The 141,197-nt window shown below is 50.9% G+C and overlaps 5 protein-coding genes across 12 annotated transcripts; 2 read left to right on the top strand and 3 right to left on the bottom strand.

The window, feature by feature from the left end:
• The first annotated feature begins 2,136 nt into the window (after window positions 1-2,136).
• On the top strand, window positions 2,137-41,594 carry LOC142912410 (neuronal cell adhesion molecule-like). Of its 7 annotated transcripts, none has more exons than XM_076060594.1 (14): window positions 2,137-2,312; window positions 3,917-4,119; window positions 4,744-4,849; window positions 17,432-17,655; window positions 17,824-17,946; window positions 18,640-18,807; window positions 20,958-21,066; window positions 24,473-24,657; window positions 25,150-25,284; window positions 29,445-29,588; window positions 29,969-30,080; window positions 31,556-31,722; window positions 33,065-33,553; window positions 41,055-41,594. In XM_076060594.1, the coding sequence occupies exons 2-14, from the start codon at window positions 4,032-4,034 to the stop codon at window positions 41,216-41,218; spliced, it is 2,214 nt and encodes a 737-aa protein (XP_075916709.1). In that variant the 5' UTR covers window positions 2,137-2,312; window positions 3,917-4,031; the 3' UTR covers window positions 41,219-41,594. The 7 variants fall into 7 exon arrangements, with proteins under 7 accessions (XP_075916709.1, XP_075916710.1, XP_075916711.1 ...); XM_076060595.1 differs by having other exon boundaries at window positions 3,991-4,119; XM_076060596.1 differs by having other exon boundaries at window positions 2,137-2,292.
• A 2,364-nt stretch (window positions 41,595-43,958) lies between these two features.
• Window positions 43,959-48,601, bottom strand: LOC142912411 (induced myeloid leukemia cell differentiation protein Mcl-1 homolog). Its single transcript, XM_076060601.1, has 2 exons — window positions 47,920-48,601; window positions 43,959-46,537 (listed from the first exon to the last, which is right to left on the bottom strand). The coding sequence occupies exons 1-2, from the start codon at window positions 48,562-48,564 to the stop codon at window positions 46,400-46,402; spliced, it is 783 nt and encodes a 260-aa protein (XP_075916716.1). The 5' UTR covers window positions 48,565-48,601; the 3' UTR covers window positions 43,959-46,399.
• An 11,440-nt stretch (window positions 48,602-60,041) lies between these two features.
• On the top strand, window positions 60,042-67,219 carry LOC142912412 (gap junction beta-6 protein-like). Of its 2 annotated transcripts, XM_076060602.1 has the most exons (3): window positions 60,938-61,014; window positions 61,959-61,983; window positions 64,803-67,219. In XM_076060602.1, the coding sequence occupies exon 3, from the start codon at window positions 64,948-64,950 to the stop codon at window positions 65,536-65,538; it is 591 nt and encodes a 196-aa protein (XP_075916717.1). In that variant the 5' UTR covers window positions 60,938-61,014; window positions 61,959-61,983; window positions 64,803-64,947; the 3' UTR covers window positions 65,539-67,219. The 2 variants fall into 2 exon arrangements, with proteins under 2 accessions (XP_075916718.1, XP_075916717.1); XM_076060603.1 differs by lacking the exons at window positions 60,938-61,014; window positions 61,959-61,983 and adding an exon at window positions 60,042-60,356.
• A 3,270-nt stretch (window positions 67,220-70,489) lies between these two features.
• Window positions 70,490-79,961, bottom strand: LOC116958735 (cell division cycle protein 20 homolog). The gene is made up of 11 exons (XM_076060633.1): window positions 79,133-79,961; window positions 78,190-78,506; window positions 77,837-77,958; window positions 77,312-77,408; window positions 76,792-76,923; window positions 75,204-75,313; window positions 74,617-74,706; window positions 73,768-74,256; window positions 72,419-72,544; window positions 72,157-72,274; window positions 70,490-71,410 (listed from the first exon to the last, which is right to left on the bottom strand). Exons 2-11 carry the CDS (start codon window positions 78,503-78,505, stop codon window positions 71,229-71,231), a joined length of 1,782 nt encoding a protein of 593 aa, XP_075916748.1. The 5' UTR covers window position 78,506; window positions 79,133-79,961; the 3' UTR covers window positions 70,490-71,228.
• Window positions 79,962-103,504: 23,543 nt separating this feature from the next.
• Window positions 103,505-126,077, bottom strand: LOC142912435 (neuronal cell adhesion molecule-like). Its single transcript, XM_076060634.1, has 13 exons — window positions 125,909-126,077; window positions 115,827-115,932; window positions 115,415-115,647; window positions 114,826-114,948; window positions 113,933-114,100; window positions 113,122-113,230; window positions 112,107-112,309; window positions 110,301-110,435; window positions 109,651-109,794; window positions 108,201-108,312; window positions 105,824-105,990; window positions 105,364-105,642; window positions 103,505-104,862 (listed from the first exon to the last, which is right to left on the bottom strand). The coding sequence occupies exons 1-12, from the start codon at window positions 126,075-126,077 to the stop codon at window positions 105,590-105,592; spliced, it is 1,722 nt and encodes a 573-aa protein (XP_075916749.1). The 3' UTR covers window positions 103,505-104,862; window positions 105,364-105,589.
• Between the last annotated feature and the right edge of the window lie 15,120 nt (window positions 126,078-141,197).

Below are 141,197 nucleotides of genomic sequence, written 5' to 3' on the forward strand. Positions count from 1 at the left end.
ACCAACAGAAACCTCTGTTGTGGATGACGGAGGCCTTTGCCCAGCAATGGGAATGTACTGGCTGACAACAATAACAACAAACAAACAACAACAACAAACCGGATGTCTCCGGTCAATGTTGCCCCAGAGCCCCATGCGGTTCTGACCTGCACGGTTGGCTACGCGCGATGCGAAAGACGTTCCAACGTCCACGCACGGAGCAGTTGCATCGCCTGTCACATTCGATAGCTACGCCACTGCTCAAAGTTCAGCTCCAGCTGTTTGTGTCGGGGTCAGCTGCAACCCCACACTGCCCCCTCCCCACTGCACACACCCACACACGAGAATTCCTAGGCGGGGGTTTCGATGCCCTTTTATTTTGCATCTCTTCTCTACGTGGGCCGAGATGCCTGCTGTGTCGCAGCTGCGGTTTGACTGAAGAGCCACGTGGCACGATAGATGTTGTGCACGCTACCCGCTTGCCGACAGCGCTTTGACGAACCGGGGGGGGGGGGGGGCTCAGGGGCAATGCTCTGAGGCTGCACTGCTCAGTTTCTGCTTTTGAATCTGAGCAAGCTGCCCGTGATCAAATTTTGCTCGCGCAAGGGTTGTGAGTGAATGGTCACTGCCTGGTCACCAATGACTCAAACACACACACAATAATACGTCATCATAATCATGTACGTTTGTATTCTTGGGTCTTTCGGTAAAGTCACGTAGACTTTTTTGTCATTTTCTTTGAAGCTATCGACGTGACTTTACTGAAAGACCCAAAGAATGTGAATTCCTGCAGTCACGAAAGCTTTAAGTCAAGATTTAATGTATGTTTGTTTCACCAATTGTGGCTTATTCCTGCTCTGAAACGAATGTATATGTACACGTTTTATTGACATGTGGCGGACACAGCAGGGCACGTAACTAGTGTGCCCGGGGCTTCATCTCTCACCAAAATACTTTCCAAGCTGCTGGTAGACTGGAGTGGGTGCACGACGACAAGAGACGGAGCTAAATAGAGAGGTATACTGGATGTGGTGTGCTGGGTGCAGGAACAATGTCTCTGCCGCCGATCCGGACACACCCAGATGAAATGAAGTCCTCGTGTGGATACAGTCCAGTGCGGATGGATTAAGAGGCCAATTCCAGTGATTTCAGCAGTAGTTCTGACGTCATCTCTCACGGTCCTTGTCTGAAGCGGGGTGATGATTCATTGCTCGCTATACAATATAACAGAATCGAGATTGATATCGCGACTAAAAACCAACGCATCTTTGAGCTCCAAATGGAAATGTGTTAGTCTCAAGACATAACGTCGATATTACAATTGCAATATAAATGTCCAAAAATTTAAAATTATACTCCTGCGTAGGTTTTGTTTTTGCTTTAAGGGTTCTGCTGTAGAGCTCTCAATTATATTTTCCGGTTGTGCCACGTGTTGTGGGGCACGGTGACCGACGTTTCGCTCCACGCGCTGGCATCTTCAGGAACTGGATGCAGTTCCTGTACAGCATGCGGTAAACAACCCACAAAACGGATAAGGCCCCAAAATATGCATATCTCTATATATATAAGACACGAGCTTTACTACTGCACGGCTTCGCCCGAGACTTGGATTATTGTCTTGGATTAATACAGGGCCTACGCGGAGGGGGGGGGGATGCGTGACGTCAGCAGGCACACTGCGTGACGCTGTCGCATGCGGGTGACGTCACAAATGTGACGTCACAGATGTGACATCACCGCTCACTTGCCATGCAAAATATATCCATTGTTGCGCTCCCCCCCCAAAACAGAAAAGTTTATTTTATACTTTTTGCATTGTGTACAGTCTGGAAGCTACCCACGTGCCAAATTTCAAGTTTGTTGCATGTCGGGAAGTATGCTAAACATTTCGAACAGACACACATTCACAACTTTGCCTTTTATATATATAGATTATAGGTTCACGTTAATCCTCGCCTACTTAAACAGTTTTTTTCTTCTTGCTGTGGTTGTCCCACCTGATGACGGTTGCTTGTGTTACGATCGAAACGTCGTCATCTGTTATTTTTCTACCTACGTGACTCTATGGGGCAGTGTTGTCAATGGGCGGTGCTTATCAGTTCTACGGATTGTGATTCATGCTCGCCCTCACGTGTTCTCCTATCCGCGCTACGTTTTCTAAAAGCGCCCTGCTAAGGCCTCACGTGATCACAGCCGCGCGCAGTCGCCTGCCCGTGTTAGAGGCACGAAACGTCGGATTTCCTCCACCACCACCACACGAGGACACAGAAAAGAGCTCAAGACCCCCCCAGACATCTACGCAGCGTTGCGCTGGTGAGGGCCGCGTTGCGCTGGTGAGTGCCGCGTCGAGGCCTAGTCCCGGGGAGTGATGCCGCTCTCGGCTAGATTGCCCAGCCGGCCGAGGTGGCACCCTGGCCGGCTACGGAGCCGCTGTCACTCGATGAACCCTATTAGAGACCTGTCAGATGGTCTAGGTATGTAGCAGGGAGCAAGCTTCTAAATATGTATTAAGGCTGCTTATAGGCTTTTGTAACGAATCGTAGCTGCATTTTTTAAACTTGCATTGTTTGCAATGCACACGCATAAATGCACACGCACACAATGCGTGTGCATTGCTCAAATACTTCACTTGAGCACGTCGTGTTCAAACTCACTTTGTCCTATTTAGGAGCTTACAAACTGCCGCCTATAAAGTCACGTAGGTAAAAAATAAAATAAAAATAAATGAAAACAACTAAATTAAATCACGGCGTTTCGGAGGCAACACAAGCTTCCTTCATCAGGTGTAAAAAAAGCACAGTTATTTTTGCTGTGCCTTTTTTTCTTAGACCGAGTAACCTGCTTGAACAAGTAACACATCCATAAACTCTGCCAGTACTGTATCTCGTTTTATTCACAGTCCGTGTTTACAAGGACGACAAAAATGCACGTAATTATCAGTACGTCGACCTTGCGGTGATGCTTTGCCAGGAGCCCTTTCATATCAACTTTATATTTGTTTCCATCACAATTGTTTCACACAGCACTTGCACAGACGTGCAGCCGTGTTGGTTTTTATCCTGGAGGGTGTTCTCACTCCGGGGGGGGTGCTGTTTAAGTGATGGGAGAAACCTGAGCTGTGGCTGTTACAGCGTTGCCCTGTTTCCTGGGGTATCAATGTTGATTTTTATTTATCTGGTTTAAAAAATCGGCACGAGCATTGGTGCCAAAATAAGACTGTTTCCTCAACTTTAGTATTCTGCAGTGGCGAAATGCAGCCTCAGTGAAATGAGCACGTAAACATGATGAACGCAGGAGCACGTGTCCATCAATTAGGAGCACGTGTCCATCAATTAGGAGCACGTGTCCATCAATTAGGAGCACGTGTCCATCAAGTAGGAGCACGTGTCCATCAATTAGGAGCACGTGTCCATCAATTAGGAGCACGTGTCCATCAAGTAGGAGCGTGCATCCAAGTGTCCCTTGCAAAGGAGATCTTTAACCTGACATGGTTGTCACCTGGTGTACTGGAGGTCGTGGGTTTGATACCGACTGACACTACCTGCTGTATATTTGGAGTTTACGTGTCTCACTCCCCGTGGTCACGTGGAATTTACTCCGGGTCCTCCTGTGTTTCCGTCCACATTCAGAAACACCACGCGTTTACAGTATTTGTCTATACTGCTATAAATGTCCACTTGATGATATCAGCCACCAGTTGTGGCCAGATCTCTGGGCTTCGTGTGGCAAGATCATGCATGGGTTAGTTTTATTAGTATATATTTGTAAAGTGGTTTGTTTACTCTTCCTGTACTCTGCCCCTCACATCGTGTTTGTTGTTGTGATGTTCTGACCCAGTGCCCCAGCTGGACATATATGAAAAATAGCTTCATAGCTCTTTGGATTCCTACTCCTGCGGTCTTAATAAATATCATTCCTCCTGCTCCACCTCCTCCAGCTCCCTCCCTCCCTTCCCCCCTCCTGCTACCTCCCTCCCCCTACTGCTCCCTCCCTTCTACCCCCTCCTCCTAGCCAAGTGAAGGAAGCCCCCGGTCCGACCATCTGCTCCCCCGATGGACGCCTTCACCACCGCACGCTTTGTGGCGCTGCTATTGGCTGTGCTGGGCGACCGTCACCACCCACTCGCCCTGCCCCTTGACCGTGAGTAGCAAACTCTGCCACGCCACCCCATTTGAGAGGATGCCCCCCTCTCTCAACTTTACACCCACCAATCGTCCACTAAAGACCATCGGCTAAACTCGACTCGTTAGACTTCACCGGGCAATGCCCACCGAGCTACGTGGCTCCTTTCTTTCAGAAGCGACCCCGGCGGTCGCAAATGATAGCCGCAAAGAAGCGGCACGACGTTCATAGCGGCGGCCCGAACACTCTGAACGCCTGACGCCGACTCTTCGCGCGGAGGGAAAAACTGGTGCCCAGAAATGTACGAAGCCAACTTCGTCTTACGGGATTTTGGGTCCTCGTGTGTCGCTCAACGTCCAGCGTTGCTGGATGCTGCTGGCGTTGAGGGGTGCCGTGCAAAATCTTCTTCTTCCGCGCAGCCGATGCGGATGCAGAGCGACAACTGCGATTTTACGTGCAGGTGGTCAAGGCCAGACCGCCGTATCAGGAATTAGAGGCGTGGTGGCCGTGACATCTCCTCCGTGCTTCTCGATCGGGGCAAACTTCTACCGGAGAGTTTCACATTTTTCATTTGTGCACCGGGTCTCCTCCGCGTCTGTTTGCTGCAAGCTATGCTTCTATTAACCCGTCGATCTCTTGCAGTTACTCACCCTCCGTCCATCAGGCGGCATTCGCCATTGAATTACATCGTGGAACCGCAGGACAACATTGTGATGGAGTGTGAGGCCCAAGGCAACCCAACGCCCAAGTACGCTCCCTACCTCCCTCCCTCTCTTTTTTTTCACATTTTATTTACGCTTCAACATTGACAAGCTGCGTTGACCATCAAACACAATTCAACTCGCACATTCCCATTATGACGATGAAACTGTCAGCGAATCGGCATACAAAACCATCCACGGCAAAATAACAGTACATTATTATTATTTGTATCGGTGGCAGTTGGTGGGACAACACCGCTGTTGTCGCTGTTATTTCACAGAGCACGTTGACGCACGCAATGGGAAAACTAACAAACGTGATCAAACGTTCGCTCCGCTCCGACCCGAACTGAGCGTGCCGAACTGAGCGTGCCGCAACGTTAGCCCTCCCTGTTTGACTTGTTAAGCAAACTTTATTACCTCGGCCGCAAACAATGCGCTGGGGCGATTTCAATGTTGGGTCGTGCGTGAATCACCAGACAAAGACAAACAACAGGTCACGCGCTCAACATCACTCCCTCCCCCACTCCCTCACTCCCTCCCCCTCCTCCCTCTCTCTTTTTTGTGTGGCATCACAGCATCAGTGAAACATATGCAACACCTCTGCCATTTCATTTAATTATGAGCATCTTCAAAAACAGTTTTGTTAAACACATTGAAGCGTACACAAGTTGAAAAAAAGCCTTCTACATCACCATCATCATCAAAACCAGTTGTTTTAACCGAACGTTACTTCACGTAAGTTTTTTAAAATCTATTTACGCAGGCTTTCAGGCTACGGGTTAGAAATAAAATAAAAAATCAAAGTTTAACATTTTTCACAGGGTAAAGGTGAAATTTTTGCCAACCAAACTTTTACATTTCTGCACTTGCTGCCCTCGCTGCAAACGTTGTTACAACAAGGCTTGAACAAAGGCCGGTGTCCTAAAACAACAACCAACTAACCGCTTTCCCCACCGACAATTTGGTACTGAATTCCTCCTTCCCTCTCAACTGCACAGCACAGCGGTGTAAGAAACTCTGGCGAAAGACAATTTACAAGGTTGGCCGTTTAAAATTAAAATCAAATTAAAATTAAACTCCCTCCCTCTCTCTCTCTCCCTCCCTCCCTCTCTCACTACCTCCCTCCCTCCCTCACTCCCTCCCCCCCTGCCTCCCTCCCTCCCTCACTCCCTCCCTCCCTCTCTCACTCCCTGCCTCACTCCCTCCCTGCCTCCCTCCCTCACTCCCTCACTCCCTCCCTCTCTCACTCCCTCCCTCCCTCACTCCCTCTCTCTTTTTTTACGATCAGAGGAAACAAGAAGATGCTCGGTGTAGTCGGCACTTTGCTCCATTCATCATTTCTTTTTTTGTTTTATTATGCTTTGCTTTATGTAAACCCCCCCCTCCCTTTTAAATGAAAGACCCAACACATTTTTTTTCTTTTTTTCTGCTCTCCTTTCCTCTTCCCTCTCTCTCTACCCCCCTCTCTGCCCCCCCCCCCCTCTCTCTCTACCCCCCTCTCTGCCTCTCCTCTCTCTCTACCTCCCTCTCCGCCCCTTCTCTCTCTCTGCCTGCTCTCTTCCTACTCCATTTGGCTCTCTCTCGCTCTCTTTTTTCTTTATAACTACAACAAGTGCTGCATCTGCACGCAGCCCTTCCCACAGTCAAACGGCCTTCGACGGGTAGCTTAGATCTGCATGCAGAGCTCTCCGTCATCTGCCACCGAGCACACGGCCTCCTCCAGAGCCCACTGCTCCTTGAAGGCCGGCACGGCGTGGGTCAGCCGCGCATGGCGGAACTCCAGCCACACCCTGGCTCCGACCAGAGCGCGGAAGATGCCCAGGCTGCTGGCTGGACGTTGCCCCTCCAGGACCATCTTCCTCGCCCTGTATATGGCGAGCTTGGCGTAGCCGAAGAGCACGTTGACCAGCCCCTGAAGATGTTGGGGTCCGTCGCCCTTCGGGTATCCAAAGATGAGGACCGTCGGGGAGAAGTGGAGGCTGAACCTTAGAAGGATGTTTCTCAGGACCTTGAACAGCGAGTCCAGGCTCTTGCACTCCACGTATTGGTATGCCACCGTCTCCACTTGACCGCAGAACCGGCACTCCGGGGACGTGTCGGTGAAGCGCGCCAGGGAGACGTTGGTGGTGACGGTGCCATGGGCGATGCTCCAGTTGAGATCGCCGATGCGGTTGTACGTCGGCCTGCAGTAGAGTTGCCTCCAGCGAGAGACGCAGGGCAGGGCTTTCCTCCAGGCATGGTCCTTGTGGCTCCTCAGGGTGTCCTGTTGGTGGAACCGGACCATGTAGGAGTAGAGCACCTTCCTCTTTACATTTGCGAAGGCCACCTCCGGTAGGTCTTCTAGCCGGCACAGGTTGTGATCCGCCTTGGTTTGTCGGTATTGGCGATGCAGTGGCACGACTGAGAGCTCCGGTGGAGGGGGATCGAGAGGGGCCTTGTCATCCCCAACGCCGATGGGGGGCGTTCTCCCCACTGCCGCTGAGAAGGCCCCCTTGGCTTCGGCCAGGATCCGGGCAGCCACCCGGAGCGACTGCAGCCCTGTCTTTGCGGCCATGTCTGCTGGTCCGAGCCACTGGCCCCGTGTTTCAGGCTCCACCAGATCCCCCATCTTGGTGAGCCGCACGTTGGCGAGGCGCCTCTCCGTGCCAGGGGTGGTGGTGGTGGATGGCAGCTTTGTCTGTGGGTTCCTGAGGATCGGTTCGAAGACCAGATCCTCGGCCGATCGCGGTTGGTTCAGCCTCCTGACGGCGAGGGAGCTCCATGTCTGCAGGACGCTTCTGTAGAAGGGTGGCAGCTGTCCCAGTGGGAGGCCCTGCAGGTCCATGTAGAATAGTTGCTTGGAGCACTGCAGACCCCCCAGCTGTTTCAGGAGGAAAGAGGCCGTGACTCTCCAGGCCGGTGCAGGGGCGGCATGCAGGAACTTTTGCGCCGCCTGCAGTCGGAAGGTGGCCAGCTGACTCCGCACGCACACCAGCCCGTGACTGCCCTCGTCCAGTGGCAGGGCCAGGACCCCAGCCGCGACCCGGTGTCCTCCACCCCACCAGAAGAAGTCGAGGGCTCACTTCTGAAGTGCGTTGACGAGGCTCATGGGGGGGTGCAGGGAGAAAAGTCGGTGCCACAGCATGGACGTCACGAGCTGGTTCACCACCAACGTCTTTGTCCTGAAGGTGAGGAACTTGCACAGGCGACCCCAGTTGCCCAGCCGCTCCTTCACCTTCTCCTCCAGCTCGACCCAGTTCCTCTGCGGTGGTTCCTCCTCTGGTCCGAGGAACATTCCCAGGTGGTGCAGCGATGTTGTGCTCCAATTGATGGCTTTTGCCTTCTCGGGACACTCGGTCATGTCCCACGCTCCAACCAGCAGGCCGCTGCACTTTTGCCAGTTCATTTTTGATGAGGAGGCTTTCGAAAAGACCTCCTGGCATTCATGCAGCAGGGCGACATCAGCCAGGGAGCGCAGGATGAGGAGGACGTCGTCGGCGTATGCCGTCAGGACCGACTTGACGCTTGGTTCCCTCAGCACCAGGCCGCTGAGTCTCCACCTTATGAGACTCAGGAAAGGCTCTAATGCCAGGGCATAAAGTTGGCCCGACAATGGGCATCCCTGTCTCACTCCTCGTTCGAATTTGACCGGGGCAGTGAGGGCGCCGTTGATCTTAATCATGCACTCCGCCTTGGTGTAAAGTAGGCGGATCGTTCGGACAAAGGCATCCCCAAAACCCAAGGTCTTGAGGGTTCCCAGCAGGTACTTGTGGTCCATTCTGTCAAAAGCCTTTTCCTGGTCAAGAGCCAGAAACGCGATTGGGATTCCCAACCTCTGGGACACCGCGATGAGGTCCCTGACCAGTAGGATGCCGTCGTGGATGGTTCGTCCGGGGATGGTGTAGGACTGGTCCCCGTTTACGACTTGTGCAATTACCCCTTTCAGTCGCAGGGAGAGAGCCTTCGTCAATATTTTGTAGTCTGTGTTCAGGAGGGACACCGGATGCCAGTTTTGTAGGTGCCTCACATCTCCGTTTTTGGGAAGCAGAGTGAGCACCGCCCTCCTCCAAGACTGAGGCATCACCCCGGTGACTGAGGCTTCCTCCAGCACCTCTCTGTAGTCCTCCCGCAGGGATGACCAAAAAGCGGCGTAAAACTCCCCTGTTAGGCTGTCTAACCCTGGGGATTTATTCGGGGCCAGTCCTCTTACGGCTGCATCAAGGTCAGTCCTGGTGAGCTTTTGCTCTAGCAGCTCTCTCCCATCTTCCCCCAGGGTGGGTAGACCACTCCATGCCTCCGCCTGGGCCGGTTCCGATGTTTCTTCAGGGGAGAACAGGTTGCCGTAGAAGTCTCTGATGATGGTCGACTTCTGCTGGAGTTCGTGCACCAGGACACCGTCACCATCAAAGAGGCACTCCATGGATTTGCGTCTCCCATTCTGCCTCCCGAGGGAGTAGAAAAGCGGGGATCCCGTGTCGAGGTCCGTGATGAGCTTCACCCGGGATCGCACAAACGCTCCCCTCGTCTGCTCCTCCTCTAGCCCTTTGAGACGCTCCCTATTCTCCTCGTATTCTTGGAGAAGAGCAGGGTCGCTGTCCTCGGCGAGGCGACCCTCCAAATTGAGGACTCGGGCTTCCATGTCGGTGATGTCCACGTTCTTCAGTCTGGTGCTCCCCCAGGTGTATTGTTGGCACAACAGCCTGGTGTGCACTTTGCCCACATCCCACCATTGGGCCAGAGAGTTGAACTGCGTTTTGGTTTTTCGCCACTCTTCCCAGAAGTCCTCGAACATTTCTAAGAAGGTGCCATCCTCCAGCAGTGAGTTGTTAAAATGCCAGCGGGACGTGCCCTCACGGGCCCTCTCCAGCCTGACACGGAGCACGATGAGGTTGTGGTCCGTGAAGGGTGCCGCCCTGATGCCAGACGTTGTGGCGCACGTCACAAAGCTCTTAGAGATGTAAAATCTGTCGAGCCTGGACTGCGTCACCGAGCCATCGCGCCTCGTCCTCGTGTACGTGAACTAGCGTTGGCCCAGGTGATGTATGCGCCACACATCCACCAAGGCGGCGTCCTCCAGGAGTCCCTGCATTTCCCTCTTAGGCCCTACTCCCCCTGGCTGCCCCCCCGAACGATCCAGGGCGCCGAGTGTGCAGTTGTGGTCGCCACCCACAATCACGCACGCATCGTCCGGGATCCCGGCCAGGTGCCTCCTCAGGAGGTGCAGAAACGGGATCTTCTCCTTGTTGGTCACCGGCGCGTACACATTCAGTAGGTGGATGGTGACATCGCCCACCCTGACCGTTACCGCGAGCAGCCTTCCCTTCACCACTTCGGTGTGGGTGATGAGTTCGGGATGAAACCCTTTAGCGAACAGGGTCGCGACTCCACAGGAGGTGTTGTCAAGGTGACTGTAGAAGGAGTCCCCTCCCCACTCCTTCCTCCAGTCATCCTTGTCCTCGACCGTGAGATGCGTCTCGTGAATGAAGAAGACAGAGGCAGCGTGTTTCCTCGCAAGAGACATTGCGGAAAACCTCCGCACTGCCTCCCTGCACCCGTTCACATTCAGGGAGCCGATGTACATAGGCATTGCCTGTTCCTTTCCCCCGTGGCCTCCCACCTTATAATTTGTTTGCGGAAAAATCTCAGCTTTGCCCTGTCCTTGCCCCAGAACTCGAGTCTCTGCTTGGCAAGGAATCTCTCTGCTTGAGTCACAGAGGCCTTTATTGCCTTGCTGTCCTTCCAACGAGCCAAGGCAATGTCCGCTCTGTCCTTCCTCATGTTGGTCTCGTTGAGGAATTTCCAGAGATCTTCCGAGGAGATCAGGGGAGTCTGAGGGTCAAGGAGTGTAGACCTCTGGCTGCTCTCGCTCCCCATGCTGAAGCAGTCGTCCCGATCTGAATCGATTTCCTCGGCGTCCGGCTCCGCTGGAAGAGCTGCAGCGGCTGAGCTGGCGCATGGCCCAGCGGCGTCCTCTCCCCCGGTGTTAGGGATGGCCTGGGATGGCTCCTGCTCAGGCTCTTCGGGTGGATGGCCCGGTGTCTCTTCCGCTGGTTTTAGATCAGCAGTGGTACGGGGACCTTCCTCCTCATTCCCATCCATTTCGTCCTTGCCCATAGTGAGTGTTTCTCCGCCAACTTCTTCCTCTTGGTCAAGGGCTTCCTGTATAGCTGGTGGGGAGTGAGTCTCTATGACAACAGTAGGCGGGTCGATTTCCGTGGTGATGTCGCCTTCATCGTCGACGGTCTCCTGCTGTAGAAACCCTTCCCCAGACGCACGCTGCTTCTTCCTCTTGGCGGGTTTCTTCCTCGCCGCCCGCGCGTCACTCGGCGTGGCGTCTGGGAAGGCAAAAACCGCGTCTTCGGCATCTGGCAGCTGTTCTGCTTCCTCCCCTCGTGTGGGGGGTTTCACCGCTTCTTCCTGTTCGAGGTCTGGGAGGGGTTCCTCCTCTGAATTTGACCCTTGAGATCCGGGTCCTTCTGTATTCTTCCTCTTGCAATTTGTCGCTTGAGGCGGCGAAGTTGGGGCCACGACTTGAGGTGTAGGAGGCTGCGTGGCTGGCGGGTCTGGTGTGGGCTGTTGGGGGGCTTGTTGCAATAGGGGCTCTTGCTGCTTTGCCCCCCTTGCTCTGCCTCCCTCCTCCCCGCTCTTTTCTCCGACCCTCGCTGTCGTCGGTTTAGGGCAATCCCTTCGGAAGTGCCCCTCTTCTTTGCAGAGATTGCATCTGATGGAATCTTTGGCATAAAACAGTCTATGGGCAATGCCTGCATTGACAATGACAAACGAGCCCTCTTCCTGCTGTCCGTGAGTCAGCAGGACGTGCACCTGCCTCTTGAAAGATAAAATGTGATTGAGAGCAGGCTTTCTGCACCCCAGTGCCAGAGCACGTACTGGCACCACGATGGTGCCCAGCTTGGACACGTGCTCCAACACGGCCTTGTCGGGGATGTAGGGCGGCACGTTCGAAATGACTATTCGCGCCGCCACCGAAGCGATGGGTTCCAGCTGGACGTGGAGTCCCCCCACGGTCATCCCTTTCTCGACGGCCGCATCGGCCACCTTCTTCGTCGTCAGGAAGAAGACGGCTTTCCCGCTGACCTTCGAGGCGTGGGTGATGGTGGCCGGCGGGACGATGGCGGCCAGGGCCTCGACGTACGCCTCGATCGTGACGGAGCTCGAGGCGTAGCAACGGATGCCGTTCGCGCGCAGCGGCAGTGGTCACCAATTGGGGGGGTTGGCCTTGGAGCAGAGGCCCTAGTGGGGGGCCTCGTGACTCCAGGCAGATTGGCAGCTGCGACCTTTGCGTAAGTGGCCATTTTGTTCCTGCTACCTTCAATTTCTACCTGACTGTGGTGCTGCGCTTCTATACAGAGCTCCCCTTGAGAGAATGTAAACTGAGGATGAATAATGAATCCTCGTTTAAGAAAATAATGAAAGGAAAAAAGAAAGGAAAGAGACATATTTATTTATTCAATAAACTATTTTTATTGAATAAATTATGAAGCAGTAAATGAAAAAATAATTTGATAGTGATATCTAATAATACATTTGCGTGTTAAATAAATGAATGTATTTTGCAAACAAATCTACTTTTTAGAAAAATGTGTTTATTAAATGCATTCACTCATCGTTAAATAAATATAACTTAGAGTCCTTGCACACTCGTGGAGGCAAACAAAAAAAACGCAGTGTGTTAAGGAATCATTAACTAATAGATTGCTTTAGCCTCAAAGTAAACAATTACTTGTGTGGCCTTAAATTTCTGCGCTACAGTGTGGATGCCTCCACGTGGCTCACACAAAATGTAAGTTATAACAAATCTCAAATAGTTTGAGATTTGTAAACCGAGATTAAAAACATAAGCAGAAGAATAAAGGAACAATAAGTAGAGTATAAAAATACCTGTAAAGTATGAAAACGATGCTTTAATTAACTATGGGATTGAGCCCATCGCCTAAGAAACACCAACGTGTTTCAAAAGGCTATGGCCTCACCCTGAACTGTTAAGCTTAAAAAAGTAAAGAAAAATGAGCAACACAAAAAGTACTACTTGTGTGTGCAAAAGGCAGAATACTTACTCCTGATGAGTAAAAACTTGAAGAAAAGAAATTAATTAGAAGAGGGTATGTTAGATTTATAAAGTTACCACGAGGAGCTCAAACGAAGCGCGTCCTCTCTCTCTTTCTCTCCCTCACTCCCTCCCTCTCTCACTCCCTCACTCCCGCCCTCACTCCCTCTCTCACTCCCTCCCTCACTCCCTCCCTCTCTCACTCCCTCACTATCTCCCTCCCTCCCTCACTCCCTCCCTCTCTCCCTCCCTCACTCCCTCCCTCCCTCTCCCTCAATCCCTCTCCTCCCTCACTCCCTCCCTCTCCTCCCTCCTTTTTTATTTTTATTTAATGATCAGAAGAAACAGAAAGATGCTCGGTCTTTCGGCACTTTGCTTCGTTCATCATGTCGTCTTTTTTCATCTTTTTTGTTTGCTTACGTGCCCCCTTTTAAAAAAAAATTAAAGATATAACACGGTTTTCCCATGTAACATAAATCGCATTGTCTGCTACTGTGTTCGTAAACACCATAAAAAAAAATTCAACCTTAAAAACCCATCACCACCAGATCCCCTGCTTTTGTCACATTACACAAAGCACCCTCGGTAGCCCAACGCGTCGAGAAAGACGTGTCGCCCCCCGTCAACTGAGCGTACCGAAATTCCAGCCAAATTCTGCCAGAAACCAGGGCCTTGAAGATGCGGCAGTGGCTGGGGACGCCGCTCCCGTCAATTGCGCATTTCCTGGCCCTATAGATGGCCAGTTTGGCGTTGTTCATGATGAAGTCCGTCAACCCCTCGATATCCTTGGTACCCTCGTGCCCCCTATATCCAAAAATAAGAATTGTGGGGGAGAAATGAAGATTGAATTTCAGTAGAATATTGCGTAACAGCTTATAGAGTGAGTCTAGGCTTTTGCGGCGTACGTATTGATGCGCCACTGTTTCGAGCTCACCACAGAATCCGCGTTCACGATTTGCGTCTGTGAAAAGTGCCAGGAATGTGTTCGTGGTCACAGTCCCATGGGCAGTGCTCCAGCTAAGATCACTGTGGTGCTTGTACGATGGATTTGAGTAAAACAGCTCCCAATGAGGCCTCAAGCGATCACCGCAGGGGCATCGTGTCCCTCCAAGCGTAGCCCTAACGTGACGTTATTATTTGTTGATGGTGGAAATCGACCATTTGGGCGTACAGCTTTTTCCGGTCTACACCTGAGAAGCACCCCTCCTGGCCATTCCCCGTGGCGTGCCCCCCGTGCTGCCGTGAGGAAGAGAGGCGAGTGTGCTCCCGTGCTGGGACGACATTCAGCTTTGGTGGCACTGGGCCACCGCCGGCTGACTCGTCGCCAACGCTCGCAGCAGGCGCGCTCCCCACTGCTGTTGAGAAGGACCTTCATACCTCATTCACGAGTTTTGCGGCGAGTCTCACCGAGCGCATCTTGGTCATCGCAGTTATCTCGGCAGGGAGAAGCCATTGCCCCCCCCCCCCACAGTGCCCGGTTTCACAAAATCGCCCACCCTCATGAGACGTGCGTCCACCACGCGTTTCTCCATGGCAAGGCCCACAAGAGAGGGTAGTGCCGTGTGGGGGTTCAGTAACAGCGGCTCGTGAGCAAATTCTGATGCCGACTGGGGTGTGTTCAGTCGGGCGGTGACAAGGAAACCCCATGTATCTAGGATACTCCTGTAGAAGTGGGGAATCTGCGTGAGTGGAATACCCGTAATGTCCACGAAGAAGAGCTGCTTGCTGCGCTGAAGGCCCCCCGAGGTTATTCAGAAAAAAAAAGATGCTGTGGAGCACCACACGGGTGATGGGGCCGTGTAGAGAAACCTCTGTACGGCTTGTAGACGAAAAGTAGAGAGTTGGCTCAGTACACACACCAGACCGTGCCCGCCCTCCCGCAGTGGCAAGGCCAAGACACCGGCAGCCACACGGTGCTTCCTCTGCGACCAGAAGAAGGCAGCTTTCAGTCTCTGAAGTTTTGCTAAGAGCTATGTGGGTGGAGTGAGGGAAAAGAAGCGGTGCCACAAGGTGGTACCCTCCGTCGATGCTTTATTGGGCGATGCCGCTTGCCCCTCCACTGATGACCCTCCATCGTCCTCGTCCCGGTCACCGCGCGTAGTTTGGTCAGTCGGGTCCTGTTTGGGCTCCTCCGTGCTCTCGGCCGCTCGCGTTTCCTGGGAGCCCTCGGCCGCCTCGCAGGGCGCGTCGTCGCGGTCTGAAGCGCGACCCTCTTCACTGGTTTCCTCCGTCACTGCACAGGTTGCGTTTCCCCCCCCGCTTACATTTCAGGCTGCAGATTTTCTTCAGGCGTCCCGCGCTTGAGCTTGGTTCCCGCACGGGGCTTCTTCCCTGTTGCGTGTCCCGCCTCTAGGGGCGTCTGGGACGGTGAAGACTTCCGTCCTTGCCACCGGCAGCTCTCTGCGTCTCCCCCAGGCGTTGGTGCGATGTCCGACTCCAACTCTGGGAGATCTTTAAAGGGACTGACCTCATCCCCGCTTGACTCTGGGGACGACGAAGCCGAATCCCCCTATAAATTTCCTCTTCAGAGGTCCGGCTGTCAATGATGGCTGGGTGGCTGGCTGAGCCTCGGTCTCCATGGCAGTAGCTGGTGTCGGAGCGGGGTCTACCGCCATCTCGGGTGATCTCCGTGGTGAGGGACCCTCTTCTGGGTCACTTGTTGGGTGTGCTTCTTTAGCACCCTTTTCCACCGTTGCCTCGCTGTTGGATTGGGTATTTGCTGTCTTTGGTGCAGTGTTTTTTTAATATGCCCCTCTACTTTGCATAGGTTGAATTTTAGCACGTCCCTGCAGTAAAACAGCCTATGGGCCCTTCCTCCATGCATGACGACAAAGGAGCCCTCCCTCAAGCTGCCCATTGGGCACCAGCATGTAGACCTGCCTTCTAAATGACAAGACATGCCTCAAGGCAGGATTTTTGAGGCCCAGAGGCACACGCTGTAGGTTGGAAGTCAGCGTACCCAACTTAGCCAGGTTATCTTGGATGTCTTTATCGGGAATGTAGGGGGGGGACGTTGGATGCGATCACTCGTACCGATGGCGACGACAGTGGCTCCAAGGTGAGGTGCCAATTGTCAACCGTCAGCCCCTTCTCCATGGTGGCGTTTGCCACCTTTTCGGACTGCATGAAGAAAACCACCCTTCCGCTCACCTTGGAGGCATACTTTATCGAGCCCTCAGGCACGATGGCGCCCAGCGCTTCCGCGTAAACTTCGAGCGGGACATCGGTGGAAGCCGGGCGGCGGATCCCAGCCTTCGCGTGGAGGCTCCAGCTGCTGCTGCTGCTGCTGCGGGCGCCTTACAGGCCCCAAGAGACCGGCCTTGCGTAGGCGTGGTAGCTTTCTCGTGTGAGACGTCGCACACAAACTGCTAAAGCAAACCTCTCTTACTTTCTAAAGCCGAGAAAATTATTGACAAAAAAACAAGAAACGAAGATGAATGTTTATAAAGATGGTCAAACCTGTGTTATGACCACCTTCTCATAATTACTATTACTGCTGTCCACCCAAAGCTCCCATGGAGAGGGTAAAATTACTTAATGTAGAAAAAAAGCACACCAATAAAAATAAAAAATGCTGTAAACACGCTCGCAGTACAACACAAGAGGGGTCTAAAGGGGATGTCGGCACTGCACTCACACCGGCCGGCGTGGGTACAGTGCCAACACATGGTGCGTGTAACACGTGGAGGCACGCGAGACAAAGGAACGAACAGAAAACACGAAAAACGCACACAATTCTAAAAATTGCTTGAGGAACAAAGGAACTCAAAATCGAATTGACAACAAAGAAAAGCGTGATTATGAAATCGACTATCAAGTAAAAGTGGAGGATTGTGCGGAGAGCGAAGACACCTGTACACTGCAGAGAGCGCAGCCGCGCCCTGAACGGTGAAAACAACATAAAGGAACGAGGAAAGAAGGACGAAGGAAGTCCAAATAAATAAAGAAAGTGATCACAAATTGTGTGTAAAGCAAGACACTGTTGGTGAAAATACATCCTGAAAAAAGGGTGAGAAAAATAAAAGTTTTAGAGGTAAGGCCAGGAGCTTCGGGTGAAACACGTCTCTCTCCATCCCCTCCCTCCCTCCCTCCCTCCCTCCCTCCCTCCCTCCCTCCCTCCCTCCCTCCCTCCCTCCCTCCCTCCCTCCCTCCCTCCCTCCCTCCCTCCCTCCCCTCCCCTCCCTCCCTCCCTCTCCTCCCTCCCTCCCTCCCTCCCTCCCTCCCTCCCTCCCTCTCCTCCCTTCCTCCCTCCCTCCCTCCCCTCCCCTCCCTCCCTCCCTCCCCTCCCTCCCCTCCCTTCCTCCCTCCCCTCCCTCCCCTCCCTCCCTCCCTCCCTCCCTCTCCTCCCTCCCTCCCTCCCCTCCCTCTCCTCCCTCCCTCCCCTCCCCTCCCTCCCCTCCCTCCCTCCCTCCCTCCCTCCCTCCCTCCCTCCCTTCCTCCCTCCCTCCCTCCCTCCCTCCCTTCCTCCCTCCCTCCCTCCCTCTCCTCCCTCCCTCCCTCCCTCTCCTCCCTCCCCTCCCTCCCCTCCCTCCCTCCCTCTCCTCCCCTCCCTCCCTTCCCTCCCCTCCCATTTGCGCTTCAGGTTCCGGTGGAGCAAAGACGGCCGGCGTTTTGACCCAGGCTGGGACCCCAACGTGAAGCAACACGGGAATGGCTCCGGCACTTTCACCGTGGACACGGCGGCGGTGTTGGCCGCATCCGGCGGCCAACACGACGCTATGGAGGCCTACGAGGGGGTCTACCGCTGCTTGGCGGAGAACCGGCATGGAACGGCCCTCACCGCCAACATCGCCGTGCGGCTGGCTCGTGAGTAGGGGGACGAGCACCCCGGCGCGGCGCGCGGTAGACCAGCCGGCCCGGCGTGCGCCGCAGTGCCGGCCTTGCAAAGGTGCCGCTCGCTGACAGCGCTTGCCCCGACGATCTGTTAAGGCTACACGGGGGGGCGGGGGCGGCGTCTTTGTTTTTGTGCTGCAGGTGCCCCAGCGTGGCCCCTTGAGGACCTGAGCCCCGTATTCACCGTGGAGGGCTCCCCGGCCGTGCTGCGCTGTAACCCTCCCCACGGCTTTCCCCCTCCCGACATCTTCTGGTTGGACGGCTGTGAGTACCACGGTGGATAGGAAGATGTTGACTACCTCTCCTGGTACGCGGGAGGTCGTGGGTTTGATCCCGACCCTGACGACGCCTGCTGCTGCGTATTTGGAGTTTGAGGTGTCTCTCATCATCATTGCGATGGCTAGGAGATGTTGACTACCTTGCCTGGTATGCAGGGCTTCTTGCTCTTTCCTACTGATGCTGATGTAAATGCAGAGACGACGACTACAATTTCACATTCAGGTTGTCGAGCCAGGCAAGCGAGAAGTGGAGTGCATCATTGCCATGATGTATCCTTCCAGATTTGTGAAACGGGGGGGCAGTGCGTCGTTATACGTTGTACAGGGGCTCTTCTGCTGCCATGACTTGCGCGGCGGATGATGCTGCTGATGATGCTGATGATGATGCTGATGATGAAGCTGCTGATGATGATGCTGCTGATGATGATGCTGTTGATGATGCTGATGATACTGCTGATGATGCTGATGATGATGCTGATAATGATGCTGCTGATGATGATCCTGATGATGCTGCTGATGATGATACTGATGATGACGCTGATGCGGATTTAGTGGTGGACTTCTGTTACAATTCAGTTTCATGGCTCATCGGATTCCTCCTCCTGCAGTCTAAAGATTCTCGTTCCGATCCCCTTTCATCCCCCCCCCCCTTACCCCCGGCGTGCTGCTGGCGCTGCAGCCATGCAGAGAGTGCGGCTGGATGCTCGAGTGTCCCAGAGCCTGGATGGCGACCTGTACTTTGCCAACGTGCTCCCCGGGGACGTGGACTACTACGTGTGCTGCACCCGCTATCCGCGCACTGGAACCATCCAGCAGAAGGAGCCGATTTGGCTGATCGTTAAACCCGGTGAGCGGCGGTGGTGGCAGCGATCGCCGGCAGGGCACGTGTGTGTACGTGCGTGCGTCTGTGTGTACGTGTGTACGTGTGTGCGTGTGTGTGCACGTGTGTGTGTACCTGGTGCGACGTGTAAATATCACCATTTGGAGAGACAAAGGCGGTTGGGCGTGGTGCTGGCCACCAACCCCCTCGTGTGCCATGCCGGCCTTCATAGGTGCTGCTCGCTAACAGCACTTGCCCCAACAGTCTGTTACAGGCTATATGGGGGCATCCTTCCAATCCTGTGGAACCTGTCCAGTGCCCAGACTGATTATGATGTCATGTAGGGCAGTCTGAGCACAATAGCCACCCTCCCTCAGCATTTCACTTGGGAGATCATCTCTTCCTGGTCATCCCCACTTTGCCTCATGATGTTTTCCAGGCTGAAGGATTTCCCCTCCCCCAAGACCTCACAGAAATGCTCAGCAATTCTGCAAACCTGTTCCTGGGGGTCGAACATCGGATCACTTTTCTTTCCCCTAATGATGGTGATGGGTATGGTGCTGCAAGTTACTTTTTTGATGGAGTTAAAGAGTGATATGTGATCGCGGGCCACTGAGGCCGATTCCATCGCCTCAATAACCGAGGGAAGGCTGCGGTAAGCCTCCTCATTTTCTGACGTGGGATGCTCTAGACCAGGGGTCTCCAACCCCCGGACCGGTACCGGTATCGGTCCCTGGGCTGTTAGGAACTGGGCCGCACAGCAGCAGGAGGTGAGCGGTGAGTCCACGCGTGGCCCGCCCCCAATATTTTATTATTTACCACTTTTGTCCGCGCCTCTTTCCCACACTGCGCACTCAGGCACAGTGTTGGTATAAAGCCCACAAGCTCTAACCCCTAGTAGCCACAAGGAGTAAGCCCACAAGCTCTAACCCCTAGTAGCCACAAGGAGTAAGCCCACAAGCTCTAACCCCTAGTAGCCACAATGAGTAAGCCCACAAGCTCTAACCCCTAGTAGCCACAATGAGTTTAAAAACAAATGTCGCTGGAGAGCTTCTTTGAAAAGGGGGAAAGACCCAATGATGAACCACCCCCCCCCCCCCCGGTCCGTGAGTAAATCGTCTTCCACGAAACCGGTCCCTGGTCCCAAAAAGGTCGGGGGGCTGCTGCTCTAGGCGATGAAAGTGGGCCTGGATCATCTTTTGTGGGGGCATAAGTAACCTCGACCACAACTCCTCGCCTCTGGTTGATGGGAAGGCGAGCTCAAAGTAGCCTGGGGCTTACGGCTTCCCACGCCTCACCGCCACGCTCCCACACCCCCTTCATTATTTTGCTCAGAAGAAGAGCCACTCCCTGTTGTTTGGCAGTCTCCTGCCCCGAGTAGAAGGTTGTTTACCCCTCATGGTGGCAGGAGCCAGAGCCGGTCCACCGGACCTCCTGAGTACCACAGAGATCCAGGCGGTATTTGTCCAGCTCTCGGCAGAGTAGTGGCAGCCTCTCATCCGCAGTCAGCGTTGGAACATTCCACGTGACCACCCGCAGTAGCTTTTTGTTATTTCTGGAGGAACCCCAAGGGTAAGGATTCAGTCTCCTGGCTCCGTCAAATGTGGTTTGGCCAGGAGACGTCATAGTCGCCTGTCCCCCCGCTAGAATATTTTTTATGGTTTTGTGCTAATTAATTGAAGGTGGAGGGATGACCAGCCCCTTGCACCCGTTCAGAGCCCCCATTTGGCCGCTGTGGTGGTTACAAACGCCACGAGGGAAATGTTCGATTGAAATTGGTCCTCCCCCCATGGCACTGCTCACCGCAGCGTTACCGTCCGGCACCAACGAGGAGGTAGGGGGTTGTTTCGCTCGACTTGACAAAGATCAACCCCGTATGGCCTTAACAGACTGTTGTTAGCGAGCACCTGTGAAGGCCAACACGGGACACAAGGGGGTGGCTAACACCACGCCCGGCCGCCTTTGTCTCCCCGGTGGCGATGTTTACTACAAAACGCACCAGGCACTCGTTTGAGGCTGATTCGACCTAAGGTACGCCCAGGATCGATTCAGATAATCAAAATGTTGGCTGTGAGCGAGAATCAAACTCGGGTCAGCGGGGTCGGAGCGCAGCATAGTGCTAACCACTACACTACCTATCCACCCACCCACTCCCCTACACACGCACACACACACAGCTCATCCGTCGAAGAGACGTCCGGTGTTTGTGGAGCCTGGGGGTGAGACAAGCAGCAAGCTGGTGCTTCAGGGAGAAACGCTACTGCTGGGGTGCATCGTTCAAGGGCTGTACGTACACACACAACAACAACCGCCATTCACCACTAAGTAGCGGTGACGTCACCACGATGCTTGTGCCAGGCTATGTGCACGTTGAGGCCACGTGAAGTGTCGAACGCCCGCTGGCAAGAGGTCACGGGGCAGACCCAGGTGCCACGGGTCGACTGACTGAGATGACTGGCTGATGCACCACCTGTGCCCCCTACTGTGCCAACCTGCTGTGCTTTAGCCACCCGGCGCTCCGCTCGTTGTTGAGAGCATCGCTCCTCCGCCCTCCGTTGTTGTTGAGGGCGACTGCCTCCAAATGCCCAGTAGCGTCCTTCACGAGCCTCCTCCACAGAGGCCGATCTTGACACCGCTGGTACCAGTCATCGGCAACTCCACTCAGCTCCACGTCCTCCTGTACCACATCACTCCATCTCTTCTCTAGCCCATGCCGCGCCCGTATAGCCCCCTCGATCCGGCCGAAGAAAATCTGTTTAGGCATGCTCTTGGGTCTTTCGGTAAAGTCACGTAGATAGAAAAATATAAAATAAATCACGACGTTTCGATCGCAACACAAGCAAATATATTTCTCCTGCCTCAGCAGTTTGCCTGCTGTATTTTTTCACCTCAAGATGATTGCTTGTGTTGCGATCGAAACGTCGTGATTTTTAAAATTATTTTTCTATCTACGTGACTTTACCGACAGACCCAAGAGGTTGAATTCCTGCAGTCACGAAAGCTGTTTAGGCATGCGGTATCTGGGCATGCAGGCTACATGACCCAGCCAACGCAGCCGTGCCTGCCAGAGGAGCTCACCGATGGGACTTTGTCCAGATCTTTCAAGGATTTGTGAGCTCACACAATCCAGCCTGGTTAAACCCAGGATGGATCGTAGGCAGGCCAGCCTAACTGTTTCTAACCGGCAAATATGTTCCATTAGGGGATCCACGTTTCGCAAGCGTAGAGAAGGGAGGGAATGACTGTGGCCGAGAAGACCTGAAGCTTCGTGCGGAGCGACAGACCAGGTAGCTTCCACACAGCGTTAGGCAACCAATGAAAAGACATTGCCGCTCGACTGATTCGAAGTGAGACCTCTGCTGCCAAACCGGAGCCGGTCATGAGCACACTCCCAGGTATGAGAAACTCTTCACTCTTTCTACAATTGGGAGTTGTGGGGGTGGAGTGTCTGATGGGACAACATACCCAGGCAGGTGCTTAGTTTTAGTGGGGCTGATGGTAAGGCCCAACCTCTTAGTGGCAAGCTCCGGGTTCAGCAGCAGCGCCTCCAACTCCTCCTCTGAGTGAGCAGCAATTACCAGATCATCGGCTGTTGAGCAATAGGGCGCCATCCCTTGACCGCACCTGGGCATCGATCAGCCTCCCATTGTATCTGTACCAGATGGAAATTTCTCCGGTACAGCCACCGAAGGTTTTACGAACTACGTGGTCGAAATTGATGTTTAATAATGTGGGAGCCAGAGGACATCCCTGTGGCACAACAAGGTAAAAAGGGAATGACTCCGACTCCCAGTCACTTAGTTTTACCCGGTGCCCGCTCACCATCATGAAGGTCCTTAATAATTGTGAGCAGAGGGTCAGGGACTCCAAATGTACGAAGAATAACCCAAAGCCCAGGCCTACTGATGGTATCATAGGCCTTGACCAGGTCAATAAAGCAAAGATGTAGATCTTGTTGGAATTGCCTATACCTCTGCTGTAGCAGACAGACAGAAAATATGGCATCTGTGCAGGACCGCCCTTTCCTGAAACCGCATTGGGGCTCCGCAAGCCTCTCCTCAGCGTGCATGGCAAGGCAATGTTGAATAATCCTTGCCAGGACCTTTCCCAACACACTGAGGAGTGAGATGCCCTTGTAGTTGTTACAGTCTGTGCAGTCCCCCTTCTTAAGGAGGGGGACCACCAGGGCATCCTTCCAATCCTGCGGAACCCGTCCAGTAGTCCAGACTGTTATGATGTCATGGAGGGCAGTCTGTGCACACTCACTTTGTGCCACGGTGTTTTCCAGGCTGAGGGATTTCCCCTCCCCCAGGACCTCACAGAAATGCTCAGCAAATCTGCAAAACTGTTCCTGCGGGTCGGAGATTGGATCGCTGTTCTTTCCCCTGATGAGGGTAATAGGTGTGGCGCTGCAGGTAAATTTTTTGATGGAGTGAAAGAGCAATTTGTGAATGCGGGCCATTAAGGCAGACTCCATCTCCTTAGCAACCTGCGACCACCACCCATTCTTGCAGCACCTCACGGCTCTCCGAACCTCCGAGCGAAGGCTGCGGTAAGCCTCGTCATTCTCTGACGTGGGATGCTGTAGAAGGTGAGAGTGGGCCTGTCGCTTTTTCTCAGTCAGCCTGAACACCTGTCAGCCTGGGTCTCTGGGGAGGTCTGGACCGTGTACCCAAAGCAGCTATTGCAGCTGCATGAGCCACAGTCCTAAACCTCGCCCATTTCCCCTCGACATCAGGAGGAGTGGGGGACGATGCCAACCCCAGCCGCAAGCGATGATGAAATTCTCGCTTGCAACTTTCATCAGCTAGCTGAGACCAGGCCACTATGGGTTTTAATGGGGTCCTGGGTGTACACCCACCACCGGAGTGGAAGAATGGCAGGCGCATCTTACAGATGACAAGTCGATGGTCAATGGGCAGATCAGCTCCACGGTAGATCCTGGTGTCAAGGACATGGGCTCGCATCCGCTGTTCCGTCACTATGTAGTCCAGCAGATGTTCTTGCTTGGACCCGGCATGCATCCATGATGTTGTGTGGATGCTCCGATGCCGGAACGGCTTGTTGGTAATTACAAGCCCATGGGCTGCACAAAAATCTAGCAGCCTCCTGTTGTTATTGAGCTGATCTGGCCCATGCCCTCCAATCACCCCAGACCAGATGCCAGCATCATTATCAACGCGGGCATTGAAGTCACCCAACAAGATGACTATCCCGAGGGGCCACTTTAGCCAGCACCTGTGACAGGAGGTCATAGAAGGCATCTGACTCGTCGGCTTTGCTTGCATCCCTCCATGGATGTTCGTCTTCGGTGGGGGCATATGTAACCACGACCACCACTCCTCGTCTCCGGTTGATGGGAAGGCGAGCCTTCTTTTGAACAAAAGAATGAAGGGGGCGTGGGAGCGTGGCGGTGAGGTGTGGGAAGCTGAAAGCCCCAGGCTACGTACACACACACACGTACATACACGCACGTACACACACGTACACACACACACGCACGTACACACACGCGACACGACTATTCACTTCACTACTGTACACTACACTGCTATGCACCACACTTTACACTACACTACGTAATATCCTACGCTAGTTTCGCACGCACACCCACGAATGTGTGTGCGCGTGCGTGTGAGTACACGTGCATGCGCATCCACGTTCGTGCATTCCCCCGCTTGCGTGCGCGCAGCCCCACACCGCAGCTTCGCTGGGCCAAGGTGGACGGGGAGCTTCCAAGTGGCCGCATCACCTTCGGTGCCTTCAACCAGACGCTGGTGATCCGCCACGTGTTGGCGGCCCACGCCGGTGACTACCGGTGCCACGCCAGCAACAGCGAGGGCAGAGCCCTGCACACCTTCACCGTCACCGTGGAAGGTGCCTCAGGGGCGACGGAGGGAGCGGTGGCACGGCGGTTAGCGAACCCTGCGGCCCAAGTCGTGGCGACGATTATCTCGACCGGTACCCGGGCCTCTGCTAGCTCGACTCGACCTCAAATGAGTACCCCCCCCCCTCCTTCCCCCCTCCTTCCCCCTCCTTCCCCCCTCCTTCCCCCCTCCTTCCCCCTCCTTGCCCCCTCCTTGCCCCCTCCTTGCCCCCTCCATCCCCTCTCCTTCCCCCTCCTCCCCCCCTCCTTCCCCCTCCTTCCCCCTCCTTCCCCCCTCCTTCTCCCCTCCTTCCCCCCTCCTTCCCCCTCCTTGCCCCCTCCTTGCCCCCTCCTTGCCCCCTCCTTCCCCTCTCCTTCCCCCTCCTTCACCCCCTCCTTCCCCCTCCTTCCCCTCTCCTTCCCCTCTCCTTCCCCCCTCCTTCCCCCTCCTTCCCCCCCCTCCCCCCCTCCTCCTCCTCCTCGTGTTTTCCCGACCGCTGCAGCCAAGCCTTACTGGATCGCTCCCGAGCCAGAGAGCCGCGTCTACGCTCCGTGGGACACCGTGGAGCTCGCCTGCCTCGCCGACGGAATCCCCAAACCGCTCGTCCGCTGGTTCTTCAACGGCATCCCCGTCAACGGTGTGTTGCCTCCTTACCCGCTCGTCCAACCTACGCGCTTGCTCACTACCCACTGACTTTGCTCGTCCACACGCTCATCCACTCTCGTACGCTCGCTCACTCGCTGACAGCTTATCACACGCTCGCTCACTCGCTGACAGCCTATCACACGCTCGCTCACTCACAGCCTATCACACGCTCGCACACTCACAGCCTATCACACGCTCGCACACTCACAGTCTATCACACGCTCGCACACTCATAGTCTATTACACGCTCACTCACGCATAGCCTATCAACAACAACAACAACCGCCATTCGCCACTAAGTGGCGGTGACGTCACCACGACGCTTGTGCCAGGCTATGTGCACCCTGAGGCCACGTGAAGTGTCGAACGCCCACTGGCAGGAGATCACAGGGCAGACCCAGGTGCCACGGGTCGACTGACTGAGATGACTGGCTGATGCACCACCAGTGCCCCCTACTGTGCCAACCCGCTGTGCTTCAGCCACCCGGCGCTCTGCTCGTTGTTGTGAGCATCGCTCCTCCGCCCTCCGTTGTTGTTGGAGGGTGACTACCTCCAACTGCCCAGTAGCGTCCTTCACGAGCCTCCTCCACAGAGGCCGATCTTGACACCGCTGGTACCAGTCATCGGCAAGTCCATTCAGCTTCACGTCCTCCTGTACCACATCACTCCATCTCTAATCTAGCCCGTGCCGCGCCTGTTTAGCCCCCTCAATCCGGCCGAACAAAAGCTGTTTCGCAAGCGGTGGCTGGGCATGCGGGCTTCATGACCCAGCCATCGCAGCCTTGCCCGCCAGAGGAGCTCACCGATGGGACCTTGCCCAGATCTTTCAAGGATTTGTGAGCTCTTCACACAATCCAGTCTGGTTAAACCCAGGATGGATCGTAGGCAGGCCAGCCTAAATGTTTCTAACCGGCGAAGATGTTCCATTAGGGGGGTCCACGTTTCGCAAGCGTAGAGAAGGGAGGGAATGACCGTGGCCGAGAAGACCTGAAGCTTAGTGCGGAGCGACAGAGCAGGTAGCTTCCACACAGCGTTACGCAACCGATGAAAAGATATTGCCGCTCGACTGATTCGGAGTGAGACCTCTGCTGTTAAACTGCAGCCAGTCATAAGCACACTGCCCAGGTATGGGAAACTCTCCAATCTCTCCACAACTGCCCCATCACCGATTGGGAGTTGTGGGGGTGGAGTGTCCGATGGTACAAAATACCCAGGCAGGTGCTTAGTTTTGGTGGGGCTGATGGTAAGGCCCAACCTCTTAGTGGCACGCTCCAGTCTCAGCAGCAGCGTCTCCTATTCCTCCTCTGAATTAGCAGCTATTACCAAATCATCAGCATACATAACGTGGTTGAGCAATAGGGAGCCATCCCTTGACCGCACCCGGGCATCGATCAGCCTCCCATTATATCTGTACCATATGGAGATTCCCCCGGTACAGCTATTGAAGGCTTCACAAACTACGTGGTCAAAATAGATGTTAAATACTGTGGGAGCCAGAGGACATCCCTGTCGCACCCCAAGGTGTACAGGGAATGGCTCTGACTCCCGGCCACGTAGTTTTACCCGGGCCCGCTCACCATCATGAAGGTCCTTAATGATCGTGAGCAGAGGGTCAGGTACTCCAAAAGCACGAAGAACAACCCAGAGCCCAGGCCTACTGATGGTATCATAGGCCTTGACCAGGTCAATAAAGCAGAGATGTAGGTCTTGTTGGAATTCCCTACACCTCTGCTGTAGCAGACAGACAGAAAATATGGCATCTGTGCAGGACCGCCCTTTCCTGAAACCGCATTGGGGCTCCGCAAGCCTCTCCTCAGCGTGCCTGGCAAGGCGATGTTGAATAATCCTTGCCCCTGTAGTTGTTACAGTCTGTGCGGTCCCTCTTCTTAAAGAGGGGGACCACCAGGGCATCCTTCCAATCCTGCAGAGCCCGTCCAGTGGTCCAGACTGTTGAATAGATGTCATATAGGGCAGTCTGTGCACAAACGCCACCCTCCCTCAGCATTTCGCTTGGGAGATCATCTCTGCCCGCTGCCTTTCCTGGTCTCAGACTCCGGATCGCCTTCAGTACTTCCTCAACAGATGGCACCTCAGCCAGCCACTCACAGGAGGTGACTTCTTCCAATATTTGAGGCACCGCAGCCTCAGCAGGGTCATTCTCACTTTGTGCCATGATGTTTTCCTGGCTGAGGAATTTTCCCTCCCCTAGGACCTCACAGAAATGCTCAGCAAATCTGCAAACCTGTTCCTGGGGGTCGGAGATTGGATCACCGTTTTTTCCCCTAATGATGGTAATAGGTGTGGTGCTGCAGGTTACTTTTTTGATGGAGTTAAATCGAGATTTGTGATCACGGGCCACGGAGGCAGACTCCATCTCCTCAGCAACCCACGACCACCACCTATCCTTGCAGCGCCTCACGGCTCTCCGAACCTCCGAGCGAAGGCTGCGGTAAGCCTCCTCATTCTCTGACGTGGGATTCTGTAGCCGATGACAGTGGGCCTGTTGCTTTTTCTCAACCATCCTGAACAACTCCTCTGTCAGCCAGGGTCTCTGGGGAGGTCTGGACTGCGTACCCAAAGCAGCCATTGCAGCTGCATGAGTCACAGTCCTAGACCTCGCCCATTTACCCTCGACATCAGGAGGAGTCGGGGACGATGCCAATCCCAGCCGCAAGCGATGATGAAATTCTCGCTTGCAACTTTCATCAGATAACTGAGACCAGGCCACTTTAGGTTGGAATGGGGTCCTGGGTGTACACCCACCATCGGAGTGGAAGAATGGCAGGCGCATCTTACAGATGACTAGTCGATGGTCAGAGGGCAGATCAGCTCCACGGTAGGTCCTGGTGTCAAGGACATGGGCTCGCATCCGCTGGTCCGTCACTATGTAGTCCAGCAGGTGTTCTTGCTTGGACCCGGCATGTATCCATGATGTTGTGTCGATGCGCCGATGCCGGAACAAGCCCATAGGCTGCACACAAATCTAGCAGCCTCCTACCATTGTTATTGAGCTGATCTGGCCCATGCCCTCCAATCACTCCAGACCAGGTGCCAGCATCATGACCAACTCGGGCATTGAAGTCACCGAACATGATGACTCTATCCCGAGGGGCCACTTTAGCCAGCAACTGTGACAGGAGGTCATAGAAGGCATCTGACTCGGCTTTGCCTGCATCCCTCCACGGATGTTCATCTTCGGTGGGGGCATAAGTAACCATGACCACCATTCCTCGTCTCCGGTTGATGGGAAGGCGAGCCCAAAGTAGCCTGGGGCTTACAGCTTCCCACACCTCACTGCCACGCTCCCACGCCCCCTTCATTCTTTTGTTCAAAAGAAGAGCCACACCCTGTTGTTTGGCAGTCTGCTGCCCCGAGTAGAGGACTGTCCACCCCTCATGGTGGCAGGAGCCAGAGCCAGTCCACCGGACCTCCTGAATGCCACACAGATCCAGGCGGTACCGGTCCAGCTCCCGACAGAGGAGTGACAGCCTCTCCTCCGCAGTGAGCGATCCAACATTCCACGTGGCCACCTGTGGTGGTTTTTCGTTGTTTCTGGAGCAGCCCCGAGAGTAGATATTCAATCTCCTGGCTCCGCCAATTGGGGTTTGGCCAGGAGACGTCATAGACGCCTGGCCCCCCGGGGCCTCCGGCACAAGAATATTAGTTATATACTTAATTCGCGGTTTAGTGGTAATTAATTGAAGGTGGAGGGGTTACCAGCCCCTCGCACCCGTCTAGAGCCCCCGTTTAGCCCCTGTGGTGGACACAGATGCCATGAGGGGAGGTGCCAATCGAGATTGGAACTCCCCCCACAGCACTGTCCACGACAGAGTTGCCCGTCCGGCTCCGCGAGGAGGTAGGGGGTTGTTTTGCCGGACTCATAGTCTATCACACGCTCACTCACTCACAACCTATCACTTGCTCACTCACTCATAGCCTGAGAATAGGTTTTCCCCTTTTTTCTGACAACAATACAGCTGTGTTAAGATGTTAAAACACCAAACTGAAACCTTTTACAAGGAATCATGTCTGCATTAACCACAACATATACTGGTGGTCAGAATGCAAACAAAAACATACTCTGAATCGTGTCAAGGCTCCACACACACACAAAGAGTGCCGGGTGTCGTGTGTCGCTGCGCGGTGGAGCAGAGGCCCCCGTGGTGTCCGGGCGGAGCGTGGACGGCGACTCCCTGTCCCTGAGGCGGCTGGACGGGGGAGCCACCGGCGTGTACCAGTGTGAGGCCTCAAACCGGCATGGCACCATCCTGGCCAACGCCTACGTCAAAGTGCCAGGTGAGCGGGGGGCGGGGGGGAGTGACTGGGAGGGGGAAGGAGGAGGAGGACGGAGGACGAGGAGGGAGGTAGGAAGAGGGAGGAGGAGTATGGGGAGGAGGAGGAGTATGGAGAGGAGGAGGAGTATGGGGAGGAGGTGGGAGGAGGAGGAGTATGGGGAGGAGTATGGGGAAGAGGAGGAGTATGGGGAGGAGGAGTATGGGGAGGAGGAGGAGTATGGGGAGGAGGAGGAGTATGGGGAGGAGGAGGAGAATGAGGAGGAGGAGGTCCTTGACTGGACAGACGGCTGTAGGTCGCCCCCCTCTAGGCAGGGCACTTTGGACCGACTCTGACGGACGACCCCTCCGGCTGGCTGTCTGTGCCCCCCACCCCTCCCACAGCCGTGCCCCCACAGATGCTGTCGGAGCAAAATAGGCTGTACGTGGCGAGGGAGGGAGAGGCGGTGTACATGGAGTGCGCGGTGTTTTCGTGGCCGCCCGCCGAGTTCCTGTGGTGAGACGGAACGCTGCCCTGGCTCCTTCCCTCTCCGTCTCTCTCTCTCTCTCCGCTCACTTAGACGATTGTTTATTTGAACCTTATGGTGGTTCCCCGGGGTATCATAGTACCTCGGCACTCACGTAATGTGCGTGATGCAGTCATTTTTAGTCTGGTGATGGCCGGCGATGCGGCAGTCGACTCATCTCGACGAGCCGCGCGTGATTCGCCGCTCAAAGTTAAATTTTAACGGTGACGGGTTTTTTTACGCTGATGTTTGGCGTTTCCAGATCGCGGAGTGTGGCACTGATTTCGGATCGATTGGTACCCCAGTCACGGAGTTAAGTAACACCCCGGTAAAAAAATAGCGTCCCAGAAATAAAAGATTCCAATCGCCTCGGCCATGTTCTTTGGGGGGTGTTTTCCAGTAAAGTCACGTAGATCGGTTCACAGAAAAATAACGAAAAACCAAAAACTGCGACGTTTTGATCGCAACGCAAGCGGTCGTTTATAAGAGGGGTAGTCGGCGCGCGAAATGGCTGTGTCGGTGTAAATGCTGTGAACGCGCAAGTTTGAAATGGGCGTAAAATTCAACTAACTAAGGTGGTAGGATGGGAACATCATAGCCAGTCATGACTTGAACTGGTTGATAACGTCCTTCACTTTGTACCCATCTCCTCAGTTGAAATTGTGTCTGTTTCTATATGTATATGGATGGCTTCACGAACAAATATTTTGTTGATGGCCAGCGGGCTTGCAAAGTACCTTCGTCTTAGAGGAATCTACTTCGCGTGAGCCAGTTGGTATCATTCGCTACCGCGGGGGTACCGCCATGAGGATAGTTTCACCAGCTAATGGCCACTGAGCTACGGAGCGCTTTATACTGTGTAGGAACCTCCTGGTTGATTGTTGTTGTGTCCGTCAGTCGTGCATCCAATCATGGGAGGGGTGGGGCTGGGTGGGGAGGGTGGGGCTGGGTGGGGGGAGGGGCTGGGTGGGGCTGGGTGGGGAGGGGCTGGGTGGGGAGGGTGGGGCTGGGTGGGGGGAGGGGCTGGGTGGGGCTGGGTGTGGAGGGGCTGGTCACCCTGTGGTGTCCTTTTAAAACTCAACGTTTAACCTACTCACGCCGGCTTGTGCCCGCCCTCACAGTCGGAATGCACCACGTGGTGCCGCCATTGACCCTGGCCATTGACCGAGCAACCCAACGTTCCTACTACCAGCTCCCTCCCTCCGCAGGAGAATGTGTTATCAGAAGCAGCCATGTCGCAAACGACAGCCCCGACGAAGTGGCTTGTTTGTTCGGCAAAGGATGCCTCGGGCGCTCGTTATGCCACGAGGGCTGTGCCTACGTCAGACTTCTTTCGCACCCTACGTGGCCAATCGTGCTCATCGGAGGTGCGGGAGTTTGGTCGATTTCGTGAATATCACCGGCAGGTTTCACTCTCTACCCCCCTCCCCCTCTCTCTCTCTCTGCCTGCGCCACACACCGCCAGGTTCAAGGACTCACGGAACCTCCGCCTGCAGGACGAGCGCCACCGGACCTTCAACAACGGCACCCTGCGCGTCATTGCCGCGCGGCGTGAGGACACGGACTCGTACGTGTGCATCGCCGTCAACGACGTGGACTCCAGACTGCTGAGGGTGCACCTCCTCGTCGAAGGTTAGCAAAGCCCGGCCGGTCGCCTTTGTCTTCCCGGCGCTAACGACATTTACTACGCACCGCACCAGGTACTCGTTTGAGGCCGAGTCGACCTAGGGGAGGCCCAGGACCGGTTCAGGTAATGGTCACCGGGGTTTGTGGTCGTGAGCGGGAATCGAACTCGGGTCGCCGGGATCGTAGCGCAAACCACAACACCACCTCCACCACCACCACTACCACCCCCTCCACCATCATCATCAACACCACCACCACCCCCTCCACCACCCCCTCCACCATCATCATCAACACCACCTCCACCACCACCACCCCCCCCTCCACCATTATCATCAACACAACCTCAACCACCAGCACCACCCCCTCCACCACCCCCTCCACCATCATCATCAACACCACCTCCACCACCACCCCCTCCACCACCCCCTCCACCATCATCATCAACACCACCACCACCACCACCCTCTCCACCACCTCCTCCACCACCCCCTCCACCATCATCATCAACACCACCACCACCACTACCACCCCCTCCACCATCATCATCAACACCACCTCCACCACCACCACTACCACCCCCTCCACCATCATCATCAACACCACCTCCACCAGCACCACCACCACCCCCTCCACCATCATCATCAACACCACCTCCACCACCACCCCCTCCACCATCATCATCAACACCACCACCACCACTACCACCCCCTCCACCATCATCATCAACACCACCTCCACCAGCACCACCACCACCCCCTCCACCATCATCATCAACACCACCTCCACCACCACCCCCTCCACCATCATCATCAACACCACCTCCACCACCCCCACCACCCCCACCACCACCCCCTCCACCATCATCATCAACACCACCTCCACCACCACCACCACCCCCTCCACCACCCCCTCCACCATCAACACCACCACCACCCTCACCACCTCCACCACTACCACCTCCACCAGCACCACCCCCTCCACCACCCTCTCCACCATCATCATCACCACCCCATCACCTTGTTGTATATTTTTGGCCTTTTCCAAAATTTGTATTAAGCATAATTCTGCCAATATCTTTTTAAAAATAATCAATCGCGGTGTCGCTTGGGGCAAAAGGGAGTGATGCGAACCCCCTCCCCTCACACAGCAGCCGCCTTTCACACTCAGGACTAGGCAATTATACCTCCCTGATTAGCATAAATTACGTGCATAATTACATAAATTAGCATAAATTCGGATAATTAGACATTGTCCCATTTTTATTTTATTTCTGTTAATTTTTCTAGACCCGACATATACAACAACCTCCACCCCCACCACCCCTAACACCACCACCACCCCCCCACAGTGGTGGATGATGGCGAGGAGGACCAGGAGGTGGAGGAGGATTATGGCGAGGAAGAGGGCAAGGAGGAGGAGAGCCAGGAGGATGATGAGGAGGAGCAGGGTGAAGAGGAGGGCCAGGAAGAGGGCAAGGAGGAGGACGATGAGGAGGAGCAGGGTGAAGAGGAGGGCCAGGAAGAGGGCAAGGAGGAGGACGATGAGGAGGAGCAGGGTGAAGAGGAGGGCCAGGAAGAGGTCAAAGCTGAGGAGGCGGAGAGCCAGGAGGATGATGAGGAGGAGCAGGGTGAAGAGGAGGGCCAGGAAGAGGGCAAGGAGGAGGAGGAGGACGATGAGGAGGAGCAGGGTGAAGAGGAGGGCCAGGACGAGGGCAAGGAGGACTCTGCTGACAGGGCGGAGGCCACCACCGCCCCCGACGCCGGTGGCGGCCGTGACGGCGGTGCTGACGAGGGCGACGACGACGAGGGCGACGACGAGCTGTTAGCTACCTCGCCAGGTACGCGGGAGGGCGGTGGCTCCGATCGCCTGATCACCCTGACGATGCAAATGGCTGGGGTCAGCCCAATGCACTGGGTTTAAATGACCGGGTTTCAGCCACTCCGTGAATCTCCATTGGCTGGTCAGGTTCCCAAGTGCATGCTCCATTCATGTTTGGATTCAATGTTAAAAGCTCCCATAGACTTCAATGTTAAAGGCTCCCACAGACTTCAATGTTAAAGTCTCGAGTAGACTTCAATGTTAAAGGCTCCCATAGACTTCAATGTTAAAGGCTCCCATATACTTCAATGTTAAAGGCTCCCATATACTTCAATGTTCAAGGCTCCTATAGACTTCAATGTTAAAAGCTCCCATAGACTTCAATGTTAAAGGCTCCCATAGACTTCAATGTTAAAGTCTCACATAGACTTGAATGTTAAAGGCTCCCATAGACTTCAATGTTAAAGGCTCCCATATACTTCAATGTTAAAGGCTCCCATAGACTTCAATGTTAAAGGCTCACATAGACTTCAATGTTAAAGGCTCCCATATACTTCAATGTTAAAGGTTCCCATAGACTTCAATGTTAAAGGCACCCATAGAATTCAATGTTACAGGCTCCCATAGACTTCAATGCTACAGGCTCCCATAGACTTCAATGTTAAAGGCTCCCATAGACTTCAATGTTAAAAGCTCCCATAGACTGCAATGCTAAAGGCTCCCATAGACTTCAATGTTAAAGTCTCGCATAGACTTCAATGTTAAAGGCTCCCATAGACTTCAATGTTAAAGGCTCCCATATACTTCAATGTTAAGGGCTCCCATAGACTTCAATGTTAAAGGCTCCAATAGACTTCAATGTTAAAGGCTCCCATATACTTCAATGTTAAAGGCTCCCATAGACTTCAATATTAAAGGCTCCCATAGACTTCAATGTTAAAGGCTCCCATAGACTTCAATGTTACAGGCTCCCATAGACTTCAATGCTACAGGCTCCCATAGACTTCAATGTTAAAGGCTCCCATAGACTTCAATGTTACAGGCTCCCATAGACTTCAATGCTACAGGCTCCCATAGACTTCAATTTTAAAGGCTCCCATAGACTTCAATGTTAAAGGCTCCCATAGACTTCAATGTTAAAGGTTCCCATAGACTTCAATGTTAAAGGCTCCCATATACTTCAATGTTAAAGTCTCGCATAAACTTCAATGTTAAAGGCTCCCATAGACTTCAATGTTAAAGGCTCCCATAGACTTCAATGTTAAAGGCTCCCATAGACTTCAATGTTAAAGGCTCCCATAGACTTCAATGTTAAAGGCTCCCATATACTTCAATGTTAAAGTCTCGCATAGACTTCATTGTTAAAGGCTCCCATAGACTTCAATGTTAAAGGCTCCCATATACTTCAATGTTAAAGGCTCCCATAGACTTCAATGTTAAAGGCTCCCATATACTTCAATGTTAAAGGCTCCCATAGACTTCAATGTTAAAGGCTCCCATAGACTTCAATGTTACAGGCTCCCATATTCAATGTTAAAGGCTCCCATAGACTGCAATGCTACAGGCTCCCATAGACTTCAATGTTAAAGGCTCCCATAGACTTCAATGTTAAAGGCTCCCATAGACTTCAATGTTAAAAGCTCCCATAGACTTCAATGTTAAAGGCTCCCATAGACTTCAATGTTAAAGTTTCGCATAGACTTCAATGTTAAAGGCTCCCATAGACTTCAATGTTAAAGGCTTCCAAAGACTTCAATGTTAAAGGCTCCCATAGACTTCAATGTTAAAAGCTCCCATAGACTTCAATGCTAAAGGCTCCCATAGACTTCAATGTTAAAGGCTCCCATCGACTTCAATGTTAAAGGCTCCCATAGACTTCAATGTTAAAGGCTCCCATAGACGTCAATGTTAAAGACTCCCATATACTTCAATGTTAAAGGCTCCCATAGACTTCAATGTTAAAGGCTCCCATAGACTTCAATGTTAAAGGCTCCCATATACTTCAATGTTAAAGTCTCGCATAGACTTCAATGTTAAAGGCTCCCATAGACTTCAATGTTAAAGGCTCCCATAGACTTCAATGTTAAAGGCTCCCATAGACTTCAATGTTAAAGGCTCCCATAGACTTCAATGTTACAGGCTCCCATAGACTTCAATGTTAAAGGCTCCCATAGACTTCAATGTTAAAGGCTCCCATAGACTTCAATGTTACAGGCTCCCATAGACTTCAATGCTACAGGCTCCCATAGACTTCAATGTTAAAGGCTCCCATAGACCTCAATGTTAAAGGCTCCCATAGACTTCAATGTTAAAAGCTCCCATAGACTGCAATGTTAAAGGCTCCCATAGACTTCAATGTTAAAGTCTCGCATAGACTTCAATGTTAAAGGCTCCCATAGACTTCAATGTTAAAGGCTTCCAAAGACTTCAATGTTAAAGGCTCCCATAGACTTCAATGTTAAAGGCTCCCATAGACTTCAATGTTAAAAGCTCCCATAGACTGCAATGCTAATGGCTCCCATAGACTTCAATGTTAAAGTCTCGCATAGACTTCAATGTTAAAGGCTCCCATAGACTTCAATGTTAAAGGCTCCCATATACTTCAATGTTAAGGGCTCCCATAGACTTCAATGTTAAAGGCTCCAATAGACTTCAATGTTAAAGGCTCCCATATACTTCAATGTTAAAGGCTCCCATAGACTTCAATATTAAAGGCTCCCATAGACTTCAATGTTAAAGGCTCCCATAGACTTCAATGTTACAGGCTCCCATAGACTTCAATGCTACAGGCTCCCATAGACTTCAATGTTAAAGGCTCCCATAGACTTCAATGTTACAGGCTTCCATAGACTTCAATGCTACAGGCTCCCATAGACTTCAATTTTAAAGGCTCCCATAGACTTCAATGTTAAAGGCTCCCATAGACTTCAATGTTAAAGGTTCCCATAGACTTCAATGTTAAAGGCTCCCATATACTTCAATGTTAAAGTCTCGCATAAACTTCAATGTTAAATGCTCCCATAGACTTCAATGTTAAAGGCTCCCATAGACTTCAATGTTAAAGGCTCCCATAAACTTCAATGTTAAGGGCTCCCATAGACTTCAATGTTAAAGGCTCCCATATACTTCAATGTTAAAGTCTCGCATAGACTTCATTGTTAAAGGCTCCCATAGACTTCAATGTTAAAGGCTCCCATATACTTCAATGTTAAAGGCTCCCATAGACTTCAATGTTAAAGGCTCCCATATACTTCAATGTTAAAGGCTCCCATAGACTTCAATGTTAAAGGCTCCCATAGACTTCAATGTTACAGGCTCCCATAGACTTCAATGTTAAAGGCTCCCATAGACTGCAATGCTACAGGCTCCCATAGACTTCAATGTTAAAGGCTCCCATAGACTTCAATGTTAAACGCTCCCATAGACTTCAATGTTAAAAGCTCCCATAGACTTCAATGTTAAAGGCTCCCATAGACTTCAATGTTAAAGTTTTGCATAGACTTCAATGTTAAAGGCTCCCATAGACTTCAATGTTAAAGGCTTCCAAAGACTTCAATGTTAAAGGCTCCCATAGACTTCAATGTTATAAGCTCCCATAGACTTCAATGCTAAAGGCTCCCATAGACTTCAATGTTAAAGGCTCCCATAGACTTCAATGTTAAAGGCTCCCATAGACTTCAATGTTAAAGGCTCCCATAGACGTCAATGTTAAAGGCTCCCATAGACTTCAATGTTACAGGCTCCCATAGACTTCAATGTTAAAGGCTCCCATAGACTTCAATGTTAAAGGCTCCCATAGACTTCAATGTTAAAGGCTCCCATAGACTTCAATGTTAAAGGCTCCCATATACTTCAATGTTAGAGTCTCGCATAGACTTCAATGTTAAAGGCTCCCATAGACTTCAATGTTAAAGGCTCCCATAGACTTCAATGTTAAAGGCTCCCATAGACTTCAATGTTAAAGGCTCCCATAGACTTCAATGTTACAGGCTCCCATAGACTTCAATGTTAAAGGCTCCCATAGACTTCAATGATAAAGGCTCCCATAGACTTCAATGTTGAAGGCTCCCATAGACTTCAATGTTAAAGGCTCCCATATACTTCAATGTTAAAGGCTCCCATAGACTTCAATGTTAAAGGCTCCCATAGACTTCAATGTTACAGGCTCCCATAGACTTCAATGTTAAAGGCTCCCATATACTTCAATGTTAAAGGCTCCCATAGACTTCAATGTTAAAGGCTCCCATAGACTTCAATGTTAAAGGCTCCCATATACTTCAATGTTAAAGTCTCGCATAAACTTCAATGTTAAAGGCTCCCATAGACTTCAATGTTAAAGGCTCCCATAGACTGCAATGCTACAGGCTCCCATAGACTTCAATGTTAAAGGCTCCCATAGACTTCAATGTTAAAGGCTCCCATAGGCTTCAATGTTAAAAGCTCCCATAGACTTCAATGTTAAAGGCTCCCATAGACTTCAATGTTAAAGTTTCGCATAGACTTCAATGTTAAAGGCTCCCATAGACTTCAATGTTAAAGGCTTCCAAAGACTTCAATGTTAAAGGCTCCCATAGACTTCAATGTTAAAGGCTCCCATAGACTTCAATGTTAAAAGCTCCCATAGACTTCAATGCTAAAGGCTCCCATAGACTTCAATGTTAAAGGCTCCCATAGACTTCAATGTTAAAGGCTCCCATAGACGTCAATGTTAAAGGCTCCCATAGACTTCAATGTTACAGGCTCCCATAGACTTCAATGTTAAAGACTCCCATAGACTTCAATGTTAAAGGCTCCCATAGACTTCAATGTTAAAGGCTCCCATAGACTTCAATGTTAAAGGCTCCCATATACTTCAATGTTAAAGTCTCGCATAGACTTCAATGTTAAAGGCTCCCATAGACTTCAATGTTAAAGGCTCCCATAGACTTCAATGTTAAAGGCTCCCATAGACTTCAATGTTAAAGGCTCCCATAGACTTCAATGTTACAGGCTCCCATAGACTTCAATGTTAAAGGCTCTCATAGACTTCAATGTTAAAGGCTCCCATAGACTTCAATGTTAAAGGCTCCCATAGACTTCAATGTTAAAGGCTCCCATATACTTCAATGTTAAAGGCTCCCATAGACTTCAATGTTAAAGGCTCCCATAGACTTCAATGTTACAGGCTCCCATAGACTTCAATGTTACAGGCTCCCATAGACTTCAATGTTAAAGGCTCCCATATACTTCAATGTTAAAGGCTCCCATAGACTTCAATGTTAAAGGCTCCCATAGACTTCAATGTTACAGGCTCCCATAGACTTCAATGTTACAGGCTCCCATAGACTTCAATGTTAAAGGCTCCCATAGACTTCAATGTTAAAGGCTCCCATAGACTTCAATGTTAAAGGCTCCCATAGACTTCAATGTTAAAGACTCCCATATACTTCAATGTTAAAGTCTCGCATAGACTTCAATGTTAAAGGCTCCCATAGACTTCAATGTTAAAGGCTCCCATAGACTTCAATGTTAAAGGCTCCCATAGACTTCAATGTTAAAGGCTCCCATAGACTTCAATGTTACAGGCTCCCCATAGACTTCAATGCAACAGGCTCCCATAGACGTCAATGTTAAAGGCTCCTATAGACTCCAATGTTACAGGCTCCCATAGACTTCAATGTTAAAGGCTCCCATAGACTTCAATGTTAAAGGCTCCCATAGACTCCAATGTTACAGGCTCCCATAGACTTCAATGTTAAAGGCTCCCATAGACTTCAATGTTAAAGTCTCCCATAGACTTCAATGTTAAAGGCTCCCATAGACTTCAATGTTAAAGGCTCCCATAGACTTCAATGTTACAGGCTCCCATAGACTTCAATGCTACAGGCTCCCATAGACTTCAATGTTAAAGGCTCCCATAGACTTCAATGTTACAGGCTCCCATAGACTGCAATGCTACAGGCTCCCATAGACTTCAATGTTAAAGGCTCCCATAGACTTCAATGTTACAGGCTCCCATAGACTTCAATGTTAAAGGCTCCCATAGACTTCAATGTTAAAGGCTCCCATAGACTTCAATGTTAAAGGCTCCCATAGACTTTAATGTTACAGGCTCCCATAGACTTCAATGTTACAGGCTCCCATAGACTTCAATGTTAAAGGCTCCCATAGACTTCAATGTTAAAGGCTCCCATAGACTTCAATGTTAAAGGCTCCCATAGACTTCAATGTTAAAGGCTCCCATAGACTTCAATGTTACAGGCTCCCCATAGACTTCAATGTTACAGGCTCCCATAGACTTCAATGTTAAAGGCTCCCATAGACTTCAATGTTAAAGGCTCCCATAGACTTCAATGTTAAAGGCTCCCATAGACTTCAATGTTAAAGACTCCCATATACTTCAATGTTAAAGTCTCGCATAGACTTCAATGTTAAAGGCTCCCATAGACTTCAATGTTAAAGGCTCCCATAGACTTCAATGTTAAAGGCTCCCATAGACTTCAATGTTAAAGGCTCCCATAGACTTCAATGTTACAGGCTCCCCATAGACTTCAATGCAACAGGCTCCCATAGACTTCAATGTTAAAGGCTCCCATAGACTCCAATGTTACAGGCTCCCATAGACTTCAATGTTAAAGGCTCCCATAGACTTCAATGTTAAAGGCTCCCATAGACTCCAATGTTACAGGCTCCCATAGACTTCAATGTTAAATGCTCCCATAGACTTCAATGTTAAAGTCTCCCATAGACTTCAATGTTAAAGGCTCCCATAGACTTCAATGTTAAAGGCTCCCATAGACTTCAATGTTACAGGCTCCCATAGACTTCAATGCTACAGGCTCCCATAGACTTCAATGTTAAAGGCTCCCATAGACTTCAATGTTACAGGCTCCCATAGACTGCAATGCTACAGGCTCCCATAGACTTCAATGTTAAAGGCTCCCATAGACTTCAATGTTAAAGGCTCCCATAGACTTCAATGTTAAAGGCTCCCATAGACTTCAATGTTAAAGGCTCCCATAGACTAATGGAGATGCACACATCGAGGGCAGTCAACTAAATTGCAGGCAAAGGGAGACGGGAGAATGGTTTGACAATAAAAAATATATTCTCAGCATCGTAACTCTGGGCAGACTTTGCTGTTATGGCACAGAGCGTGGTGGGGGGTGGGGGGGTTGGTGCTCACCGCAGGAGTTCCCATCGGGCACCCAACGCCGATGTCACAGTCGGTCAAATTGCGGAAAATGCTGCGATGCGTTTCAATTCACCAGGTAGTTGAAATGGGGTTGTATGGATCGGTGAAAGATGGTGATGGCTTGTAAAGCCCTCTGGGCCTCCATCCGCCAAGCGGACACGTCGCAGGCCGCCGGATTCGGAAAGGACGGCACGGATAAACATTCCGATACCGAGGTGCAAAAACAACAACAAACGCACGGTCCCGTTTTCTTGATCGAGGTCAAAGGTCGCGGGGGTCGCACGTGGGCGAGACAACTTCCCCCGCGCATCTCTCGCCGCCCGCTCCTCTCCGCACCCTCCCGCAGGGGCGACGGCGGCGGCGGCGGGGCGGGCGGCCGTCAGCAACGGGGTCCCGCGCCTCGGTGCCACGCCGGCCACGGCTTTGCTGCTCACGCTCGTGCCGACGGCGGCGCGCGCCGCGCTGCTCTGCGACGTCGCCGTCGCCACCGGCGCCGGCTCGGTTTGGTGACCGTGCAGGGCGGGAGCGCGGCGGTACGGCGGGCTGGTTTGGCGAGCCGTTGGGGGCGTCGGGGTTTGCCGTCGCCTCGTCGCGTAGACGCCCGGGCGAGTTGTCTTTTGAAGGACGCTTTTCTTTCTCGCGCTCGCAGTCTTTACGATCGCGATGCCTCTTTACATTCAGCGTTGTTCCTCGCTCCACGTACATGAACATCGTCGAGTTTCATTGCAAAGAGTCGCACGCCGTGCGCCCGCGGCGTCTCGCAAAGAGCCACACTGTACAATTTTAAATGCGAGTTGTGACAGAGCCATTCCCTGAAGTTGTTCCGTGCTGCTGCTGCTGTGCTGAAGACGTAATAATAATAATAAAGGTGGCAAGTTTAAAACTTTATGGACTGGAACTCATTTCTTGGGTTTCTCTTTCAGTTTCTTGGAGTTCCCTTTCAGTTCATTGCAGTCATCAATGACGTCTATGATGGGACCATTTTGCTGCGGGAAATAATTACGGAGTTTGATACAAATGTGTCACTTATATTTAAAATTTATAATCAAAAGTTATCACAGGTCAAGCTAATTCTGAATTAAACTTTATTAATGTATATAAATGTCGGTCGTGAAAATCCTCCATTATGTCTAAGGAGAACTCATTCCAATGATTGGCTGTACATAATTTTCCTCTATCATAAGCTGCATGTTTTTGTATATACATATTTTCGTATCATCGCTCACGTTTGATATTGTTTTAATACCTCAATGCGGTTTTAAACCTAATGCGTTATCGACCCACATCTCCTCTGTCGGAGTGTGCACATCTGAAAGGCTACCCCTTTGGCAGGCGCTGTGTTGAGAACTTGTGGTTGTGAATAGTGCTGCTGCTGCTGCTGCCAAAAATATACAAGGTGATGGGGTGGTGATGATGATGGTGGAGAGGGGGTGGTGGTGGTGGTTGAGGTTGTGTTGATGATGGTGGAGGGGGTGGTGGTGGTCGTGCTGTTGGTGGTGGTGCTGGTGATGGTGGTGCTGGTGGTGGTAGTGCTGGTGGTGGTGCTGGTGGTAGTGCTGGTGGTGGTGGTAGTGCTGGTGGTGCTGGTGGTTGTGGTAGTGCTGGTGGTAGTGCTGGTGGTAGTGCTGGTGGTGGTAGTGCTGGTGGTGTTGCTGCTGGTGGTGGTGGTGCTGGTGGTGGTGGTAGTGCTGGTGGTGGTGGTGGTAGTGCTGGTGGTGCTGGTGGTGGTGGTGCTGGCGGTGCTGGTGGTGGCAGTGCTCGTGGTGCTGGTGGTAGTGCTGGTGGTGGTGGCGTTGCTGGTGGTGGTGCTGGTAGTGCTGGTGGTGGACCTGAGTCACCCGAGTTTTTAATACGACCGCTCGTACGCGCACGTACGCAGGCATGTGTGTGTTTGTGTGTGTGTTTGTGTGTGTGTGTTTGCTGGCGTGTGTTTATCTTGGGACAATAAACCACTCAGAGAGGCCCCTCCCGCTCCGTGTTTGTCTTTACTCGGCTGCCCGCCTGTCTCTTGTGTAGCCGCTCAGGAATTTGCCGTGAGATGGATCTGTCGGCGGGCGTCATCATCTCTCCGTCGGCTCGAAGGGGGGGGGGGGGTGCCCTGTGGGGGGGTGGTGGTGGTGCCCTGTGGGGTGGTGGTGCCCTTTCCTTCGTCTGCAGGGGGGGGGGGGGGGTTAGCGACGACAAACAAACCGCTTCGGTCAAAATTCAGGTCACGATTTCAATGAGAAGAATGCAGCCGTGTGCGGCGCGTTGCACGGGACGCTGGCTGGCTGGCTCCGGTCGGTGTAAATGCTGGCTGGCCCCCCGGTGTAAATGCTGGCGGTGAGTGAGTGGTGAGCAGTGAGTGAGTGGTAAGTGGTCAGTGAGTGGTGAGTGAACAGTGAGTGAGTGGTGAGTGAATGGTGAGCAGTGAGTGAGCGGTGAGTGGTGAGTGAGCTGTGAGTGGTGAGTGAGCTGTGAGTGGTGAGTGAGCGGTGAGTGGTGGGTGAGTGGTGAGTGAGCAGTGAGTGAGCGTGAGTGAGTGGGGAGTGAGTGGGGAGTGAGCGGAGAGTGAGTGGTGAGTGATGTGTAAACTCCTTTGTCGGGGTGCCTCTCTTCTCTCACTCAGCGTTCATTGGAGCTCTGTCATCCCGACAGTTTTGTTCCTTCACCTTAATCCCTCTCACACAGCTTATAGGTCGTAGTTTGAGCTTGGCTCTGTTTCACTCCAGCGCAGTCTTCGAGACAGTCTGTTCCCTTCACCTGATGAAGGCCACTTGTGTTGTGGCCGAAACGTCGTGATTTTTGTTGTTTTATTTTTTACCTACGTGACTTTACCGAATAGAACCAAAGAGTAGTGGTGAGTGAATTGTGAGTGAGTGGTAAGTGAGCGGTGAGTAGCACGGGGATGTCCTCATTCAGCAGCGGACTGAACAGCAAACAACTAGGTACACTGAAGGCGATGTTGTGCGTTGCCGAGCCTATTAAGTGTGGCAGCAGCCAAAAGAGGGACACCCCCCCCCCCCCCCCCGGGATGAGATGGAGCGACGAAATCGACTTCCGGATGGATTGTTACCATCGCAGGGCCGTAAGGTGGCGATGGGTTGGGGAGGCCTTCATCCAGCAGTGGATTGACCGTGGCCGGCGATTACGATAAACAAGACACACAATCTAAAAAAAACGCACACGTAAACTGAACGCCTTTCTTGGCCTCAATTCCACTTCAGCTACGATCGAATCAGCCCTGGCAGAGTAAAACATAAAACACGTGTCGGGCAAATAAACAAGACACTCTTTAATTGTTGTATTGAGAGAGACGGCGCGGGAACTGAAAGCACCAATAAGGTCTGAAGATTGTCGAGCATCATGCATGGTGATGGTAGCATCGTGCGTAGTGATGGTAGCATCGTGCGTAGTGATGGTAGCATCGTGCGTAATGATGGAAGCATCATGCGCAGTGATGGTAGCATCATACGTATTGATGGTAGCGTCGTGCGTAGTGATGGTAGCATCGTGCGTAGTGATGGTAGCGTCGTGCGTAGTGATGGTAGCGTCATGCACAGTGATGGTAGCATCGTGTGTAGTGATGGTAGCGTCGTGCGTAGTGATGGTAGCGTCGTGCGTAGTGATGGTAGCGTCGTGCGTAGTGATGCTAGCATCGTGCGTAGTGATGGTAGCGTCGTGCGTAGTGATGGTAGCGTCATGCGTAGTGATGGTAGCATCGTGCGTAGTGATGGTAGCATCGTGCGTAGTGATGGTAGCATCGTGCGTAATGATGGTAGCATCGTGCGTAATGATGGAAGCATCATGCGCAGTGATGGTAGCATCATGCGTATTGATGGTAGCGTCGTGCGTAGTGATGGTAGCATCGTGCGTAGTGATGGTAGCGTCGTGTGTAGTGATGGTAGCGTCGTGCGTAGTGATGGTAGCATTGTGCGTAGTGATGGTAGCGTCGTGCGTAGTGATGGTAGCGTCGTGCGTAGTGATGGTAGCGTCGTGCGTAGTGATGCTAGCATCGTGCGTAGTGATGGTAGCGTCGTGCGTAGTGATGGTAGCGTCATGCGTAGTGATGGTAGCATCACTACACATGCACAAGCACAGTGTCACCCGAATGCCTCTTGTTTCCCACTCGCAGGAACTGAGCCGTGCCCAGGGCTGAACAAGCCGTGGCCGCGTTGTTTTTTTTTCCTCACCGCAGAACTCTCAAGAGCTGTGCCGCCGCCGGCAAATTGGGCTGCACGCCGGTGACGGCGGTGCGTTGCCACGATGGCGCCTGTGTCCCGCTGTGTCACCCAAGTAGAACTGCCACCATTGATTTACCTTAGGAAAATATCAAAGATCTATCCTGAACCAAGTAATTATTGCATGGTAAGGGTACACTCAAATATAATCCAGGACAGGGCAATGGGTAAAGGTTACCCAGAGTTCCATTTTAAACAGGGGGGAGGGGGGGTGGTGGGTTCTGTTTTCAATAATCTAAGTTGAGAAAAACTCCTGACAGGAATCCACAACCCCCCCCCCCCCACCGGCCCGGCCACCTCACAACTCCAAAGTTTGGTTTGTAGTGGCACACACGTTGCAAGGCGACTTTATGGGGTAGCCCACTGCCGATTAACCAGACACCAGATACCAGACTTGTCGTTTCTAAACGCGGCTTTAAACTTAGACTGCCGCGCACCATAGGGCCCATCCAAGCTGCCTATCGTGTTCACCTGGCCACGCACAGGGAGGAGGATCCTGATGGGTTGGGAGCCGTCTCCTCGGTGTACCTTCTAGGCCCGCACTAATAATAGGGTACTATCGGTGTAACCACACAATCCTGATATTACATCATACGAGCAGAAAAAAAGTTAAACCTTTTGTGTTGCAAGTTGAGGCTTTGCTACCCTGCAAATTTCACACAAGGCGCTGCAGCGGCTGTTGCTGCCCGCTGCCAAATTCAACTCCCGCTTGCTCGAGTTGCGTGAAGACCAAAACAACGAGAACAGATTGCTCTGTTTATGGCCAAAACGCTGCCGTGATGGCAAGCGTCATTCAATTCCTAGCCGTGTTCGAGGTAGCAACTATATAACGCACGCGTTAACACGTTTCTAATCTTTCACCTTGTCCTGAAATTGTATTTAAATAAAATAATAATACAAATTATAAGTGCTTCCGAAATGCTCAATTTTACCAACACTTACAATGCTGCCTCATCGAGCCAGACTAACGTGAATTTAACGACTCTATTAAAGTAAAATAATTGCTGTCCAACAAGAGCAACGTGCGTCAATTTCCATTCGGCCGTCGGGTTTTTCTCGCTGGGAAGACGCAAAAACCTCGCTCGCACAGAGGTTCAAAATATTAACAAAGCATTGACAGGCCCCACGGAATGCAATCAACGATTTGGCACCACGCACCCCAGCGGCAATCGCTCCCATGCGGCAGGTTTAACGAAATGGAAACTAACGAACAGCGAAGATTGGCACGTGAAAAAAAAAGCGCATTTGCAGCTGCATCTTTGCAAAAATTCTACCGCCACGGAAGCGTTGAGCACCACAATTTAACTTTGCAGGGGTGGGGGGGGGCGTGCCGCGTCTGTTCAGAGTCTCGATGTTTTTCCCGCGGTCGCGGTAGCGGTGCTCCGTTTAGCTCGGCCGGAGGCGACGACGCCGTGGGGCACGCCGTGCGCGAGAGCCGGACACGATCGGGGCCTCGTCCCGCTTGGAAGGTTCAGCGGAAACCGCCGAGGATCTTGCGAACGCCCAACGCGGCCAGACCCGCCATGGCCCCGAACCCCGCGACGGCCACCAGCGTGTTTCTGAGCGTGCTGCCGGGCGTCTCCCGCTCATACTCCCGCACGAACCCGTCCTGCGTCCGGGGGAACACGAGCGCAATCCGCCGTCAGTACGGTCGTGCGTGCGCACGCGCGCGCGGTGTCGGTCCCGAAAACGGCAGTGGCACGGCTGGCGATTGTACAGGCGGTGCAACTGGGCGCTCGAGAGGCAGATGGGGCCCAGCTGCCGAGTTCGAAAAGAGGAGAGCGGGACATTTGCTCTGCAACGGCGTTTTCACAAACTTAATATGCAGGTCTTGGATTGACGAATTTGGGTTTTTTTTACACATTTGACCGCTTTAAACAAATGCTTCTCCTAAAACATGGACCCGCTGAAAACCCCACAGGCAATGGCGAGAAACACATACAGATGGTATGAACGACAGGGCGATTTCTGCCGTCCGAGAGAGGGGATTAGGCGTCTCTCACGATTTAACAAACACACAAGCCGCTCCACTGCCAGTCGCTCACTACTCTACACAGAAGCCCCAAGCTGTCTAAGCTGACGACATGTCGCAGCAACTTGGCAAAACTCAAATAAAAAAACTAATTAAATTTCTCTTCAGTCTCGCCTGGTAACAAAAAACAACAACCCCCACCCCCAATTCTCAATAATCCTCATGCCGTCTGAACCCATCACCAACGTCATAATCACCACCAAAATCACAGTTCCCACCATCTCCACTCACCACCACGAATCAATCACAACCAGGTCGCACATCTCCACTCACCACCAATAATCAATCACAACCAGGTCGCACATCTCCACTCACCACCACCACCACTAATCAATCACAACCACGTCACACATCTCCACTCACCACCACTAATCAATGACAACCACGTCACACATCTCCACTCACCACCACCACTAATCAATAACAACCACCAGGTCACACATCTCCACTCACCACCACCACTAATCAATGACAACCACGTCACACATCTCCATTCACCACCACCACCACTAATCAATGACAACCACATCACACATCTCCACTCACCACCACCATCACCACCACTAATCAATCACAACCACATCACACACCTCCACTCACCACCACCACCACCACTAATCAATGACAACCACGTCACACATCTCCACTCACCACCACCACCACTAATCAATGACAACCACGTCACACATCTCCACTCACCACCACCACTAATCAATGACAACCACGTCACACATCTCCACTCACCACCACCACCACTAATCAATGACAACCACATCACACATCTCCACTCACCACCACCACTAATCAATGACAACCACCAGGTCACACATCTCCACTCACCACCACCACCACTAATCAATGACCACCACCACCACCAGCAGCAGGTGGCACGTGTCCACAGCAGGTGGTGTCACGTGTCCACAGCAGGTGGTGTCACGTGTCCACAGCGCGTGTCTCACCCAGCCTCCCTGGCGCACGAACCAGGCCCTCCTGCTACTCCGCGAGGCCACCAGGAAAGCGGCCACCTCGTGGGCCACGGAGGCCCTCGCCTCGGCGTCTCTCCCCGCCCTCCGCTCCCCGCCGCCGGCGGCTTCCTTGAGCCTCTTGAGGAGCAGCGCGCAGAACACCGCCAGCGCCACCACGCGGCCCCAGCTCACGTGCCCGTCGGAGAACATCTCCCGGGCCACGGCGAGCGCCGAGCCGCGCAGATCCTCGGCCTCCTCCGCCACCACCACCAGGCGGCTCACCATGGCCGAAAAGGCGGCGCGGTGCTGCTCCAGGAGAGAATCCCCGACGCTCTCCAGGAGCTGTGAAGCGGCACAAAGTTGCTGCTGCGGTTGTTGTTGTTGCTGTTGTTGTTGTTGCTGCTGTTGTTGTTGTTGCTGTTGTTGTTGTTGCTCCGTCTGTGCCAGGTGAGCGGCGTAGCCGGAGATTAAATTTGCGGTCTGGACGGTGAGCTCGTCGTCATCGTCATCGTTGTTGTCATCGTCATCATCGTTGTTGTCGTCATCGTTGTTGTTGTCGTCATCGTTGTTGTCGTCATCGTTGTTGTTGTCGTCATCATCGCAGCGCCTCGCCACTCCGCCACTCCGCGCTGCCTCCATGGCCGCCGTCGGGAACGCGAGACGGAGTCGACGGAGGTCGGAGTCGCCTAATGGAATCGCGATGATCGATTCAGCGATGGTCGAAAATCGCCGCGTTGCTGGCCGTAGAATCTCTTCGGCGATTGGTCGATTTCTCATCAAGCAGGCAGGATTCGACGGGAAGTGAAATCGCGCCGACTTTAGATGTCGAGGAATCGATGCGGCGATTGGCTTGCGACGGCAAGCGTCAGCTCAGCGAGTTTCAGAGTCACAGCAGACCCAGCAGCATCAGTGAGTGTGTTAATCTGTCTGTTTGTGTCTGTGTGTGTCTCTGTGTATGTGTGTGTGTGTACAGAGTCACAGCAGACCCAGCTATACCAGCAGCATCAGTGAGTGTGTTAATCTGCCTGTTTGTGTCTGTGTGTGTCTCTGTGTATGTGTGTGTGTACAGAGTCACAGCAGACCCAGCTATACCAGCAGCATCAGTGAGTGTGTTAATCTGTCTGTTTGTGTCTGTGTGTGTCTCTGTGTATGTGTGTGTGTGTACAGAGTCACAGCAGACCCAGCTATACCAGCAGCATCAGTGAGTGTGTTAATCTGCCTGTTTGTGTCTGTGTGTGTCTCTGTGTATGTGTGTGTGTACAGAGTCACAGCAGACCCAGCTATACCAGCAGCATCAGTGAGTGTGTTAATCTGTCTGTTTGTGTCTGTGTGTGTCTCTGTGTATGTGTGTGTGTGTACAGAGTCACAGCAGACCCAGCTATACCAGCAGCATCAGTGAGTGTGTTAATCTGTCTCTTTGTGTCTGTGTGTGTCTCTGTGTATGTGTGTGTGTGTACAGAGTCACAGCAGACCCAGCTATACCAGCAGCATCAGTGAGTGTGTTAATCTGTCTCTTTGTGTCTGTGTGTGTCTCTGTGTATGTGTGTGTACAAAGTCACAGCAGACCCAGCTATACCAGCAGCATCAGTGAGTGTGTTAATCTGCCTGTTTGTGTCTGTGTGTGTCTCTGTGTATGTGTGTGTGTACAGAGTCACAGCAGACCCAGCTATACCAGCAGCATCAGTGAGTGTGTTAATCTGTCTGTTTGTGTCTGTGTGTGTCTCTGTGTATGTGTGTGTGTACAGAGTCACAGCAGACCCAGCTATACCAGCAGCATCAGTGAGTGTGTTAATCTGCCTGTTTGTGTCTGTGTGTGTCTCTGTATATGTGTGTGTGTACAGTCACAGCAGACCCAGCTATACCAGCAGCATCAGTGAGTGTGTTAATCTGCCTGTTTGTGTCTGTGTGTGTCTCTGTGTATGTGTGTGTGTACAGAGTCACAGCAGACCCAGCTATACCAGCAGCATCAGTGAGTGTGTTAATCTGTCTGTTTGTGTCTGTGTGTGTCTCTGTGTATGTGTGTGTGTACAGAGTCACAGCAGACCCAGCTATACCAGCAGCATCAGTGAGTGTGTTAATCTGCCTGTTTGTGTCTGTGTGTGTCTCTGTGTATGTGTGTGTACAGAGTCACAGCAGACCCAGCTATACCAGCAGCATCAGTGAGTGTGTTAATCTGCCTGTTTGTGTCTGTGTGTCTCTGTGTATGTGTGTGTGTGTACAGAGTCACAGCAGACCCAGCTATACCAGCAGCATCAGTGAGTGTGTTAATCTGTCTCTTTGTGTCTGTGTGTGTCTCTGTGTATGTGTGTGTACAGAGTCACAGCAGACCCAGCTATACCAGCAGCATCAGTGAGTGTGTTAATCTGTCTCTTTGTGTCTGTGTGTGTCTCTGTGTATGTGTGTGTACAGAGTCACAGCAGACCCAGCTATACCAGCAGCATCAGTGAGTGTGTTAATCTGCCTGTTTGTGTCTGTGTGTGTCTCTGTGTATGTGTGTGTGTACAGAGTCACAGCAGACCCAGCTATACCAGCAGCATCAGTGAGTGTGTTAATCTGTCTGTTTGTGTCTGTGTGTGTCTCTGTGTATGTGTGTGTGTACAGAGTCACAGCAGACCCAGCTATACCAGCAGCATCAGTGAGTGTGTTAATCTGCCTGTTTGTGTCTGTGTGTGTCTCTGTGTATGTGTGTGTACAGAGTCACAGCAGACCCAGCTATACCAGCAGCATCAGTGAGTGTGTTAATCTGCCTGTTTGTGTCTGTGTGTCTCTGTGTATGTGTGTGTGTGTACAGAGTCACAGCAGACCCAGCTATACCAGCAGCATCAGTGAGTGTGTTAATCTGTCTCTTTGTGTCTGTGTGTGTCTCTGTGTATGTGTGTGTACAGAGTCACAGCAGACCCAGCTATACCAGCAGCATCAGTGAGTGTGTTAATCTGCCTGTTTGTGTCTGTGTGTCTCTGTGTATGTGTGTGTGTGTACAGAGTCACAGCAGACCCAGCTATACCAGCAGCATCAGTGAGTGTGTTAATCTGTCTCTTTGTGTCTGTGTGTGTCTCTGTGTATGTGTGTGTACAGAGTCACAGCAGACCCAGCTATACCAGCAGCATCAGTGAGTGTGTTAATCTGCCTGTTTGTGTCTGTGTGTGTCTCTGTGTATGTGTGTGTGTACAGAGTCACAGCAGACCCAGCTATACCAGCAGCATCAGTGAGTGTGTTAATCTGTCTGTTTGTGTCTGTGTGTGTCTCTGTGTATGTGTGTGTGTACAGAGTCACAGCAGACCCAGCTATACCAGCAGCATCAGTGAGTGTGTTAATCTGCCTGTTTGTGTCTGTGTGTGTCTCTGTGTATGTATGTGTGTACAGAGTCACAGCAGACCCAGCTATACCAGCAGCATCAGTGAGTGTGTTAATCTGCCTGTTTGTGTCTGTGTGTGTCTCTGTGTATGTGTGTGTGTACAGAGTCACAGCAGACCCAGCTATACCAGCAGCATCAGTGAGTGTGTTAATCTGTCTCTTTGTGTCTGTGTGTGTCTCTGTGTATGTGTGTGTACAGAGTCACAGCAGACCCAGCTATACCAGCAGCATCAGTGAGTGTGTTAATCTGTCTCTTTGTGTCTGTGTGTGTCTCTGTGTATGTGTGTGTGTACAGAGTCACAGCAGACCCAGCTATACCAGCAGCATCAGTGAGTGTGTTAATCTGTCTGTTTGTGTCTGTGTGTGTCTCTGTGTGTGTGTGTGTACAGAGTCACAGCAGACCCAGCTATACCAGCAGCATCAGTGAGTGTGTTAATCTGTCTCTTTGTGTCTGTGTGTGTCTCTGTGTATGTGTGTGTGTACAGAGTCAAAGCAGACCCAGCTATACCAGCAGCATCAGTGAGTGTGTTAATCTGTCTGTTTGTGTCTGTGTGTGTCTCTGTGTATGTGTGTGTGTACAGAGTCACAGCAGACCCAGCTATACCAGCAGCATCAGTGCGTGTGTTAATCTGTCTGTTTGCGTCTGTGTGTGTCTCTGTGTATGTGTGTGTACAGAGTCACAGCAGACCCAGCTATACCAGCAGCATCAGTGAGTGTGTTAATCTGCCTGTTTGTGTCTGTGTGTGTCTCTGTGTGTGTGTACAGAGTCACAGCAGACCCAGCTATACCAGCAGCATCAGTGAGTGTGTTAATCTGCCTGTTTGTGTCTGTGTGTGTCTCTGTGTATGTGTGTGTGTACAGAGTCACAGCAGACCCAGCTATACCAGCAGCATCAGTGAGTGTGTTAATCTGTCTGTTTGTGTTTGTGTGTGTCTCTGTGTATGTGTGTGTGTACAGAGTCACAGCAGACCCAGCTATACCAGCAGCATCAGTGAGTGTGTTAATCTGTCTCTTTGTGTCTGTGTGTGTCTCTGTGTATGTGTGTGTGTGTACAGAGTCACAGCAGACCCAGCTATACCAGCAGCATCAGTGAGTGTGTTAATCTGTCTGTTTGTGTCTGTGTGTGTCTCTGTGTATGTGTGTGTACAAAGTCACAGCAGACCCAGCTATACCAGCAGCATCAGTGAGTGTGTTAATCTGCCTGTTTGTGTCTGTGTGTGTCTCTGTGTATGTGTGTGTGTACAGAGTCACAGCAGACCCAGCTATACCAGCAGCATCAGTGAGTGTGTTAATCTGTCTGTTTGTGTCTGTGTGTGTCTCTGTGTATGTGTGTGTGTACAAAGTCACAGCAGACCCAGCTATACCAGCAGCATCAGTGAGTGTGTTAATCTGCCTGTTTGTGTCTGTGTGTGTCTCTGTGTATGTGTGTGTGTACAGAGTCACAGCAGACCCAGCTATACCAGCAGCATCAGTGAGTGTGTTAATCTGTCTGTTTGTGTCTGTGTGTGTCTCTGTGTATGTGTGTGTGTACAGAGTCACAGCAGACCCAGCTATACCAGCAGCATCAGTGAGTGTGTTAATCTGCCTGTTTGTGTCTGTGTGTGTCTCTGTATATGTGTGTGTGTACAGTCACAGCAGACCCAGCTATACCAGCAGCATCAGTGAGTGTGTTAATCTGCCTGTTTGTGTCTGTGTGTGTCTCTGTGTATGTGTGTGTGTACAGAGTCACAGCAGACCCAGCTATACCAGCAGCATCAGTGAGTGTGTTAATCTGTCTGTTTGTGTCTGTGTGTGTCTCTGTGTATGTGTGTGTGTACAGAGTCACAGCAGACCCAGCTATACCAGCAGCATCAGTGAGTGTGTTAATCTGCCTGTTTGTGTCTGTGTGTGTCTCTGTGTATGTGTGTGTACAGAGTCACAGCAGACCCAGCTATACCAGCAGCATCAGTGAGTGTGTTAATCTGCCTGTTTGTGTCTGTGTGTCTCTGTGTATGTGTGTGTGTGTACAGAGTCACAGCAGACCCAGCTATACCAGCAGCATCAGTGAGTGTGTTAATCTGTCTCTTTGTGTCTGTGTGTGTCTCTGTGTATGTGTGTGTACAGAGTCACAGCAGACCCAGCTATACCAGCAGCATCAGTGAGTGTGTTAATCTGTCTCTTTGTGTCTGTGTGTGTCTCTGTGTATGTGTGTGTACAGAGTCACAGCAGACCCAGCTATACCAGCAGCATCAGTGAGTGTGTTAATCTGCCTGTTTGTATCTGTGTGTGTCTCTGTGTATGTGTGTGTGTACAGAGTCACAGCAGACCCAGCTATACCAGCAGCATCAGTGAGTGTGTTAATCTGTCTGTTTGTGTCTGTGTGTGTCTCTGTGTATGTGTGTGTGTACAGAGTCACAGCAGACCCAGCTATACCAGCAGCATCAGTGAGTGTGTTAATCTGCCTGTTTGTGTCTGTGTGTGTCTCTGTGTATGTGTGTGTACAGAGTCACAGCAGACCCAGCTATACCAGCAGCATCAGTGAGTGTGTTAATCTGCCTGTTTGTGTCTGTGTGTCTCTGTGTATGTGTGTGTGTACAGAGTCACAGCAGACCCAGCTATACCAGCAGCATCAGTGAGTGTGTTAATCTGTCTCTTTGTGTCTGTGTGTGTCTCTGTGTATGTGTGTGTACAGAGTCACAGCAGACCCAGCTATACCAGCAGCATCAGTGAGTGTGTTAATCTGTCTCTTTGTGTCTGTGTGTGTCTCTGTGTATGTGTGTGTACAGAGTCACAGCAGACCCAGCTATACCAGCAGCATCAGTGAGTGTGTTAATCTGCCTGTTTGTGTCTGTGTGTGTCTCTGTGTATGTGTGTGTGTACAGAGTCACAGCAAACCCAGCTATACCAGCAGCATCAGTGAGTGTGTTAATCTGTCTGTTTGTGTCTGTGTGTGTCTCTGTGTATGTGTGTGTGTACAGAGTCACAGCAGACCCAGCTATACCAGCAGCATCAGTGAGTGTGTTAATCTGCCTGTTTGTGTCTGTGTGTGTCTCTGTGTATGTGTGTGTGTACAGAGTCACAGCAGACCCAGCTATACCAGCAGCATCAGTGAGTGTGTTAATCTGCCTGTTTGTGTCTGTGTGTGTCTCTGTGTATGTGTGTGTGTACAGAGTCACAGCAGACCCAGCTATACCAGCAGCATCAGTGAGTGTGTTAATCTGTCTCTTTGTGTCTGTGTGTGTCTCTGTGTATGTGTGTGTGTACAGAGTCACAGCAGACCCAGCTATACCAGCAGCATCAGTGAGTGTGTTAATCTGTCTCTTTGTGTCTGTGTGTGTCTCTGTGTATGTGTGTGTGTACAGAGTCACAGCAGACCCAGCTATACCAGCAACATCAGTGAGTGTGTTAATCTGTCTGTGTGTGTCTCTGTGTGTGTGTGTGTGTACAGAGTCACAGCAGACCCAGCTATACCAGCAGCATCAGTGAGTGTGTTAATCTGTCTCTTTGTGTCTGTGTGTGTCTCTGTGTATGTGTGTGTGTACAGAGTCAAAGCAGACCCAGCTATACCAGCAGCATCAGTGAGTGTGTTAATCTGTCTGTTTGTGTCTGTGTGTGTCTTTGTGTATGTGTGTGTGTACAGAGTCACAGCAGACCCAGCTATACCAGCAGCATCAGTGCGTGTGTTAATCTGTCTGTTTGCGTCTGTGTGTGTCTCTGTGTATGTGTGTGTACAGAGTCACAGCAGACCCAGCTATACCAGCAGCATCAGTGAGTGTGTTAATCTGCCTGTTTGTGTCTGTGTGTGTCTCTGTGTATGTGTGTGTGTGTGTACAGAGTCACAGCAGACCCAGCTATACCAGCAGCATCAGTGAGTGTGTTAATCTGCCTGTTTGTGTCTGTGTGTGTCTCTGTGTATGTGTGTGTGTACAGAGTCACAGCAGACCCAGCTATACCAGCAGCATCAGTGAGTGTGTTAATCTGTCTGTTTGTGTTTGTGTGTGTCTCTGTGTATGTGTGTGTGTACAGAGTCACAGCAGACCCAGCTATACCAGCAGCATCAGTGAGTGTGTTAATCTGTCTGTTTGTGTCTGTGTGTGTCTCTGTGTATGTGTGTGTACAGAGTCACAGCAGACCCAGCTATACCAGCAGCATCAGTGAGTGTGTTAATCTGCCTGTTTGTGTCTGTGTGTGTCTCTGTGTATGTGTGTGTGTGTACAGAGTCACAGCAGACCCAGCTATACCAGCAGCATCAGTGAGTGTGTTAATCTGCCTGTTTGTGTCTGTGTGTGTCTCTGTGTATGTGTGTGTGTACAGAGTCACAGCAGACCCAGCTATTCCAGCAGCATCAGTGAGTGTGTTAATCTGTTTGTTTGTGTCTGTGTGTGTCTCTGTGTATGTGTGTGTGTACAGAGTCACAGCAGACCCAGCTATACCAGCAGCATCAGTGAGTGTGTTAATCTGTTTGTTTGTGTCTGTGTGTGTCTCTGTGTATGTGTGTGTGTACAGAGTCACAGCAGACCCAGCTATACCAGCAGCATCAGTGAGTGTGTTAATCTGTCTGTTTGTGTCTGTGTGTGTCTCTGTGTGTGTGTACAGTCACAGCAGACCCAGCTATACCAGCAGCATCAGTGAGTGTGTTAATCTATCTGTTTGTGTCTGTGTGTGTCTCTGTGTATGTGTGTGTGTACAGAGTCACAGCAGACCCAGCTATACCAGCAGCATCAGTGAGTGTGTTAATCTGTCTGTGTCTGTGTGTGTCTCTGTGTATGTGTGTGTGTGTACAGAGTCACAGCAGACCCAGCTATGCCAGCAGCATCAGTGAGTGTGTTAATCTGCCTGTTTGTGTCTGTGTGTGTCTCTGCGTATGTGTGTGTGTACAGAGTCACAGCAGACCCAGCTATACCAGCAGCATCAGTGAGTGTGTTAATCTGCCTGTTTGTGTCTGTGTGTGTCTCTGTGTATGTGTGTGTGTACAGAGTCACAGCAGACCCAGCTATACCAGCAGCATCAGTGAGTGTGTTAATCTATCTGTTTGTGTCTGTCTGTGTCTCTGTGTATGTGTGTGTGTACAGAGTCACAGCAGACCCAGCTATACCAGCAGCATCAGTGAGTGTGTTAATCTGTCTCTTTGTGTCTGTGTGTGTCTCTGTGTATGTGTATGTGTACAGAGTCACAGCAGACCCAGCTATACCAGCAGCATCAGTGAGTGTGTTAATCTGCCTGTTTGTGTCTGTGTGTGTCTCTGTGTATGTGTGTGTACAGAGTCACAGCAGACCCAGCTATACCAGCAGCATCAGTGAGTGTGTTAATCTGCCTGTTTGTGTCTGTGTGTGTCTCTGTGTATGTGTGTGTACAGAGTCACAGCAGACCCAGCTATACCAGCAGCATCAGTGAGTGTGTTAATCTGTCTGTTTGTGTCTGTGTGTGTCTCTGTGTATGTGTGTGTGTACAGAGTTACAGCAGACCCAGCTATACCAGCAGCATCAGTGAGTGTGTTAATCTATCTGTGTGTGTCTGTGTGTGTGTCTGTTTAGTCCGGCAAAACAACCCCCTACCTCCTCGCGGTGCCGGACGGGCAACTCTGTCGTGAACAGTGCTGTGGGGGGAGGGCCAATTCCGATTGGCTCCTCCCCTCATGGCGTCTGTGACCACCACATGGGGTTAAATGGGGGCTCTGGACGGGTGCGAGGGGCTGGTAACCCCTCCACCTTCAAAAATGTACCACTAAACCACGACTGAAATATGTGACTAATAAGCTTGTGCCGGAGGCCCTGGGGGGACAGGCGTCTATGACGTCTCCTGGCCAAACCCCAATTGGCGGAGCCAGGAGATTGAATCTCTACCCTCGGGACACCTCCAGAAACAACAAAAAGTCACTTCGTGTGGCCACGTGGAATGATCGAACACTCACTGCGGAGGAGCGGCTGCCACTCCTCTGTCGGGAGCTGGACCGGTACCACCTGGATCTCTGTGGCATTCAGGAGGTCCGGTGGACCAGTTCTGGCTCCTGCCACCATAAGGGGTGGACAGTCCTCTCCTCAGGGCAGCAGACTGCCAAACATCAGGGTGTCGCTCTTCTTTTGAACAAAAGAATGAAGGGGGCGTGGGAGCATGGCGGTGAGGTGTGGGAAGCGGTAAGCCCCAGGCTACTTTGGGCTCGCCTTCCCATCAACCGGAGGCGAGGAGTGGTGGTCGTGGTTACTTATGCCCCTACCGAAGACGAACATTCATGGAGGCATGCAGGCAAAGCAGATGAGTCAGATGCCTTCTATGACCTGTCACAGGTGCTGGCTAAAGTGGCCCCTCGGGATAGAGTCATCTTGTTGGGTGACTTCAATGCCCGAGTTGGTCATGATGCTGGCACCTGGTCTGGAGTGATTGGAAGGCATGGGCCAGATCAGCTCAATAACAACGGTAGGAGGCTGCTAGATTTGTGTGCAGCCCATGGGCTTTTAATTACCAACACGCTCTTCCGGCATCGGCACATCCACACTATCATGGATGCATGCCGGGTCCAAGCAGGACTACATAGTGACAGACCAGCGGATGCGAGCCCATGTCTATGACACCAGGACCTCCCGTGGAGCTGATCTGCCCTCTGACCATCGACTAGTCATCTGTAAGATGCGCCTGCCATTCTTCCACTCCGGTGGTGGGTGTACACCCAGGACCCCATTCCAACCTAAAGTGGCCTGGTCTCAGTTATCTGATGAAAGTTGCAAGCGAGAATTTCATCATCGCTTGCGGCTGGGGTTGGCATCGTCCCCCACTCCTCCTGATGTCGAGGGTAAATGGGCGAGGTTAAGGACTGTGACTCATGCAGCTGCAATGGCTGCTTTGGGTACGCGGTCCAGACCTCCCCAGAGACCCTGGCTGACAGAGGAGGTGTTCAGGATGGTTGAGCAAAGCGACAGGCCCACTGTCATCGGCTACAAAATCCTACGTCAGAGAATGAGGAGGCTTACCGCAGCCTTCGCTCGGAGGTTCAGAGAGCCGTGAGGCGCTGCAAGGATGGGTGGTGGTCGCGGGTTGCTGAGGAGATGGAGTCTGCCTCCGTGGCCCATGATCACAAATCTCTATTTAACTCCATCAAAAAAGTAACCTGCAGCGCCACACCTATTACCATCATTAGGGGAAAAAACGGTGATCCAATTTCCGACCCCCAGGAACAGGTTTGCAGATTTGCTGAGCATTTCTGTGAGGTCCTGGGGGAGGGGAAATCCCTCAGCCAAGAAAACATCGTGGCACAAAGTGGGGATGACCCTGGTGAGGCTGCAGTGCCTCAAATATTGGAAGTCACCCCCTGTGAGTGGCTGGCTGAGGTGCCATCTGTTGAGGAAGTACAGAAGGCGATCCGGAGTCTTGAGACCAGTAAAGGCACCGGGTAGAGATGATCTCCCAAGCGAAATGCTGAGGGAGGGTGGCGTTTGTGCACAGACTGCCCTATATGACATCATAACAACAGTCTGGACCACTGGACGAGTTCCGCAGGATTGGAAGGATGCCCTGGTGGTCCCCCTCTTTAAGAAGGGGGACCGCACAGACTGTAACAACTACAGGGGCATCTCACTCCTCAGTGTTCCGGGAAAGGTCCTGGCAAGGATTATTCAACATCACCTTGCCAGGCACGCTGAGGAGAGGCTTGCGGAGCCCCAATGCGGTTTCAGGAAAGGGCGGTCCTGCACAGATGCCATATTTTCTGTCCGTCTGCTACAGCAGAGGTGTAGAGAATTCCAACAAGACCTACATCTCTGCTTTATTGACCTGGTCAAGGCCTATGATACCATCAGTAGGCCTGGGCTCTGGGTTGTTCTTCGTGCTTTTGGAGTACCTGACCCTCTGCTCACGATCATTAAGGACCTTCATGATGGTGAGCGGGCCCGGGTAAAACTCCGTGGCCGGGAGTCAGAGCCATTCCCTGTACACCTTGGGGTGCGACAGGATGTCCTCTGGCTCCCACATTATTTAACATCTATTTTGACCACGTAGTTCATGAAGCCTTCAATAGCTGTACCAGGGGAATCTCCATTTGGTACAGATATAATGGGAGGCTGATCGATGCCCGGGTGCGGTCAAGGGATGGCGTTATGTATGCAGATGATTTGGTAATAGCTGCTCATTCAGAGGAGGAGTTGGAGATGCTGCTGCTGAGACTAGAGCATGCCACTAACAGATGGGGCCTTACCATCAGCCTCACCAAAACTAAGCACCTGCCTGGGTATTTTGTACCATCGGACACTCCACCCCCACAACTCCCAATCGGTGATGGGGCAGTTGTGGAGAGAGTGGAGAGTTTCCCATACCTGGGCAGTGTGCTTATGACCGGCTCCAGTTTAACAGCAGAGGTCTCACTCCGAATCAGTCGAGCGGCAATATCTTTTCATCGGTTGCGTAACGCTGTGTGGAAGCTACCTGGTCTATCTCTCCGCACTAAGCTTCAGGTCTTCTCGGCTTCGGTCATTCCCTCCCTTCTCTATGCTTGCGAAACGTGGACCCCCCTAATGGAACATCTTCGCCGGTTAGAAACATTTAGGCTAGCCTGCCTACGATCCATCTTGGGTTTAACCAGGCTGGATTGTGTGAGGAGCTCACATATCCTTGAAAGATCTGGGCAAGGTCCCATCGGTGAGCTCCTCCGGCAGACAAGGCTGCGTTGGCTGGGTCATGTAGCCTGCATGCCCAGCCACCGCATGCCGAAACAGCTTTTGTTTAAACGGATCGAGGGGGCTAATCGGGCGTGGCACGTGCTAGAGAAGATATGGAGTGATGTTGTACAGGAGGACGTGGAGCTGAGTGGACTTGCCGATGACTGGTACCAGCGGTGTCAAGATCGGACTCTGTGGAGGAGGCTCGTGAAGGACGCTGCTACTGGGCAGTTGGAGGCAGTCGCCCTCCAACAACAACGGAGGGCGGAGGAGCGACACTCACAACAACGAGCGGAGCGCCGGGTGGCTAAAGCACAGCAGATTGGCACAGTAGGGGACACAGGTGGTGCATCAGCCAGTCATCTCAGTCATCTCAGTCAGCCGACCCGTGGCACCTGGATCTGCCCCGTGACCTCCTGCCCGCGGGCGTTCGACACTTCACGTGGCCTCAAGGTGCACATGGTCTGGCACAAGCGTCGTGGTGACGTCACCGCCACTTAGTGGCGAATGGCGGTTGTTGTTGTGTGTGCACGTGCGTGTGTGTGTGCGTGTGGAAAAAATGTACGATACGATTATGGTGGATATTATTACAGAATATCGTAGTATCGCCATATCGAGATAACTTTCGGAGTTAATAACTTAAAAAAATATTGTACAATTCTGGAAGAGCGTTCCGAACTTTGTAAGCGTTTGCATTGTGTGAACGTCATCATTTGGAACGAACCAACTTACCGCTTTAAATTGGGGGGGTCACAGACGCGATATATTTTTAATATATAAATATATACATCTCCAACAGCAATACAATGACAAAGCGACCGTGAATATGTAATATATATTTCATAGTAGATCATTCAGCATATATTGTTCGAGTAAATATGATTCCAATTATGTGATGGAAGTGAAAGTATAAGATTGATAGTTTGAGCATCAACCCTTCGCTGGGAGTGGTAGCTCCCAAGTGCAAATGGCTGACGTCTCAAGCCCGGCTCCCAGGACGCTTCGAAACTGTTCAGAACATAACGACTCCCCCCCCCCCCCCCCCTAAACTTGCACGAACAATTTCTCTCGCCCCATAAAACTCTGAGCAGGATTGAACTCACGCGAACCGGTAAGTGGGTGTTTTGGTTTAAAATTTTGACCAAAAAAAAATCCGGTGTTGTGTGACCCCGTGCGGTGGTGACACCGCAGGCTGTGGTTGCTCCCCGCCGGGGAAGGCGTCTCCTCGGTAGGCAATCCAGGCCATTCAGGCCCTCCCTGGCATCTCGGGCCTAGTCTGTCACAAAGAAAATAAAGAATTAGACATGCTTTGTGGAACTGTTTTCAAAGTAAGATACACAGGCAGCAGTCGTAAGAAAAAAGGCCGAAAGACAATCGTCAGTAACAGAGGTGTTATGAAAAAGGGCCATTGCCCGATTATGCACTACAGTATTTTTAAGTACAGTGTTATTGGTAAATATGTAGGGGTTTTTCTCTCGTGATATACCCGTCTTTGTGTTTGTCCTCATGCTTTGGGTTTCGGGCTGTTCCACGCGAGTTTGAAGCCTTTGGTTAAACGAGGTAACACAACGACGGGTTAAGTTATCTTTTGATGCATCACAGCTGTCAACCCGTACGGTTTACCCCGTATTCTTGTACAGAGACATTGAGTTTTCACGGCCATTCGGGGTACAGCCGTTTCAATACGGGCAAAAAAACATTCTTTGGTAACATAATTTTGTCTATTTGTTTGTGTTTCTACATTGTGATGGGACTCCGTAGGATGAACGTTGATACTGGTAGGAACGAAGTTGTAAACTGAGTGTACCAGCCTGCAATAGATTAATGTGTCCGTCCGTCCATCCCCCTTCAATAGACAGCGCAGAGACTTGTCCAACCAGCCCACCCTGCAGGGACCTGTTATTTATAAAGACACGTGGTGGCCAATATGGTCTGAATTGATCTGTAATAAGGTAGGGCACTGATATGGGGTTGACAGCTACGTGGTGGTGAGTGTACTCGTAGTGATTGTCTATTTGTGTGTTTTTCCCTTGTGATGGGACGTTGTTGTTGTAGGCAGCTGCGGGACTGTGCAACGTTGGTGAGTGGCAGACATCCATTGTAGAGTACAATGTTACTATGCAACCACGTTTGCGCTACCCTCCTCCACCAAGCCACACGGACTAGCCTGGTGAAGTATGGTCAAATCGCGACCCGGGGCGGCGTGGGGAGTCCCTCGTCCAGCAATAGATTAACAAAATGGCTCCAACTGTATATATTTAAAATAAGTAACATTTAAAAATACGTTTTTTTTTTAAACACGCTTCGTTAAAATGTACCGTACGAGTAATGGCAGAACTCCACGACTCCAGGAAGTGGCCCCGAAGCTTGCCACAACGTAAGGGGCCCGTGGTGATTTACAGCCAACGTCAGTTGAGCAGTGGACAATTAGACCCTAGCCTAAACGTAAGATATATAAAAGATTGCTTCAAAATATCTATTTTTAATGATAGAATATCGTATTGCAGTCGATACGACATTGGGAAGTGGGTTAAAATTGAGTTACAAGATTTGAGGATACAACATAGTTGAGGATACGACAGACAAGAGTGAGTTAAATAAAAGCGTGTAATAATAAAATACATCTCGTGCTGTAGTTAGAATTTGGTGATGCTAAAATGGCGCAGCCATGTTTAAGGTGTGTGACAGTTTCACTAATGCCACACGGACACATTCTGTGTCGCTGTAGTAGACACGTGTGTTGGAATATTACAGTCCACTTCCACACAACATTGGAGTAGTTTCTCTTTCCACGTGACAAGTGCCGTCTCAAAGACGTTGGGGATTATGGCCTTCCTCTTTAGCGCTGTCCATGATATTCAACTCAAGAATGTTGCATTGGACACTCCCAGTTGTATACATTTGTTAAAATTGCTTACGTGGCTTAATTAATGACACAAATGCACACCACGGTTTCTCATTGAAAAATTGGTAAATTTCTCAATATCACTGTCCTGGGCACAAAAGCAAAGTTTGTGGGGAATAATAGCCATTTTCTATACTTTTGAGGCAAAGGCAATTATAAAATAACACTTTACTACCCGGGAACAGAAATCGTGTTACATAGTGATATAATCACGCGCAAGTGACGTCCTCCACATCGACCAGCTCCCCTCGTTAATAATCATGAGCAGGTGACGTCACTCCACATGGAGCACCCTCCCCCCTCATTAATAAGCATGAGCAGGTGACGTCACTCCACATGGAGCACCCTCCCCCCTCATTAATAATCATGAGCAGGTGACGTCACTCCACATGGAACAGCCCCACTCATTAATAATAATTATAAGGTGACGTCCTCCAAATGGACACCCCCCCCCCCCATTCATAATAATTAGCGGCTGACGTCACTCCACATGGGGGGGGGGGGCGAGGTGCCTCAGCGTCAATTTACAACCCTCACGACAAAGGCGGAACCCTCACGTCACGCGATCTCCGTAACGCTGTTGTTGAGACATCAAAGTAAGAAGGACGTCACGATGAACAAGGAATTATAACCTTTACACGAAATAGGTCTGTGTCACCGCGCCCTTACAAATTGCACACGCATTGATGTAACGAGTGAGACGTCGCGGTCAGCTTTTCGCTTGCAAGTTTCACATTTACCGCAATGCACCCGTCACTGGACGGGCGAAAGGCGAGTGATTATTTACAGCCCTTCTTTCACTCCACTGTTGGATGAAGGTGAACCCAGGCCACGTATGCCGTTGGGGATATTTGACCGCGTTTCACCACTTTGATCGATGACGTGGAAATGGGGATCCTCGACGTGGGAGCATAGAAGTAGAGTACGACAATGCAGTTTGCTGAACTGCCTTGGGCTTGGTGCTTGCTGATCCAAGCACTGTGAGTGGCGCAACTCTGCAAAGTTGAAACTGGAGCACCTAGAGAACCCACGCGTGTGAAGGGGGCAACGCTCTATCCCATGCAGATGGAATAGATGGAATCCACATATCATGGGACCTTTTTTTGCCAGTATCTAAGTATGAAGGTATGAAACGTAAAAATAGATGGAGTCCACGTTTGCTGCACCGCTTTCTCCTGATGAGCCAGAGTACGGCAACCTCCCCGAAGCACACGGCAAGGAAGTTTCACAACATTTGTGTGATCCACCAACCCACGCTGCCTCCACGGTTCTGGACTAGAGGCCATGTGCAGTATAGCCACCACCGGCCAACTGGTCAGGTAACGAGGGATCATATTGTTAGAATTCAAGTTCACAATCTCATTCAGTCATCTGTCCTTTTGGTCTCGTTTGTATTGTTTCTCAAATGTGCGTGTCTCGCTATTGCAGTGTCGCTTGCTCCGTTAGTCTACATCAGTGATTCTTCACCTTTACTGCAGCCTTGCACCCCTTTGGCTCTCAGTTATTTAACAAAATGTGCAATGTTAATAAATACATGGAGGGTTTTATGAAACAAAGTAGGTTGTGCGTACGTGCCCGTGCTTAATTTGTGTTCGGATGATTTACCTTCTAAAAACATCGAGCCATTTCTCGCACCACCAGATAAAGGGCATCTCGCACGCCCAAGGGGTGCGTGCATCACAGGTTAAGAACCACTGCTCTAGAGGTATTGAAGTGGTTTGGTTCACAAGGACAGACGAAGTGCGGCATGTTACACAAAAATGGGGCAGGACGAGATGGGAAATGCACGACTGTCAATTCCTGGATTGGAGGTGACACACGATGATGACTTCGCACATCATTAAAGTTTTAAACAGTCGTTTATCACACCCATTGTTCGATGCACGTGTCCGGAACGCGTAAAAATCTATGGTAATCGATGACTCGACGTATCCCTGCGCACGATAGATTAAAAACTCCTTAACTCGTTTATCTCCATTTCTGTCTTTGAACAGGGAACGGGAGAGTGGAACCGAGTAAATTCATCAACCCAAGCCCCTTCGCTCAGCACCTGGCAGCAAGACGAGGCCGGCTGGCGCCAATCGCTACTCCACGTCCATCGGCCACGTGTGGCTCTCCGTGCTCTTCATCTTCCGCATCATGGTGCTGGTGGTGGCGGCCGAGAGAGTGTGGGGCGATGAGAAGTCCGGTTTTGTGTGCAACACGCTGCAGCCGGGCTGCCAGAACGTGTGCTACGACCACTACTTCCCCATCTCGAAAGTGCGCCTCTGGGCCCTGCAGCTCATCTTCGTGTCGACGCCGGCGCTGCTCGTGGCCATGCACATCGCTCACCGCCACCGCAGGGCCAAGCGGAAGACGCGGCGGTGCGGGCGGCCCTGCAACGTCGCCATATTGAAGCCGCCAACCGACGGCGTGCTGCTGTGCACGTACGTGGTGAGCGTGCTCTTTCGCGTCGTCTTCGAGTGCTCTTTCCTCTACGCGTTCCACTTCATCTACAGCGGCGTCACGATGCCGCGGCTCCTCAAGTGCGACGCGTCGCCCTGCCCCAACACCGTGGACTGCTTCGTTTCGCGTCCCACCGAGAAGACCATCTTCACCATCTTCATGCTGGCCGCGTCGGCCGTCTGTCTGTTGCTCAACCTGGCCGAGCTGCTCCACCTGCTGGCACGCTACTGCAGCCACGTTTGCCGGCGCGGCTCAGAGCGCCGCTCAGGCGGAGGGAGCGGCTAGCGCGGCCGGTGGAAGAGGCGGGAGGGGGGCGCGTCGACGAGCGAGGGGGGCGTCGGGGTGCCCCCCGGGCCAGCGGAAGGGCGACGGCGAGAGGGGACGCAGTTGGTCGAGGACGCCGGAGCCGGGCAGTGGCGGCGGTGGTGACCGCAGGGCCGGGCAACGGCGGTGGCGGTGGTGCCCGCCCAGCTGGGAGGAGGCCTGAGCAGACATCCTTTGTGGGTGCCTCGCCCGACTCCACACGGTGTATACGTGAGCAAGCGATGTAACGTAATTATGTCGTGCACAGTTTTTTGCGATGGAATGAAGGCAATGGACTAATTTCACTATTAACATTATGTTCACATTGTTATTAGAATTACGTTTTATATATGTAAGAATCTGAATTCGAGGTGTTTTGTTTGGTGCACCACATTAATGGTGTCATTCCTCCAGGGCCCGTCGAGCCACTGGGCACACACACCTTTGCATGGTTTGCTTACACCGAGCGTTGCCACTGTCCATTCGCGAGCCAAGCGGCTTCCCTGAGCCCGCGGTGGAAATCTCACACGACCGTGACGGGGGACCGCTCTCTCTAGAAGATGACTGCTGTTGACTTCCCACAAAGCCGTGCCCGATTTCACCGACCACGGGAAGGATGATGGACCGAGTGGACGCCCACACTGACGGGGATTTGAACTCCGCAGATTCTCGACCCGGGCGGCTTCGTTCACAGCGCCACACGGCGTGGGACTTTATTAACTTTATTTCTAAACGATTGTTTAAAATAATACGCAACAATAACGATGGCAATAACTGCTATCTCAATAAAAAAGTCACCAAGAACAATAATTTGATCTTAAGTGGAGAGGGGTGGTGACTGCCAGGTTCTTACATTGTTTACAGCCATTGTAATTAAAGCCGAACTAACAAAGGTGTCAAGTCTCGACTGGATACAGAGTGAGTTCAGTATTGCTCGTTGGGCGCTTTTGAAAGCCAAACGATAGCAATAAAAAATAAATTCAAAGCAAGATTGGACATCACAGAGCAAGAACCTTCATCAACAAATACTCTAATATACAGAACTGTATTTTATGCATATCTTAAAAAAACATATGTAAAAACACATGTTCACAGATTTATGTTAAAGGCAGTGGGAGCTTTACTTGGTTAACGCTCAGGGTATGTTTTATAAGTTAGTCCAGAAAAACATTTACAATCACACTGCGCCGTGTAATACATGCAAAACACACGTGGGTTTATGCTCTGTCACACTTGAGAAAGAGAGATATTTTTTTACAGAATTTTGTGTCTTGTCACAAATCACCAAACCAATGCAAATTGAGATTTCGGATAGGTCTACGCACACACGGGACACAATGCGTTTGTTAAAACTCCCCTTATCACCGCAAAGCAAACCACACTGTGGGTTTTATAATAGACTCTCCTTTTGCCGATCCAAGGGACGGGTGTATTGCAATAAGTCTGAAACTTGCAAGCGAAAAGCAGATCGCGACGTGATATATTAATTGCGTCAATTTGCATTCAATCAGTAAGGCTGCAGTGACACAGACCAATTTCATTTAAAAGTTATAATCCCTTGTTCATCATGACGTCCTTTTTACTTTGTCTCAACATCGTTACGGAGATCATGTGACGTGAGGGTTCTGCCTTTGTAGTTAGGGTTATAAGGGGCCATCCATTTAGTACGTATGCATGGAGGGGGGAGGGGGGATTAACCCAAATGTGTACGCTTGCGTATGGGGGGTCTACTGACAATGTACGCATAGGAAACGGGGGGGGGGGGTGGGGGGGTGAAGCCTCGATAATAATTTGTCTACATTGTCCTTCAAATGAGTTAGGGGCCGTCCATAAATGACGTCAAGCGATTTTGGACGATTTTTGACCCTCCTTCGTCACATGGCGTCACAAAAAGTCAGACCCCTCCCCCTCAAATATGACCTCACAAAGTTCTGCCCCCCCCCAAAAAAAATAAAACATGCTTCAAATCGCTTTAAACTCTTGTCATTGTAGTGCGTATTTTAATGTGGCGCTGCACTCTGATGTAGTAGGAGAAAATATTTAAAGTTGCGCATTTTGATGTGACGTCACATTTCTCAACCCCCCCCACCATCGTCACACATCGTCACAAATGTCTGACCCCCCCTCTCCCTAGGTGCGTGACGTCATTTATGGACCGCCCCTTAAGAGAAAAATAGGCGTTCATAAGAGAGTACTTGTTCAACCGTTTGCCAGTCCCATTGCTGGCTGAAGGCCCCTCCCCACACTGTCGGTCACTGGAGTAGTTTTTGCCGCATGAGTGGTGATGCTGCAATGGGCCTAATGGGTTGCGTCTCCAGCAGCTCTCTCCGTCTCTGGCCGCATGACCTCGTCGGCGTCGATAGTGAAGATTCTGGCACGGGCCACGGTTCTTCGTGCAGAAAGGTGTTATGGAGGCTCAGTGGCCCTCCCGGGTGGGCCCTTGCTACCGATAACCCGGCAGTTAAAATCCGAAATGCCGATGCAAAATGAGTTCACGAGGCTTCGCTCCGGATGACAGTTGCACTTCCAAATTCAGGAAATGTTGAACTTATTTCGCACCGTACTTTAGCCAACCATGTGTAGTGGGTTATTTTATGGAGACGGAGACGTTGGGGGTAGAGGCAACACGGCGTGTTTATTTCTAACTACAGCAACTCCCTTACGCCCCCTATCTGGGGAGGTACGGCCTCCGGGCTATCGGGGCCTAAACACCGCCCCCTGCTGGCTCCCAGCCCTCCGGCTAGCAGTGTCCTACGGGAGGCTACCTGACCCGACCCAGCCAAGGTACGGGTCCCCGACCACTGGTCCAAGCTCGACCCGGCCCTTACAAGGGCAGCGGGTTCGAGGTCCCAGGGTCCTAGTCTAGCTGCTCTTCAGTCTTCGTAACTCTGCCCCCAACCTGTGTTGAGGTCCGGCTTTTATACACCTCTCCGGTGTGTCAGCCTCTGGCCACGCTCCCTTTCCAGGAGGGGGGGGGTCCCGGGGGATCCCAGAACACCCCCGCAGCCCCCTCTCGGGCTGGGGATCGTCACGACCTGCCCGCCGGCTCGAGACACCGCCCCTGATGGGCTGCACTGTCCGCCATTGTGGGTAATTGCAGCACATCGACAGCGCTGCACATGCGAATCGGAGGTGTGTGAAGGCAGCCTCCGGTCGACAACGTGTTACAATCACACAGCAGACACATGCCATTGCCGGGCTAACGGATTATGTACGTAAACTTCATATTCTTTCACTCCTTAAGGCGTTCCACTTAACCAGTAGAGTTGCAGCACGCATCATCTTCTGCTTTCCGGCTCTCTCTCTCTCTCTTCTTGCTCTTGTATTATCCCGCACCAGACTTCTCTCAGACACACCGGCATATTCCACACCTCCGGTTAGTACGGATGGCTCGGTACGGTGTGACAGAAGTTCAACGTATGTAGATACATGCCTCTTCATCTTCCCTGCATCATCCGCACGAATATTTCACTCTGCCGCTTTCTCTTCCGTTTCCTTCATCTTTCTTGGTTACATGCTGAATCCCCCCCCCCCTCCGTCTCTCCATCATCTTTGTCCATAAAACCATTGCTATTTATCGCATATTTCACCTCTAGCCCTTCTGTCTCACTACGACATCATCCTTTCTCTGACAGTTTCTCTGCTTCTTGCAATAGAAATGTCGTCACACCACTCATTCTACAAAATAGCTGTTTCCCGTTCAATCCATCACCTTGAAAGACGTTTACCATGCACTTTGAAGGCATTTGCGTTATAAGCAAGAGACTGTAAACTTTTGTAACGATTAGGAAGGCTCGTGGCAAGCGTATGTTGAGTGAACTGCAGTTCAATAACGTTGAAGAAATCGCAATTCATGCGTGAAGATAACGGACGCGTGTGGCTCGGACGAATTAAGCGATATCAATGTAGTTCCAGTTATCGTCATCAGAAGTGACATCGGCACCATCAGTAACAGCGGAACCATCGACAGCAGAACCATTGTATCCATAGGTTTTTTTTCTGGGTTAGATTGCGTAAATGTCGTTAAGACCCGCCACCACCCGATACAGCCAACTAGCAAGGGTTGTCACGAAAACAGAAAATGCCAATTCGTCGCTAGTTGGGTTTTGACGACACATTTCTATATTTACGCGATCTAACCCCAAAAAAACCCTCTTATGGATACTGGTCGCGAAAGCCTACGTGATTAACAGAACCATTGTCGTTAATAGCGGCAGCAGTCATAGCCAACACCGCACGCCAATGAGCCCACTGTGCACGATTATCAGTCTGTCGTTAGCTGAAGACGGTGGTTGGTGTGCTATGAAGGCTCATTGCGAGACGCAGGATTTGAATTTGTGGCACAGAACGATGGCGTGGATCACAGTGCATCTTTTGGTCATCGACACCTCATTTGACATCTCTGCCTCCGTGTACATCTCTTCTCTTTCAATCATCCATAACCTTTTCATTCATCTCATTATTTCTACACCTATATCACTCATCCACGTCGCCTTTCATTGATTCCATTGCGTGTTTTCTCTTTTCTGCATCACTTCTCACATGACTAGATCTCTCATCGGTTTGCTCAAAACATCTCTTGCTAGTGACTGCAGATCCTTGGCTGGGCATACATTTCATGACATCACATTAATAGTGGTGTGTAAAACTACACGCAAGCATACGCACGCTTCACTGCGCTGGTGGATTTTCTGGGGACCCTCATCAGCGGTTCCTCTTGGTTGAACTCTGACGTCATGCCAGGGATATGAAACCTAACACCCATCCAGATCCTTCACCTCACGTCTCCTTTCCTCTCCACGCGCCTCCCTTCACGTCGCGTTCATTCGCCCCTACATTTCTCTTCACATCCACGATGCTACCAAGGCTCCTTTCTCCTGCCAGTCTCCACCTCCCCATGCCACTACCGTAACCGACTCGCCCTTCCAGCAGATCAACATTTGGAATTTATTATTTAAAATAAACACCTCCACATGCAAACACGCGAACGAATTTTCCCCATATGACGTTCAGCAGACTGCTGTAGCAAGTGTTGTTAGCGAGCACCTATTAAGATTGACACAGAACACATGTGCACGCATACACGGGGGACATGGGAATGCTTGGCAGCAGGAAGTAAGAGTCAGGGGGTTGTTGTAGTTAACTTTCAGGGGTAGATGCAAGCAGGGGCGGAGCCAGGGGGGGGGGGGGTGACAGGGGTGACATCATGCGTATAAATCCTGGCTCCGCCCCTGGATGCAAGGCTGTGGTGATGCCCGGAGGACGGATTAGGCTCGGTGGTTAGGCTAAGGCAGTTTAGCAAATGACACTTGCCAGCCACAAAAGCATTTTAACATTTCGTTATTATTCGTTGACGTAACAATTCAAATAACACTGCACATACCTGATGATTGATGAACAATAGATGTGAACGAGCACACCGATTGAAAAAAAACGCTCCACTGGCGATTTGTAATGGACATTTTTAAATCATTAAGCACGTTTACAAGGACACGATTTGTATCTGAATGGTGAATAGTGATCATTGCAGATCTACACACTGTGGTGAGCAGGGGGGGGGATTAAGAGCGGGGCTAATTCTGGCAATATGACTTTAGCGTCCTCTCTATGATCGAACAGGCGAGGGTGAATGTTGATAAGAGTTGTTGCCAGTGGGATGTTGGTAAGGGGGGCTAGCGCAAGCAGTTCTGCGAGAGCCTCCCCGTATTGGCGCCTTCCAGCTGCTGCTGCTTCTTCTTCCGCGACTTGTCCCCCTGGAAGCAGCGCCACAGGCGCAGGCTCTCATCAGCACCAAGTGACATCACGGAGGATCCGTCGGGGCTTGCTGCAACCTGCAGCACGCGGCCTGTATGGCCTGTGGGGTATGGAGAGACATGGCGGGGGGGGGGGGAGACACATGGGGGAGGGAGAGACACGGTATAGTCACACAAGGTGGAAGAGACAGGGACACAGGGGTTAGACATGGATCATGGGCAAGGGATGGGGACGAGGGAGAGACATACGCGAGAGAGAAAGACAATTTGGCGGTGTGGTTGTTTGTATCCTTTAATAAACCAGATGAGATTAACCCACGGAGTCACGTGAAACATCATTGGCTTTCTTTCAAGGACGACCTGGGATATGTAGTTGTGTCCCCCCATGACCAGTGTCCCCGTGTCCCAATACTCAGTAGTTCTGCGGTGAATGCCAGTGGCCGGATGCACGACCAGTGTGTATCCCCCTATCCTCCTGTGCGTCCCGTCTTCGTATGCCCCTATTTTGCCTCGTGTGTCACTCTTTAGCTCGATGCTGGACATCATTGATGGGTAAACTCTTCAGCACCATGTACCCCCATGTCCCTGTGTATCCCCATTTGTCTGAGGTTATTCCAATGCTCATCTCACGAATGGGCATGTATGTATGATGGACTTCTTTCATACCATATGTAGCCAACCGTGCTAATCAGAGGTGCGGGGAAGGACAAACTAAACACAAAAAGCAGTTCTAAACAAAAAATCAGTTATACAGAAATCATGAACAGGCACATTTACATTGTCCCTCCACCTCATGTTGCCATCTCCACATTTGTCCTTGTGCCTGTGTGTTCGTGTGCCCCCATACCTAAGAGCTTGGCGATGGGCACCATCTCTGGGTAGGCCCACAGTGCGAGTTGGTTCCTGGGGTAGCCATGGGCGGAGAGCAGCTCCTTGTGCTCGCTCGACCACAAGACGGAGCACACCTGGGCGGGGGAAAGAGTCGTGAACACGCGTCCGCGTGTCTTCGTGCCCGACACACGCAATGTCCACGGCACTGAGACATTGCTAACCGTGTCTCGTGTCCCCCATTCTCGCAGAGCATCTCACTCGTGTCTGTGTGTCCATGCCTGAGACACAGCGTCCACTGCCTTGAAGCAGATTCCCGTGTTGACATTCCACAGGCGAATGTGGTGGTCGTTTGCTCCACCCCCACTCGCCAGCAAACTCGCTTGCCACGGACACCACGCGAGTGCCTGTGTAGTGGGTTCACGGGACACCGAGACAGTGGAGTAGAGGTAGCACTATTTATTCAAGCTTGGCAGAGTTACACTGAGAAGGGGTAACGGCCCCTTCACCCGTATACACGCTGGGACACCTCCTAGGCTATCAGCCTAACCACTATGCTCCCCGTTCCTCCGCTACAGGCGCTAGAGGAGGCTATCTGACCTGGCCCTGGTCATGGCACAGGTCACGGCACCCCACCAGACAGACCGACCCTTAAAATGGCTCCGGCTCTGAGGCTCTGTGGCCGCACCATTGGCTTGCCCTGCCGGCCCTGAAAAGGGAAGCGGTCAGGGTAGTCCCAGGGTCTATCTAGCCGGCCTTCCTTCTTCACTGGTTCTTCACTCTTGGCCCCAACACTCTGCCCCAAGCCCTCTGGCTCCCCGCCCTTTATACCCATACACCACTGAGGGGCGGGGCTGTAGCGGACGTGGTTGTAGCCACCACTGTGTAACCGTGTGTTCCCTTCCCGCAACACCCCTACACCTGTCTACAAAAAGACACAGAGACAGACACGAAGAGACAGACAAAACAGATGAATATTCTTCATTTACCCTCTCAGATTGTTGAGGCCAGTCCCAACATCGCACACCTATTAGGTCTAGCACGGCACATCACGCCAGCCGCCTTTGTCTCCCCATTGCTGATGTTCAGACACCGCACCAGGTAGGCATGGAAGGGCTAAGTTGACTACGAGGAGCTCAGGACCAATTCAGATATCACTTGCAACCGATGTTAGCTGTGGCCGGGAATCGAACTCGGGATGCCGGGTTTGGAGCGCAGTGCGCTTTGCAATGCATGACTGCTCAAACAGAAGCACAGGGATAGCGCGTCAGTGAACGTCACGCACTCGGCGTGCACACGTTGCACACTGTGGCTCATGCGGTGGAGTCGGGAGGGCAGGTGCTCCGTCTTCCAGTTCTAAGTTAACCCATAACACCTCGGACCTGTGCCAAGATCTCTTGCCAGCAAGCCTTCAACACTTCACATGACCTGCAAAATGCACAAAGGCCATCTGTTTTTTTATACGTTTCTGCACTATTTTTCTGTTTTGATGGGGGTTTTTTTCAGACGAACACTGCGGTGATGTTTCCGCTGCTTAGCGGCCGTTACAGTAATTGGCTCGGCACACGTCGGCGAGCGCCTGTGTCAACGTGTCTGTTGTGCCAGCACGTCACTGCGTGCATGTCCCTGCCTTGACGGCGGCCGTGTGCTGCCGGAGGGCACGGAGGGGTGCCGAGGATGTGATGCCGTTGGCCCACAGGAGGAGTTTTCTGTCGTTGCTTCCACTGGCCAGCAGGCGTCCGCAAGGGGACCACGCCAAGCCGCACACCTCCTGGGAGTGGCCACTCAGTGTGGCGACGTGATGCTGCATCATCCGCACGTCATCGTGGTGGATCTGACCCGAGCGGGACCCACTACAACAACCGCCGCCATGACCGCAGAGTTTACAAAAAAACCACAACCGCCACGGCCGCAACAAGGAACAGCGATGAGAGCCACAACCCGTCACTACAACACCAGTGTCAACCACCACAACCACAGTGTTAACCACCACAACAAGTGTGTGTGTGCGCTTAAGCACTTGCCTTGACAGGAGGTGTCCGTTCCAGGACAGGGAGCTCACACGCCCCATGTGGCCCTGCATACTCCTTAAACACTTGTTTCGCTCCACGTCCCAGATCTACACGTGCAAACACACACACACGGAGACCCACACGAGGATAGGCACGCGCCCCGCACACGCACGGGGACACAGACGCACACGCGGAAATATACAATGGGGAGACACAGGCACACACGCACAACGACATAGACACGTACAAGGACATACAAGTAACGGCACCAATAAAGAGCCCACCTGTTCACTTCCCATAATCCTCTGCTCTCCACTCCTTACCCCAGAAGTCTCACATTTGTGGCATTTTCCCCATTAACCCCTTCTCCCCCACCGGTCACTTGCTCCACACTCCCCTTCCAGAATGCCCTGCTCCTTGAAATATCCCAGGCTCCAGGCCCCTTACCAGAATGCTGTGCTCATTACCTGCACGGTGTTGAAACTTGTTCCTATGGCGAGGATGTTGCCTCTAGTTGGTACCCATGAGAGGGACGAGGGGTAATACCGCCCCTCCATCTGATACGCGGGCAAAGACACAGCGCACAAACACAGCACGGCCTTAACACCTTTCTCACGCTCAAATTCTCGGTGTGCATTTTGCTGCCTCAAGGCACCCTGTCTGCTTTTCACAAGAACACAACACTGACCCCGTATCCCCATGCATCCATGAATGAGCCTGTTTTCCATTTGTCTGTGCGTGTTTGCATTCCAGCGTGTCTGCATGTCTGTGTGGATCCCTGCATGTGTTCCAGTATGAGGAGCGGTCATGTAGTGATTATCGGGCTGCGTTATAAACCCGGGGACCCAAGTCCAATTTCCGCTCACCGTTAACACAAGTGACAATTCTCCGAACCAATCACGCGCCTCCCCTGAGCAGACTCAACATCAAATGAGTGCTTATCACCCATGGGGAGACAAAGGCGGCCAAGTCTGGTACTAATCACCCACCCCCTTGTGTGCCAAGGCTATATGGGGAGATCTTTGTATTTTTGTCCCAGTATCTCTCCGCATGCCTTCATGTGCTGGGTCACATTCCCCGTTTCTGCGTCCCACAGATACGTCCCAGCGTGGCCCAGCGCCACACACACGACGTTGTCCACGCTCCAGTCCAGCGGGTTGAGGTCTGCGCGCACGGGGGGTACGGGGTCACAGGTCAGGATAAGGGTTAAAACGTTTAGTTCAGGACGAAATTTGTGTTGTGCGTATAAATGCATCTATATTACATGTATACACGGGTAAATATGGATTTTATACGATGCCGGTTTTGCGATTCAGGAAAGGTCTAGATTTAATAACAGGTTAATAACTGCCGAGTCCAGCGGCTCTCAACCCATGGATCATGCCCCCGACGGGAGATCAAGGCCTTAGTTGTGGCGGGGAGGGCGGTGGTGTCGCAGGCTGCAACAGAGTGGATACTGTGCCGGATAACTGTAGAATGCATGAGAACATCGGTGCCACATTGTGGCGACAAAAACACTAAACCACAACGTGAAGCAAAATGCCAAACTCACACTGCATTGACGAGGTGCGTGGACGTCATCTCAGTATTGTGGCCTTAGTCATTGGTCAGGGTGGGCACGTGGGGTGACCAGCGGTCTTGATTGTGGGGGGGGGCACTCGTATCTAAAAATATTCATTTGCTGCTATAAATTTCTACATGATGAGCCACTTTGTTGAGCTATCATTTGTGTGGCCAGGTTGCTGCTGAAAGAATAAGTTAATAGCTCAGCGGGCTTTAAGACCTGGTAACCTTTACTCGTGTTATATATAGTGATTTGTTTACCTTATCTATGCATTGCACTCCTTTCGTGTTTTTATATTGTTTGTTGTAACAATCTGACCAGTCCCTACTGGACATCTTTAAAAAAAACAGCTGCATAGCTCATTGGATTCCTCCAGGATGAATACATATTTAGATTCTGATGTTGAGACGTAAAATTATGGGCCATATTCTTAGTCACGGATCAGCTCTGGCTTCAGGCGCTGATGTTTCTTTCAAACGTGGATCAACGGCTCAGCCTCGTCTCGTCGAAATCCTGAGCATGCTGGGACCATGCTCAGAGCTGGCTCAAGTTAAGCACGCTGCTCACTTTAGCCAAGGCTGAGCTGAGCAGAGCTCTGGCCGAGGGGTTTATTCTGACCGGAAGGAACCATGGTATCTATGTTAACGATGATGAGTTATTCACATGTGCCTGCGTATATGTGTATGCACGTGTGTATGCGTGCGTGCGCGCGTGTGCGGGTGTGTGCGTGTGTGTGCGTGTGTGCGCGCGTGTACGTACGTGTGTGTGGGTGTGTGCGTGCATGTGTGTGCGTGCGTGCGCGTGTGTGCGCGTGTGTGCGTGTGTGCGTGCGCGCGTGTGTGTGTGCATGTGTGTTTGTGCGTGTGTGTACGTGTGTGTGCGTGCGTGTGTGTGTGCGTGTGTGTGTGCATGTGTGTGTGTGCGTGTGTGTGCGTGTGTGTGTGCGTGTGTGTGCGTGTGTTTGCGTGTGTGTGTGCGTGTGTACGTGTGTGTGCGCGCGTGTGTGTGTGCGTGTGTTTGCGTGAGTGTGTGTGCGTGTGTGTGCGCGTGTGTGTGTGCGTGCGTGTACGTATCTCACAGAAGTCATTGCGAACCGCCGGCGCGTCGAGCACACGCTCGGGCCACGTGAGTATGCGTCGCTTCCTCTTGAGCAGGGAGAGGTGTGTGTAGCCCTGCTGGGAGTGCAGCACCTTCTGCGTGTCGCCGTAGCCTTAGGGGACAGCCGCAACAACATTAACCACGGCAAATGCCGTGACCACATTCACCACGAATGCTGCGGACGCAGCCCTGGAGGGAGTACGGCAACTGGCCTGCATCGATGTCCCAGGGGGAACCACTCACAGCCACATACACAGTTCCCTTCTCCCCCACCACGTGTCTACGTCTATCTGTATCCCCCTGTACCCCAGTCTCCCCCACGTCTTTCCCTCCATTTTCATGTCTCTGCCTTGCCCCGACACCTTTACCGTCCCCATGCCTTGTCTATCCTTCAAGTTCTCTCTCCCACTACGCCCCTGTGTCCCCACCAACGCATCAAAGCCACTACTCAACTGCAGATCCCCGTGTCTTCCACTCTCTCTCCGTGTAGCCTGTCTTACCCTCGGGTACAGGTGGCGCCGGTCCCCGGTAGCGTAAGATTCGTGCTTTCTCCACATCCACGCCGCTCAGCAGATGCATCATCGCCGCCTGCTTCTCCTACACACGGAAAAATAAACACGGAGCAGCGTTCCCTCGTCCCCACCCTCCGTTGCTGTACGGGTGTCTCCTGTTCTCCCTTACGTGTCCCCAGGGCGTGGAGGAATGAAGCAGACTCGTCAAATACACGAGGCTGATTGCCTGCCACCTCCGAGCATCCTCGTGTGTCCCGTGACCGTCAACGGGGTGGAGACACCACAGTCGCATCTTGAGATTAGGTAGCTTGACAGATCCACGTTTCATATGAGCCATGATGACTCCGTGCTTCCAACGTGTCTCTTTGAGACGCGTGGGAAGTAGCCTGCCACCTCACTTACAGAGTGTGATCCCGTGTCCATCTCTTTGAGACACAAAGTAGCTTGTTACCTCCATGTGTCTATGTTCTGTATACCTAGCGAGTCTTAGTGTGTCACCGTGTGTCACCGTGCCTTCAGTGGAGATGCTGTTTCTTCTCGAGTTACGAGGTAGCTCGCCACCTCCATAGCTTTGCTGTTGCGCACGGGGATGAATCGGTCACAGAACTCGCCATGGGGAATGCGGCGGACACGACCTGAAGTTTTGGCACACACAGCGGGCATTCATGGCAAATGTGTACACAACAAAGTATATACAGAGAGAATACATATATATGGTGATGCGTACACAAGCGTGCATACAGACCACACGCCGCACATTGCACACATTCAAACACCACAATCATCACACACCATGTGCACAAAACCGCAGACTATATATGTACATTGGACTTCTTTTGCACCGTACGTAGCCACATCACACTCACCGGGCGAGCTCTTGCCCTTGGCCCTGGGCATTTTCTGGCACTTGGACGCGCGTCCTGGCGTGCGGCTGCTGCTATTGGTGTGGCGAGTCCCTTTCATTGGTGACACTGCCATTACGCTGCTGTTGTTGTTGTTGATGCTGCTGTTGTTGTTGATGCTGCTGTTGCGGGCGTCAGGGGTGGCTGGCATGCCCAAGCTTCTTCCCACCGTGCTCGTGATCGCGGACGCCGCCTTGCGCTGCCGACGCGGCTGGGGGCTCCAGGGAATGGGGGCATCCAGCTTCAGCGAGTGACTCACGCCACTCTCAAACTGCGACATCCTGAGACACGCGCGGTCATGCAGCGAGACGTTGGACACGAGCGGTGATGTACAGATCAGCTCTCAAGATTTCAGCAGGACATGGATCTTTCTCTCAAAGGGCACTCCTGGAACATCCTCAGATAGACGGGAGATGCACAAGGACACGCGGGCAATTACTTATTTCTGAGATGACAAAAAAAAAGTTTTACGTCTTCAGACGGACAGGCAAACACGGAGACGTAAGAAATCTCAAACAAAGGCCGGCATGGCACCGCACTGCCTACCGGGTAACTCTCGTGGCAGAGTCGATCTCGGGACCGTTTCGGATAATTACCACCACTGGTGCTGCCCGTGAATTCAACTCCTGCAATGTTCAATAGAAGATCCAGATTCGAAACGGGGTCAACGGCTTCGTAGCTTTCACACAACCAGACAGTGGCCCACAGCCATGACAAATACAAACCCACGATCACAACCACCACGCAATGACACCGACCACGATAATACTACAAGCGAACCCACTGCGATAACCACAGCACGCAAAAACATCACCACACAATCAGATCAACCACAACACAACCACAGCAAAACAAAACATCCCCACGATGACAACTACTGCAACCACCATCAGACAATCCTCCTCACCTTCTCAAGAGACGGACGCTGTTGACACGCCGCGTTCTGTCTCTCTCTGTCTCTCTCTGTCTCACTCTGTCTGTCTCTCTGTCTCACTGTCTGTCTCTGTACTCTGTCTCACCCTGTCACTCTCTGTCTCACACTATGTCTCTCTCTGTCTCACTCTGTCTCACTGTCTGTCTCTGTCTCTCTCTGTCTCACTCTGTCTCTCTGTCTGTCTCTCTGTCTCACTCTGTCTGTCTCTGTCTCTCTCTGTCTCACTCTGTCTCACTCTGTCTGTCTCTGTCTCACTGTCTGTCTCTGTCTCACTGTCTCTCTCTGTCTGTCTCTCTGTCTCACTCTGTCACTCTCTGTCTCTCTCTGTCTCACCCTGTCTGTCTCTGTCTCACCCTGTCTCTCTCTGTCTCACCCTGTCTCTCTCTGTCTCTCACTATGTCTCTCTCTGTCTGTCTCACTCTGTCTCTCTGTCTCACTGTCTGTCTCTGTCTCACTGTCTCTCTCTGTCTCACTCTGTCTCTCTGTCTGTCTCACTCTGTCTGTCTCTCCGTCTCACTGTCTGTCTCTGTCTCACTCTGTCTCTCTTAGTCTCTATCTGTCTCACTCTGTCTCTCTGCACTCTGTCTCTCTGTCTCACTCTGTGTCTCTCTCTGTTTCACTCTGTCTCACTCTGTGTGTCTCTCTCTGTCTCTCTGTCTCACTCTCTCTGTCTCACTCTGTGTGTCTCTCTCTCTGTGTCTCTCTCTGTCTCTCTGTCTCACTCTGTGTGTCTCTCTCTGTCTCACTCTCTCTGTCTCTCTGTCTCACTCTGTGTGTCTCTCTCTGCCACTGTCAATCTGCACTTGCGATGCCTCTCCACGTGTTCAACGTAACGGTCGCTTCGCGCTGATTGGCCGCGCATTTTGCAAAAACGGCGGCTCTCGATTGGTCAAGGACTCCGACGACCCCGCCCCGCCCCGCCCCGCCCTCCGCCCTTGGTTTAGGTGGCCACAGAGAACGCCTGACGCGAGCAGCGGTCGGCACGGCAACCGCCGGCGTCACAGTTTCTTAGGGTTCAGTTCAACACGGAGGAGGGCTGTCGCGTCCAATATAATCGATAATAGAGGTTTACTGGGGGGGGGGGGGGGGGGGGGGGGGGGGGAATCGGGTTAGATCGCGTAAATATATAAAGTGTCGTTAAACCCGCAATCACCCGACACAGGCGATTAGTAAGGTTTGTCACGTTAAACAGTCTGTTAAGGCTACACGCAGCTGGGGGAGGCTTCGGTGTTGATGTATAGTTTTGTTAACAGTGAAATTTAGCTCATGTACCGTAAAGCAAATCTTTTCGTGCGACCGGCTGTGTGAGGTGGGGGGGGGGGCACGCGGACTCGCCTGAGAATAATGAGAACGCCGTTCCCACCTGAGGGCTGCGGCGTCACCGCCTTTGTCTCTCTCCCAGTCGCCGACTTTCCTTCCTTCCACGTGAAGAATGAACAGCAGAGATTGAAGTGAACCACCCCCACCACCACCACCACCATGAACGCATCCACGCTGTGTCCACACGCTTCGCGTGCGTGTGGCATCGCAAGGCGGTACGCACCGATTAAAATGCGAATCGCCTTGTTGCACTCGGTTTGAACCTCGTGCTTTCTGAACACGAAGCGATAACTCATCTCCACTGCTCATCTCGTTGGAAATTTGTCAAAGTTGCACATTCCCAAGGCAGGGTGAGGTCTCTTTATCCTCTTTTACGGAACCCGACACTTGCATCGAGTTGAAGGTTTCCAGCGTGACCACGAGTGCTGCGTAGCAGGATGATCCCCCGATTGCTCTGCAATACGTTACGTGACACTGGGGGTTGTTTTGTGAAGCACATCCAGCGAGGATGCTGCCGCCACCGGCGTCACGGATCGATTCGCAAAATCGACTAGCAATCCAGGCAGACGTCGCCCAATGTGGCGGTCTAGACAACGGTGCAATATTCATAATCTTGGTTCAATATTCGTCAATCCCCGGCCCCAAGCCAGCGGTCTGAATGAGCCCCGCCGCGGCGAGCTGATGATCGGCAGCGTCATGTGTGGCGGTGGGCTAACGGTGTGAGACAGTTACCATCTCTCCAATATGCCTGGCCAGCGTGGAAGAGTAGGTCAAGATCAGCGTTCTAGGAGTTGGCTGCCTTCGAGCTCAGTCTTCCCCGCAGGCTCTTCCGTTTCGCCGGCAGTGGCCCGAACCGTGCACGCAACGATGGATCTGCTCGACTCAGTCGGGGCGAATTTTTCGATTTAAATCTTTCGTGACTGCAGGGATTCATCTTCTTGGTTCTTTCGGTAAAGTCACCACCACGTAGAATGGAAACAATAAAATAATAAAAATGAAACGTATTAAATTTCTCACGATGTTTCGGCCACAACACAAGTAGCCTTCTTCAGGTGAAGGAACCTGAAGAAGGCTTCTTGAAGAAGGCTACTTGTGTTGTGGCCGAAAAGTCGTGAGAAATTTATTTTATTATGTTTTATTTTTATTATTTTATTTCCATTCTATGTGACTTTACCGAAAGAACCAAGAAGATCAGTCGGGGCGTTCGGGGGGGGGGGGGGGGGGGCAATTGACGGGATCGGTTGGAATTGATGCTGGTTGGTGAAGCAGCTTGATGAGGGGTTAGCTCTCGTGAGTGAGCAAGTTTGTTTGCTTCTCTCTTTTGGTTGTTTTTGCGAAAGGCGATTCGGATTTCAGCAGCAGAGCTCTGAGATCAGGTGATGAACAACAAGAGGTTCACACTTTTCAGCAGTGTTACAGTTTGTGCATTTGTGTGCGTGACTAAGCTTGTCTTGGGTACGTGATGCACACATGCATTTCAGTGCCAGCCATATATATATGGTGTACATACATATATGGTTTATATATGTGCTATACGGAAGTACCCGGCGTTGCTCGGGCGAAAAATATCATTCAAAACTTATCTTAAAAACCTTACATACACAGATACTACGGTATTGTGAAAGCCCTGTGGGCCATTTGTCCATTTCTCCACCAACAAAAGTATAAGAGGCTTGCACAAGTCCAGAGAGTTGTAGAAAGTGGGGGGGGGGAAATAGTTGATCTACAAAGTTTCCGAAAATTGTCAACCCCCCCCTCAAAAAATATCTTTACCCCCGCTTTCACTACAGCAGTGCATACTGACTGTGGTGGTATCCTGCAATGACTACAGCAGTGCACACTGACTGTGGTGGTATCCTGCAATGACTACAACAGTGTATACTGACTGTGGTGGTATCCTGCAATGACTACAGCAGTGCAGACTGACTGTGGTGGTATCCTGCAATGACTACAGCAGTGCACACTGACTGTGGTGGTATCCTGCAATGACTACAGCAGTGCACACTGACTGTGGTGGTATCCTGCAATGACTACAGCAGTGCATAGTGACTTTCGGTTTACTTTTGGTTTTGGCCTAAAGTAAATTTTTAATTTTCGGTCTGGTTTCGGTTTTGGCCGAAACTGATATTGACTTTTGGTCGTCATGCGTCAACCGAATATCTATTTTTAGAATATAATGCGCGTGCTACATCTATTACTCTGCCTATCGGCCGGTCAGTCGGCGCTAGGCAATCCTATGCGATAGGCTGCAAACACACACACACACACGTCAGCAGCAGCTTGGGAGCGAGGTTCCAGCCGCAACCATGGTCTGCTAATGTATATACGACCGGTTGTAGTTTCTTAACTACAACATTCGTTTGTTTGGATATAATTACTAAGTAAGTAACAGATAAAGATTTGATATTTAGCGACTCTTACTGTAGGTTCTGAATGATTAGTTCTAGATTTTTTTTTATTAAAGTAGTATTGCTTTATGACATATTTCATAAATCTTGTGTTTGGTTACTACGGTTATATACCTTTCTGTTTCGGTATCGGTCGAAAGTTAAGTTTAACTTTCAGTTTCGGTTTCGGCCGAAAGTAAATTTTTCACTTTCGTTCTGGTTTCGGTTTTGGCCGAAACCAGAAATTCAGTTTCGGTCGGCCTCTTGTGTGAGAGTGTGTGTGTGTAAGAGAGTGTTTGTGAAAAACAACCCCCTACCTCCTCGCGGTGCCGGACGGGCAACTCTGTCATGGACAGTGCTGTGGGGGGAGATCCAATTTTGATTGGCTCCTCCCCTCATGGCATATATGTCCACCACAGGGGCTAAACGGGGGCTCTGGACGGGTGCGAGGGGCTGGTAACCCCTCCACCTTCAATTAATTACCACGAAACTACGAATTAAACTGAAATATGTAACTAATAAGCTTGTGCCGGAGGCCCCGGAGGGCCAGGCGTCCATGACGTCTCCTGGCCAAACCCCAATTGGCGGAGCCAGGAGATTGAATACCTACCCTCGGGGCTACTCCAGAAACAACGAAAAGCCACTACGGGTGGCCACGTGGAATGTTCGAACGCTCACTGCAGAGGAGAGGCTGCCACTCCTCTGTCGGGAGCTGGACCGGTACCGCCTGGATCTATGCGGCATTCAGGAGGTCCGGTGGACCGGCTCTGGCTCCTGCCACCATGAGGGGTGGACAGTCCTCTACTCGGGGCAGCAGACTGCCAAACAACAGGGTGTGGGTCTTCTTTTGAACAAAAGAATGAAGGGGGCGTGGGAGCGTGGTGGTGAGGTGTGGGAAGCTGTAAGCCCCAGGCTACTTTGGGCTCGCCTTCCCATCAACCGGAGGCGAGGAATGGTGGTCGTGGTTATTTATGCCCCCACCGAAGATGAACATCCGTGGAGGGATGCAGGCAAAGCCGATGAGTCAGATGCCTTCTATGACCTCCTGTCACAGGTGCTGGCTAAAGTGGCCCCTCGGGATAGAGTCATCATGTTGGGTGACTTCAATGCCCGAGTTGGTCATGATACTGGCACCTGGTCTGGAGTGATTGGAGGGCATGGGCCAGATCAGCTCAATAACAACGGTAGGAGGCTGCTAGATTTTTGTGCAGCCCATGGGCTTGTAATTACCAACACGCTGTTCCGGCATCGGCGCATCCACACAACATCATGGATGCATGCCGGGTCCAAGCAAGAACATCTGCTGGACTACATAGTGACGGACCAGCGAATGCGAGCCCATGTCCTTGACACCAGGACCTACCGTGGAGCTGATCTGCCCTCTGACCATCGACTAGTCATCTGTAAGATGCGCCTGCCATTCTTCCACTCCGGTGGTGGGTGTACACCCAGGACCCCATTCCAACATAAAGTGGCCTGGTCTCAGTTATCTGATGAAAGTTGCAAGCGAGAATTTCATCATCGCTTGCGGCTGGGATTGGCATCGTCCCCGACTCCTCCTGATGTCGAGGGTAAATGGGCGAGGTTTAGGACTGTGACTCATGCAGCTGCAATGGCTGCTTTGGGTACGCGGTCCAGACCTCCCCAGAGACCCTGGCTGACAGAGGAGGTGTTCAGGATGGTTGAGAAAAAGCGACAGGCCCACTGTCATCGGCTACATAATCCCACGTCAGAGAATGAGGAGGCTTACCGCAGCCTTCGCTCAGAGGTTCGGAGAGCCGTGAGGCGCTGCAAGGATGGGTGGTGGTCGCGGGTTGCTGAGGAGATGGAGTCTGCCTCAGTGGCCCGTGATCACAAATCTCTATTTAACTCCATCAAAAAAGTAACCTGCAGCGCCACACCTATTACCATCATTAGGGGAAAAAACGGTGATCCAATCTCCGACCCCCAGGAACAGGTTCGCAGATTTGCTGAGCATTTCTGTGAGGTCCTGGGGGAGGGAAAATCCCTCAGCCAGGAAAACATCGTGGCACAAAGTGAGGATGACCTTGCTGAGGCTGCGGTGCCTCAAATATTGGAAGAAGTCACCCCCTGTGAGTGGCTGGCTGAGGTGCCATCTGGTGAGGAAGTATTGAAGGCGATCCGGAGTCTGAGACCAGGAAAGGCAGCGGGCAGAGATGATCTCCCAAGCGAAATGCTGAGGGAGGGTGGCGTTTGTGCACAGACTGCCCTATATGACATCATAACAACAGTCTGGACCACTGGACGGGTTCCGCAGGATTGGAAGGATGCCCTGGTGGTCCCCCTTTTTAAGAAGGGGGACCGCACAGACTGTAACAACTACAGGGGCATCTCACTCCTCAGTGTGCCAGGAAAGGTCCTGGCAAGGATTATTCAGCATCGCCTTGCCAGGCACGCTGAGGAGAGGCTTGCGGAGCCCCAATGCGGTTTCAGGAAAGGGCGGTCCTGCACAGATGCCATATTTTCTGTCCGTCTGCTACAGCAGAGGTGTAGGGAATTCCAACAAGACCTACATCTCTGCTTTATTGACCTGGTCAAGGCCTATGATACCATCAGTAGGCCTGGGCTCTGGGTCGTTCTTCGTGCTTTTGGAGTACCTGACCCTCTGCTCACGATCATTAAGGACCTTCATGATGGTGAGCGGGCCCGGGTAAAACTACGTGGCCGGGAGTCAGAGCCATTCCCTGTACACCTTGGGGTGCGACAGGGATGTCCTCTGGCTCCCACATTATTTAACATCTATTTTGACCACGTAGTTCGTGAAGCCTTCAATAGCTGTACCGGGGGAATCTCCATATGGTACAGATATAATGGGAGGCTAATCGATGCCCGGGTGCGGTCAAGGGATGGCTCTCTATTGCTCAACCACGTTATGTATGCTGATGATTTGGTAATAGCTGCTCAGTCAGAGGAGGAGTTGGAGACGCTGCTGCTGAGACTGGAGCGTGCCACTAAGAGGTGGGGCCTTACCATCAGCCCCACCAAAACTAAGCACCTGCCTGGGTATTTTGTACCATCGGACACTCCACCCCCACAACTCCCAATCGGTGATGGGGCAGTTGTGGAGAGAGTGGAGAGTTTCCCATACCTGGGCAGTGTGCTTATGACTGGCTCCAGTTTAACAGCAGAGGTCTCACTCCGAATCAGTCGAGCGGCAATATCTTTTCATCGGTTGCGTAACGCTGTGTGGAAGCTACCTGGTCTGTCGCTCCGCACTAAGCTTCAGGTCTTCTCGGCCACGGTCATTCCCTCCCTTCTCTACGCTTGCGAAACGTGGACCCCCCTAATGGAACATCTTTGCCGGTTAGAAACATTTAGGCTGGCCTGCCTACGATCCATCCTGGGTTTAACCAGACTGGATTGTGTGAGGAGCTCACAAATCCTTGAAAGATCTGGGCAGGGTCCCATCGGTGAGCTCCTCCGGCAGGCAAGGCTGCGATGGCTGGGTCATGTAGCCCGCATGCCCAGCCACCGCATGCCGAAACAGCTTTTGTTTGGCCGGATTGAGGGGGCTAAGCGGGCGCGGCACGGGCTAGAGAAGAGAAGGAGTGATGTGGTACAGGAGGACGTGGAGCTGAGTGGACTTGCCGATGACTGGTACCAGCGGTGTCAAGATCGTCCTCTGTGGAGGAGGCTCGTGAAGGATGCTACTGGGCAGTTGGAGGCAGTCGCCCTCCAACAACAACGGAGGGCGGAGGAGCGACGCTCAGAACAATGAGCGGAGCGCCAAGTGGCTAAAGCACAGCAGGTTGGCACAGTAGGGGGCACAGGTGGTGCATCAGCCAGTCATCTCAGTCAGTCGACCCGTGGCACCTGGGTCTGCCCAGTGACCTCCTGCCAGCGGGCGTTCGACACTTCACGTGGCCTCACGGTGCACATAGCCTGGCACAAGCGTCGTGGTGACGTCACCGTCACTTAGTGGCGAATGGCGGTTGTTGTTGTTGTTGTAAGAGAGTGTGTGTGTGAGAGTGTATGTGAGTGTGTGTGTGAGAGAGAGTGCATGTGTATGTCAGAAAGAGTGTGTGTGTGTGTGTGTGAAAGAGTGTGTGTAGGTTCGGAGAGCTGTGAGGCACTGCAAGGATGGGTGGTGGTCGCAGGTTGCTGAGGAGATGGAGTCTGCCTCAATGGCCTGCGATCACAAATCCCTATTTAACTCCATCAAAAAAATAACCTGCAGCGCTACACCTATTACCATTATTATGGGAAAGAACGGTGATCCAATCTCCGACACCCAGGAACAGGTTTGCAGATTTGCTGAGCATTTCTGTGAGGTCCTGGGGGAGGGGGAATCCCTCAGACTGGAAAACATCATAGGACAAAGTGGGGATGAGTGGCTGGCTGAGGTGACATCCGTTGAGGAAGTACTTAAGGTAATCCAGAGTCTGAGACCAGGAAAGGCACTGGGCAGAGATCTCCCAAGCGAAATGCTGAGGGAGGGTGGCATTTGTACACAGACTTCCCTACATGACATCATAACAACAGTCTGGACCACTGAACAGTTTTGGCAGGACTGGAAGGATGCCCTGGTGGTCCCCCTCTTTAAGAAGGGGGACCACACAGACTATAACAACTACAGGGGCATCTCACTCCTCAGTGTGCCGGGAAAGGTCCTTGCAAGGATTATTCAACATCGCCTTGCCAGGCACGCTGAGGAGAGGCTTGTGGAGCCCCAATGTGGTTTCAGGAAAAGGCAGTCCTGCACAGATGCCATATTTTCTGTCCGTCTGCTACAGCAAAGGTATAGGGAATTCCAACAAGACCTACATCTCTGCTTTATTTACCTGGTAAAGGCCTATAATACCATCAGTAGGCCTGGGCTCTGGGTTGTTCTTTGTGCTTTTGGAGTCCCTGACCCTCTGCTCACGATCATTAAGGACCTTCATGATGATGTGGTACAGGAGGACGTGGAGCTGAGTGGACTTGCCGATGACTGGTACCAGCGGTGTCAAGATTGGCCTCTGTGGAGGAGGCTCATGAAGGATGCTACTTGGCAGTTGGAGGCAGTCGCCTTCCAACAACAACGGAGGGCGGAGGAGCGACGCTCACAACAATGAGCAGAGTACCGGGTGGCTAAAGCACAGCAGGTTGCCACAGTAGGGGGCACAGGTGGTGCATCAGCCAGTCATCTCAGTCAGTCGACCCCTGGCACCTGGGTCTGCCCCGTGACCTCCTGCCAGCGGGCGTTCGACACTTCACGTGGCCTCAAGGTGCACATGGCCTGGCACAAGCGTCGTGGTGACGTCACCGCCACTTAGTGGCGAATGACGGTTGTTGTTGTGTGTGATAGTGTGTGAGAGTGTGTGTGTGTATGATAGAGAGTGTGTGTGTGTGAGAGAGTGTGTGTGAGTGAGAGAGTGCGTGTGTGTGAGAGAGAGTGTGTGTGTGTGTCAGAGAGCGTGTGTGTGAGAGAGAGTGTGCACGCGTGTCGCACAGAGGACGCTCTGACTGAGTTAGCCTTCACTGCGTCTCGTTGGACATGTTTACCTATCATCAGGCGTATTTAGCGTGTAAGGAATTCATTGTATTTGAATGGAGAAGATTGGTAAACAGGAAATTAGAATGCGTGCCGTTGTGGTTCGCGAGTATGGGAGTTTGGTTACTCCAGCAGACAGCGGGCTATGAACTGTGTTTACTTCTTCGTCGTCATTGCGATCCATGGGAAGAAAGCCCGTAGTAGGTGTCCACCTATTACAAGGCCGTAGTAGCCATGGAATCAACATTCGGGGGGACCAAATCTTCCAGGGTGTCTGGGGGTCCCAACCCAGAAAAATATCTACATTTTAAAACTAATTTCCTGCCTAAAATATTAAAAAATTCAGTAACACATGGGATGGCTTTTTATTTATTTCTTACAATAATGTCTAAAAGTGTCTTAAATTACATTGCTCTGTTTTTTCTTCATAACCTTTTCTTGTTACATTGTATGTAATGGCAGAGATTAGCGATTAATAAAGTACAACCATAACCACAATTATATAAACAGAAATCTATGCATTGATTTATATGAAGACAAGTCCAGATATTGTGGCCAGCGTTTAGCAAATTGTTGTTTTTACTTACATAGCAAAGCAATTATTTTTTATAGCAATACTAGCGGTAAGTACCCGGCGTTGCCCGGGCGAAAAAGATAGACACACATCAACTTACACACAGACATCGACCCACACACATAGAAACACATCGACTTACACGCGCACACACATACACATATGGACTCACACAGACAGACATCGACTTACACACACATATGAACTTACGCACACATAGACATCCACTTTAGATACACACACATGGAGTTACACACACATATCGACATACACACATACAGCGACTCACACACACACACATCGACTCACACACAGACAAAGGTGAACTCATACACACATTGACGTAAAAACACATGTCATTACACACACACATATCGAGTAAGACACACATACACATGGACGTATATACACACACATGGACCGACGCACGCACATCGACTTACACACACACACACACATAAACTCGCACACACATAAATAGACTGACACACACATTTCCCTACACACATATGGACTCTGACATACAGAGATCTACTTTAGATACACACACATGGAGTTACACACACATATCAACTCACACACATGTATGGACTTACACACACACATGTGGACTAACATAGAGACATATGCACTGACACACACATACACATGGACGTACACACACACATCGACTGACACACATAGACACACAAACGCACATTGACTTACACACTGACATGGAGCCATGCACACACATCGACAAACACACACACACACATCGACTAACATACACACAGCGACTGATACACACACATGGACTGACACGCACCCTTGGATTGACACACACACAAACACATCGACCTACACACACACACATCGGGGGTTGTCCGTTAGAAAAAAACAGACACATGCATGGTCCTTCACGCACACACATATGGACTCAAACACACACATCGAATCACACACACACACATCGACGTGCACAGCAATCCCCGATTATGGCACACCTATGAGCATCACAGTACTACGTATCAGTAAATAGTGTGACGTGAGCAATCGAAACAGTAGAAATGCATAGAAGAAATCAGCTGAAATAAGTGTACATGAAAGAGCATCAGTATGCACAGGTAAGTTGAGAAGCAGGCTACAGTCTAGATTATAGAGTGGCAGTACGTGGCAGCCTCGGCCGGTTGGTGCGCCCTGTTTTGTCCAGTAAAGTCTTGAGAGGGGCCTGCTGTTAAGCACACCCGTGTTGGTGAGGGGGGCCTGCTGTTCAACACACCCGTGCTGGTGAGAGAGGCCTGCTGTTCATCACACCCGTGCTGGTGAGAGAGGCCTGCTGTTCATCACACCCGTGCTGGTGAGAGAGGCCTGCTGTTGAAGGGCCTGCTGTTCAGCACACCCGTGCTGGTGAGAGGGGCCTGCTGTTCAGCACACCTGTGCTGGTGAGAGGGGCCTGCTGTTCAACACATCCGTGTTGGTGAGAGGGGCCTGCTGTTCATCACACCCGTGCTGGTGAGAGAGTCCTACTGTTCAGCACACCCGTGCTGGTGAGAGAGGCCTACTGTTCATCACACCCGTGCTGGTGAGAGAGTCCTGCTGTTCAGAACACCCGTGCTGGTGAGAGAGGCCTACTGTTCATCACACCAGTGCTGGTGAGAGAGTCCTGCTGTTCAGCACACCCGTGCTGGTGCGAAGATGGCGCCGATGATGGTAGCCTCAGCCGGTCGGTGCACCCTGTTTTGTCTTGTTTTGTCTGTCAATTCAGTGTTTTGCCAAGATTTTCGGAGTTCTCTAACAAGAAACGAACTTTTAAATATCAGGGAAACAACTCCTGTGAATTTAATTCCTACTTTTCTGCTTCCAGCGGCAGAATTAGTAGGCATTCTAGTCAATGCCGCGCTAGGCTTTGCTCAAGCAGCGAAACGCCGCCCAAGGGGTAAACGGTCGGGGGCTCTAGTACGGCTACGCAGACGCGGGATCCGAACAGTGCTTCCGAGCTTTTCCCTCTCCAACGTACGTTCACTGTACAACAAAATGGATGAACTTCAGCTACTGATGGTAAAAAACAAAGACTTTCTTTCATCTTCTGTTTTGTGCTTCATGGAGACATGGCTGTGTGATTTGATTCCGGACACTTCGCTACAACTAGCAGGATTCCATCTTGTAAGATCGGATCGTGACATAGCACTCTCTCGCAAGACGAAAGGCGGTGGTATTTGTTTTTACATTAACAGTGGCTGGTGTGTAGATGTCACAGTGATTCTGCAACATTGTTCTCCACTCCTTGAATCAATTTTTATAACCTGTAAACCGTTTTACTCGCCTCGCGAGTTCGCGTCGCTCATTTTGGTCGGAGTTTATTTGCCGCCTTGTCCTCAGGTTAAAGAGGCCCAACGCATGCTCGCCGATCAGATTCTGAGTGTGGAGCGAGCAAATCCAGATTCGTTGGTTATCGTACTTGGCGACTTTAACAAAGGTAATCTCAGCCACGAACTCCCCAAATACATACAATTTATTAAATACCCGAACAAAGAGAAGGGAACACTCTGGATCACTGCTACACTACAGTCAGTAGAGCCTACCACGCCGTCCCCCGAGCAGCACTAGGACACTCTGACCATGCCATGGTCCACCTGATTCCTGCATACAGGCAGAAACTCAAACTCTGTAAACCTGCTGTGAGGACATCTAAACAGTGGACCAGTGAGGCTGTGGAAGATTTGCGGGCATGCTTAGACTGTACTGACTGGGATATGTTCACGACTGCTACCAATAGTCTGGATGAACTCACAGAGGCTGTGACGTCCTACATCAGCTTCTGTGAGGGCTGCTGTATCCCAACACGTAACAGGGTGAACTTTAACAACAATAAGCCCTGGTTCTCAGCAAAGCTCAGAAGGTTGAGGTTGGAGAAGGAGGAAGCGTTTAGGAGTGGGGATAGAGACAGATTCAAGGAGTCGAAGAACAGGTTCAGCAAAGCGGTGAGAGAGGCTAAACGACTGTACTCAGAGAGACTAAAACACTAGTTCTCTACTAACGACGCTGCTTCTGTCTGGAGAGGGCTCAGGTAGATCACCAACTACAAACCCAGAGCCCCCCACACCACTAACGACTCCCGCCTAGCCAACGACCTGAACGAGTTCTACTGTAGATTTGAAAGACAATTGGACTGTCCTGAACCACCCCTTCCCACCCAAGAGGCCCCATCCCCCACCCATACTACAGAGACGACTCTCTCCTTTCAGGAGGGAGAAGTTAATAGACTTTTCAAGAGGCAGAATCCACGCAAAGCAGCCGGGCCGGACTCTGTCTCTCCAGCCACCCTCAGGCACTGCGCTGACCAGCTGTCTCCGGTGTTCACCAACATCTTTAACACCTCCCTGGAGACATGCCATGTACCAGCCTGTCTCAAGTCCTCCACCATCATCCCTGTGCCCAAAAAGCTAAGGCCAACAGGACTAAATTATTACAGACCGGTCGCCCTTACATCTGTGGTAATGAAGTCTTTTGAGCGCCTGGTCCTGGCACACCTCAAAGCCATCACAGACCCTCTCCTGGACCCCCTTCAGTTTGCCTACAGAGCCAACAGGTCTGTGGACGACGCAGTTAACATGGCCCTCCACTTCACCCTACAGCATCTGGATGCCCCAGCATCCTACGCCAGGATCCTGTTTGTGGACTTCAGCTCTGCCTTCAACACCATCATCCCTGCCCTGCTTCAGGACAAGCTCTTCCAGCTGAACGTGCCCTACACCACCTGTAAATGGATCACAGACTTCCTGTCTGACAGGAAGCAGTGCGTTAAGCTGGGAACACAAGTCTCTGACTCCAGGTCCATCAGCACCGGAACTCCTCAGGGCTGCGTCCTTTCTCCTCTACTCTTCTCCCTGTATACCAACAGCTGCACCTCCAATCATCTGTCCGTCAAACTCTTGAAGTTTGCGGACGACACCACCCTCATTGGGCTGATCTCTGGTGGAGATGAGTCTGACTATAGGTGGGAAGCTGACAACCTGGTGACCTGGTGTAGCCAGAACAACTTAGAGCTAAATGCTCTAAAGACAGTTGAGATGGTTGTGGACTTCAGGAAGAATACAGCCCCACTCACCCCCATCACCCTGTTAGACTCCCCAGTCAAAATTGCAGAGTCCTTCCGCTTCCTGGGCACTATTCTCTCCCGGGACCTCAAGTGGGAACTGAACATCAGCTCCCTCACCAAGAGAGCTCAACAGAGGATGTACTTTCTACGGCAGCTGAAGAAATTCAACCTGCCAAAGACAATGATGGTGCAATTCTATACAGCGATCATTGAATCCATCCTCACCTCCTCCATAACCGTCTGGTACGCTGCTGCCACTGCCAAGGACAAGAGCAGACTGCAGCGTATCATCCACACTGCTGAGAAGGTAATTGCCTGCAATCTACCAACCCTCGAGGACCTGCACACGACAAGGACCATGAGGCGAGCGAGGAAGATTATGGCCGATTCCTCCCACCCTGGACACTCTTTGTTTCAGCTACTCCCCTCTGGCAGAAGGCTTCGGTCCATCAGGACCAAAACCTCACGCCATAAAAACAGCTTCTTCCCATCTGCTGCTGGCCTGTTAAACAAGGCCAAGGGCTTACACTGATTTTAACATTGTATCTACATAATGACACCTTGCCGATATTAACTATGTTAACCTATTTGTATTTTTATTTTTAAATTATATATTAAAGCTATTTTAAATTCGATATTTATTCAATTTTATATACTTCAGCCCCTTGGTGTTAGTTAAACTTTTAACCCTTATTATTATAGTAAGACTTGTTTAAAACTTATTTAAGATTTTAGATTCCTATATGTTGAATGTATGCACCATCCTGCCAAAGTAAATTCCGTGTCGGTGTGAACTTTCATGGCGAATAAAACCCCTTTCTGATTCTGATTCTGATTGACATAAGCATTGCTACAGTCGACATAAAAAGCTCGCAATACGGGCAGCAGCTGAAAAAGCAGGATACAGTCGACATGAAAGGCTGGCAGTACACTGAGTGAGGTAAAGAAGCAAGCAACAGATTATAGACTGGCATACACTCATAATGGGCAAAAGCAAAATTAGCAGTGTATATAATAGTGGCAGTGCACTGGCGTTAATTTATCAGCAGGCAGCAAGCCACATCACAGAATGGCAGTACACGGTCTCAGCGTCATAAAAACACAGCTCAAAAAGGAAACATGTAGCAACCTATAGTAATAGGTTTTACCCTTTTAACTGGCACAAAAACTGACACCTTTTGGCGTCATCTGGTCCAACACCAGTGGAGACTAGGCTCTAAGAAAAGCCGTCTCGGGTGTGGACCAATCAAATTCAAGGACAGTGCATATTATTATCAGAGTTGTCTCTTTTGTTTGCATTTTGACTGCTTGTGTTGTGGTTATTGCAAACATGATGCCTTGAATAAAGGTATCGGTTTTTGTGCCAGTTAAAAGGGTAAAACCTATTACTGTACTATATTGTTCTTTAAGATGTATGACCACGACGATGCAAACAAATGTTTTACTAAATATAAGCATCAGCTATGCACTAACATAATCCATTTGTTTGGACTCTGCATTGTTAATGGATGCTTTCAGTCAGTGACACCATATTTTATGAGCAAAGACACAAAAGCCACACTTTTTTCCTCCGTCGTCTCATTAGTATTGCACTCCGGTCTCGTGGATTAAACGTCAGCTTAGTGTTTCGAAGCAGCCCAACTCTGCCCTCTTTCTCTCGCAGGCTGCGCTGGAGGCCATTGACGAGTTGGATCTGATTGGAGCACATGGGGACCCCAAGTCCATCATCCATGTGCTTCCTGACGAAGTCCAGCACTGCCAGGTAAAGGCCCTAAACAAGCGGAATGATTTTCCTTTGCGTCTGTCAACGCTTTCGTGTCCAGAACTTGTAAAGCGCCAGATGGCTGTGTGAGAGCGAGTGACCTTTTGATCAGTTCGCTTTTATGTCTCTACACACTTTGAACGTTGTCCCATATTTTATATGGAGTGCTCGTTGGCCAATAACTACTAATCCTTTAGAACTGCTTTTTGTGTTTAGTTTGTTGCCTTTATCATTCACCTCCAGTTAACATTGTTGGCTACGTACGGTGCAAAATAAGTTCAACATACATATGTAATCCATCAGCATTTGCTTTATGAGCCTGACTGCTTATGGGACAGCCTATTTGGATCTCAAATAGTGGAGGCACAAAACGGGGTTCTGCTTATATTAGCTTTTGATGAGTGGAATAACTGCTAAAGGTATCTTACTCGGAGTTCAGTTATATTACTACTGCAGCTGCTTGGTAATTTTTTACAACCTTAGCATTAAGCTAAGTACATTATCAGCTTTTAAAATATTGCATGAATGTAAATTAATAGATGTGTTGTCATATATCTATTAATCAATTGATTTTAATGATGAAGCTCACATTTTACATGCATCACATTGCATGTGTAAGGTTGAATGATTTTGTATTTATATACCTTGTGACCTCTAAAACCACTGGAGGTTGCTATATTTTCCTCTCTGTAAATAAATAATGATATCTTCATGTACCCCTAATCGTGACCCTGAATGGGAAGGAGCTGAGCGATTCTGAACATTGTTCATGTGCAGCTCTTTTTTAATCCACTGCTGGATGAGGGCCTCCCCCATACCGTGTCGGTTACGGGGGTTATATTACTATACTTCGCCACGATGGTCATTGTCGGTTTGTGAAAGCATATGAACACAGCACAACAATCGATTAGCTGCATTGTCCTCTCCTGCTTCTCTCCGAGCCTACAGCAGCTACATGCCTCTGACAGGAGTTTTACAACTCCTTGAAGCTTCTATTGGTAAATCAAAGTTCATTATTGTTTACAATTATGAGTAGGTATTCAATGAATTGTACAGATTCAGGATCGTGATTAAATTCAGGAATTTATATTTTCTCTCTTTTTCTCCCTCATTTGTATTCGTTTTACCATCTCGTTTGTACAGTTTGGTTCACTTTTGGCCAGTATGTAGTTTTCACATATCTTATGCATATAATTTACAAAGGTCATACATAATGTGTTCTTTTATGGACAGGACAATGTTATCCTTGTATTGTGAACGTAAGAATCGATTTTTATTAACAAATATGCCTAGCCATTAGGCACATAGAGCACAAGACATGCATAGAAGCACGTGACCTTATACAGCTTGACAGGGATATATAAGGACCAAAAAATATGAGAGCGGTTGAAGTCCGCTTTTGAGAAGACACAAATATTATGGAATTCGATGCCTAAGGAGATGCCACCTGTATATGACAGGGGGAACAGAGGGAGGCAGTGTTTGACTTGGAAGGATGCAATGGAATGAGATATGAGGGCAGCGCCGAATAGGAGTACGTGCAGAGGAGAAATCTGAGCAGCCGATCCGATGCAGTTTTGGGACTTCTGGCTTGGAAGGAGGAGAAGTTGAAGTGCGCTGCCAATGTGGTTGTCCATTAGGCAGGGTACATGACGATGCTCCTGGGCCTCGAGGCATTCGTCTGGGTCACGTCAATACCACCACCAGGAATAACTTGCGCCAAAAATAAATGTCGACCGGAGGAAGGGTGGCTTCTTAGAAAAGTGTGGCACGTTACCAAATGTAACGTCACTCGGCAAGCGTGCGGTCAGGAGATACGAGTACAGTGAATTCATCTCTGTCTCAGGCTTGTCCGATTTGAATTAGTTGTGATGTTGGACAAGCGACAGATTGTTTTCTCCTGAAACCCCGTGCTTGGTGTCACCGTTCTTTTATAAAACCGCCTTGCAAAAGGTCCTTGAAAACTCGGGTTTTGTTAATTGCTGTACCAGCTATAGGTCCTATTGGTATATCAAATTGAGAATGGCCATTTCCGGAATGTCACCTATTATATATTTTTTCCCATTTTTCTTTTCAAGGCAGTGTCATTGATGAATATGCTGAGTTTTCTTTCACATCATGCGTTAAGGTTGCGCTTTTCAATCTTTTATATTTAGTTCTTTTTCGCATGTAGAATATGTAAAGACAAGGTTGTCCCTATGCTCGAACAAGTGGTTTGGAATTGTAGAACCTTTTCAGTCTTGAGTGAATTTTGTAATGGTCTTGTTTATATAATAGGGATGAGAATTTCCCATCATCATGAGACTTTCATTTGTAAAGTCTCAATATATGAGGATCAACATTCAGTTGTTGTTTTTCCAATGCTTTCTACTCCTACGGCCACCAGAAGTGCACTTGCCGCGCTTCGCCACCCGGGCATGCTAGTTTTAATACAACATTACAAAAATGTTCAAAAAATTTAAAAGAATAACATTTAAAAAAAAAATAGTGCACAGTTATGCAAAAATAAGAATAGGTTTTATTCTTTCTGAAAATGAAACTTGTGTTAAGATGTTCAAACACCAAATAGAAACCTTTTTGCAAGTAATCATGTCGACATTAACCACACACAGCACTTGTGGTGAACATGTAAACAAACGTGCTCTGATAATAGATGCATTATCTCTTAAACTGATTGATCTACACTGGAGAGAACCTTCTTTAGGATGTAGTCTCACCAGTGTCAGACCAGAGAACGGCAAAAGGCGAACAGTGAAAAGACAATGCACTATCAGAGCATTTATAGCTTGGGGTGAGCAGCTACAAAATGGGACCTTTTTGCCAGTATTTTTTTTGTGCGCAATTGTTAACAGCCACTCGGCACAGGAACGGGGGAGAATAGCACTCACAAAGCCAGCGGAGAAATTGCATAAACCTACCCCCGCGTTTGCATGGCTAGTTCACCGCATGCCGGACCTTGGCTCATGCCAATATGGTGCCAGACTGCGCTCAGCTGTGTCCGCAGAAACCACCGTAGCCTTGTTCCTTTCTGTGCCTCTGTCCCTCTGCCCAGGGGGGACCCAGTGTTGTATCACGTGAGGTTACACAATGGTGAACCGACCTCCAACTAGGCAGGAATGTTTGGCAAGGTGGTGTGGTGCAAGGAGGGAATGGATGTTAAAAACAACAACTTTGTGTTGGACGCATGGAAATGTGAGCTTAGGTAAATATTTTATATGTAGAAATCGTTACATACGTTTTTAACCTACTGCTAACTCTGCTTCTTTTCTTCTTTATGTTTTTGCTAAAATCTTGACTTGTCATTCCTACAAAAAAAAATCTGGTTTGGGTGGAGAAGCCTTTCCTATGTCTTTGTGCTCATAATCACTCAGTCATGAGATGTTTTTTTTTTGTCCACATGAGCATGCGAATGGTCTCATTTTTAATTAAAATTGTTTCCTTACCTCCTTAGCGCCAATGAGCAAGAGTCTCCAAACTCTAGCCTTGATGGCAGCATTAATTCTGAAGTGGCCTTGTGACCTCAGGTCACATGTCAGAACTCACACTATTCTGTAGAATCTTATGTTAAGCAGTTATCAGGAGCAGGGGCCTGTTACTTAATATTCTTTTTTTACTTTTGGCCCAGTTTTATCCCCGATGTGCTAACAGCATCATGGCATGATAATAATTTATTCGGAACTATTGCAGATCAGTGAATCTTCTCCGTGCTAGATAACAATCTGCTGAGGGAGATTTAATGGAACAAATTACCTCATATCCACGCCAGGGCCAGATTCCCCCCACTTTTGCCCTGCTACAAGGACAAATGTTTGTCGCATTATGGTTGACTCGATGTTTTATATTCAGTGCAGACATCGGTGACTGGACTGAGACCATCAGCTCGCCACACTTGAGGGACCCAGATTAATCACGGGCAGTTACCTGGTTTGAATCCCAGGACCTGAGTGGTGCCAGACCAGCGCTGTAACCTCTGAGCTACTGTGCCACCTCTGAGGAATGGGAATCCTAATATTTTACAACTGCAGGCCTCTTCCAGCCCATTGATTGGACACTGGTGTGTGTTCACTTGCAAATTGATCAAATGTCAATTTGTTAGTGAACACATACCGTACCCCCGATTAGCACGGTTGGCTATGTATGGTGAGAACAGAGTTCAACATACGTGCATACATGCAAACAAACCTCGTATATACGAAATATCTCTGTTTAAAGCTTTCGTGACTGCAGGGATTCATCTTCTTGGTTTTTTCGGTAAAGTCACCACGTAGAATGGAAATAAAATAATAAAAAGAAAACATGTTTATTTTATTATTTTATTTTATAATTTTACATGAGGACGCACTTTCTCTTCGATAAAACATGTTTTATTTTTATTATTTTATTTCCATTCTACGTGACTTTACCGAAAGAACCAACAAGATATTATCTCTGTGTTTTGGAAAACGTACCTCAATAAGTAAACCGTGTATAGCTTAAACACAAGTTTGGTAAAACAGTATTTGTCAAGGTATGACTATACATCAAATATCTGGGGCTATCAATCTCAAGATACCCAATTAATTCACTGCTTACCAATCTACTCTGCCACATTTATAGAGCAATTAATTATCTCAGCATCTCAAAGCACCTTGTATCACAGCTCATCTCAACCATGCCATTGCCCTACGGAAGCCTAGCCTAGGGGATACCCAGTGGCAACCTCCCCTGTGAGTCACAAGGTTCATGCAGCATTGGCCTGCTTGTTTGAATACTGTATTCTCTGGATTATAAGACACACTTCTTTACTCAGTATTTTAAAGAAAAAGTCGGGGTTGTGTCTTATATGGGATATGTGTGTGTGTGTGTGACCAATTTGTATCTGGCCACACACACAGAATTCTGTCAGTGTATGAAGCAAGTTCTCCCCTTCGCTGGCTCAACAATCTGTGTGCTTCGTTGCGGGCGGTGTTGTGACGGAGCAGTCGATCCTGCACTCCATGCTGCCACGGGCATCCACGTCCAAAGAAATTGATGCGGGGCTGCTTTCCATCATCTCCTACCCCGCGTCCGCCGTCGAGGACGTAGACCTTGTGATGATCACCAAGGATGAGATCACCTCCAAGTTGCAGGTGTGTACGCCTGGGTGAGAGTGCCGAATATCCGGACAGGTGCTGGGCCTCCCAGAGGTTGACTCGGTCTTAAATAAGTACTTGGTGCAGTGGGTGCAACACCAACACGAGGGAAAGAAAGGTGGCCGGGCACGGTTCTCACTCGGAGCACATGCTCCAACAGCCTGAAAAAGCTATACGGGGAATCTTTGTGTGTGTGTGTAAACCAGGGGTGGGGAACCTCTCCTTATTGAGGACCGAATGTCTTTCAAATGCCTTTGGTGGGCGACATTTATAACAGACACCTCACTTAGCTGTGTTACTGCACCTCAGATAAGCACGGTTGGCTACGTAAGGTGCAAAAGAAGTTCAATTAATACTGCAAGAGGCCTTTGCAGTAACAAAATGGACTTGAGTTTGCTAAAATTAGAAATCACAGTGCAACAATTCGTTTTGCTGCACTGCCCTCTGCTGCCCACAATGCAATTCAGGCAGCTCCCCGCTTTTACGACACAATGCATTCCTGGAAACCCCATTGTAAATCAGATCATCGTAAATCGGACCTATTTTCCTATAAACAGTAGGAAATCATTTGCCAATGTGAGTTTCCTTTTATCACCCATATTTAAAAGGCTTTAATAGGTAAAAATCGACAAAAAAATTGAGAATGACAAAAACTCCATATCAAGTCACATCAGAAACCAGACAAACTGTTGAAATGTTTTCGGAGTTACGTCAGAAGATGCCTCCTAAATCAAGTTCCTTTGTCCTAAATCAATCTATGGTGGCATTATATAAACATTGTGAACATGGATCGTAGTAAAGTGGTGGAGACCGCCTGTGTAGCGACATTGGGGGATGTCACTATTGTTCCGGCCCAGAAGGGCTGTGGCGTGCGATGCATTGTCATCGCGTACACCCGTGGTGGGTGTCGTAGCAGCCCTAGCGGGTCTTGGTGAGCGCTGGGATAGCACAGGCACGACACATAGCGCGCAGTGCAGTCTCCCACAAGGGGGAGCGGGAGAGTGTCAGCCCAAGGACAGGGTTGCCTCGGGCCATGGCACTCTGGTTGACCCTGCAGACACACGATCTAGAGTGTTCACAGAGAGGCCCCCAGGTGGGGGGACGAGGAGGCGATCGCGTGTCCGGGGAGAGCTTTCGAGAGGGATCTGGGGGGGAGCTAGAAGGTGGGCGGGGCCAGGGGCGGAGCGGCCCCGACCCGTGGGGGGATATAAGGCGGGTCCCTGAGAGGGACCGGGGTCGCTGCATTCTACAAGCTGAAGCTCCACGTCCACCAGCTTGAAGCTCTACGTCTCAAGCTGGAAGCTCTACGTCTTACGAGGCAAACACGTGGTCGCGGACCCGAGTGAGGCCCGACCTTTCGTAGCAGTAACTCCTCTGTATAGAGTGGTTAGCTGGGTGGTCACCACCCTAGGCTGTATCTGGTGAAGGGGCCAGTTACCCCTTTGTGTTGTGTGTTACAAATAAATGTGTTGCCTCTACAAAGGAACAATGTCTGCGACTCACTACACCTGTAATATTGAATGATAATAAAAATAACACGGTGATCCATTTATAGACAGCCCAATGGTTTATGATGATCCCCACATTGCCAGGCTGGGGGCTGGGCCGCCCCCCCCCCCCGCCCCCCCCCCCCCCACCATGCCCCCGCCCGAGCCACAATAATACTATGTAAGCGCTGTAATAATATTAATATCTAAGGACTTTATAGCAGTAACTGCACGCATCGTGTGGGGGGGGGGGGAAGAGGACATTAGACTGTGAAGAAATAGCCGCAGCGTTATGTGTATATTTATTGCATGTTAAACACGTAAAAGAAAATGTCCGGTGTGAGCTCCACTGAACGCACAACACTTGGCGGGGTCCGACCCCCCCCCCCCCCCCCCCCAAACAATTGGCGTGAGTTGGTACGGTCGATGTCGCACAATAACTAAATTAATATAGCGAAATCCCATGAAATCGCTAATGTGACTAATTGAAAGGTGACGGACATGAAAAAGGAATTGCCTATTCCCACCGTGGGGCTTAGGGCGTGCTGGCTGGCACATTTTTTTCGATGTCAACCCCACGGTTCGAGAGCCAAATCCCTCGCAGGCGCACGCGTGCGTAGACGTTTATAGATAAGAGGAAGATGCGAGCTAATCCAAAAACTAACCTCTATTATGGAGTACGTACGAAGTATAAACGTACGCTAGCGGGTTCGGGGCGAGATGACTGCGACACTGTGCCACACCTCCCCATTGTCAGGTGGTCAGTGGGCACGTTGGACCCTCGCAAATACTTGGGAAGTTTTGGGGTATGGCGGTTGGTCGCAACGCGGGAGAATTGGCACACGTCCAGCAACTGGCAAATTTGCGAAAACTCAACGAGTCCAGCGTTCTCCAACACACAACCGGTGTGCTGCATCAGTAACGAACTGGCACGTTCTGTTTACGTGACACTAAACCTTACTGATTGGCTGTGTCGGGTGGCGGCGGGTTCAACAACACATTTATATAGTCACGCCATCTAACCCAAACACAAACCCACGATTATATAATTTAACCTTCAGCCCAACGCTGATGGGAAGCCACGTGCGGGCACAATGCGCCCAGACAACGCTCCCTCTTTCACCGCCCATCCCGCCCGTTCGTGCCTTGGCAGGAGATGAGAATACGGCGAGCACCCCCGGTGACGAGCGGTACGCGTGCCAGGAGTGCGGAAAGCGGTTCCCCCAGTGACCTGAGCACAAATGATAGCTCAACGAAGTAGTTTATCATCATGATGTGGAAATTCATATCAGCCAAATACTCTAAAAGCATGAACATTAATTCTAACTGTAGAGAGAAAAATCGGAAGACCCGAAGAAAAATCCACGCGATCACAGGGAGACACGCAAACTTCAAATATACAGCAGTTATCGGGGTCAGGATCGAGCAGATGATGTCCTGCACACCAGGCGAGGTAGTTATCATCTAGCCATCGTTTTAATGGTGTTCGTCCCGTATCATTTATGTTAAGAATTTTGCAACATTTCCGTTCCTTCATTCTCACAGTAATCACCTTAATATGGTGTAATGTGACCGTTGGGTTGGAATGTTTTTGTTTCATATAATTGAAATGTTCACTTAAGTAAAAAAAAACATCATGCCTCTGTAATGAGAGTGGGGCGTTGTTTGCTATGCAGTTATGGTTTATCTGGGGTAAGGGTTTACATCTAGAGCAAAGGTGAAGGGGCGGAGCCACCCGGGAAGCCTCTGGAATGTTCCCGAAGGTTCCATGAGGGGCGTGGCCAGAGGCGGGGTTTAGTCGCCGGGGAGCGTTTATAAGCGGGGGCCAGAGCGAGGTGCGGGGTCGGTGTGAAGAATCAAGAGGAGCTCCCCGTCGTGCTGCCCCATCATCTCCATCGGCCACGTGGCGGCTCGACCTCCAGCCGCTCAACCGCTCCCTAGCGCGCCGTCAGCCAGCGGCACGCTAGGGAGCGGTGAGCGCCACGTGGCACGGGGCAGTGAAGCCGCCTGGGTGGCGATCATTCCGTAGTGAGAGAGACAAGAGACATCTAAGCTGTACCAAAGATTTATTAATAAACGACTTAAGTTCCTATCGTGTCGAAGCCACTTATTACACCTGTATGGGTCAGTGTGGTGAGCCTAAGGGTCTCTGTGTGCGGGTCTATGGGTCTCTGATTGGTAAGTCTATGGGTCTCTGTGTGATGAGTGTATGGGTCTCTGATTGGTGAGTCTATGGGTCTCTTGTTTGGTAAGTCTATGGGTCTCTGATTGGTGAGTATATGGGTCTCTGTTTGGTGAGTGTACGGGTAGGTGTGGTGCGTCTACGGGTCTGTGTGGTGAGTCTACGGGTCTCTGTTGAACTTATTTTGTACCATGCATAGCCAACCACGCTAATCAGAGGTGAGGGGGAAGGACAACAAACTAAACACAATGAGCAATTTTGTGTTTTGTCTCACGTTTATTTTCAGCAGCTGTCAATATAATTCGTGATTGGTGGCTCACTGCACTCACAGTCACCCAGCGTTTGATTGCTCCCTGACCCCGCCCAGTGACGTGACTTCTCCCTGACCTCACCTGTGAACATCACTACTCTGCTGTAAACATGAACGATTTCAAAACACAAAAGCACTTTTAAATCATCTGCATGGAAAACTAATTTCTTTAGAACTGCTTCTTGTGTTTAATTTGTCATCATTCATAGAGGGGTTTTTTTTGGGTTAGATCGTGTAAATATATAAATGTGTCGTTAAAACCCCGTCACCACCCGACACAGCCAACTCAACACAGCACACCGGTTTGTTGGAGAGCCAAGCCACAACATTTACAATCTGAGTATGATGTTTCGCCAGTAATTACAACCAGTTTCATCAGGCAACAGCCAGATTTGTTGTCCTTCCCCCACTCCTCCGATTAGCGCCGTTGGCACCGTACAGGAGTGCGAAATAACTTCAACATACACGAGTATACATACGTATAGCCCCGTCCCACTTGCCCGCTTCCACCAGTGAATCATCCAGGACTAGCGCCGGCATGCTCTCTGAAGGCAAGAGGATCACGGAGTGTGTGAAGTTGGAGGATTTGGATTCATTGGAGGATGAGGTATAAGGGGAGAGAACGGTCACCACGGGGCTAGGGTGCGGAGGGGCTCGGAGGCTGACGACCCTGGCAGGGAGATTAAAACAGACGAGATACCTAAAGACGTGAAGGATAAATGAATGTTCCTACATACAAAACAAGTCTGGGTGTATGGGATTTTTCAGTTGCTGATCTCTGGTATTATATTGCCATGAGACTTGATTTACAGTCACAGTGCCACTCCCGCTCACCAAGGGGGCTTGCAGGCGCAGTTGTTGCTGCCGCTTCCTGCCCCACCACGCAACGGACACCACGAACGTCACCAACGTAAGCAACACCACCACGCCAATCATGGAACTGATGAAGGGGCTCTTAGTCATGGCGGCTGTCTCCTCTTCTGACGAGGAGCGGACTGGGGGGGGGGGGTCACGAGAGCAGAGAAAAGTCCAGCAACAGCGAACGTTATAGTTGCCCATGCCACAACCTATGAATTTTCATCTCCATAAAAAAAAACTGGACCAGACATATTTTACTGCCCTTGGTAACCCTCCTGGCAGAGTGCAGTGCTGACCCCGTGGGATTGTTTTGTCTTTCATAATCAGCAGCCACCATCTATCTACCTGATAAATGAACCCTCCTGGAGACTTTACAAGCCATCACCATCTTTTGCACAACGATCCATCTGGCTCTATTTAAGCTGTTCGGTAAATGAAAAACATCGTGGACTTTATCCACAAATTTTCTTCCAATTGCGTAGGAAATGCACGCAACCACAGGGACAGAGACAATCAAACAATAAACATACAGGCATCGTCAGGGTCAGGATTGAATCCACAAACTCCTGTATACCAGGCAAGGTAGTTAAGATTTTGGCATCACTGCGGTTATGGCGAGAGGGAGGAGAGGGACTCACCATCATCAGCATTGGCACTTCCGATGCTGGCTGGCGTGCGTGGTGATGGTGTGCTCACGCCGTAGTAGCGGTGCCGAGTGGTTGTGGTGGTGCTATCGGTGGTTGTAGCAGCGGTTGCGGCGACTGTTACAGTGGTGGTGGCAGCGGTGGTGGTGGCAGTGGCGGTGGTGATGGAGCTCCAGAGGCCGCTGCCACCGCCGTCCGGCATGCGTGGCGTGGCGCTGGGCTACGCTAGGTCACCGTGTGGCACCGCTCCCGGCTCCGAGCTGTTGCTGGCGACTGTAGGGGGCAGTTTACCAATGGGGGGGGGGGGGAAGAGAGCGGCGAATGATAGGCAAGCCAGCCTAAATGTTTATAACCGGCAAAGATGTTCCATTTAGGGGATCCACGTTTTCGCAAGCGAGAGAAGTTAGGGCATGAACGTGGTCGAGAAGACCCCTGCTGGATTGCTTTTTCTAACCTTCGACGAAGAGGCGTGCCTGGAGCTGGTCGTAGTGCAGCTTGTTCATCGCAAAGCACGTGTACGTATCGGAGTCGGTACGCAACAGGTTCGAGATGAGCAGCGTGCCGTTGGCAAAGGTTTGGTAACGCTTGCTCAGCAGGGGTCCGCTGTCCTCACCCTTAAACCTGGCGGTGCGCGGCGTAAGCAGAGAGGGAGGGGGGGGGAGTCTTGACTACCAAGCAACTAAACAAAACAATGTTTATTTTACCAGGTAAGGCGTCACTGAGCTATATAGCTCTTTTTCAGAAGCAACCTGGCTATTGTTGGATGTGTACCCCTTTTTGATAATCAATACATAGTTAATATTCGATTCATAATTATACTACATTTATGTTGAGCTCATTAAGACAGGGCCTTCACTCCTTCCAGCAGAGTTGGGGTCTCGGAAGGGAGGCATCTTTTACACATTCGAAATGAAGGATGTGGGCAGGTGCTCCAAATCGAGGGCAACACATTTATTGTGGTAATCTGTGAAATGCAACAGCACATGTAGCACACACAGCAGATTTCAACCGAGTCACCATTAACCACGTGACTAGTGTACAGGTCAGGTTACTCAATAACAGTTTCCCTTCAACCCAATTCCACTGCTGATAAACCATCTTTGTATTCATTCATAACCTTTACATTTCACTATTCGAATATTACCTTAATCCTAAGCTGTATGTCCATTAAAACCATCCACTTATATTGATATCTTACACCCATTATCTGTACTGTATGTATTGTGCTTGTCACCATTGTATAACTTACTTCTGTACAGGTGTTCTATTATTAATATCATTACAAGAAGCCATATTCTGGGTGCAATGGCATGGTTATGGAATAAACAGTATTAGGGTTAGATAATTACCAGTATTAACTACAGTAAGTCATCCTTTACAGTGCATAGTGCTAAACCCCCTCCAATTGAATGTATCACAAACTACCAATTCAAAACAACATTTTGGTCCTTTACCTGTAAAATGCAACAGCACGTGGGTCACACAGAAATTCTCAACCGAGTCGCCATTAACCACGTGACTGGTATAGAGGTCAGGTTACTCAATAACCCTGCCACCCACCTACAGGCCCGACTCAGTATCGCATGCTGGTGTACACGTGCATTGATGTACTGCACAGCACATAAGGACCTTCACAAAAGCACACTTTACCCCATTATTGCACGAGGAAATAATTTAACGAGTGGTCTATTTATAATGTGCCTCTTATCATTCGCATGCCTATAAATGTATAAATAAGTGACATCGCACGTGAGACCTTCACGGGACATAGGCCCTTTGTCCGAACTAAGTTAGTTAAAATGTGGGTCCTTGCAAGAAGTAGCAAACACCTTACGTGGATATAACATCCGGCATTCTGGTCCAAAAGCTTAGGTTCTACATCCACCCAGGGTCTGGTTGCATTGACCGTAATTCATATTCACGAGAAGGGGCGTGATTTCAAGAGGGGAAATTGCCATTTGATGTTAAACTCAAAGTTCTCAAGTCAGTCTATGCGGGGGCATGACTCCCAGGGGCTACCTCATGAAGAGCACCCACTGGTAATTGTTCTGATGTATCACTGGTAGAATTATTGTTTGTTGATATGTTGTTTGGTCTGCTGCGACTTTGTCTTTCCAGACTGGTAGATGGCCGTCTGGTTTTGCCGATGTTTTCCACATACTGTTAAGTTCTTGGAGAGTAAACCTTTTTGTTCTAATGCCAGTGTGTTCCCATATTTTCTTAAGGCCACGGCTATATCATTGAGCTTGCATATTTTTCTGTAGTCACTTATCTATTAAATACTCAGCGTTATAGAGGACTGAGTGTCCGAGTGGTTTATTTCGGTGGCATGAGTCGTATTGCTTGAAAAAGCCTCGCCTGGTATACAGGAGGTCGTGTGTTGGATCCCGACCCTGATGGTTCCTGTTGTCTATGTGTAGTCTGCGTTTCTCTCTTTCTCCCCGTGGTGGTTACGTGGATTAGTCTCCAGGTTATGTGGTGTTTTCCCCTCTACATCAACATCATGCATTTAGAGTATTATGGGTCTCTCTGGGTCTTTATGGGCGGTCTGTATATATGAAGTTTGCATGTTCTCCCCATAGTTATGTCGATTTTTCTCCGGGTTCTCTGGTTATCCTTCCACATTCAGAATCAACGTGGAGGTTTAGAGTATTTGGCTGCTATAAGTTTCCACGTGAAGATAAGCCACTTCATCGAGCTATCATTTGTGACAGACAGATGACTTCTGAAAAGAGATAAATGGTAGCTCAGTGGGGTCTTAGCTGATAAAATAAAAAAAATACTGTTTAGTTAATGAGAGAGTAAAGTAGCCAGGCCAGCGTCGGTCTCACCAGATGATGTTGGGGCGCGGTAACCCAAATACTGCACATTCCATGTACATGACCTGGCCCTCTGTCGCCGTGTACAGCGTGCCTGGCTCCGACAGCATCCGTGGGGGCACGGCTGTGGGAGAGGTGGGGAGGGCGGGATGGGGGGTGGCAGAGATAGGGAGCAGGGGGGAGGTGAGGGAGGGGGGTTGCTGAGTTAGAGAAATGTTGTGGAACCGCAGCAGAGATGCTAACAGGTGAAGGAGGAGGAGATCTTGGGGGGGGGGGGGTGGCAGGAGTTGACGACAGAAGATTCAGGAGGGAAGTGAGAGAGAGATTGGAGAATGAGGAGAGCGAATTAGCAAATGTAAGGAGGGGAGGAAGAGCAGAGGGAGACACTGAATGGGAGTGCGGAGGAAGGGTGGAGAAGCCCAGAATACAGGAAGTGGAATGTGGAGGGGGAGGGAGGGGGAGGGTTTGAAGGGGGGGAACCAACACGAGAGGAATAAATATGGGGACCGAGAAGACGGAGTTGGAAAGCGAAGATGAGCGAAGTTGAGGAGCGAGATGTTACAAAGTCGAACCGAGACTAGAGAGGTGGCAGAGAAGGAGGACATGGAGGAGGAGATGCAGGGTTTAGCAAGAGAGAGGATGGTGGTGATGGCGAGAAGGGTGAAGACGAAGCCGGGGAGGAGCGACGCTTGTGGGAGGAGCCCCGCTCATCCTCCTTACGTAGCACGGTGGTATGAAAGGATATCATCATACAGCCCCATAGACTCACACAGACACGCATAGACTCATACAGAGACCCATAGACTCACACAGAAACTCATTCAGTTTATTTATTTGGTATAGCCCTGTGAGCCATTCGGCTCTTGACTCACACAGAGACCCACAAACTCATACAGATACCTATAGACTCACAGAATCACAGAGAGACCCACAGAATCACACAGACCGATAGACTCACACAGAATCCCACAGACTCACAGAGGCTCATAGACTTATACAGAAACTCAGACTCACACAGAAACCCACAGACTTACAGAGACCCACATAATCACACAGACCGATAGACCACACAGAATCCCACAGAGACCCATAGACTTACACAGAAACTCATTGACTCATGGAGACGCAGACTTACACAGAAACCGATAGACTTTCACAGAAACCGATAGACTTACACAGTGACTTACAGACTCACACAGAGACCCACAGACTCACAGAGACCTACGGAATCACACAGACCGATAGACCACACAGATTCCCACAGAGACCCATAGACTTACACAGAAACTCAGACTCACACAGAGACCCACAGACTGACACAGACGCACAGACTCACACAGCAACCTATAAACTTACACAGAGACCATAGACTCGCACAGAGACTCAGTTGTCTTTCCCCCGCATCTCCGACTATCATAGTTGGCTACATGCGGCGTCGCGTTACCCACAACCCCCCGCTCACCCAGCACGTTGACGTATGCATTAGCCAGGATGGTGCCGTGCCGGTTTGAGGCCTCACACTGGTACACACCAGTGTCTTCCTCCTCCAGCCAGGTCAGCGTCAGGGAGTCGCCGTCCACCCGCCGTCCTAGCACCTCGGGGGCTTCTGCTCCATCGCACGGCGGTACGACACCCGGCACAGTTTGGCGTGGTCTTGGCACGATTTGCCACGATTTGCCACGATTTGGAATGGTCTTAGCATGATATGTCATTTTTTGGTAGGATGAATTTAGCACAATATGGCATTATGTGGCTCAATTCGATAAGTTCTGTGATTTGGCTGAGTGAGTGCGCGACTATCTGGGTGAGTGTGTGCACATAGCGGATGAGTGAGCGGGTGAGTAAGCGTGTGATTGGTTGACCGAGTGTGTGATTTGTTGTGATTGGTTGACCGAGTGATCGGTTGACAATCGACTGCGAGCGTGAGCATGCGAGTGGATGAGGCGTGTGCACGTGTAAGTCGGTGGACAAGCGGTTGAGTGAGCATGTGATCGGCTGTGAGTGTGTGGACGAGAAAAATTTGAGTGGGTGAGCAAGTGCATAGGTGGGGCAAGTGGCTGAGCAGGTGATGCTGGCCGCCCCCCCCTATTCACACGCCCCCTCGTGTCTCACCATCGATGGGCACGCCGTTGATGAACCATCGGATGGTCGGTGTGGGGATTCCACTTGCACGGCACGTGAGCTCAACGGTGTCCCATAGGGCGTAGTCACGGTTCTCTGGCACTGGAGCGGTCCAGTACGGCTTGGCTGCAGTGGCCGGGAAAACACGAGGAGGAGGAGGAGGCAGGGGGGGGGGGAGAAGGAGGGATTAGACAATGTCCCATGCTTGTAAACTAGACGACACATTTTTGTAACTATTTGTAGTTACCAGGTAAGGTCCGCTGAGCTATGTAGCTCTTTTTCACAGGCGACCTGGCTCTTGAACGAAAAAATCCACGTGACTGTCACATGGCACCAATAAGTGTCAAGGCAGAACAAGAAAGAGGGTGGGGGTCCACCTGTAATAGGGAAAGGCGTCTGATGAAAATTAACAAAGCAAGGTGCCAATCACCATTAGTGTGGCCAGCTTCCTATAAATAGGGACCACCCCACCCGCACCAGACAGCGGAGGGAGAATGGAGGAAGACCCCAGCTGTGTGTCTGCTCACAAGGCTCCAGCCAGCAGCGGGAACAGGAGCAGTCCCCCCAAAACCTCCAAGCATCCCCAGCTGTCAGCAGCAGCTCAGCGTGGACCGTGGGTTATTGGTAACATAAAAACAATACAGATGTCGGTAATGCACCCAGGGCCCTAAGTAACGGTCCCTGTGATTTGTCGGTGGTCACCCGGTGGGGGGGGCAGACTGTACAGAGGAGCAGCAGAGAGGTTGCCTCTGACGTCGCCCCCCTGTCGTGGTGAGGAACCAGCAGGCGGCGGCTCTCTTTCTCCTCGGATTGCGGTGGCAGGCCGGGGTTGGCACCTCCAAGTTGCCTTTCTTGTGAACGCAGCCCGACATCGGGTGGTGAACGCCGGCTGAGGCTAAACGTGCCCTAAGGGTGCTGTGCTTGTGCGTGTGTTCGGGAACCCGTAGCCTCAGGTGTGAGCGTCGGGACAAAGGGGACGTCCTGGGGTATAATGTGAGCACATCGTGTGGTGCAGATAGATGCTGTGGTGTGAAAGCAGGCAGGGGAAGCGTTTCTAAAACTTAAAGACGGAGCGACCCTCTGAAATCGCCTCGGTCTTGACTCGACCCACGCTATAGATGACCGTGACTTGGCTGACCAAAAAGTATAACAGTGGCAGCAATAAAGGTGAGCCTTGAAGTAGGCTAGAACCGAATGCGCCACAGCGAGCACGGGTAAAGAGACACCGTAAACTCCAAATACGCAGCCGGTGTCAGGATCGGGATCAAACCCACGACCTCCTGTGTACCAGTCGAGGTAGTTAACATCTCCTAGCCACTGTGATGATGATGATGATAGACGCAAACTCTGAATATACATCAGCAGGCATCGTCAGGGTTGGGATCTAACCCACGACCTCCTGAATACCAGGCAAGGTAGTTAACATCTCATAGCCATCGTGGCACCCAAATAACAAAGACCCCCTTGCATAGACTTTAACAAACTGTTGAGGCAAGTGCTGTTTGTGAGCAACTCTGAAGGCCGACATATCACACAAGGGGGTGGGTGGCCAGCACCGTACCCGGCCGCCTTTGTCTCCCCAGTGGCGATATTTACATGCCGCACCAGGTACTCATTTGAGGCCGAGTTGACCTAGGCGAGGCCCAGGACCAGTTTAGATAATCGTCGCTGGCGGTAGTGGCCGACAGTGAGGAGGCGAATCGGAAACTCGAGCTGCTGGGTTCATAGCGGAGTTGCGCTAACACCAAAACCACCACTCCGCCATGCGCACACACGCAGGCACACACGTGCACACACATTCCACGGTGACCGTGACGGTGTGCAGCGCCACGCCCTCGCTGTTGACGGCGCGGCATCGGTAGTCGCCGCCATCGGACTCCGACGCGTTGCGGATGGCCAGCGCTGTGCCGGAGACGGCGGCGAGGGCGGCGGCGAGGGCGGCGGCTTGCTCCGACGACACCGCCCCACCCCACTTGCTCCAGCTCACCTCCGGCGTGGGGCTGCGTGCACACACACGGGGAGTGCACACGCAACGCGCGCACGTGTGTGGAACTAGGGTAGTGTACAGTAGTGTAAAGTGTAGTATGTAGTGTATAGTGTAGTCTGGAAAAAAAAAAACCCCTGCCTCTTCAGCGGTGCCGGACGGTAACACTGCGGTGGATGTGAGCAACGCCATGGAGGGAAGGCCAATTGCAAATCGGCTATTCCCTCACGGCGCTTATAGCCCAAACAGCGGCCAAATGCAGGCTCTGGACGAGCGCGAGGAGCTGGTAACCCCTCCACCTTCAATTCAACTACCACTGAACCATGTGCAACATATAGAATGAAGATTGTGCCGGAGGCCCCAGGGGGACAGGCGTCTATGACGTCTCCTGGCTAAACAACAAATTGCAGAGCCACGAGGCTGCATCCTTACCCTTGGGGTTCCTCCAGAAACAGCAAAGAGACACGTGGAATGTTCAAACGCTCAATGCGGAGGAGAGAGCGCCACTCCTCTGTTGGGATCTGGACCGGTACCACCTGGACCTCTCTGGTATTTAGGCAACTGTGGGCTCACAGTAGGGGCCACAGGCGGTGCATCAGCCAGTCATCTCAGTCAGTCGACGCATGGCACCTGGGTCTGCCCCGAGACCTCCTGCTAGCGGGCGTTCGACACTTCACGTGGCCTCGACGTGCACACGGCCTGGCACAAGCGCCGTGGTGATGTCACCGCCACTTAGTGGCGAATGGCGGTTGTTGTTGTTGCACTTGTGTGGGTGTGCGTGTACGTGTGTACATGTGTGTGTGTATGTGTGCATGCGTGTATACGTACAGCCCTTGTGTGATGCACGTCAGCAGCAGCGTTTCCCCAGAGAGGACCATCTTGGTGCTCGTCTCGCCCACAGGCTCCAGGAACACTGGCCGGCTCTTTGACGGACGCTCTGCGTGCATCCACGCATGCGTGGGGAGCGGTGGCACGGTGGTTAGCGCTACACTGTGCTACAAACCTGGCCATGACCTGAGTTTGATTCCCGCTGTAGGGCAACACCGGTGATGATTATCTGAACCGGTCATGGGCCTTCCCTAGGTCGACTCAGCCTCAAATGAGTACCTGGTATGATGTGTAAACATCGCCACCGGGGAGACAAAGGCGGTCGGGCCTGGTGATGGCCACCCACCCTCTTGTCTGCCATGCCGACCTTCATAGGTGCTCGCTAACAGCACTTGCCCCCGACAGTCTGTTGCAGGCACTAACCTGCCACTTTAACACAAAGACAGAGATCCCCCATATAGCCTTCACAGACTGTAGGGGCAAATGCTGTTAGCGAGCACCTATGAAGGCCGGCATGGCACACGAGGGGGTGGGTGGCCAACACCACGCCCGGCCGCCTTTGTCTCCCCAGTGGCGATCTTTTTACGCACCGGACCAGGTACTCATTTCAGATAATCGTCACTGGTGTTGCCCGGGTTCATGGCGCAGCGTAGCGATAACCGCTATGCCACCGCACCCCACATACACAAACTTACACACATGCATGTACGCACACACACGTACACACACACACACGTACACACACACACACACGTACACACACGCACTTCCCCGCGTTCGCCACCGCCGCCACCACGCCGTCGCCACTCACCGGGTTTGACGACCAGCCGGAGCGGCTGCTTGTACTGGATGGTCCCCGTGTGCGGGTAGCGAGCGTAGCACACGTAGTCACCCCGGTCGCTCGGAAGCACGTTGGCGAAGTAGAGGTCCCCGTCCAAGCCCTGCGACACTCGCGCATCCAGCGGCACTTTCTCCATGGCTGCAGCGCCATCCCGGGGGTAAGGGCGGTGGGCAGTCGGGGGGGTGGGCGGGGGGGGGGGGAATTAAGGAGATCGGAATCTTTATTAGGGGTCCACCGCACAAACCGTGGAAGCAGCGGATGCGGATACTTGATGATGCGCAGATGGAAGATGAACAACTCTCCAGTAGTGGTGTGCAACTGCGGTCATCCACGACAGACACCGTAACAACGTAGGACGACGCGAACGCCCGATCCGCAAATACGAAGGAGACGTCGCGGACGTCTCCTTTTTTGGCATCGACACCAGCAGCCACACGAAATAAGCAGACTCGTGGATACCCATAGATATCCAGACTCACAGAGATGCACAGAGACTCAGGAGACCCAGAGACACCCCTAGAGACCCGTATAAACACATAGACCATGGAGACATCACAGAGATGATTCACCACTCCGCTACTCCCTGTCGACGGGGTCGTCTGGCATGACCACCCGAATGTGTCATTGTAGCTGTTGCTCTGCATCCACATCAGCAGCCGTACGGAAGCAGAAGAACACGGATGTCCAGTATGGGCACGGGGTCAGCGAGTTACAACAACCAACAATGCAAACAACACGATGGGAGAGAGAGTCGCACGCAAACTGCAAGTATGCAGCACGCGTCATCAGGGTCGGGATCGAACCCACGCCCTCCTGCGTATCAGGCGAGGTAGTCAACATCTCATAGCCACAGTGCCACTCACAGCCGTCCAACCAGAAGACGGTGGGAGGAGGAAAGCCGTGGGGAGGGTGGCAGCGCAGCACGGCCGGGGAGCCCTCGGTGGCCATGATGGGTTGAAGCAGCTCACGGGGCCACAGGGGAGCACCTGCAGGATACAGGCAAAGACTCCCCGTGTAGCCTCAAACAGACCATTGGGGCAAGTGCTGTCGGCGAGCAGCATCACCTGTGAAGGCCGACGTGGCACACGACAGGGTTGGTGGTCAGCACTGCACCCGGGCCGCCTTTGTCTCCCCAATGGTAATGTTTTTACATTTCGCATTAGATACTCGTTTGAGACTGAGTCGACCTAGGGGAGGGCCCAGGACGGGTTCAGTAACAGTCGTTGGTTGTTGTCTAATTAAACCTGACTAAGTGCAGCCAGAGGGACAGCGCACTTTGTGTGTGGGGAGCAGTAGTGTAGCAGTTAGCGCACTGTGTGTGTGGGGAGCGGTGGTGCAGCGGTTAGCACACTGTGTGTGTGTGTGGGGAGTGGTGGTGCAACGGTTAGCACTCTGTGTGTGTGAGTGGTAATTCACGGTCCAAGCGTGGCATCATACCCCCCCCTCACTCACGCGCCAGCCGCACGGTGATGTTTGCGGTGAGCGCCGTGCCGGCCCGGTTCTCCGCCGAGCAGCGGTAGACCCCCTCATAGGCCTCCACGGTGATGCTGTCATCGCTGTAATCCGCGGACGCCGCCACCACCGCCGCCATGTCTACAGTGAAGGTGCCCGAACTTTTCCCATGCCGCCTCACGTGGGGGTCGCTGTCCGGGTCAAAGCTCCGGCCATCTTTGCTCCACCAGAACCTGCAGCACAAACGGGAAGGGAGGGAGGGGGAGGGGAGAGAAGGGAGGGAGAGAGTTAATAAGAGATGGAGGGAGGAAGGGGGGGAGGGAGGTGGGGAGGGAGGGCTAAGTCGGGAGGGAGGGACGGAGGGAGGGGATGGAGGTTGGGACGGAGGGATGGAGGGAGGTGGGGAGCGTACTTGGGCGTTGGGTTGCCGTGTGCCTCACACTCCACCACAATGTTGTCCCGTTGGTCCACGATGTAATCCACCCGCGATTGCCGGGTGATGGACGGAGGCTGAGTAACTGCAAGAGATCAACGGGTTAACAAACCGTGGCAGCAGCAGCAGCAGCAGAAGAAGAAGAAGCGGATACCTGACAATGCAGCAAATGTAAAATAATAAGAACTCTCCGTCAGTGGTGCAACTGCGGTCATCCAGAACAGACACCCAGACACCGTAATAACCTACAACGACCCACTGCCCGATCCACAAATACGAAGTAGGAGACATCACAGTGTCACCGGCTCGCCATATCCCTCTCCTGCCGTGGCCATAACGAGGGGACAGGCCGTTGAATACAGACAACCACAACAGACGAGATCGGAGGCGACGAGTGGATACTCCGCGTTGTGTTCTTCCCTCCTCCTGAGGATCGAGTGATTCCACCACCGAGGGACACCAGAGGGTCGTTGCACGGCAACTCGCTATTTCCAAGTGTTCTGAGGAGCATTTGTGCTTCTGCAATGGTGACCAGGTGCACACCGATCGACCCAACGTCCCACAGCACCTCACTGCTCAATCCCCATACAGCGTCCATCTTAATCTGAATAGGTGCCCTGTACCCTGAATTGATTACTCCACTGGTGGGCATTGCCTACTGTGCAGTCACGTGAGTCTATGGGTCCAATCTAAGGTCATCATTAACTCCGTTGGATAATTATACGTGCGGTTCGTTACAATCAAGCCCATAGCGGTTACATTAGCGATGATGATACACAACTCTGTGACTGCTCCTGACGTGGTTATCTGGGCTTGGCCACCTGCATGTGAAATTGTAGTTGTTGCTCTGGAATTGACATCAGCCATAGGGAAGAAGGAGATGGCTCATAGATATCCATACAGATCCAGACTCAGAGACTCACAGACACTCGGAGACCCATAGAAAGTTGTAGAGACTCAAAGACCCATAGAGACTCACGTAGACTCATAGGCACCCACAGAGACTCAAAGAGATCCACGGAGACTCAGACCCAGAGACTCTTGTAGACCCAGGCTCAGAGAGCCCTATAGAGATCCATAGACTCAGAGAGACCCCATTGTGTCCCAGTGTCCCATTGTGTCCCAATGTCCCATTGTGTCCAGTTGTGTCCCATTGAGCCCTGTTGTGTCCCATTGTGTCCCAATGTCCCATTGTGTCCCATTGGGTCCCATTGTGTCCAGTTGTGTCCCATTGTGTCCAGTTGTGTCCCATTGTGTCCCGCTATGTCCCATTGTGTCCCATTGTGTCCCGCTGTGTCCCATTGTGTCCCGTTGTGTCCCATTGTGTCCAGTTGTGTCCCATTGAGCCCTGTTGTGTCCCATTGTGTCCTGCTGTGTCCCATTGTGTCCCGTTGTGTCCCATTGTGTCCAGTTGTGTCCCATTGAGCCCTGTTGTGTCCCATTGTGTCCCAGTGTCCCATTGTGTCCAGTTGTGTCCCATTGAGCCCTGTTGTGTCCCATTGTGTCCCAGTGTGTCCCAGTGTCCCATTGTGTCCCATTGTGTCCAGTTGTGTCCCATTTGTGACAGGAAAAGGCGGCTTCTGAAAAAGAGCGACAGAACAGCTGAGTGGGGCTTCCTTGGTAAGATAAAGACATCGTTTAGTTGATAGACTTTGGTGGGCGATTGGTGGGTGTAGTGTTGTAGAGGGGGTATCAGCTGGGAGAGGGGGGGTGTTTGCTACTCACCGCCAAGGGGCAGGACGAGGGGGTGGTCACAAAGAGCGCCAAGCAGAGATGCCAGCAACGCCACGAAGCAGGCGGTGGTGGTGGAGAAAGCCTCCATCGGGGTGGGGGCCGGGCGGATGGTCGGACCGGGGGGGGTGGGGGCTTCCTTCACTTGGCTAGGAGAGGAGGAAAGGGGGGAGGAAGAGGGGAGGAGGAAGGGGCGGAGGAGATGGAGAGGCAGGAGGGGGAAGGATGGGAGGGAGATTTGAATGCCTTACAATGGAATAAGTAATATTGAAAAAAAACTTTTAAAACGCTTTATTCAAATGTACCGTACTAGTAATGGAAGAACTCCACGACTCCAGGAAGTGGCCCCGAAGCTTGCCACAATGTAAAGGGGACCGTGGGCAATTACAGCCAGCGTCAGTTGAGCGTGGACAATTAGACCCAAGCCGAAACATGACGTATAAAAATGAATGTTTAAAAATATATTTTTAATGATTGAATATCGTATTGTCATCAGTATGACACAAGTATACCAAGTTTGCAGTCGATACCACATTTGGAAGTGGGTTAAAATTGAGTTACAAGATTTGAGGACACAACAACAACAGAGTGAGTTCAATAAAAGCGTGTTGAGTACAATCTCACGCGGCGTTCGGGTTTTCTCCCTGTTGTTTGTGTACTAAAAGCTGTCTGGGAAGCCAATTTCAGCTTTCTGCCTCGTCGGCAAGTATCCTGGAGGTGTTTTAGAAATACAGATGAAGGTTTTCACCCCGACGAGCTATGAAGCTCTCTTACACAAACGTCGAGGAAGGGCATGGGGTCAGAACATGAGGACAATCACTACAAAGACACGATACGTTCAACGTGAAGAAAAGGAAGACAATACACTTTTAAAAATGTATAAATTATCTGTACATCGATTAAATGTACATGGTAGTCCCCGACTTACGACGGAGATGCGTTACGACGAACCCCATCGTAGGTCAAAAAATATCGTAATTCGAAGATGGCCTTAGCCTACCCAGGAGTCTTAAAGAATGCTGATAATTTAGCAAAACACAGCAATTTACAGTAGCGTACTGTATAAACTATACACTGTATGTATTGATTAATTACAATACTGTATTGCTCGGTAAAATGTAAAGTAAACACCAGGGTAAATTCTTAGCCTACCTATATGAACTGCAATTTCATTCTTGCTCTCACTCACCCACACAGGCGGAGGTGAGGATGAGAGGGCTTGGCTGAGGAGGTGTCAGTGGCAGCAACACAGCCACAGCAATGGTGGAGCAGCAGCAGCAGCAGTCCAGTAAAAAGCCAGCCAGCACGCGACTTGACTACAGCCAGCGTCTTTGTTCAGGGCTCAGGAGGCGAAGTTGTTGACTCAGCCCTGTTGACTCAACACGCCCCTTAGCAAGGGGTGGCTTAAGCTCTGGCAAATAGGCGATGGTTTCCGCCGAGTTGTGTGGATTAAAGTTTCACATTCCTGGGATGCATTGCCCAGTACTCACGTCTAGAGTCAACATCGGCGTATACACACAACGACAAAGATCCCCCGTGTAGCCTTAACAGACTGTAGGGTCAAGTGCTGTTAGCGAGCACCTATGAAGGCCGGAACGGTACACGAGGGGGTGGGTGGCCAGCACCACGCCCGACCGCCTTTGTCTCCCGAGTGGCAATGTTTACACACCACACAAGGTACTCATTTGAGGCTGAGTCGACCTAGGGGAGGCCCGGGACTGGTTCAGATAATCGTCACTGGTGTTGGCCGTGAGCGGGAATCGAACCCGCGTCGCCAGGTTCATAGTGCAGCGTAGCGCTAACCGCTACACTACCGCTCCCCACACACACATATACATACACACACACAAATACAGTGAGGGAAGAAAGTATTTGATCCCCTGCTGATTTTGTACGTTTGCCCACTCACAAAGAAATGATCAGTCTATAATTTTAATGGTAGGTTTATTTGAACAGTGAGCGACAGAATAACAACTAGAAAATCTAGAAAAACGCATGTCAAAAATGTTATAAATTGATTTGCATTTTAATGAGGAAAATAAGTATTTGACCCCCTCTCAATCAGAAAGATTTCTGACTCCCAGATGTCTTTTATACAGGTAACGAGCTGAGATTAGGAGCACACTCTTAAAGGGAGTGCTCCTAATCTCAGCTTGTTACCTGTATAAAAGACACCTGTCCACAGAAGCAATCAATCAATCAGATTCCAAACTCTCCACCATGGCTAAGACCAAAGAGCTCTCCAAGGATGTCAGGGACAAGATTGTAGACCTACACAAGGCTGGAATGGGCTACAAGACCATTGCCAAGCAGCTTGGTGAGAAGGTGACAACAGTTGGTGCGATTATTCGCAAATGGAAGAAACACAAAAGAACTGTCAATCTCCCTCGGCCTGGGGCTCCATGCAAGATCTCACCTCGTGGAGTTGCAATGATCATGAGAACGGTGAGGAATCAGCCCAGAACTACACGGAAGGATCTTGTCAATGATCTCAAGGCAGCTGGGACCATAGTCACCAAAAAAACAATTGGTAACACACTACAACGTGAAGGACTGAAATCCAAAATCGATCCTGAGATGTGTACAAACCTGGTGGCCAACTACAAGAAACGTCTGACCTCTGTGATTGCCAACAAGGGTTTTGCCACCAAGTACTAAATCATGTTTTGCAGAGGGATCAAATACTTAATTCCCTCATTAAAATGCACATCAATTTATAACATTTTTGAAATGCGTTTTTCTGGATTTTGTTGTTGTTATTCTGTCTCTCACTGTTCAAATAAACCTACCATTAAAATTATAGACTGATCATTTCTTTGTCAGTGGGCAAACCTACAAAATCAGCAGGGCATCAAATAGTTTTTTCCCTCACTGTATACACACACACATATACACACACATATATACACACACACATATATCCAGGGCTGGTTGGGTGGGTGAGTGGGGTGTTTGTTTTTGGCATCATCCGAGATAGTGCTTTGGCACGCGGCAGTCACACACACAAAAGACAAAGATCCCCCGTATAGCCTTAACAGACTGTAGGAGCAAGTGCTGTTAGCGAGCAGCACCTATGAAGACCGGCACGGCACACGAGGGGGTGGGTGGCCAGCACCACGCCCGACCGCCTTTGTCTTTCTCTCCGGGCGGCGCACGATTCTGCTCGCAGCTCCTCACTCACTCTCAGAACTCACCAATTGTATTCGCGCCGCGGCCCTCAGCTTCTCGCAACTCTTATCGCTCATCGAAATCCTTGACTCTGGAAAGCAACTCAAAATATCAGGGTAAATGTAGAATAAAACTTTCAGCGACGCTGTCGGTCAGCACCCAGCAACACTTCACCCCTCTCCTCTGCAAGACGAAGTTGCATGATCTTTTGTCCTTGCTTATATGTGAAATAAAGTGAATAAAAAAATAACGACGTCGTGATATGTATACAAAAATCACGACTTTGTGATATTTTTAATATTTTTTAATTCACAGTCTGTTCAAGGCTACACGGGGGATCTTTGTCTTTGTGTTGGGTGCTAACAACACTTGCCCCAACAGTCTGTTCAGGCTACATGGGGGATCATTGTCTTTGTGTTAGGTGCTCACTAACAGCACTTGCCCTAACAGTCTGCTCAGGTTATACGGGGGATCTTTGTCTTTGTGTTAGGTGCTCGCTAACAGCACTTGCCCTAACAGTCTGCTCAGGTTATACGGGGGATCTTTGTCTTTGTGTTGGGTGCTAACAGCACTTGCCCCAACAGTCTGTTAAGGCTATACTGGGGATCTTTGTATTTGTGTTAGGTGCTCGCTAACAGCACTTGCCCCAACAGTCTGTGTGTGTGTACACTGTGTGTGTACACTGTGAGTGTGTACACTGTGTGTGTCCACTCTGTGTGTACACTGTATGTGTGTACACTGTGTGTGTGTACACTGTTTGTGTACACACACACAGTGTACACACACAGTGTACACACACGCAGTGTACACACACAGTGTACACTCTCTGTGTACACTGTGTGTGTACACGGTGTGTACACTGTGTGTGTGTGTACACTGTGTGTGTGTGTACTGTGTGTGTGTCCACTCTGTGTGTACACTGTGTGTGTGTACACTGTGTGTACACTGTGTGTGTGTACACTGTGTGTGTCCACTCTGTGTGTACACTGTGTATACACTGTGTGTGTACACTGTGTGTGTGTACTGTGTGTGTGTGTACACTGTGTGTGTGTACACTGTGTGTGTGTGCACTGTGTGTGTGGACACTGTGTGTGTAGTGGGGGGCATAGGTGGTGCATTGGCCAGTCATTTCAGTCAGTCGACCCATGGCATCTTTTCATCAATTTATTATTTTCAATTTATTATTTTTATTTGTTACTAATTTTATTAAAATGTTAATTTAGAATTTTTATCTTTCATTTTGTTTATTTTTTGTTTTCTATCTACGTGACTTTACCGAAAGAACCAGGAATATGGCAGCGCATTCTCTATTTGTTGCAGAGGTTTAAGGTTCAAACCCGACAGGCACACCTGGCTACCCCAGTAACATTCACCACAATATGCGCAGTCTGCTTAACAGCGGATGTAAAACAGTATTGTGTCACTCAAAACGCACGGGTCATTGCGTGTTGGTGTCACGGTCAAAATTGTGGTTAATTCCAGACATTATCCAGAATCTCCACAAGGGAGATGACGCGTCAATGATCGCCCCCTTACCGACAGACTCATGCCACGTGCAGGCCGGTGTAGGGCCACCTTGTGCCACACAGGGGCAGCTGCCACTTAGGGGCACCCTTCGATTGTTTGAGATGAGATTCGATACGAAACACCGAGTAGGCAAGCGACTTATGAGTGCAAATATGTTGCTTATAACGTAGTGAATCCATAATAGAAGTTTTTTGGGTTTCATCGCGTAAATATATAAATGTTGTGTCGTTAAAACCCGCCACCACCCGACACAGCCAACTAGTAAGGGTTGTCACGTAAACAGAACGTGCCAATTCGTCACTAGCACAGCACAAGTGTATAGTGTAGTGTATATAGTAGTGTATAGTTTAGTGTATATAGTAGTGTATAGTGTAGTGTATATAGTAGTGTATAGTGTAGTGTATATAGTAGTGTATAGTGTAGTGTATATAGTAGTGTATAGTGTAGTGTATATAGTAGTGTATAGTGTAGTGTATATAGTAGTGTATAGTGTAGTGTATATAGTAGTGTACTAGCACAGCATTAGCGTGTAGTGTATAGTGTAGTGTATATTGTAGTGTGTAGTGTATAGTGCAGTGTATATAGTAGTGTATAGTGTAGTGTATATAGTAGTGTATAGTGTAGTGTATATAGTAGTGTATAGTGTAGTGTATATAGTAGTGTACTAGCACAGCACTAGCGTGTAGTGTGTAGTGTAGTGTATATTGTAGTGTATAGTAGTGTGTAGTGTAGTGTATAGTGTATGGTACTAGCACAGCACTAGTGTGTAGTGTATAGTGTAGTGTGTAGTGTAGTGTACTAGCACAGCACTAGTGTGTAGTGTATAGTGTAGTGTATAGTGTAGTGTACTAACACAGCACTAGTGTGTAGTGTATAGTGTAGTGTATAGTGTAGTGTAGTGTATAGTGTAGTGTACTAGCACAGCACTAGTGTGTAGTGTAGTGTATAGTGTAGTGTATAGTGTAGTGTATAGTAGTGCATAGTGTAGAGTAGTTTAGTGTATAGTGTATTGTACTAGCACAGCACTAATGTGCAGTGTAGTGTATAGTGTAGTTTACTAGCACAGCACTAGTGTGTAGTGTAGTGTATAGTGTAGTGTACTAGCACAACACTATTGTGTAGTGTAGTGTATTGTGTAGGGTATAGTGTAGTGTACTAGCACAGCACTAGGGTGTAGTGTAGTGTATAGTGTAGTGTATAGTGTAGTGTAGAGTAGTGTAGTGTATAGTGTAGTGTACTAGCACTGCACTAGTGTGTAGTGTAGTGTATAGTGTAGTGTATAGTGTAGTATATAGTGTAGTGTACTAGCACTGCACTAGTGTGTAGTGTAGTGTATAGTGCAATGTATAGTGTAGTGTATAGTGTAGTGTACTATCACAGCACTAGTGTGTAGTGTATAGTGTGGTGTACTAGCACAGCACGAGTCTGTAGTGTAGAGTAGTGTAGTGTATAGTGTAGTGTATAGTGTAGAGTATAGTGTACTAGCACAGCATGTGTGTAGTGTAGAGTAGTGTATAGTATAGTGTACTAGCACAGCACGAGTGTGTAGTGTAGTGTATAGTGTAGTGTATAATAGTGTATAGTGTAGTGTAGAGTAGTGTAGTGTATAGTGCAGTGTACTAGCACAGCACTAGTGTGTAGTGTATAGTGTAGTGTACTAGCACAGCGCTAGTGTAGTGTATAGTGTAGTGTATAATAGTGTATAGTGTAGTGTAGAGTAGTGTAGTGTATAGTGCAGTGTACTAGCACAGCACTAGTGTGTAGTGTATAGTGTAGTGTACTAGCACAGCGCTAGTGTAGTGTATAGTGTAGTGTAGAGTAGTTTAGTGTATAGTGTAGTGTACTAGCACAGCACTAGTGTAGTGTATAGTGTAGTGTAGAGTAAAGTCACGTAGAATGAGAATAAAATAATAAATTGATAAAATAAAATAACACAACAATATTCTCACGACGTTTCGGCCACAACACAAGCGGCCTTCATCAGGTGAAGGGGCGAGACTGTCTGGTAGGACAGCGCTGGAGCGCTGTGACTTTACCGAAAGAACCAAAGAAGATGAATCATTGCAGTCACGAAAGCTTTAAATCGAAATTTAGTGTAGAGTAGTTTAGTGTATAGTGTAGTGTACTAGCACAGCACTAGTGTGTAGTGTAGTGTATTGTACTAGCACAGCACTAGTGTGTAGTGTGTAGTGTATTGTATAGTGTAGTGTACTAGCACAGCACTAGTGTGTAGTGTAGTGTCTAATATAGTGTAGAGTAGTTTAGTGTATAGTGTAGTGTACTAGCACAGCACTAGTGTGTAGTGTATAGTGTAGTGCACTAGCACAGCACTAGTGTGTATTGTAGTGTATAGTGTAGTAGTGTGTAGTGTAGTGTATTTCATACAGCTGCGGGGACATGCCCCTTGCACTGCACACAATTTTTATATCCATGTAATGAGTGGCTCCGACACGGTAAAGACTTGAAGTTTGTTTATTAATAAATATTCGCACAGACTTGTTCCTCTCTCTCTCTCTGCGGATGTCCACCCGCGCTCACCCCACTCACCAACACGCCGCCGGCTGATGGCGGCGTGTTGGTGAGTGGGGTGAGCGGGGTAAGCGCCATGTGGCCATAAACCCACTCACCAACACGCCGCCGGCTGACGGCGCGCTGGGGAGCGGCTGAGCGGCTGGAGGTCTCGACGCCACGTGGCCGGTGGAGATGGCGGGGCAGCAGCAGCTATGGGGAGCTCCTCTCGATCTTCAACACCGACCCCTAACGTTGCTGTGCCCCCGGCTTATAAACGCTCCACGGAGGCTAAGCCCCGCCTCTGGCCACGCCCCTCTTGGAACCTTCAGGAACGTTTCAGAGGCTTCCCTGGTGGATCCTTTCACCCAGATGTAATACCCACTATAGATAAACACAGCCTGTATAAGGTAATTTAGTTCGATCCTCCACACATTTTGAACCGCTTTTAATGAACGCACGCCCAGTGTCAATTGTGGCATTCAGCAAAGGTAACTTTAAACCTAATGTCAAAATAATTAACGTCAACAAACAAACGATAACCATCGAACAAGGAAGGACACCAGTTCAATCCCTGGTTGGGGCCGACTCAGCCCATCATGTCTACAACAACTCCACGTCCGAAGCCCGAACGCAAAAAGGCGGAAACCTCCTCAGGGTTCCACGTGGAGACCTGGGGACACTTGGAGGCATTTTGACACCACCTACCACCCTCGCACTGTGCGATGCTGAGACGCTTGGAGCAGGCCGCTCTCACCCCCCCTCCATCCTCCCCTTCCAGCCTCTCCCCTTCCCTCCCACCCCTCTCTCCCCTCCCTCCTCCCCTCCCTTCCACCCCTCCCCTCCCTCCCACCCCTCTCTCCCCTCCCTATCTCCCTCACCCACTGCTCCTCCCTCCTGACCCCCCCCTCCTGAACTGATGATACGGGTTCCATCTCAGCGTCATAGCCTGTCGCAGTCGCTCCATCCACTCACGCCCCCTCCGACCCCTCTCCCCGCCCCGCCCCGCACCCCCTCCCTCCGTCCTCCCTCCTCCTCCCCCTCTCTCCACCCCTCCCCCCGCTCCACCCACCCCTTCTCCCTCCGCCTCCTCTATAACCCCCCTCCCCCAACTCTGTTCCCTCCACCTCTCCCCCCGCGCTCCGCCGTGCCCCCCCCGGCGTGTCTCCACGCCTCCTCCGTCGGGTTGAAGTGGACGTTCCGCCCCCGGCTGGCGAGCTCCTGTAGCTCCCGTCGCCTCTCGAGAGAACTCTGATGCCGCGTGAACTGCTCCCTCAAGAACACCTCGCGCTCCATCGCAACCCTCGCCTGCTCCACCGCCTCCCTCTGCCTCACCCGTGAGCCCTCCTCGACTCCCTGTCGCCTCCGGCCCCGCTGCTGACCCCCCGGCCCTCCCTGTCCGGAGGCCGCTGCTGCCCCCTGTCGGCGTCAATCAGCTGCCTTAGCCTGTCCGAGATGTCGGAGATCCTCCCGCGGTTGATTTCTCCTCCTCGACCTCGGCCCCTCTCCATGGCCGGCGGTTGTCACCGGTCGGATTCTTGCTCGGCCCCTCCTGTGCCGTCACAGCAACCATCACAGCCGTCATCGCCTCCAACACCGTCACCTCTGTGTGGGTCTCTGTAGGTCTCTGTGAGTGTGCTGGTTTCTGTGGCTCTCCGTGGGTCTCTATCAGTGACGTGCGGTGAGGTCAATGGCTGGGGAGGCACTGGCTAGTATCAGAGCCAGATTCACACACTGAGGGGGGCGTGGCCTCACTGATGTGGGCGTGGCCTCACTGAGGGGGCGTGTTAGACACGTCCCCCTCAGTGAGGCAGATGTGAGAGCTGCCTCCCCTGGTGCTTTTTCATTGCAGTTTCACGAAGAGACCAGCGGGCCTACATATCTTTATACACACACGTGAAATAAGTTACCTGGAGTATGGAAGGCGAGGACATGAAATGAAGGGGTCCAGGGGCGGTGCCGAGGGGTGCCGAGGGGTGGGTCCAGGGGCGGTGCCGAGGGGTGCCGATGGGTGGGTCCAGGGGCGGTGCCGAGGGGTGCCGAGGAGTGGGTCCAGGGGCGGTGAGGAGGGGTGCCGATGGGTGGGTCCAGGGGCGGTGCCGAGGGGTGCCGAGGGGTGGGTCCAGGGGCGGTGCCGAGGGGTGCCGAGGGGTGGGTCCAGGGGTGGGTCCAGGGGCGGTGCTGAGGGGTGGGTCCAGGGGCGGTGCCGAGGGGTGCCGAGGGGTGGGTCCAGGGGCGGTGCCGAGGGGTGCCGAGGGGTGGGTCCAGGGGCGGGTACAGGGGCGGTGCCGAGAGGTGCCGAGGGGTGGGGCCAGGGGCGGGTCCAGGGGCGGTCCCGAGAGGTGCCGAGGGGTGGGTCCAGGGGCGGGTCCAGGGGCGGTGCTGAGGGGTGCCGAGGGGTGGGTCCACGGGCGGTACCGATTGGTACCGAGGGGCGGGTCCAGAAACACGGAGAGAGAGACACGGGGAGAGAGAGACACGGTGAGAGAGAGACACGGGGAGAGAGAGACACGGGGAGAGAGAGACACACGGAGAGAGAGACACGGGGAGAGAGAGACACGGGGAGAGAGAGACACGGGGAGATACGGGGAGAGAGAGACAAGGGGAGAGAGAGACACGGGGTAGAGAGAGACACGGCGAGAGAGAGACACTGGGAGAGAGAGACACGGGTAGAGAGAGACACGGGGAGAGAGAGGGACACGGGGAGATAGAGAGACACGGGGAGAGAGAGACACGGGGAGAGAGAGACACGGGTAGAGAGAGACACGGGGAGAGAGAGACGGGGAGAGAGAGACGGGGAGAGAGAGACACGGGGAGAGAGAGAGACACGGGGAGAGAGAGACATGGGGAGAGACAGACATGGGGAGAGAGAGACACGGGGAGAGAGAGACACAGGGGGAGAGAGAGAGACATGGGGAGAGAGAGAGACATGGGGAGAGAGAGAGACACGGGGAGAGAGAGACACGGGGAAAGAGAGACACGGAGAGAGAGAGAGAGACACGGGGAGAGAGAGACACGGGGAGAGAGAGAGAGAGACACGGCGAGAGAGAGACAGCGGCACCATCTGGAGGAGAAACGGGGTGGTGAGACACGGGGAGAGAGAGAGACACGGGGAGAGAGAGACACGGGGAGAGAGAGACACATGGAGAGAGAGACACGGGGAGAGAGAGACACGGGGAGAGAGAGACATGGGGTGGTGAGACACGGGGAGAGAGAGACACGGAGAGAGAGACACGGGGAGAGAGAGAAACACGGAGAGAGAGACACGGGGAGAGAGAGACACGGGGAGAGAGAGACACGGGGAGAGAGAGACACGAGGAGAGAGAGACACACGGAGAGAGAGACACGGGGAGAGAGAGACACGGGGAGAGAGAGACACGGGGAGAGAGAGACACGGGGTGGTGAGACACGGGGAGAGAGAGAGACACGGGGAGAGAGAGACACGGGGAGTGAGAGACACGGGGAGATACGGGGAGAGAGAGACAAGGGGAGAGAGAGACACGGGGTAGAGAGAGACACGGCGAGAGAGACACTGGGAGAGAGAGACACGGGTATAGAGAGACACGGGGAGAGAGAGGGACACGGGGAGAGAGAGACACGGGGAGAGAGAGACACGGGGAGAGAGAGACACGGGGAGATACGGGGAGAGAGAGACAAGGGGAGAGAGAGACACGGGGTAGAGAGAGAAACGGCGAGAGAGAGACACTGGGAGAGAGAGACACGGGTAGAGAGAGACACGGGGAGAGAGAGGGACACGGGGAGATAAAGAGACACGGGGAGAGAGAGAGACACGGGGAGAGAGAGACACGGGGAGAGAGAGACACGGGGAGAGAGAGACACGGGGAGAGAGAGACGGGGAGAGAGAGATGGGGAGAGAGAGACACGGGGAGAGAGAGAGACACGGGGAGAGAGAGACATGGGGAGAGACAGACATGGGGAGAGAGAGACACAGGGAGAGAGAGACACGGGGGGAGAGAGAGACATGGGGAGAGAGAGAGACATGGGGAGAGAGAGAGACACGGGGAGAGAGAGACACGGGGAGAGAGAGACACGGGGAGAGAGAGAGACACGGGGAGAGAGAGACATGGGGAGAGAGAGACACGGCGAGAGAGAGACAGCGGCACCATCTGGAAGAGACACGGGGTGGTGAGACACGGGGAGAGAGAGAGACACGGGGAGAGAGAGACACGGGGAGAGAGAGACACACGGAGAGAGAGACACGGGGAGAGAGAGACACGGGGAGAGAGAGACATGGGGTGGTGAGACACGGGGAGAGAGAGACACGGGGAGAGAGAGACATGGGGAGAGAGAGAAACACGGAGAGAGAGACACGGGGAGAGAGAGACACGGGGAGAGAGAGACACGGGGAGAGAGAGACACGGGGAGAGAGAGACACGGGGAGAGAGACACGGCGAGAGAGAGACACGGGGAGAGAGAGAGACGTCCACGTGGTGTACGGTCTTACAGCACAGCTCAACAACTACAGCACTTAAATGACGTGGTGCACGGTCTTACAGCAAGCCTCAACAACTACAGCACTTGAACCACGTGGTGCACGGTCTTACAGCAAGCCTCAACAACTACAGCACTTAAACCACGTGGTGCACGGTCTTATAGCAAGCCTCAACAACTACAGCACTTGAACCACGTGGTGCACGGTCTTACAGCAAGCCTCAACAACAACAGCACTTAAACCACGTGGCGCACGGTCTTACAGCAATCCTCAACAACTACAGCACTTGAACCACGTGGTGCACGGTCTTACAGCACAGCTCAACAACTACAGCACTTAAACCACGTGGTGCACTGTCTTACAGCACAGCTCAGCAACTACAGCACTTAAACCACGTGGTGCACGGTCTTACAGCAAGCCTCAACAACTACAGCACTTAAACCACGTGGTGCACGGTCTTACAGCACAGCTCAACAACTACAGCACTTGAACCACGTGGTGCACGGTCTTACAGCAAACCTCAACAACTACAGCACTTAAACCACGTGGCGCACGGTCTTACAGCACAGCTCAACAACTACAGCACTTAAACCACGTGGTGCACGGTCTTACAGCACAGCTCAACAACTACAGCACTAAACCACGTGCCGAACGGTCTGAAAAGCACAGCTCAACAACTACAGCACTTAAACCACGTGTTGCACGGTCTTACAACACAGCTCAACAACTACAGCACTTAAACCACGTGGCGCACGGTCTTACAGCACAGCTCAACAACTACAGCACTTAAACCACGTGGTGCATGGTCTTACAGCAACCCTCAACAACTACAGCACTTAAACCACGTGGTGCACGGTCTTACAGCACAGCTTAACAACTACAGCACTTAAACCACGTGGCGCACGGTCTTACAGCAAGCCTCAACAACTACAGCACTTAAACCACGTGGTGCACGGTCTTACAGCAAGCCTCAACAACTACAGCACTTAAACCACGTGGCGCACGGTCTTACAGCACAGCTCAACAACTACAGCACTTAAACCACGTGGCGCAAGGTCTTACAGCAAGCCTCAACAACTACAGCACTTAAACCACGTGGCGCACGGTCTTACAACACAGCTCAACAACTACAGCACTTAAACCACGTGGTGCACGGTCTTACAGGAAGCCTCAACAACTACAGCACTTAAACCACGTGGTGCACGGTCTTACAGCAAGCCTCAACAACTACAGCACTTAAACCACGTGGTGCACGGTCTTACAGCAAGCCTCAACAACTACAGCACTTAAACCACGTGGTGCACGGTCTTACAGCAAGCCTCAACAACTACAGCACTTGAACCACGTGGCGCACGGTCTTACAGCAAGCCTCAACAACAACAGCACTTAAACCACGTGGCGCACGGTCTTACAGCAATCCTCAACAACTACAGCACTTGAACCACGTGGTGCACGGTCTTACAGCACAGCTCAACAACTACAGCACTTAAACCACGTGGTGCACTGTCTTACAGCACAGCTCAGCAACTACAGCACTTAAACCACGTGGTGCACGGTCTTACAGCAAGCCTCAACAACTACAGCACTTAAACCACGTGGTGCACGGTCTTACAGCACAGCTCAACAACTACAGCACTTGAACCACGTGGTGCACGGTCTTACAGCAAACCTCAACAACTACAGCACTTAAACCACGTGGCGCACGGTCTTACAGCACAGCTCAACAACTACAGCACTTAAACCATGTGGCGCAAGGTCTTACAGCACAGCTCAACAACTACAGCACTTGAACCACGTGGTGCACGGTCTTACAGCAAGCCTCAACAACTACAGCACTTAAACCACGTGGTGCACGGTCTTACAGCACAGCTCAACAACTACAGCACTTAAACCACGTGGTGCACGGTCTTACAGCACAGCTCAACAACTACAGCACTAAACCACGTGCCGAACGGTCTTACAGCCAGCCTCAACAACTACAGCACTTGAACCACGTGTCGCACGGTCTTACAGCACAGCTCAACAACTACAGCACTTAAACCACGTGTCGCACGGTCTTACAACACAGCTCAACAACTACAGCACTTAAACCACGTGGCGCACGGTCTTACAGCACAGCTCAACAACTACAGCACTTAAACCACGTGGTGCATGGTCTTACAGCAAGCCTTAACAACTACAGCACTTAAACCACGTGGTGCACGGTCTCACAGCACAGCTTAACAACTACAGCACTTAAACCACGTGGCGCACGGTCTTACAGCAAGCCTCAACAACTACAGCACTTAAACCACGTGGTGCACGGTCTTACAGCAAGCCTCAACAACTACAGCACTTAAACCACGTGGCGCACGGTCTTACAGCACAGCTCAACAACTACAGCACTTAAACCACGTGGCGCAAGGTCTTACAGCAAGCCTCAACAACTACAGCACTTAAACCACGTGGCGCACGGTCTTACAACACAGCTCAACAACTACAGCACTTAAACCACGTGGTGCACGGTCTTACAGGAAGCCTCAACAACTACAGCACTTAAACCACGTGGTGCACGGTCTTACAGCAAGCCTCAACAACTACAGCACTTAAACCACGTGGCACACGGTCTTACAGCAAGCCTCAACAACTACAGCACTTGAACCACGTGGTGCACGGTCTTACAGCAAGCCTCAACAACAACAGCACTTAAACCACGTGGTGCACGGTCTTACAGGAAGCCTCAACAACTACAGCACTTGAACCACGTGGCGCATGGTCTTACAGCAAGCCTCAACAACAACAGCACTTAAACCACGTGGCGCACGGTCTTACAGCAATCCTCAACAACTACAGCACTTGAACCACGTGGTGCACGGTCTTACAGCAAGCCTCAACAACTACAGCACTTAAACCACGTGGTGCACCGTCTTACAGCACAGCTCAACAACTACAGCACTTAAACCACCTGGCGCACGGTCTTACAGCAAGCCTCAACAACTACAGCACTTAAACCACGTGGTGCACGGTCTTACAGCACAGCTCAACAACTACAGCACTTAAACCACGTGGTGCACTGTCTTACAGCAAGCCTCAACAACTACAGCACTTAAACCACGTGGCACACGGTCTTACAGCAAGCCTCAACAACTACAGCACTTGAACCACGTGTCACACGGTCTTACAGCACAGCTCAACAACTACAGCACTTAAACCACGTGGCACACGGTCTTACAGCAAGCCTCAACAACTACAGCACTTGAACCACGTGTCGCACGGTCTTACAGCACAGCTCAACAACTACAGCACTTAAACCACGTGGCGCACGGTCTTACAGCACAGCTCAACAACTACAGCACTTAAACCACGTGGCGCAAGGTCTTACAGCAAGCCTCAACAACTACAGCACTTAAACCACGTGGTGCACGGTCTTACAGGAAGCCTCAACAACTACAGCACTTAAACCACGTGGCACACGGTCTTACAGCAAGCCTCAACAACTACAGCACTTAAACCACGTGGTGCACGGTCTTACAGCAAGCCTCAACAACTACAGCACTTGAACCACGTGGTGCACGGTCTTACAGCAAGCCTCAACAACAACAGCACTTAAACCACGTGGTGCACGGTCTTACAGGAAGCCTCAACAACTACAGCACTTGAACCACGTGGCGCACGGTCTTACAGCAAGCCTCAACAACAACAGCACTTAAACCACGTGGCGCACGGTCTTACAGCAATCCTCAACAACTACAGCACTTGAACCACGTGGTGCACGGTCTTACAGCAAGCCTCAACAACTACAGCACTTAAACCACGTGGTGCACCGTCTTACAGCACAGCTCAACAACTACAGCACTTAAACCACCTGGCGCACGGTCTTACAGCAAGCCTCAACAACTACAGCACTTAAACCACGTGGTGCACGGTCTTACAGCAAGCCTCAACAACTACAGCACTTAAACCACGTGGTGCACGGTCTTACAGCAAGCCTCAACAACTACAGCACTTGAACCACGTGGTGCACGGTCTTACAGCAAGCCTCAACAACAACAGCACTTAAACCACGTGGTGCACGGTCTTACAGGAAGCCTCAACAACTACAGCACTTGAACCACGTGGCGCACGGTCTTACAGCAAGCCTCAACAACAACAGCACTTAAACCACGTGGCGCACGGTCTTACAGCAATCCTCAACAACTACAGCACTTGAACCACGTGGTGCACGGTCTTACAGCAAGCCTCAACAACTACAGCACTTAAACCACGTGGTGCACCGTCTTACAGCACAGCTCAACAACTACAGCACTTAAACCACCTGGCGCACGGTCTTACAGCAAGCCTCAACAACTACAGCACTTAAACCACGTGGTGCACGGTCTTACAGCACAGCTCAACAACTACAGCACTTAAACCACGTGGTGCACTGTCTTACAGCAAGCCTCAACAACTACAGCACTTAAACCACGTGGCACACGGTCTTACAGCAAGCCTCAACAACTACAGCACTTGAACCACGTGTCGCACGGTCTTACAGCACAGCTCAACAACTACAGCACTTAAACCACGTGGCACACGGTCTTACAGCAAGCCTCAACAACTACAGCACTTGAACCACGTGTCGCACGGTCTTACAGCACAGCTCAACAACTACAGCACTTAAACCACGTGGTGCACGGTCTTACAACACAGCTCAACAACTACAGCACTTAAACCACGTGGTGCACGGTCTTACAGCAAGCCTCAACAACTACAGCACTTAAACCACGTGGCGCACGGTCGCTGTACCCATCCCAACAACAACAGGGTGCCCCCTGCCTCCTAGCACACGATGGGGTTACATTCGGGGCGGCCACGCTCTCAATCAAGGGGACATCTCACGCTCAAACCTATCGGCAAACCAGGCAGAGCAGCGAGCGGCACGGCAGGACCGCGAAAGCCACCGGGGAATGCAACATCAAACGCGATGCTGTCTATGCAAGAACGTCTAATGGAGAGAATCAACGCGTCCATTCGTAGGAAAGGTACCAAAATAGATTGTGTTATGTAATTATAGATGTATACTACAGCTCGATTATAATAGAACGTTAGAGGTGTTGGTGGGGGGGGTAGTTGTCTGTATCGGCTGCTTGTGTCTCGCCACCGATCTGATGATGATGATGAGGATCGTGGTGGTGGTGGCGGCGGCGGCGGTAACAATCCTCAATGTTTGCGAGCATCAATCGAGTAGTGACAGAGTTGCCGCCAACCTGCCGGAATGAGTTGCTTCGTCGCAACGAGTGAACAGCGCCGTTCGTCGGCGTGGGCGCACCGTTCCACGTGGTGTGTTGTGTTGAACCTACCGGCTCGCTGCTGCGCATGCGCGAAAACGCCGTTGCCCCTGGCAACGCGCAGGCGCGAGTTGTTGCCCCTGGCAACGCGCAGACGCCGTCACCGCCGCAGCCGCAGGTGGGGGACGCCATTGCTCATTCGAAATGCAATTTTTTTTTTTACACGCGACGCTGAGGTAAATTCATCAAAGTGTCACGTCCTCTTCTCTCCCCCTCCACCCCAATGTTGTGCACTTACTGTTATAGGCTCGGTAGATTCTAAAATTATAGCGATTAAATAGGATTATTGTAGCGCGGCATGGGGGGGGGGGGGGGTAGCGGCCCAGGCCCCAGCCTCGGCCGGCCGGGGAATCTAGGCGAGGCCGGAGGCTTTGCACGGGGACTAGGCCTCGTCACGGCAAATCTGCCAGGGAGTACCTTGTGCAATAAAGTCGATACATATATACTGCTACTAGCGGGGAAATATATAAAAAAACGTCTGAAAACTTAAAAAACAACAACATACAAATTAAAAGATAACGAATTAATTTAGAATAAAATTAAAACCAGAGCGCGCCAAGAATCGATTCTTTAAATCGCGCAAAGGAATCGAAGGTTGTAGATTCCTTTAGAATCGGCCTATTCCCGTTCACAAAACTTGCTTGCATGTCGCCAAGTATGCTTAAACATTTAGAACAGACACACACACTCACACATTTACCTCTCACATTTAAGATACATCACGTCAGCATGTACTGCTGTCTTCATAGCAGTTACCACAACCACAGTATGTACTGCTGTCATCATAGCAGGTACCACCACAGTATGTACTGCTGTAATCATAGCAGGTACCACCACAGTATGTACTGCTGTAATCATAGCAGGTACCACCACAGTATGTACTGCTGTAATCATAGCAGGTACCACCACAGTATGTACTGCTGTCTTCATAGTAGGTACCACCACAGTATGTACTGCTGTCATCATAGCAGGTGCCACCACAGTGTGTACTGCTGTAATTATAGCAGGTACCACCACCACAGTATGTACTGCTGTAATCATAGCAGGTACCACCACAGTATGTAATTCTGTAATCATAGCAGGTACCACCACCACAGTATGTACTGCTCTCATCATAGCAGGTACCACCACCACAGTGTGTACAGCTGTAATCATAGCAGGTACCACCACCACAGTATGTACTTCTGTCATCATAGCAGGTACCACCACCACAGTATGTACTTCTGTAATCATAGCAGGTACCACCACCACAGTATGTAATTCTGTAATCATAGCAGGTACCACCACCACAGTATGTACTTCTGTCATCATAGCAGGTACCACCACCACAGTATGTACTGCTGTAATCATAGCAGGTACCACCACCACAGTATGTAATTCTGTAATCATAGCAGGTACCACCACCACAGTATGTACTGCTCTCATCATAGCAGGTACCACCACCACAGTGTGTACAGCTGTAATCATAGCAGGTACCACCACCACAGTATGTACTTCTGTCATCATAGCAGGTACCACCACCACAGTATGTAATTCTGTAATCATAGCAGGTACCACCACCACAGTATGTAATTCTGTAATCATAGCAGGTACCACCACCACAGTATGTAATTCTGTAATCATAGCAGGTACCACCACCACAGTATGAACTGCTGTCATCATAGCAGGTACCACCACACAGTATGTACTGCTGTCATCATAGCAGGTACCACCACCACAGTATGTCATTCTGTAATCATAGCAGGTACCACCACAGTATGTACTTCTGTCATCATAGCAGGTACCACCACCACAGTATGTACTTCTGTAATCATAGCAGGTACCACCACCACAGTATGTAATTCTGTAATCATAGCAGGTACCACCACCACAGTATGTAATTCTGTAATCATAGCAGGTACCACCACCACAGTATGAACTGTTGTCATCATAGCAGGTACCACCACACAGTATGTACTGCTGTCATCATAGCAGGTACCACCACCACAGTATGTCATTCTGTAATCATAGCAGGTACCACCACAGTATGTACTGATGTCATCATAGCAGGTACCACCACAGTATGTACCGCTGTCATCATAGCAGGTACCACCACAGTATGTACTGCTGTCATCATAGCAGGTACCACAACAGTCAGTATGCACTGCTGTAATCATAGCAGGTACCACCACAGTATGTACTGTTATCATTGCAGGTACCACCACAGTATGTACTGCTGTCTTCATAGCAGGTACCACCACAGTATGTACAGCTGTCATCATAGCAGGTACCACCACCACAGTATGTACTTCTGTCATCATAGCAGGTACCACCACCACCACAGTATGTACTGTTGTCATCATAGCAGGTACCACCACAGTATGTACTGCTGTCATAGCAGGTACCACCACCACAGTATGTACTGTTGTCATCATAGCAGGTACCACCACAGTATGTATTGCTCTCATCATAGCAGGTACCACCACCACAGTATGTACTTCTGTCATCATAGCAGGTACCACCACCACAGTATGTACTGTTGTCATCATAGCAGGTACCACCACAGTATGTACTGCTGTCATAGCAGGTACCACCACCACAGTATGTACTGTTGTCATCATAGCAGGTACCACCACAGTATGTACTGCTCTCATCATAGCAGGTACCACCACCACAGTATGTACTTCTGTCATCATAGCAGGTACCACCACCACAGTATGTACTGCTGTAATCATAGCAGGTACCACCACCACAGTTTGTACTGCTGTAATCATAGCAGGTACCACCACAGTACGTACAGCTGTCATCATAGCAGGTACCACCACCACAGCATGTACTGCTGTCATCATAGCAGGTACCACCACCACAGTATGTACTTCTGTCATCATAGCAGGTACCACCACCACAGTATGTACTGCTGTCATCATAGCAGGTACCACCACCACAGTATGTAATTCTGTAATCATAGCAGGTACCACCACACAGTATTTACTGCTCTCATCATAGCAGGTACCACCACACTCGGTATGTAATTCTGTCATCATAGCAGGAACCACCACCACAGTATGTACTGCTGTCATCATAGCAGGTACCACCACCACAGTATGTTCTGCTGTAATCATAGCAGGTACCACCACAATATGCACTGCTGTAATCATAGCAGGTACCACCACAGCAGTATACACTGCTGTAATCATAGCAGGTACCACCACTGTCAGTATGCACTGCTGTAGTGATAGCAGGTACCACCTCAGTCGGTATGCACTGCTGTAGTGATAGTAGATACTGCTATCGAGTTGGTAGATACTACTATATAGAGTTAGAAGATACTAAAACAGTCAGTATATACCACTACAATCAGCCAATACTGCTACAGTCAGTACATACTACTACGGTGAGTAGCTACTGGAGTCAGTAGATACTACTATAGAGTGAGTAGATACTGTTGTAGAGTTAATAGTTACTACTATAGTCAGTGGATACTACTATAGAGTCAGCAGATACTACTATACAGTTAGTCGTTACTACTATAGAGTCGGTAGACACTACTGTACGCCCAGTAAATACCACTACGGTCAGTAGTTACTGCTACAATCAGCAAATACTACTACACAGTCAGTAGCTACTACTGGCTCAGTAGATACTACTGTACAGTCAGTAGATACAACTACAGAGTCAATAGATACTACTTACTCTGTTGTATGTATGGTGTGTACGTATAGATACCTAGAGGAAGGGCCTTTGCTATTGATGCCCCCAGGGTCTGGAATGCTATTGCCAATAAACTGCAACTTGAATCACTACCTATGAGACCTTCACTCAAAACTGCTCTAGAGGAGTTGTACAACCCTAGCTGCCACTGCTATTCAGTGGCCTAAAATATGGCTCTAGATTTTGGTGTTATAATTTATTTACGTAGTTTATTGTTAAAAATTCGGACACAGTCCCTATGATCACTGTTACATTGCATTCATGGCTTTTATTTTGGTGATTTCGAAAAGTTTTTTTGTTTTGGCCATGTTTTTGTTTATTGTAGTACGGAGTTAGACTGATGGCCTAAATCTTAGTTGTCTTGTGGTTGTTGTTGTTGTTATTTGACTTGCATCCCACTGGGATTTTTGCACACAGCGTTGGTGTATGGTGCTATTTCAGGAATATTTTGATATTTTTTTCCTGTATTTTCTGTTTGCACAGTCACATAATCACTTTAAGATGTTTTCTTGTTCATATTTTTTGTTTGTTGCGGTTGCACCCGATTCAAGAGCCGAATGGCTCACAGGGCTATACCAAATAAATGAACTATGAACTAACTATACCTACGCGGGGGTAAATATATTTTTTTTTGGGGGGGGGGGGGTGATCCACAATTTTCGGAAACCTTTAGATCAACTTTACCCCACACTTTCTATGACTTTTTGGACTTTTGCAAGCCTCTTATAATTTTGTTGGTGGTGACATGGACAAATGGCCCACCGGGCTTTCACAATACCTTAGTATCTGTGTGTGTATTTGGAAGGTTTTTAAGAGTAGTTCTAAACTATTTTTTGACCCGGGGCAACGCCGGGTACTTACCGCTAGTTTCTAATAAAAATGTAACGGTCAAGGTGCTGCCCTGCAACGACCTGCTCCTGCCACTGCTGGCGGAAGGGTCTCCAGTAGAGGGAGGGGGGGGTTATAGAGATCCCTTCTCGCGGGGAACTTTGGCCTACTCCTCCGCTAACCGCGGTTGTGCTGATGCCGGGTGCGCAGAGGCGGCGCGTGGCGGTTTAAGACGTGCCCGTGCAGTTCCGTTGTTTCGACTGCCGCGTCGGGAAAACGAACCAGTTTACCCCTCGATACGAGCGGTGTGCTGATAATGAACCGTAGCATCGAATGTAAAGTAGAAGTGACGTTGAGCAAAACGACAATTAGTGCCCCACGTGGAGCTGATGTGTGTGTGTGTAGTCCCGTCGTCCTTCCCAGCACCTCCGAGGAGCACGGTTGGCAACGCACGGTTCGAAAGAAGCTGAACGTGCAAGGGTGCGCGGTGGGGAGGCGGTGGTGGTGGTGGTGTTGGTGGTGTTGGTGGTGGTGTTGGTGGTGGTGGTGGTGTTGGTGGTGGTGTTGGTGGTGGTGGTGTTGGTGGTGGTGTTGGTGGTGGTGGTGTTGGTGGTGGTGTTGGTGGTGGTGTTGGTGGTGGTGTTGGTGGAGGTGGTGGTGGTGGAGGTGGTGGTGGTGGAAGTGGTGGTGGTGTTGGTGGTGTTGGTGGTGGTGGTGGTGTGCGCGGTGTTGGTGGTGTTGGTGGTGGTGTTGGTGGTGGTGGTGTGGGTGGTGGTGTTGGTGGTGTTGGTGGTGGAGTTGGTGGTGGTGTTGGTGTTGGTGGTGTTGGTGGTGGTGTTGGTGGTGTTGGTGGTGGTGGTGTTGGTGGTGGTGGTGTTGTTGGTGGTGGTGTTTCGCATGAATTGCATCTGCCCTCAAAGCAGCTTTTTAATGAATGAAGCGCTGCTGCCTGCCTTGTGCAGCAGCATCTCCCCCCTCCAGCTAAGCTGTTCTTAATCCCTTTATCTGTGCCAAACAGCTGGCCACTGACTTCCCAAAGAGATAAATAAATAAGTACATAAATAAACTACGTTTAAATCAATAGCAAACTTACGGTTGTGTAATTTCAGCAGTGTGTGTATAAATATACATATCTGGCCGAATAGCATGGTAGATCGAGGATTCAGCGTACAATCAACAAACACGCTCAACACGTGACTCAATAACACTGCCCTGAAGATAAAATATACACATGATAAGCTACGTATCAGGCCATGGCACGTGTTCGTGTCATTGGTGTGTGCCGTTCCCCGACCATTCGGCCTTGAAGAAGGTTGGGGAGAAAAGTCTCAGCTCAGTTCCGTCATGAACCTGCTGGGTCTCTCACGATGGCGAGGCACCGTGAGGGGGTTGCCACTATAATGTAAGGGGCCAGAGGCTTCTTCTCCTTCGTAGGGCCGACGTTGGTGTAGATCAGGGGTCACTAAACTACGGCCTGCGGGCCGAATTCAGCCAGCGACGTCAGTCCGTCAGGCCCGCCGACGGTACTTGAATCTGGTTGATAAAACGTATTGGAACACGAGACGTTGTGATACAATTTAAATATTGTTTAGAATACTGGGAGATCTTCACGCGTGCGGAGACCTCCTGACTGCTATGTTCCTCAAATGTACTGTTTTAAATTGTAAATTATTGTATCTAGATGTTCTTGTTTATTGTGACGTTTGCTTATTTCGCGCCATCCCAAGTGGTAGCTCCGCCTACGCTCTGACGTTGCCGTGGTTTCCATGGCAACGTCATGGCAACACGTTGCCATGGTTTCCATTGCAACACACACAAACACGCATCTTTCCCGCCCCCAGATTTTCCGGCTGTCAACAAAGGTTCCGACGCTCCAGAAATATTTATTTATTATGCGGCCCACGCTCGTCATTCTTTCAGTTATCCGGCCCAGTGTTAAAAAAGTTTGGTGACCCCTGGTGTAGATCAACAAACTATAATTTTATACCGAGGTGGTCGAGCCGGGTAATTGGGTCAGGGAGCAGCGGAGTGGTGAATCATCGCTGTGATGACAACGATGCCTCCTCCTCCTTCTCCGTGTTTGTGAATCGGGGCACTCAGTTCCACGTTCCGTGGTTATTCTGTTCTGGGTGGTGACCG

This window comes from Petromyzon marinus, unplaced genomic scaffold (assembly GCF_048934315.1).
Source record: "Petromyzon marinus isolate PM22_M1 ecotype Great Lakes invasive population unplaced genomic scaffold, UKy_Petmar_22M1.pri1.0 PM_G_Scaffold_20, whole genome shotgun sequence".
In the NCBI taxonomy this organism is placed as follows: domain Eukaryota; kingdom Metazoa; phylum Chordata; class Hyperoartia; order Petromyzontiformes; family Petromyzontidae; genus Petromyzon; species Petromyzon marinus.

Bases quoted from the DNA above. Each gene is read 5' to 3' on its own strand.
- LOC142912410 (XM_076060594.1), top strand. From the start codon at position 4,032: ATGGACGCCTTCACCACCGCACGCTTTGTGGCGCTGCTATTGGCTGTG. The intron at 18,808-20,957 runs GTGAGCGGCGGT...ACACACACACAG, and splicing joins TTGGCTGATCGTTAAACCCG to CTCATCCGTCGAAGAGACGT. The intron at 33,554-41,054 runs GTACGCGGGAGG...ACCCTCCCGCAG, and splicing joins GCTGTTAGCTACCTCGCCAG to GGGCGACGGCGGCGGCGGCG.
- LOC142912411 (XM_076060601.1), bottom strand. From the start codon at position 48,564: ATGGAGGCAGCGCGGAGTGGCGGAGTGGCGAGGCGCTGCGATGATGAC. The intron at 46,538-47,919 runs GTGAGACACGCG...CCCCGGACGCAG, and splicing joins TCGTGCGCCAGGGAGGCTGG to GACGGGTTCGTGCGGGAGTA.
- LOC142912412 (XM_076060603.1), top strand. From the start codon at position 64,948: ATGGTGCTGGTGGTGGCGGCCGAGAGAGTGTGGGGCGATGAGAAGTCC.
- LOC116958735 (XM_076060633.1), bottom strand. From the start codon at position 78,505: ATGTCGCAGTTTGAGAGTGGCGTGAGTCACTCGCTGAAGCTGGATGCC. The intron at 74,707-75,203 runs GCATGCGGAGAG...CCCGCGTATCAG, and splicing joins ATGTGACCCAGCACATGAAG to ATGGAGGGGCGGTATTACCC. The intron at 72,275-72,418 runs GCATGGACACAC...TCCCCCGCCCAG, and splicing joins CAGTGGACGCTGTGTCTCAG to GTGTGCTCCGTCTTGTGGTC.
- LOC142912435 (XM_076060634.1), bottom strand. From the start codon at position 126,077: ATGGAGCGCGAGGTGTTCTTGAGGGAGCAGTTCACGCGGCATCAGAGT. The intron at 115,648-115,826 runs GTACGCTCCCCA...TTTGTGCTGCAG, and splicing joins CACGGCAACCCAACGCCCAA to GTTCTGGTGGAGCAAAGATG. The intron at 114,949-115,414 runs GTGAGTGAGGGG...TGTATCCTGCAG, and splicing joins CATCACCGTGCGGCTGGCGC to GTGCTCCCCTGTGGCCCCGT.